We start from the raw sequence: 142,898 nt of genomic DNA, 5'->3' as shown, positions 1-142,898 counted from the left end.
AGAATCAGCATTGCTGACAGATGGCTACCCAACCTGTAGGAGTGGAGAAACCAACCCAGTTCACCAGATTAGAGTCCGTCGCTCATGTGGAGGAGTGGGGAATCAAATCCGTTTCTCCAGATTGGCATCCACCGCTCATGTGGAGGAGTGGTAAAACCAACCCAGTTAACCAGATTACAGTCCGCCACTCATGTGGAGGCGTGGAGAATCAAACCCGGTTCTCCAGATTAGAGGCCACTGCTCCAAACCACCGCTCTTAACCAATACACGACACCGGGTCTCCCAGCGCCAGAAGTGATGTCATTGTGCAGGGCTGTGGATTGCTCCCCCCTTCCACCAGCCTGCTTCTGTCCGTCGACCACTGAGTGTTGGTGGGCAGCTGTAGGAATCAGTGGACAATTGCCCGCCATCAGCGGGTAGGTGGAAACTCTAATGCCACCTGGTTGCCTGGGGGTCCGTCATCCTCCCTATCACCTCTTCCTTTTTTCCTCGCTAAGTGCTTCATCCATGCTCCCTATTTCTTTCCTTCCTTCTTCCCTTGCTTCCTTGCCCGCCTCTCTTTCCAAGCAGCAGCAGCTTCTCATTCCTCTCCTGAGGGTGGTTGCTTGTTTGCGGAAATGCTCTAAATGGTGTCTATCTCACGATGTAGTGTCATAATGCACCAGATTTTTCCCCCTGGTAAGTAGACATTTTGAGGATTTTTTTAAAAAAAAAACCTCACTTTTTTCATTCTCCAGTGTTTCTGCAATTCTGGGGTTTCCATCAGATGTGCAGAAAGTGTTTCTTTAAATGGCCTCATCTTGTAGATGTTTTGATCCGCATTCTAGCACCCAATTCAGAGTTCGATATAATGATGATGTTAATGTGGACTTTTTTCAGTTACGCAAGTGGCCTTTCTTATGCTGGCCCTTTGTTGAATTTGTCTCTTTGATGAGAAAGGGTTGCTAGTTCTGACTTAGACCTATTCCATGTTTGGAAGGGGGGACCACAGAGAAAGTCCCGTGAAAGTGCCCAGGGTTCCATTTTTCCTCTATTTGGATGCATGTGTGTGTGTGTTATGGCGACTCATGGTGACCCTATGAATCATTGTCCTCCAAAACATCCTATCCTTAACAACCTTGCTCAGGTCTTGCAAACCGAAGGCCGTGACTTCCTTTATAGAGTCAATCCATCTCTTGTTGGGTCTTCCTCTTTTCCTGCTGCCTTCAATGTTTCCTAGCAGGATTGTCTTTTCCAGTGACTCTTGTCTTCTCATAATGGGACCAAAATACGATAGCCTCAGTTTAGTCATTTTAACTTTTAGGATCAGTTCAGGCTTGATTTGAACTATAACCCATTGATTTGGGGAGGGTTTTTTTTGGGGGGGGGCAGTCCAGGGTATCCGTAACACTCTCCTCCAACACCACATTTCAGAGGAATCTACTTTCTTCCTATCAGCTTTCTACTTTGATACCATGTAAAATCACTCTGAACAAATCTCTCTATGTGCGTATTTGTGCATCCATGTAAAGGACAGGACTGAGAATTTCCTTCTTCTTAACAGGGTACTGTGGTCATCCCAGAGGTATCATCTGCCATGTGTGACCCTGAGCAGTGGGAGACCCCTTTTCAGTTCAACCCAAATCATTTCCTGGATAAAGATGGACATTTCTTTGCCAGAGAAGCCTACCTTCCATTTTCTGCAGGTAAATGAGCTCACTGGTGACAAGAAGCTTAGACTAGGATTCCAAAATGAGGCCCATAAATAATTTAGTACATTTTAAAATGTCCCATAAGAACATAAGAAAGGCCATGCTGGACCATGGTCCATCAAGTCATATGAACACATGAAGGTGCCTTATACTGAATCAGACCCTTGGTCCATCAAAGTCAGAAGTGTCTATTCAGACTGGCAGCAGCTCTCCAGGGTCTCAGATAGAGGTCTTTCACCTCACCTACTTGCCTAGTCCCTTTAACTGGAGATGCTGGGGATTGAACCTGGGAGCTTCTGCATGCCAAGCAGATGCTCTACCACTGAGCCACATTCCTTCCCCAGCAGTCTGTTCACACAGTGGCCAACCAGATGCTTTTAGGAAGTCTACAAACAAGACAACATTAGCAGCATTATCCTGCCTGTGTTCCACAGCACCTAATATAATAGGCATGCTCCTCTGGTCCTGGAGAGAATAGGCATGCATATCCATTTTGACTAGTAGCCATGGATAGCCCTCTCCTCCATGAACATGTCCACTCCCCTCTTAAAGCCTTCCAAGTTGGCAGCCATCACCACATCCTGGGGCAGGGAGCTCCACCATTTAACTATGCGTCGAGTGAAGAAATACTTCCTTTTATCCATTTTGAATCCTTCACCCTCCAGCTTCAGCAGATGACCCTGGGTTCCAGTTTTATGAGAGAGGGAGAAAAGCTTCTCCCTGTCCACGCTCTCCACACCACGCATAATTTATTGACCTCCAGCATGTCTCCCCTTAACTGCCTTCTTTCCAAGTTAAACAGCCCTAAGCGTTTCAACCGCTCCTCGTAGGGCATATCCCAGCAAGCTCCCCTGCCACCCCCAGAAGTGGTTCCCTAGTCTAGAATTGCCCCATCTCAAGCCCCCAGTGATGTAATTTGTAGTTATTATTGTTGTTGCTGCTGAACACATGAAGCTGCCTTATACTGAATCAGAACCCCTGGGTCCATCAAAGTCAGTATTGTCTACTCAGACTGGCAATGGATCTCCAGGGTCTCAAGCAGAGGTCTTTCACACCACCTACTCGCCTGGTCCCTTTAACAGGAGATGCCGGGGATTGAACCCGGGACCTTCTGCGTGCCAAGCAGATGCTTTACCACAGAGCCATGGTCTGTGGGAACCCTACCTCTCATCCCCTGCTGGTAGCCAGGTGGGATCTGGCCACCATATCATGACAAACCAATCAATATGAGTTTGTGGTGTACATAGAAACTGGGTCTCCTTAATATATTTTATTCTAAAAGACGGTCAGTAAATTAGCCAAAACCTCTTTAGATAGCTTCAGCTTGAAAATGCCTATGAAATGCCAGCCCCAGACGATGGTCATTCATCATGTCTTTTTCATTTGCACTCCACAAGGTGGCAGACAAGAGCTCCACACTACCCTTCCATCATAATGTGCTTCTCTCTGTCTTCCTGTGTAATATATATATGTTGATCCCGCTCATCCTCAAAGTAAATCGAGGTGGTACAGCTGATTCTTCCATCCCGGTTTTATCCTCACAACAGCCTTGCAAGGCTGGAAGGAAGTGACTGGCTCATGGTCGCCCGAGATGCTTTATTTATTTAGATATTTATCTCCTGCACTGTCTCAAAGGTGCCCAAGGAAGCCAATAGCACAAAATAATCCATAATAAGACAATCTGAAGTTTTAAAAAGATAACAAAAATAATTCCAAACATCAGCAATAAAACCTCAAGGTCAGCCTTTTGAAACAAGCAAAGAGGGACCTGGCAACCCAACCACCCACCTCACAAGGTATCTGTTGTGGGGAGAGGAAAGGAAAGTGATTGTAAGCCAGTTTGAGACTCCTTAAAGGTAGAGAAAATCAGGGTATAAAAACCAACTCTCCTTCTTCTTCACCTGGGTGTGCAAAACAGTTTTTGGACTGGCACCTGTAAACTAGCAATGTGGGTGTGAGGCAGGCAAGGGGGAAGGCATTCAGCTGGCCAGGTGCCACTACTGTGAAAGCCCTGACTCACCTGCCTCACTTCTAAGAATGAGATGAAGGGACCTTAACTGGTAAGGTAGACTGTCTGGTTCTTCAAGTACCTGGATCAGTCCCAGACCATTTAGGACCATAAAAATAGTTTCAGTTGTGCCTGATAGAAGAAGAAGAAGAAGAGTTGGTTTTTATTTGCCGACTTTCTCTACCACTTAAGGGAGAATCAAACCACCTTACAATCACCTTCCCTTCCCCTCCCCACAACAGACACCCTGTGAGGTAGGTGGGGCTGAGAGAGTGTGACTGGCCCAAGGTCACCCAGCTGGCTTCATGTGTAGGAGCGGGGAAACAAATCCAGTTCACCAGATTAGCCTCCGCCGTTCGTGTGGAGGAGTGGGGAATCAAACCCAGTTCTCCAGGTCAGAATCCACTACTCTAAACCACCGCTCTTAACCACTACACCACGCTGTAATGGTGTACATAAAATAAATGAAGATCTTTCAACACAGGAAGGGCAGGATCCTTGAACCTTACCCCCGACAGTAACTTAGCAGCCACATTTTAAACAAACTGAAGTTTCCAAACAGTCTTCAAAATCAGTCCTATGTAATGTGTATTGCAGTAATCTATACCTGGAGAGCCAGCGTGGTGTAGTGGTTAAGGGCAGTGGTTCTTATAGAGATGGATAAACACATTCCATTGTCATTAAACTCTTGACTCTCCCTAAGTCATAATTAATAATGTTTAAAAACCAGGATGTCAGACTGACCCTTTTTGGCAGGGCCTTAGTTCTGGGTACCCAAGGTTGGGTGAAAAGAAAATATATATGTCTATGTATAAATACTGAAAGTATAATTTATTGGAAGTTTCGGCCTATGGGGCCTTCATCAGTGGTTAATTAAAACCCTTGTTAAGCCTGTACACATTTACAAAAATACATTAATAAATACAAACAGTTCAAACCCAACCAGGCATGTGTATATGTTGTAAAATCAATTCCCAATTACTCAAACATCTGGTATAATAGGTTCTAGTTGTAATACTGGTTAGTATATATCTCTCATATACTATGTGTGCAGGTATCAACCTAGTAAAGGCCCCATAGGCCGAAACGTGTTTGGTATGTGGTTACAGTTATCAACCTCAGGAAATGCCACTGTGCTATTTTAATGCTTTTAAACAATTTTAACTTTTACATAGCGCTTCCAATAAATTATACTTTCGGTATTTATACATAGACTTATATATATTTTCTTTTCGCCCAACCTTGGGTACCCAGCTTCTGTTTTTAGGTTTGGTTTTATTCCCCTCCTTTTTTTCTTGCAGGGCTTTAGTTCTGGCCAGTACTGCCAAGTACATTTCCCAGAAATGTTTTCATAATTGTTCCAATAAGGATGTTCTTATAAGGATTGTTACAAACTAGAATATCTTTAAACCGTCATGGATACATTCATGTATACACAATTCACACAAAGCATTATGGGTTCAGACATAGATACTGGAGCATGGAGATAGATTAGACCTTAATATCAGACTTTCCCTTCAGACCCACACTTTCCTGTTGGGAATCTCTGCACCAGCAGCCTCCAAGCTCAAATCAAGTCCCCGCCCCTTTCAATGCTGCTTTGTAATTGGCTTACTTTGTAGAGCTTACTGTGAGATAAAAGTCCCCCCACAAAAAAACCCCAAAGGCAACATAAAAAAGCATTTTAAGAACAAAGAACAAAAAACAGAGCACTCTGAAAGGAGGGGGGAGATATCCAAGCCTCAGTTTTTAAAAGCCTTTCTTCTGCTCAGAAAGAGCTTCGAGGAAGCAGGAAGCATTTGAATCCCCGCTTCTTTACACCCTGCTTTGTAATTGTGATAGAAACCAAGCTTGCGTGTCCTGCGCTTTGCCTTATGCACGGGGATTTCACCTGGGCTGAGCTCAGGGGAGAGGGAAGAATCGGGTTAACAGAGGAACGGGAAGTCCCGGGACTTGTGAGGGCTGGCAGCGAGGTCATCTCTAATGGTGGGAAAACTCATGCATAACTCCAAGGAACAACCGAGACAGACGGGGGCGAATGTGAGTGAAAGTAATCCATGAGTAAATGACCCCGGTCTCCTTCTGACTTCTTGACTGCAGTCTCCCTTTTGGTTGATGATGGAGCCAAGGAACGGCAGTGTATTCTACAATGTCATTCTCGTGTACCATAACAACAAGTTTGAACAGTACTAACAAATGCTGTGCGTGCACAGAGGAGAGATTTAATGACTGCACCGTCCTAAAGTAGAAAGTATTTTTATGTTGAAGGTTGAGAATCAAACATTTTGGCTTGTAGCTAAGGAATTCATCAAAGAAAGGACTGTCCAGATCCTAACGTTTGGGTTTTTTCTCTCTCTTCCTACAGGACCTCGTGTGTGTTTGGGAGAGCGAATAGCAAGGACAGAGCTCTTCATTTTTTTCACCAACATTATGCGGTCTTTTAAAATCCAGCTGCCAGAGGGTGTGAAGCATGCCAACACAGATCCCATTTATGGGGGGCTGGTTTTGCTGCCCCGCCCATATAAGATTTGTGCTGTTCCTTACTAGCATAAGTTGCTTCCACTCCACCCTTTAGCTCAGCATTAATCTCCAAAAGATAGCGTGGTGGTTTTTTTAATGCTTTGGCAGGACACTGCTGTTAGGATGGTCTTTTGCGGGGAGGGGGAAGCATCCCAGAAATAACATTTATGAAGAAAAACAAGGCCTGGTCTACTTACAGGAAGTTCTGACCATAGAGTTCCTGGTGATTCCTAGAGTTATCCTTGCCACTTCTGGGTAGACCTAGGAATCCCCGCACCGTGACCATCTCTTGGAATCAGTTTTTTTCATTATCACAATAAAGGACTGTTCACAGGATGTCACTTGCCATCAAAAGGAATGTTATCCATGCCTTATTTCTCTTGCATTTAAGCCTTTTTCCTCCGTTTGGAAGTTGATTTGCATGAACATCATGCTATGTGCCCCAGATACGAAGGCAGCTGTCACTTTCTCCAGGGGAACTGATCTTGGTTGGCTGAAGATCAATTGTAATAGTGGGAGATCTCCAGGTGCCACCAGAAGATTGGCAACCCTCTTTACAGATGTCAGTCCTGAAGAATAATAACTGACAGGGTCATCACAGGTCGTTTATGCATGGGTTCTTTCACGTTTGCCCCTCGGTTGTTCCTTGGAGTTATGCATGGGTTTTCCCTCCATTAGAGATGACCTCGCTGCCAGCCCTCACAAATCCCGGACCTTCCCTTTCCTCTATTGACCCAATTCTTCCCTCTCCCCTGAGCTCAGCCCAGGAACTTCTTTTCAGGTTGCTCCATTTTTTGTTTTACGTTCTTAAAATGCTTTTTTATGCGCAATTGGGTTGAGGGGGGACTTTCTCCTCACTACAGCCAATTACGAAGCAGCATTTCAAGGGGCGAGGATTCAGATACTTCCTGATTTGAACTTGGAGAGAGCTGGTGCAAAGGAGGAGGAGGAGGAGGAGGAGAAGAAGAAGAAGAGTTGGTTTTTATATGCTGACTTCCTCTACCACTTAAGGGAGAATCAAACTGGCTTACAGTCACCTTCCCTTCCCCTCCCCACAACAGACAGCCTGTGAGGTAGGTGGGGCTGAGAAAGTTCTAAGAGAACTGTGACCAGCCCAAGGTTGCCCAGCTGGCTTCATGTGGAGGAGTGGGGAAACAAATCCAGTTCACCAGACTAGCATTTGCCGCCCAAGTGGAGGAGAGGGGGAATCAAACCCGGTTCTCCAGATCAGAGTCCACCGCTCCAAGACATCTGGAGAACAATGAATACAACGGCTAAGGAATATACTTTTTATTTAGCGAGACACGACTCACACTCCAGAATAGACATGATATGGGCTAGTAAATCTATTTTTACGCAACTACGTAAAATCCAAATTGTACCAAGAACTTTTTCTGATCATAATCCAGTTACATTTGAATGGAACAATAAACAAGCATTTAGATGGCGATTAAATGATAAACTTTTAAAGGATAACAAGATTCAAAAAGAACTACAGGACTTAATTAAAGATTTCTTTGAAATTAATCTTAATGGGGAAACTTCGCTGAATACAGTTTGGGATGCATTTGAAGCTGTTCTAAGAGGATTTATGATACAGAAACACACGGCCTGGAAGAAAACTCAACTACAATTTATTAATAATATACTTTGGGATTTACAAAATTTGGAGCAAAAACTGGTTATGGCCTTACATGAAGAAGAGAAAAATGACATACAAATGAAGATTTCTGTATCTAAACACCAACTACATTTGATAATAATGGAGGAAATGAACAAAAATTTAAAATCTGCTAAACAAAAATACTTTGAACATGCTAATAAACCTGGAAAAATTTTGGCGACCCAACTGAAAGACTCATTTCAAAAGAAGATTATAACAAAAATTCAATCCGCTAAAGGACCAGTTTATACAACTACGGATATACAAAAAGAATTTGTTTCATTCTATACCAAGTTATATCAGAAAGAAAATATCTCAAAAAAGAAAATAGACAAGTTTTTAAATTCAATACAGATGAATGTCCTTTCAAAGCCCCAACAAGAATGGATAGATGCACCAATTACAAAGGAAGAAATACAAGAAGCAATAATGAAACAAAAAACCGACAAGACACCAGGACCAGATGGAATTACTGCACTATTTTATAAAACATTTAGTGAACTTTTTTGTACTACTTTGTAATACAATTTTGGATAAGGGAGCATCCCCAGAGACTTGGTCACATGCATTTATATCGTTGATACCTAAGGAAGGAAGAGATCCCGAAAAAACTTCAAATTATAGACCTATCTCGCTGTTAAATGTGGATTATAAAATTTATGCTTCGGTCTTATCGAATAGGATAAAGCATTTTATTAAGGACCTTATACATGAAGACCAAGCAGGTTTTGTTCCAGGAAGGCAAATTAAAGATAATATAAGAGTTTTATTAGATTCATTGGAATATTATGACCAGAATATTCAACAAACGGCGGCCTTTGTATTTTTGGATGCAGAGAAAGCCTTTGATATGGTCTCCTGGGACTTTATGAAAAAGATATTGGAAAAATTAAATTTTGGAGACCGTTTCTTGAGAGGTATATCGGCCATATATACATCCCAACAGGCAAAAATTTTGGTGAATGAATCGATGTCTGACAACTGCGCAATCAAGAAAGGAACCAGACAAGGATGTCCTCTGTCTCCATTATTATTTTTGTTGGTGTTGGAATCATTATGCTGTAAGCTAAGGAGTATGGAAGACATTCGCGGATTAAAAATTAAAAAACATGAATTCAAACAGAGCATTCGCGGATGATCTTCTGTTAATCTTGGAGAATCCAACACAATCAATGAAGATATTGTTGGAAACTTTGGACGATTTTGGAAATGTATCGGGATTTAAAGTTAACCAAGAAAAAACAAAGACAATATTCAAGAATTTATCAGAAACAGAACAACAGGAATTTATATCATACACAGGTTGGGAGAAGGCTAATAAGATCAAATATTTGGGAATCTAGATTAGGGCTGTCAATTCGGTTCGGTTCGAACTGAAAATCAACCGAATTTCCCCTGATTCGGTGATTTTCTGTTCGGACAGATCCGAACTCAAAACTGGCGGGCAACCCGGGGGGCCGAATTCAGCGAGTTCAGGAGTTCGCGAATAAATCCGGCAAATTCGGCCCCCCCTTCAGGGGAGCCGGCTGAAGAGGCGCGGGCTGCCCTTTAAACTGACCTGCACCTCCCGGCCGGGAGGCGCAGATCATTTAAAGGACAGCCCGCGCCTCTCCAGGGGAGCCGGCTGAAAGGTGCGGGCTGCCCTTTAAACTGACCTGTGCCTCCTGGCCGGGAGGCACAGGTCAGTTTAAAGGACAGCCCACGCCTCTCCAGGGGAGCCGGCTGAAAGGTGCGGGCTGCCCTTTAAACTGACCTGCGCCTCCCGGCCGGGAGGCACAGGTCAGTTTAAAGGACAGCCCGCCCCCCTTCAGGGGAGCCGGCTGAAGAGGTGCGGGCTGCCCTTTAAACTGATCTGCGCCTCCCGGAGGCGCAGATCAGTTTAAAGGGCAGCCCGCGCCTCTCCAAGGGAGCCGGCTGAAAGGTGCGGGCTGCCCTTTAAACTGAGCTGTGCCTCCCGGCCGGGAGGCGCAGATCAGTTTAAAGGACAGCTCGCCCCCCTTCAGGGGAGCTGGCTGAAAGGTGCGGGCTGCCCTTAAAACTGACGCAGATCAGTTTAAAGGACAGCCCGCCCCCTTCAGGGGAGCCGGCTGAAAGGTGCGGGCTGCCCTTTAAACTGACCTGTGCCTCCCGGCCGGGAGGCACAGATCAGTTTAAAGGACAGCTCGCCCCCCTTCAGGGGAGCCGGCTGAAAGGTGCGGGCTGCCCTTTAAACTTACCTGCGCCTCCCGGCCGGGAGGCACAGATCAGTTTAAAGGACAACCCGCCCCCCTTCAGGGAGCCGGCTGAAGAGGCGCGGGCTGCCCTTTAAACTGATCTGCGCCTCCCAGCTGGGAGGCTCAGATCAGTTTAAAGGGCCCCCGCGCGCCTTCAGGGAATCCCTCTGAAGGTGCGCGGGGGCCGAATTTTCCCCCGAACTCTGGATCCCCCCGAATTACCGGGGATCCGAAGCGGGGGAGTTCGGACTTCGGCATGTACCGAACCCACAAGGGTCAAATTCGGCCGAATCCGAACTGTACCGAATTTTTTTTTGACAGCCCTAATTTGGATCTCTGCAAAGAATAAAGACTTGATAACCAATAACTATCTTAAACTATGGGACAAAATAAAAACTGATATGATCATTTGGTCAAATAAAAAATTGTTACTTTTGGGACGTATATCAACAGTCCAAATGAACATTTTACCAAGGATGCTTTTCTTATTCCAAAATTTGCCTATAATATCACATGTTAAATACTTTGATACCTGGAGGAAAGACGTATTAAATTTCATCTGGCAAGGGAAAAAACTGAGGATTGCTTATAAACATCTGGTGGACTCTAACGTTAGAGGAGGTTTAGCACTACCTAATTTTCAACTTTATGCTGAAGCGGCCGCTTTAGTATGGCTAAAGGACTGGATGAACTTATCCAATTTGCGTTTGTTAGATCTTGAAGGTTTTAACAATATAAGTGGATGGCATGGCTATTTATGGTATGGTAAAATTAAGATACAAGCATCATTTCGTAACCATATAATCAGGTCCTCCTTATTTCATATATGGATGAGATATAAACATATCCTTGAACCAGTAACACCGATGTGGATATCACCTCAAGAAATGTTGACATTACGCCCACTTAGATTGGACAAATTTATCACCTACCAAGAGTTAATTAACTGGGAAGGAAAGAAAAGCTCACTAAAAGACTTTCAGTTACTTAAAGACGATTTACAATGGCTTCAATATCATCAAATTAAATCAGTATTTACACAAGATATGAAGAATGGATTCTCTAAAGAAAAATCACCTTTTCACAGGATGCTATTAGATAATAATACTCAACTGATTTCTAAAATGTATAATCTTCTTTTAACAATTTATTGTGAGCAGGAAATAATCAAACCAACAATGATTAATTGGGCTCAAACTATGGGACATGATATTGCCCTAAACAAATGGGAAAGACTATGGGGGAAAGACCTGAAAGGAATAAATGCACAGTCAATTCGAGAAAATATCTATAAAATGATGTATAGATGGCATTTAACACCTAAGAAGATTGCAAAGATCTACAAAGTGACATCCCCTAAATGTTGGAAATGTAATAAAGAAGTTGGTTCTTTTTATCATATGTGGTGGACTTGTGACAAAGCTAAGGATTTTTGGGATATGATTTATAACGAATTAAGACTAATAGTACAAAAAAACATACCCAAAACACCAGAAATGATGCTATTAAGTATGATACCTGATGATTTGTTAAAACACAGGACTTTTTTGATTTACGCGACTACAGCTGCAAGACTGCTTTATGCAGCAAAATGGAAAGGGGCAGACACTCCTGGGAAAAAAGACTGGACTATGAAAATGTTTGAACTGGTGGAAATGGCAAAACTTACGGCTATTTTAAATCAAAAAGCAATGTTCAATTTATGGGGGAATGGGAGGCTTGGATGAAATATTGTGAATATGAACTAGGACTGGGGAAAATGGAAGAGTACCTTTTAATCTGATCTAGATGACATTGTTAACATAAAGAAACGTAATCAATTATATTGATAGTATAATGTGATTGAAACCTAATTGAGATAAGAATAATTAAGATCAGCACATATCACGATGGGATAGAATACTTTATTAAGAGGCGGATGGAGGTGATGGGGAAGTCAATAAATTTTCCTTTATTTTTTATTTTTATTTAGCACTTAAACAATTATAACAACATTACCTATGATTTAGTTTTTAATACTACGTATATTGTTGTTTGTTAACATGGAAAATTTATATTATGAAAACCAATAAAATTTTCAAAGAAAAAAAAAAAGAGTCCACCGCTCCAGACCACCGCTCTTAACCACTACACCACGCATTAGACTCCCAATGGGAAAGTGTGGGTCCAGCGAGCAATGAACCCGAAGTAAAACGCCCATGCATAACCTGTTTGAAAGGAAAGGAAGGCAATCCTGGCACAGTTACTGTGGGGAGCCAACAATACATTGGTTGAAGAGGGTACAGAAATGCCCAGGGTGGTAAGTTCGCCAATGGCCTTCTTTCTTTGCGGTTTAGCGAGGAGTAGCGCAGATGGTGTACCGATGGGGCCGAACTATAAAGCCCATCTCACGGTTCAGATTCATTTCTTGCACACCTTCGGGCGCCCGGAACGTAAATGCCTGAAAAAGGCTGCTGACGATGATGAACAACTCCACCCTCGCTAGCTGTTCCCCCATGCACACACGGTGCCCTGAAGCGAGGGGGAGGGAACGGAGGAAGAGAAGGATAGAAGGACAGTGGCATTTAAATCAGGCGCGCTTTGATCCAGCACAGGCCTTAGACTGGGGCAAGCAACCCCGGGCATGCCCCCTGAACTGGGGCATGCCAAACCATTTTACTGGGCATGGAGGGCACGTCCTCCCACCCAAGGGACTGTGGTGAGCCCCCCTTTTATTTTATTTTTAAGCAAGTGTTTACCTTCTAAACATTAAACACCATAAACATAAACACCATGCAACCATAAACACCATACAAGCACAATACAGGCGATTACACTTTGATCTTGATTTTACATAGCTCTCTTTAGGGTTGCTAACCTCCAGGTCATCACTGGAGATCTCCTGCTATTACAACTGATCTCTAGCCGATAGAGATCAGTTCACCTGGAGAAAATGGCCGCTTTGGTAATTGGACTCTATGGCGTTGAAGTCCCGCCCCTCCCCAAACCCCACCCTCTTCAAGCTCCACCCCAAAAACTTCCCACCGATTGTGAAGAGGGACCCGGCAACCCTATCTCTCTTACACAGTCTATCTTAATCTATTTTAATCTAACTGTTCTGCTCTTCAAGAAGCAAGGTGCATTAATGATTTGCCCTTTCTATTTCTACCATAGTTGTATATGTTGTTGTAAAAAATTATCAACTGCCTTCTTAAGACATTTAATCTTAATACCGTTTGTTAGGGTTGCCAACCTCCAGGTACTAGCTGGAGATCTTCTGCTAGTACAACTGATCTCCAGCCGATGGAGATCAGTTCCCCTGGAGAAAATGGCCGCTTTGTCAATTGGACTTTATGGCGTTGAAGCCCCTCCCCAAAACCCGCCCTCCTCATGCTTTGCCCCAAAATCCTCCCACCGGTGGCGAAGAGGGACCTGGCCACCTTACTGTTTGTACTATTTTCTCACGCTCTTCATAACTCATACGGCTTTAATTGTGTATGTTATTACGCAAAGAGGGACCTGGCAACGCTACTGGGGAGGCATGGCCTGGCCCGACCAAGTGACGTATATGTCATATCCGGCCCTCGTAGGGTTGCCAGGTCGCTACTTACCTTGGGCAGGAGCTTCTTATGGGCGGGGCTGGGTGGAGGGATTCCAGCACGCTCCCGATTCCACTTCCGGTTTCCTAACCCTGCTGCGTGCATGCTCTCTGGGGCGTGCGCACAGCAGGGCAAGTGGGTAAGGCGCCAGCCTCCCTTTCCACGCTGCAAGCCAGATCGGGACCAATCTGGCATGCAGTTTGGAACGGGAGGCTGGAGTGTTCCCGGGAGCATGCCGGGGGGAGGGGGGGTTGCTCCCCCTTTCTGCTTCCTCCATCTGACCATCAGCTGGTCAGCGGGCAGACCTGTTGATTGGCGGGCAAGTGCCCACCGCAACCAGGTAGTTGGCAACCCTAGGCCCTCATCACAAAGGAGTTCAACTCCCCGGTTCTAAAGAATTGTTATAAACGTTTAGAAAGAAGTTTATTATAGAAGTAAGGCCTTTACCTGCTGAAAAGGAAATAAAGGCTTCCCTGCAGGAAAAATTGCCGTCCTCATCCAGGAAGTGATTTGGGTTGAACTGATCAGGGGTCTCCCAGTACTCAGGGTCAAACATGGCAGTACGTAAATTTACTGAGACAATAGTGCCCTAGGAGAGGAAAAAAATGTGAATGCAAAAAAGTCTGACAGATAGTTCAGGGGTAGTATATAAAACAAACAGCACGATGGCAACAATAACTAATTGTATTATAAATCATACACTCCAAATACAGTAAGGTAGATATTATAGAAATAGAGTCACCTTAATTGAAGTCAGTTCATACATGAAGAACTTGAAAACCCAAAGTTCATGAGCTATGCTTTATACCACGCTAGGTGAAGCTGGGGCAGCAGAAACCTGCCGAATCCAAAGGTGGTAGATGCTGTTGTAAGCTTGCTCCTGACCCATGGGGTGACGTCACATCCTGATGTTTACGAGGCAGACTTTGTTTTATGGGGCGGTTTGCCAGTGCCTTCCCCAGTCGTCTTCCCTTTACCCCCAGCAAGCTGGGTCCTCATTTTACCGACCTCGGAAGGATGGAAGGCTGAGTCGACCTTGAGCCGGCTACCTGAAAACGACTTCCGTCGGGATCGAACTCAGGCCGTTTGCAGAGCTTGGACTGCAGTACTGCAGTTTACCACTCTGCGCCACGGGGCTCCTTAAAAGGCACAAACACCGTTACAAATATTACCAACACATAACAGTTGATGTTAGTGCATAAAATGACCAAAATCTGACCATACGTGTTTCAGCCTTTTTCGGCTCTCAGATGCATGGTGTGTGGGGGGGAAAGTGTAATGTTCTACTGCCTTATTGTATTAATATTCAATCACAATAAAACAGTTGGAAGCTGAAGAATCAAAGCAGGTTATTTTATTGGCCAATATAACAAAATGCTGGTGAAAATTGCCTAAAGCACAGAGCAATTTCCACCCACATCAAAGGATTGCAAGCATGGATATAGACTTTGATAATGGGTGGTTACAGAAACGTAATACACACGTAACACTGAACTGTTCAATAAACCTCTTGGACGTATAAGCAATTATTTGCATATCCAATAGAAAATGCTCTTCAAGGCGTTGCCTAATGGTTAATGAGGAGGCACAGCTTCACATTCCAAGATGACATGTCTTGTCTTAAATCAAAGCTCCAGGCTTAATTAAGCAACCTGCCTGTACCAAGAGGGAATGACCTCACCTAGTCAGCTGCCTGCAAACTGCTTGCTGGGTCACTCTGACCCAGGCTCCTCAGCAATGAATGTAGCTTGACCAAAGTACATGTTACCCATAATGCAAAGTGATTCTAGACTTGTACATAAGAATCTATATATGTGTGTGTGTGTTGTGCTATGTGAATATGCATATATGTGACAGCATATATGTTTTCTCTATAAACTAAGTTAATTAGGGCACTACAAAAGCAGGAGAAATGGCAGCTGTTGGAGGAAAAGGATGCACAAAACTCCCATGTGGATGTTCTGTCGCCAGCAGCAATGACAGCGAAAGAGAGAGTCCTGGCCTTGGTTGCTAAATGTTGCCCCAAGTAATTCTTGCTTAGCAGGCTGGCCAGTGGATGCTGAAATAGCAGATTATTTGAGAGCCAGCGTGGCATGGTGGTTAAGAGTGGCGGACTCTAATCTGGAGAACCGGGTTCGATTCCCCGCTCCTCCACAGGAGCGGCAGACTCTAATCTGGTAAAATGGGTTCGATTCCCCACTCCACGGGAGCGGCAGACCCGGTTCACCAGATTAGAGTCCGCCGCTCCTGTGGAGGAGTGGGGAATCGAACCCAGTGGGTTCGATTCCCCACTCCTCCACAGGAGCGGCGGACTCTAATCTGGGGAGCCGGGTTCGGCTCCCCACTCCTCCACATGGGCGGCGGACTCTAATCTGGTGAAACGGGTTTGATTCCCCACTCCTCCACATGAAGCCAGCTGGGTGACCTCAGGCCAGTCACAGTTCTCTTAAAGCTCTCTCAGCCTCACTTATTTCACAAGGTGTCCGTTGTGGGGAGAGGAAGGGAAGGAGAGTGTAAGCCGGTTTTATTCTCCTTTCAAAAATGTAGAGAAAACCAGCATATAAAAACCAACTCTTCTTCTTTAGGGTGTTTTACTCATTGTAGGTCTTTGTTATGTATTGTCATCTTGGAGGGGGGGGTTGTGTGTATAAACCAGCTAGATTCCTTTCAGGAAGCAACGCAAACTAGAAGGCTAGTTTAAATGAACTAAACTGAAGCTATTGTATCTTGGTCACGTCATGAGACGACAAGAGTCACTGGAAAAGACAGTCATGCTAGGAAAAGTGGAGGGCAGCAGGAAAAGAGGGAGACCCAACAAGAGATGGATTGACTCAATAAAGGAAGCCACAGCCTTCAATTTGCAGGATCTGAGCAAGGCTGTCAAAGATAGGACATTTTGGAGGACTTTCATTCATAGGGTCACCATGAGTCGGAAGAGACTTGACGGCACTTAACACACACACACAGTTTAAATGAATGAATAAATGACTTTGGCTCCAACTTCGAGCAAGTATGTACGTGTGCAGCAAAAACAACAACAGAATGAGGTACATTTGCTGAACCCACATCATCTGTGTGGTCGCCCCATAAATGTATGCATAAACTGCTGTCAAGTCGTAGCCAATTTAGAGCGACCCCTGATGGGGTTTTCAAGGCAACTTTCTCTACCACTTAAGGAAGAATCAAACCGGCTTACAATCACCTTCCCTTCTCTTGCCCACAACAGACTCCCTGCGAGGTAGGTGGGGCTGACAGAGAACTGGGACTAGCCCAAAGTCACCCAGCTGGCTTCATTTGTAGGAGCGGTGAAACCAACCCGGTTCACCAGATTAACATCTGCCGCTCGTGTGGAGGAGTGGGGGAATCAAACCCAGTTCTCCAGATCAGAGTCCACCGCTCCAAACCACTGCACTTAACCACGACATCACGCTGGCAAGTGATAAGGCAGAGGTAGTTTGCCATTGCCTTCTCCTGCGGAGTCTTCCTTGGTGGTCTCCCTTCCAAGAACTGACCCGGCTTAGCTTCCTCCAAAAAGGGACTTACCAGGGGCTTACCGACCCTGCCTAGTGACCCCAGCAAGGGGTTTTCAAGGCACATGAGAAGCAGAGGTGGTTTGCCATTGCCTTCCTTTGCAGAGTCTTTCGTGGAGGTCTCCTTTGAACACATGAACACATGAAGCTGCCTTACCAGACCCTTGGTCCATCGAAGTCAGCACTGTCTGCTCAGACCGGCAGCAGCTCTCCAGGGTCTCATGTAGAGGTCTTTCACATCACCTACTTGCCTGGTTCCTTTAACTGGCGATGCCGGGGATTGAACCTGGGACTTTCTGCATTTCAAGCAGATCCTCTACCACGGAGCCACGCTCCCCCCTTCCCAATTACTGACCCAGCTTAGCTTCTGAGATCTGACAAGATCTGGCTATACTATACCATTCCACATCCCCTTCCCATCAATAGATAAGAAACTAAAAATGAAAAGTGGTGTACCTTCTTGATAAGAAAGCCTTGCACAACCATGTCCTTCGTGCACTGTCGGAATGTGCTGCTAATGATGGAGCTAAAACGCAGGACCTCATGAATGACCGCGTTCGTGTAAGGCAGCTTCTTCCGGTCGTCATAGCAGATTACGTGGGAGGGTCCCAAAACATCATCCAACTCTTTCTGGATATTAGCTGAGCAGAAGGGTTGAGACACAGGTGACTTATGCATGGTCGCTTTAACCTCCTTTATTCCCTGTTTCAGCCAGGTTCAAATTTTTCAGTATGCACGATGGTCATTTGCACATGGTCTCTGTAGCCTGTTTCAGCCAGGATCAAAGTAACCCAGGTTGGGGGGGGGGAACTGTTTGCATTGGCTGGAACGATCAGGGACGAAACTGGGTGCTAATGGAGGCGTGAATACAGAAAAGCAGTCTCCCAGGTTCAAATCAAGTCCCACCCCTTTAAATGCTGCTCTGTAATTGGCTTACCGCACGAGATAAGATTTCCTTCCCCCCAAACCCAACTGCCGCATAAAAAAAGCATTTTAAGAACAAAAAAAGCCAATCTGAAAGGGGCGGGGGGAGAAATCTAAGCATCGTTTTTAAAAAGCCTTTCTTTTGCTCAGAAAGAGCTCCAAGGGAACAGGAAGCACTTGAATCCCTGCCTCTTTACACACTGCTTTGTGATTGGCTGTGAGAGAAGCCAATCTTCTGTGCTTCCCCTGATTGGCTATCTGCATGCTGCCTTGAAGAGGGGTTTGGAAAAAGGTGGGGCGAAGCTCAACCCGAGAAAGTTGTACGCTCGCTCAGTGATTCTGGAAGGAGCCAGGAGGAACGGTTTAATTCGGGCCAGAAGAGGAATGGGGAAAGCCAGGTTCATTTTGCAACTGGTCATAGGAGCAAAGAAGGAAATTTTTTTTTTTAATTGATTGGGGATAGTACCTGGGATTGTGATAGGGTTGCCAACTTCCAGGTACTAGCAGAAGAGCTCCTGCTATTACAACTGATCTCCACCCGATACAGATCAGTTCACCTGGAGAAAACTGCCGCTTTGGCCATTGGACTCTAGGGCATTGAAGTCCCTCCCTTCCCCAAACCCCGCCCCAAAAACATCCCGCCGGTGGCGAAGAAGGACCTGGCAACCCTAGATTGCGATCTGTACTTTATATATGTTATTTCTAATCTTCCTTTCTCCCTCGGACTCCAGGCAGATTACTCGGAGTGAGTCGATAACATCAACGGGATGGGACATTCAATAAACAACAAAATAGGATCTGGGTTGTGGAACCAACCAGAAGTCTAAAAAAAGAGAACGGAAGCAAACCGTTAAGTGTCAACAAAACACACTAAAGCAGGGGTTGCAAACATAAGGCCCAGGGGCCGGATCCAACCCCTTGAGAGCTCTAATCCAGCCCGGTCCAGGTTTGGGCTCCCAGCAGAGGCTGTCACCCACCCACCCCCAGCCCCAATCTGGGCTGGCGAGCCCGCTGCTGAGGCACCCACCCACACCCCCACTCTTGATCTGGTCTGGCGAGGCATGGCCCGGCCTGACCAAGTGACATTTATGTCCTATCCGTTCCTTGTAACAAATGAGTTCGACACCCTTGCATTAAAGGATGCAGTAGGATCCCAACTTACAACAACCTATACCCTGTAGTGTAGACCACAGTCCCTAATAATACGTCCAGTTCACATTGTGAATAATTTTGTACAGTGCTACTCTATCGCCTGCATGGAAAAGCCCTTTCATAGAAACAGAGCTGGAAGAAACCTCAAGGGTCATCTAGTCCAACCCCTGGCACAAAGCAGGAAATTCACACCAAGGCTAAAGTTGTGTCAGAGCCTGCCCTGGTCTGCTCTCGCTTCCCAGGGGATCCTGCACGTTTGTGATTTCGGTTAAGCCTAGCCCGGCACCTGGAGTATGTTGAGACTTCGGCCATGAGAATCCTTATCTCTGGGTTGTCGTGAGAATCCTTATCTCTTATCTCTGAGGTCTGATATCTCAGAAGTTGTGTCTTAAATCATGTACTGTTCACTGCAATGTATTCTCTGCTTTCCTACGCCTACTGAGCGGTCTACTCTAGCTTTCAGCCCATGCCTGCTGAGTCTTTCAATAAAGCATTTTACTTCAGACTACCTGTTTGAGTGAATTCATATGAGAGAGCTACAGGTGGAGACCTGAAGCTGACAAGTTGCCAGCTCCCTCTCCGCCACCGGCGGGGTTTTTTTGGGGGGCGGAACCTGAGGAGGGCAGGGATTGGGGAGGGGAGGGGCTTCAATGCCATAGAGTGCAATTGCCAAAGCAGCCATTTTCTCCAGGGGAACTGACCTCTATCGGCTGGAGATCAGTTGCAATAGCAGGAGATCTCCAGCTAGTACCTGGCAACTCTACCCCTGCAGTATGTCCCAACAGCAGATGCTGCCTAAATAGAGCTGCCAACCTTCAGGTATTTGGACCACAATTTAGGAAGTTAGTCAAATATATGCAGTCACTATGGCTTATAAAGTGAACAAAATATATAATAAAGACCAATAACATAAATTCCATGCAACAAGTGTATAATAATTTTTTAAGTATTTCACATAGTCCGATAAGTATCCTGTTTCAAAGTCTGTTTCTTCAGTTGGTGTATAATATTGTATAATATACACCAACTGAAGAAACAGACTTTGAAACAGGATACTTACCGGACTCCTGTCTTGGTTGTATATGGTCCATAAGCTGCAAAGAAAGTGTATAAATTGTATGGTTCATGTGAAGTAACAGAACTAAAAATTCTATGTGAAATACTTAAAAAAATTATTATACACTTGTTGCATGGAATTTATGTTATTGGTCTTTATTATATATTTTGTTCACTTTATAAGCCATAGTGACTGCATATATTTGACTAACCTCTAGATATTAGCTGGAGGAGATCTGCTATTACAACTGATCTCCAGCTGATAGAGATCAGTTCCCCTGGAGAAAATGGCCGCCTTGGCCATTGGACTCTATGGCATTGAAGTCCCTCTCCTCCTCAAACCCCACACTCCTCAGGCTCCGACCCAAAAACCTCCCATCAGTGGTGAAGAGGGACCTGGCAACCCTATGCCTAAAGCCTTTATGCCAACCAGACAAAAGTTCCCATGCCACTAACAGACCTGCCCTAAATGCATTTCTATTCTGACAAAGTCATCCTCTGCCAAGACTAGGGTTGCCAGCTCCAGACTGAGAAATACCTGGAGATTTTGGGGGTGGTGCCTGAGGAGGGTGGGGCTTGGGGTGGGGAGGGACTTCAATAGGGTTGCCAGGTCCCTCTTTGCCACCGGCGGGAGTCTGAGGAGGGTGGGGTTTGGGGAAAGGAGGGACTTCAATGCCATAGAGTCCAATTTCCAAAGCAGTTCTTTTCTCTAGGGGAACTGATCTCTATTGCCCGGAGATCAGTTGTAATAGCAGCAGATCTCCAGCCACCACCTGACAATTGGCAACCCTGACCAAGACCTCATCACATGAAGCTGCCTTATACTGAATCAGACTCTTGGTCCATCAAAATCAGTATTGACTACTCAGACGGGCAGCGGCTCTCCAGGGTCTCAGGCAGGGGTCTATCACATCACTTACTTGACTAGTCTTTTTAACTGGAGATGCCGGGGATTGAACCTGGGACCTTCTGCATGCAGATGCTCTACAAACTGAGCCGCGGCCCCTCCCCAGCAGGTTATTGTGTGTTCATCATGGACTACCATCAGTGGTGGCAGGAAGATTCACATTTGTAGACCGAGATGGTCTAATTTCAGTCACATCTTCCCTCTTCTCACCTTGGATATTCGGGTAAGCAGCCATATATAGCAATGTCCAGTACAAGGAAATCGCCGTGGTATCTACCCCTGACCCAATCAAGTCTGTTATACTTATAGTCAGGTTGCCTTCATTATATGTAGAGGTGGGATCATCTTTGCTCTGAGGAGGAAACAAATCTGCAATTACAACTATGCAACATTTCATAGAATCATAGAGTTGGAAGAAAATAAAACTGCTGATATCATACTGCCCTTGTACAAATCTATGGTGAGACCACACTTGGAATACTGTGTACAGTTCTGGTCACCACACCTAAAAAAGGATATTACAGAGCTTGAGAAGGTGCAGAAAAGAGCAACCAAAATGATTAAGGGACTAGAGCAACTGTCCTATGGGGAGCGGTTAAGACTCTTAGGGCTGTTTAGCTTGGAAAGAAGGCGGCTGAGGGGAGACATGATAGAGGTCTATAAAATTATGCATGGTTTGGAGAGAGTGGACAGGGAGAGGTTTTTTCTCCCTCTCCCATAATACTAGAACATAGGGTCATCTGCTAAAGCTGGAGGGCGAGAGATCAAAACAGATAAAAGGAAGTATTTTTTCACACAACGCATAGTTAAATTGTGGAACTCCCTGCCCCAGGATGTGGTGATGGCTGCCAGCATGGAGGGCTTTAAGAGGGGAGTGGACATATTCATGGAAGAGAGGGGTATTCATGGCTATTAGTTAAAATGGATACTAGTCAATTCAATTCAATTCAAAAACCTTTATTGGCATAACGGATACTAGTCATGCTGCATACCTATTCTCTTTAGTATCAGAGGAGCATGCCTATTATTTTGGGTGCGGTGGAACACGGGCAGGATGCTGCTGCACCTGTCTTGTTAGTGGCTTCCTAGAGGCACCTGGTTGGCCGCTGTGTGAACAGACTACTGGACTTGATGGGCCTTGGTCTGATCCAGCAGGGCCTTTCTTATGTTCTTATGAAGGGACCACCAGGGTCATCTACCAGTGGTCGGCAAACCGCGGCTCCCGAGCTGCATGCGGCTCTTTGGCCCCTTGAGTGCGGCTCTGCACACGCGGGGTGACGGGAGAGGTGGCGGCGGCTGTCGTCGCCTCCGCCGTGCGAATGAACTGAGCCACTCCTCCTGCCGGCGGCCCTTTCCCATCTCCGGGGCGGGGCGGGGGGCAGCCAAGGGAGGCGTGAAGCGGCCTGACAGGGGAGGGAAGACCCATCCTCCTTCCTTGGCGTGGTACTTCCCTTACAATTATATATATATATATATATATATATATATATATATATATATATATATATATACACACACACACACACACACACACACACACACACACACACACACACTGTCAGTTTGCATTAAACAGCTGTAACTGCATCTGTATCTTATGTTATATTATAATCATGATGTTAAAAATGTTCAGGTTTTTTTAGGTTTAGAAATGTGTTACTTAGAAGCTAGAATAGTTTTGTTAAGCTTTAAAGTGCCGCAGGATTCTCTGGCCTGGTTCTTCTCACAGACATGGTGAACCTGGGTCTGGCCTTCACCACTTTCATATTCAAAATGGAAGACCCCTTCCTAATTCATAAAGAGACAACAGCTAGAGAGAGCCAGTGTGGTGTAGCGATTAGAGGGTAGGGCTAGGATTTGGGCGACCCGGGTTCAAATCCCAGCTCTGCCATGGAATTTAAACTTTAAGTTTAAGAAATTTGGCTCTCAAAAGAAATCTCAATCGTTGTACTGTTGATATTTGGCTCTGTTGACTAATGAGTTTGCCGACCACTGATCTAGTCCAACCCTCTGCACAACACAGGAAATTCACACCTAACTCCCCCCCACCCACTCCCAGTGACACAGCCGAGTGATTTTGGAATCCTTCGTGGACTGCTTCCGGTTGTTCATCTGCTGGATATTAGTATTGTATTTTTGTTAGTAATTGGTTTCATTAGCATTCGTATTATTATATTCTTGACATCGGGCCACCGTGCTGTTCTTTGCTTGTTTTATTACCTATCACTCATCACAGGTCACTTTTGTTTTTTCATTAGTGACCACCTGGATGTTGGCAAACCCTAGGTGGAGCTGATCATGATTCTCAAGCTATTCCATTGTTGGGGCCCATGGTGGGGTGTTTCAAAAAACAGATAATATGATGAGCCATTAGACCAATGGTTTTACTGCAGTACCCATGTCTGCTCAAGGGTGCAGGAGTTTCCTGCTAATTTCCTGCTAATTTTTACCCAGTACCCATGTCTGCTCAAGGGTGCAGGAGTTTCCTGCTAATTTGTGTCTGTGTGTTCTGCCTTCAAGTTGCTTCTGACTTATGGCAACCCTGTGAATGAATGACCTCCCTAACTAAATATTGTCGAAGGCTTTCACGGTCAGAGTTCATCGGTTCTTGTAGGTTATCCGGGCTGTGTGGCCGTGGTCTTGGTATTTTCTTTCCTGACGTTTCGCCAGCAGCTTTTCTTCAGAGAAAATACCAAGACCACGGTCACACAGCCCGGATAACCTACAAGAACCGATGACCTCCCTAACGTCCAACCATTAAAGCCTTGGTAGGTGTTGCAAATTGAGGGCCGTGGCTTCCTTTTTAGAGTCAATCCATCTTCTGTTGGGTCTTCCTCTTTTCCTGCTGCCTTCAATTTTTCCTTGCAATGTTGTCTTTTCCAGTGACTCTTGTCTTCTCATAATGTGACCAAAGTATGATAGCCTCAGGTTAGTCATTTTAGCTTCTGGGGAGCTGATCTATAAGTTCATATAGAGCACTGGTTCCCAAAGTGGGCAGTACCACCCCCTGGGGAGGGCGGTGGGATTACCTAGGGGGCACTAAGAGGCAAGGGGGCAGCAGGGGGCACTAGAGGCGGGCCCCTTCAACTGTGTTGTTGGATAGGGTGGGGGTGCTAGGGTTGAGTTTGTGGAACCAAGGGGACGGTGGCCCAAAAAGTTTGGGAACCGCTGATATAGAGCCTCTACTTACCTTATCCATTTGATTCAGGTAGAAGTCTATGAAATCTTGTGGGTCATCTGAGCGCCCTTTTTTCTCATGGTTTCTAATCTCTTCCTTTGCAAATGCAATAGCAGCCTGAAAGGCATTGAAAAGTTTTCTCGGAGGTCCGATAATACGACTCATCCATTTCGGAGGGACGAAATAAAGCTGGCCGAGAAAAGAAGCCGGTTAAGGGAATGTTCGCCTTTATCCTTTAAAGGGCATCACGGAGAATGACTATCTGTTGCCCCAGAAGGTCAGACCAGAACCAATGGGTTGAAACTAAATCAAAAGAGTTTCCGTCTAGACATTAGGAAGAACTTTCTGACAGTTAGAGCGGTTCCTCAGTGGAACAGGCTTCCTCGGGAGGTGGTGAGCTCTCCTTCCCTGGAGGTTTCTAAGCAGAGGCTAGATGGCCATCTGTCAGCAATGCTGATTCTATGACCTTAGGCAGATAATGAGAGGGAGGGCATCTTGGGCATCTTCTGGGCGTGGAGTAGGGGTCACTGGGTGTGTGTGTGTGTGGGGAGGTAGTTGTGAATTTCCTGCATTGTGCAGGGGGTGGGACTAGATGACTCTGGTGGTCCCTTTCAACTCTATGATTCTATGATCCCCGACATTCCTGTATTTTAAGAAATGCTGATTTCCATTACTGCAATTTTTGATGAGTTGAATCTGGATTGCTGGACCCGACACCCTTTCGCCACAGTCATAGAATCATGGAATCATAGAGTCCATCTAGTCCAACCCTCTGCTCAGCCTACAGCATCCCTGACAAGTGCTTGTCCAGCCTCTGCTTAAAGACTGCCAACGAGGGGGAGCTCACCACCTCCCTAGGCAGCCCATTCCACTGTCAAACAACTCTTACTGTAAAACAATTCCCCCACCCCCTAATATCCAGCCGGTACCTCTCTGCCCGCAATTTATACCTATTATTGCGAGTCCTGTCCTCTGCTGCCAACAGAAACAGCTCCCCGCCCTCCCTGCCCTCCTCTAAGTGACAGACCTTCAAATGCTGAAAGAGAGCAATCCTGTCCCCCCTCAACTTCCTCTTCTCCAGACTGAAAAATCCCAGCTCCCTCAGTCACACGGTTGCTACAGGCAGCATTGCTTTTAAAGCCTGCAGTGGCCCGATTAAGTTCAGGATATAGAAGGATGAGAGGCACCAGTCATGCTGAGCTAAAAACAGCCCTGACGAGAAGCTACTTGTCTCATTTTGGCACTGTATGTGGGGTATTCAGCACAGCATGCGCAGGGCCAAAGTGATGCAAATAACTCCCCATGCTAGTTTGGCCCTAATTGTACATGTGCAAGTGATCATGTTCATCCCTGAAGGGGCGGGGGGAGATTGGAATATCAACAGAAGATTATCAGGAAATGTCTATTAAAAACTTACAAAGTGAAGGGGATGAGCGACGTATTGTATTATGTCATCCATGGAATGATATATCTCAGGTATCTTTTTATCTCCAAAGGAAAAGTTGTGTCCCAAAACCGCTTTGCAAATCACAGAGGAAACTGAATGCAAGAGGCATTCCCAAGGGTCCACTGGCCTACCTGAAAACACAGATATTAGCATCATAAGTTCAAAAAAACCTGATTTGAAGACTTAGGCCATTTATGCAGGGTCTATTCTGCTCCTTGCTCAATGCTGATTTTTTAAGCCTGACCTTTAAAATGACTATTCACGGTCCTGACGCAAGAGGAGAAAGTCAAACAAATTCCACCCCCCATACATGCACACTCGCCTGCTCCTTCGTTTGCATAGTCATTAGCAATAGCCGTTGGCATAGCTAAGCTGCGGCTGGGATTCTGCATGCTTCCTTCAGTGAATGCTTCGATGCGGGGTTGGAGCAAAAACAAAAAGTCGCGTTAAAGGGGCTCTTAAGAAATGCGAAGCAGGTATGCACCCTTTACAGTGACGTCTGGAATGACGGTTCAGCTTGAAGAATTTTTTTTAAAATATGTGGGCACTTCAGCCTAGACCCCGCTGCTAATTACCAAGCATAAACGGCCTTAGCAAAAGCTTTGCACAGCTTCTTAAAACTCCTCTACAGGTGGGGTTGCCAGGTCCCTCTTCCTCACCGTCAGGAGCTTTTGGAGGCAGGGCTGGGATGATACAAGCACAGCTGCGCTGGCATGATTATGTCACTTTCAGGTTTATTCCAGAAATGCCTCATCACACAGACAGCTCTAGTGCTCTCTATAGAAAACACAGAGTTGAGGGGCGGAGTGCAAGAGCGTCCCCATTGCAATGCAGTCCTTCCAAGGTAAACCCTAAAGTAATGTAATCACGCTGCTAGGGTTACCAGTAGGCTTAACAGGTCCCGTAGCTCCATCGGCTGGAGCTTTTCAGCAGCGTTGCTGCAGCGTGTGTTCCACGCGCGGGCGTGTCCTGCGCAACGCACCTATGTCACTTGCTAGAGCGCCGGGTCACTTCTGGGTAAACCGTGAAGTGACATAGGCACGTCACGTGGGTACACATGCACGCATTGCCCACCGGCCCTCAGCTGGTCAGCGGGCAGCCCGGTGGATTGGCAGGATTTTACCCGCCACCACCAGGCACTTGGTGACCCTAGTTACCAGGTCCCTCTTCGCCACTGGTGGGAGGTTTTGGGGGTGGAGCCTGAGGAGGGCGGGGTTTGGGGAGGGGAGGGACTTCAATGCCATAGAGTCTAATTGCCAAAGCAGCCATTTTCTCCAGGTGAACTGATCTCTATCAGCTGGAGATCAGTTATAATAGCAGGAGATCTGCGGCTATTATTTGGAGGTTATATATATCAAATCACACTTCTATACGTACGATCACATATATTAGATCAGAGACTCTAATCAGAGACTCTAATCAGAGACGATCTCATACTGACGCCATGTCTTATCACAAAGTTGTACACGGCTTACCTGACAATCATCAATCAACTGTTACACCTAATTGTGTGTTGAAACGCTGCTAGGGCAGTCAGGTTCATGGTAAGTGGGCGGTCAGAAGCGGCAATCTTCTCGCCGCGTAATCATAGGATCTGTCAGTTGTATCTCATTGAAATGTGGCTGTATCCTGCTAAGGCTTACAGGAAGCAGGACAAGTCAAAATCCAAATTTAATCCATAAGGTTCCACCGATTTGAACAAATGTATAAAAAAAATCTTGCTCTTTGAATTCCGAGGCTACCCTCGGAATGACATTCAAAGAGCGAGAACTAGAACTAGACAAATTGACAGGCAATCTACACTACATTACAAACCAAAAGGCAGTAATAAGACAATAATAATGTCTATAGAATACACACATTTATCGGGACATATACACAGAATAATAAGGCAACAATGGCACCTAGTGGCTCATTTACCAGGTGGCCACGAGCCTCCGATCATAGGATTATGCAGAACTCCTTCTCTGAGGAATTCATTAATTAGAGCAGACATCACTCCTCAACAGAATTCGAGAACAGAACCCCATCCTATAGGTCATTTTTTAAATGTAAAGGGTGAGCCGCCTGTCCTTATGCTTTACAAGTCAAAAGTTTCCAAAGACAAGATCCAGAGTTTAGATTTGATTTAAAATAATTTACTAATTGCAATTCCTCTATGGCTATTTATTGTGTGGTCTGCCCTTGTAGGAGCCCCGTGGCGCAGAGTGGTAAGCTGCAGTACTGCAGTCCAAGCTCTGCTCACGACCTGAGACCGATCCCGACAGAAGTCGGTTTCAGGTAGCTGGCTCAAGGTTGATTCCGCCTTCCATCCTTCCGAGGTCAGTCAAATGAGTACCCAGCTTGCTGGGGGTAAAGGGAAGATGACTGGGGAAGGCACTGGCAAACCACCCCGTAAACAAAATCTGCCTAGGAAACACCGGGATGTGACGTCACCCCATGGGGGATACAGCCACATTTCAATGAGATACACCTGGCAGATCCTATGACCTCCCATTTACGACAAACCTGTCTGCATTAGCAGCGTTTCAACACACAATTAGGTGTAACAGTTGATTGATGATTGTAAGGTAAGCCTTGTACAATTTTGGGATAAGACATGGCGTCAGTATTTGATGTTATAAGAGTCTCTGATCTAATATATGTGATCGTACGTAATTTAATTTTGTTTACATAGATGTCCTACAGTGCACACTGATGAAACCCTTGGAACCGAAACGGCAGAATACCTGGGAAGGCCATCTGTGCGTTTCTGTGTGCTCTTTTGCACTTTTGTGTGCTTCTTGCATATATTTTTTGCGTACAATAGACTGATCCATCCCAACTCCACGGAGCCACAGAACTCATGAAATTGACATGCTGTGTCTAAGAACATCTGAGTTTTCCAGCTAGCCGGGCCTATGGTTGAGGACAGCTGTGGTTGTACGCCTCTTGGCCTCCCCTTTGCTGGGTTTATGCCTCTGTTATGTTGTTGTGTCCAGCTGTTGCCCACCCATAGGATAAAGGGGATCCCCATCTCAGCGCCGTCTGTTAGACTAGGATTTTAACTATTGTTGTATTTTAATTATGTTTGATATTTATTAATATATGGCTATGTAATTTTGTGCTTGTTTACCTGCCCTGAGCCCCACCTTGGTCGGGAAAAGGCAGGTTGGAAATCAAACAAATGAATAAATAAGTTGCTGACTCCATCCCCTTCTATCAGGCCTCACAGCTCTGGTCCATTGCTCCGGTGGGCATTACTTTTCATCAACAGATAGGGCTGCCAAACTCCAGGTACAAGCTAGAGGTCTCCTGCTATTACAGCTGATCTCCAGCCAATAGAGATCAGTTCCCCTGGAGAAAATGGACGCTTTGGCAATTGGACTCTATGGCATTGAAGTCCTTCTTCACCCCAAACCCCACCCTCCTTAAGCCCAAAAATCTCCAGGTATTTCCCAACCCAGAACTGGGAACCCTACCAACAGATGATCTCCAATTTAAAGTTAATGCAAAATCATGGCACTGGATTCATACCATTAACAACCCTAACCCAAGATGGGAACTAGGGTTGCCAGGTCCCTCTTCGCCATCGGCGGGAGGTTTTTGGGGCGGAGCCTGAGGAGGGAGGGGTTTGGGGAGGGGAGGGATTTCAATGCCATAGAGTCCAACGGCCAAAGCAGCCATTTTCTCCAGGGGAACTAATCTCTATCGGCTGGAGATCAGTTGTAATAGCAGGAGATCTCCAGCGAGTACCTGGAGGTTGGCAACCCTATCCACATGAGCGGTGGAGGCTAATCTGGTGAACTAGATTTGTTTCTCTACTCCTACACATGAAGCCAGCTGGGTGACCTTGGCCAAGTTACAGCTCTGTTACAGCTCTCTCAGCCCCACCTACCTCCCAGGGTGTCTGTTGTGGGGAGGGGAAGGGAAGGTGATTGTAAGCCGGTTTGAGTCTCCTTTGTTGAGAAAGTTGGCATATAAAAACCAACTCTTCTTCTTCATATTAATTTTACACTCTCCAGTCAATACTATGTGTGTGTGTGTAAAGTGCCGTCAAGTCGCAGCCGACCTATGGTGAGCCCTTTTTGGGGTTTTCATGGCAAGAGACTAACAGAGGTGGTTTGCCAGTGCCTTCCTCTGCACAGCAACCCTGGTATTCCTTGGTGGTCTGCCATCCAAATACTAACCAGGGCTGACCCTGCTTAGCTTCTGAGGTCTGATGAGATCAGGCTAGCCTGGGCCATCCAGGTCAGGGCCCAGTCAATACTACTTGGTTATAAACATTCATGTCCTTATATTTCTTATTACCTACTCATATACCATATACAGCTATGAAAAGTTGAGGGCAGCAGGAAAAGAGGAAGACCCAACAAGAGATGGATCGACTCAATGAAGGAAGCCACAGCCCTCAGTTTGAAAGATCTGAGCAAGGCTGTCAAAGATAGCACATTTTGGAGGACTGATTCATAGGGTCGCCATGAGTCGGAAGCGACTTGAAGGCACTTAACGCACAACATACCATATATATGTTATATTAGAAGATCACCATTTTCCTGACCTTTCTGAAGGGCAAAGTACTCCACCAACTGAGAGGCCTGCTCTTGCACCCACAGCTCTGCCATCGACTTCCCCATGCCCAGTTTCCTCATGGTGGTTAACCCGAAACGTCTTTGCTGCTTCCACACATGACCGTTGGAAAATATAACGCCTGCAAATGGAACGGGATCGAACGGGAAGGGGACAAAGAAATATTAGATGGGGTTGGAGAAGATTAAGTGAAGAATGCAAACGAGGCGGGCGGCGGCAGATCTACCGTGAAACTCAGTGAAGCTTAAGTTTCAGGGCCCCTAATCCCGGAGGGGCCCTGAAGCAACTTTTTCTTTTCTTTTTTAGTGAGAGAATTTTTCAACCAAACCAATGGAGTTTTTTTTTTTAAGTGTCTGTTATTAAAATGAGGCTATTTTAGTGACAGAATCATAAGCCAGTGGGTTGAAGTACTTGATGCTGACCTTAGAATATGCTCTAATACCTGTTTCATATGGCCTCAAAATGTCCCTTTAAATTGGTCAAATTTCAAAATGTTCAAAAAAATTTTGTTAAGTGTTTCTTATTAAAATAAGGTTATTTTAGTGATAGAAACAAGCCAATGGGTTGAAGTACTTAATGGTGACCCTCCAGAGGAACTGGTTGGCCTTGCATGAGACAGGTTGCTGGACTAGCTGGACCCTCACTTGTCTGATCCAGCAGGACTGTTCTGATGTTCTTGTGAAGGCCTTGTCTTCCATGCCCTGTTTCTTGGCCCTCCAGATGAACTGGTTGGCCATTGTGTGAGACACGATGCTGGACTAGATGGACCCTCACTGGTCTGATCCTGCAGGGCTCTTTTTAAGTTCTTATGACCTCCCCACAAAAATTCCTTCTCGCTCCTGAAGCCACCAGTTAATCCTAAAATGTCAGTCTTAGGGAGGGAGGCAACATCGTCAGCAATACTCAAAGCTGCCGCCACCTCATTATTGGGCTAACTGCATTATCCTCCCAACAGCCACATTCCCTCGTGTGCCTTGTCTCTTGTTCGCTGCTCCCAGTTGGGGAGGGAAACACAGTTCCCCTTGCTAGCAAAATGACAACGCTAAACCATTCCTCCAGCCTGCACGAAGTGATCGGAAATATCCCAATTCAACCCGCCAATAGGGTTGCCAGCTCCGGGTTGGGAAATACCTGGAGATTTGGGGGGCAGAGCCTGAGGATGGTGGGGTTTGGGGAGGGGAGGGACTTCAATGCTACAGAGTCCAATTGCCAAAGCAGCAATGTTCTCCAGGTGAACTGATCTCTACCACTTAAGGAAGAATCAAACCAGCTTACAATCACCTTCCCTTCCCCTCTCCACAACAGACACCCTGTGAGGTAGGTGGGGCTGAGAGAGCTCTAAGAGAGCGGTGACTAGCCCAAGGTCACCCAGCTGGCTTCGTGAGTAGGAGTGGGGAAACCAACCCGGTTCACCAGATTAGTGTCCGCCGCTCATGTGGAGGAGTGGGGAATCAAACCCGGTTCTCCAGATTAGAGTCCACCGCTCCAGACCACTGCTCTTAACCACTACACCACGCTGGTTCTTCATTAAAGACTGCCTACTCCCATACAGACCACCAAGGAAGACTCAGCAGAGGAAGGCAATGGCCAACCACCTCTGCTTCTCACTTGCCTTGAAAGGCCCTTGGTGGAGCTGTCATAAGTCGGCTGTGACTTGACAGTACTTCACACATACAGTGAAACACACATACACACACACACACATTCCTCTACAGTCCCATGAATCTGCCTTACACTGAATCAGACCCTGGGTCCATCAAAGTCAGTACTGTCTACTCTGACCAGCAGCGGCTCTCCAGGGTCGCAGGCAGGGGTCTTTCCCATCACCTACCTGCCCAGTCCCTTTAACTGGAGATGCTGGGGATTGAACCTGGGACCTTCTGCACGCCAAGCAGATGCTCTACCAATGAGCCACAGCTCCTCCTACCCAAGTGCTATAGTCATCTTCTGAGGTCCTGCTTCTGGTGTCCCCGCCTTCTGAGATTAGGTGAGTGGCAACCCAAGAAAGGGCCTTCTTGGTCATGGGACCAAAACTGTGGAAATTCGTCCCCAGGGAGACTTGTCTGTCCCCTTCTATTGCTATCTTCCACCAGTGAGTGGAGACTTCTTTTGTTTTCTCTGGCTATCCCTCAGGGGTCCCTCCTTCCTGTCTAGTTTTTTGTTTGCCATTGGAATATATGTGTATTATAGCTTTGGTTTAAAAAAAAAACCATTAACAACGTGCTTTTATATTGTCTTAATGTTATTTAAAAAGACATTCAGGGATTTTAAGAGAGTGTTATGTACTTTTTAAATCTATGAGCCACCTCAGAGACCCCGGAGAAAGCGGAAAGGCAGGGCATAAAATCTGTCGATAAAGAAATGAAATGACCACTGTGGGGGGGGGCGGGGGAGAATCTCACAGCCATTGAAATCCACTGAGCAAGCGACTTCAGCTACCTTATTGTATCTTCTGCCACATCCACCCGCATTTGCAAGAAAGACAGCTTACCTCGGTTCTTAATAAGGTCTTCAAAAAGGGGTGTTATTGCCCTCTCCGATAATCCTTCACAAGTGATGAGTCCCTCTTTCACTGCCTGGAATCCATTCAGTACAATGATAGGCGTGTGGCCCGCCTGCATGGTGCTGATTTTTCCGTAGGTCTCTCCTAACTAGAGTTTGCAATAAAAAAACATATGCAACAACAACAACAACAACAAGAAGACAGGTAGCGCTTTTTGTGGTTTACTTTTGGCAAATGTTCCTTTTTGGAATAAGCAAAGTACGTAGATGGTCTTTATGAAGAATGCAAGAATCCAGGAAGTTGTTCTGGCTCAGGAGCCAGTTGATTGACAGCTAAGGAATTCTGGGAAATGGTAACATTCAGAACCCGAGGGTCATTTATGCAGGGGAAATTTGCGTTTGGTTTACTGCACAGTTTTCTGTTCCGAACTCTCAAACACTATATGCATGAGGGCTCCCCCCCCCAACAATTCCAGGAGTACTTTGTGATTACTTAGGCATCCCCAGTGAATCACCGGAGCTTCTGAGTCCCTCCCCCTGAAAACGCAGCCTTGTTGCACTTTACATGGAGGGTCTGGGTCAGCTCTCAAAGGGACTGCGTGTGCTTTTGCTGGGTATTCCTCCTCACCTTTCTTCAACAGCTCCCTGCGGGGAGCTGTTTTCCAACCTTTGCAGCCTCTCTTCGGTGTCCTACTGCACATTTCATGATGGTTTAACTCCCTCATTTGTGCTTTGCTTTGAGGGAAGGGGTTGGATGGGAGGGACAGGCATGTAGGAGGGAGAAGCCAAAATGGGCGTGGGGAGAGAAACCCGAAGTTAAAAGCTATGCATGGAAATGGGGCGAATTTGCATCGCTCTTGCCTCGGAGCAGTATTTAAATTCATCCCAAAACAGGATCCTAGAACTGCAGGGGAAGAATGAGGCCAGAGCGAAGTCATGTCTGAAGGATGGTAAAATCATGGATAATGCAAAGGGAGCCTCAAAGCAGTCCTGCAGGGACTGTGAACTAAATACCCCTGCATAAATGGCCGGGGGGGGGGGGAGAGGTCATTTATGCATGGTTAGTATGTACCTGGTTCGTCCCTCTCTTGTCTCACATTTTTATATCCTGAGATCAGAAAACCTTATGCACGGGTGTTCCTTGTTGTGAAGAAAGTCCTGGGAGTTTCAGGAGCAATGCATAACCACAAGCAGTTATCAGGAAGTGTCTGAGCCCCTGCCCCTTGAAAAGCTGCATTGTCATTGGCAGTAGTGCTTACTCTGACAAAAACATCCCCCCTCCCCTTCTCCCCCGTGGCCATTTCAAAACAAATTTCATAAAATGGAATACTGAATCGCATTCACAAAAGTAAAGGGGGGGGAGATTCTTGGTTGCACACACACAAAATTGCTGAAACTGACTAGAACAGACAGTATTTGGAGGGGTGGAAGTTCTCTGTTCATCCTGGAGTGTGCGTGTGTGTGAATTGCACAAAAGAAAAGGGGAGGGGGGATTCTCGGCTGCACACACACACTTTCTGAAACTCACTGAAAATGACACCTCCCTCTCCGGGCTCCTTCTGCGTTGTTGTTTTTTAAGGTTTTTTTTTATGCTCTGATGTAATATTGATATATCATCAAATCAGAATACTATTCAAAATCGCAGAGAGAACCAGGGGAGCCAAGGATCATGCACTTGCCCCCCCCCCCCCGGTGGGTAACTCATGGGTGAGAGATTCAGAACAGATAAAAGGAAGTATTTCTTCACACAATGCACCATTAAATGGTGGAACTCCCTGCCCCAGGATGGGGTGATGCCTGCCAACTTGGAAGGCTTTAAGAGGGGAGTGGACATGTTCATGGAGGAGAGGGCTATTCATGGTCACTAGTCCAAATGGATACTGGTCATGATGCATACCTATTCTCTCCAGAATCAGAGGACTTGATGGGCCTGGGTCTGATCTAGTATGGCCTTTCTTACATACTTAAGTTAATGCCTGTTCTCTCCAGAATCAGAGGAGCATGCCTATTTCCATCAAGTCACAGCTGACTTATGGTGACCCTGTAGGCTTTTCAAGGCAAGAGATGGACAGAGGTGGTTGGCCATTGCTTGCCTCTGCGAAGCAACCCTGGACTTCCTTGGTGGTCTCCCACCCAAGAACTAACCAGGGCCGACCCTGCTTGTAGGGTTGCCAGGTGGATGGTTTTGGTAGGCAATTGCCCAGCTCCTCTGGAGTGGCGGCTGCATGTGCAGGTGGCATGCGCACGCGATGATGTCACTTCCGGTTTTACTTCCAGAAGTGCCCCATTGGCATGGCCAATTTAACACTCAAGCCCCAAATCCCCTTGCATAAGGCAAAGTGAGGGACACACAAGCTTAGTTTTGCTGATAGCCAATTATAAAGCAGCATGTCAAGGGGCAGGGATTCAAATACTTCCTGCTTCCTCAGAATGCTTTCTGAGCAGAGTAAGGCTTTTTAAAACTGAAGCTTGGATTTTCCCCCCTCCTTCTTTTCAAATCGCTCCGTTTTTTGTTCTTTTGTTCTTAAAATGCTTTTTTATGCGGCAATTGGGTTTGAGGGGGGAGGGCACTTTTCTCTCACTACAGCCAATTACGAAGCAGCATTTCAAGGGGCGGGGATTCAAACACTTCCTGGTTTGAGCTTGGAGACTGCTGGTGCATAGACTCCCAACAGGAAAGTGTGGGTCCAGCGAGCAACGGACCTCGATTGGCCCCAAATCACCCAGTGATTTTCTTGACAACTAGGGGTGTAAACCTTGTCCCTCCGGGCCTTGTTAGACACTGTAACCACGACGCCACACTTGAGTCGCAATAATCTTGCTCCAATAATCTCTGCCAATGTCCACTGAAGTCAAGTTACAAACTGCAAACAGAACAAAACCACGCAATACATTCTTGGGTCAAACACATCTACAAACGACAGACCCGTTTCTCTTTCTCGGCTGGCCTTTCGTGTAATCACAATACGCACCTACGTACCTTGCATAAATACTCCTCCAAAGGCATGGGCAAATTCCACATGGATCCTATGAAGGGAAAGGCCATCGGCCCAGGCGGTAAGCTTCGCCTGTCCCTCTGAAACTTTAAAAACACGAGTATCCAGGCGGAAACCGCAAAAAGTATGAAGAGCTCGCTTATTCCTGCCATCTCCCTGTCTGTTATCTGTCTGCGTGGAGCAATCTGCCAGCTTGCGGAGTCAGGTCAGAGCCAAGGTGTCTTCGTCCACTCCTTACATACTCCCATCTCTTGAACGGGTGCCAGATGTCTTGCAGTTTGTTCATCCAATAATCCAAGGGTAACTGCTCATTAAATTGCACAGAGACTGACACTGAAGCAACTTCCACAGGTAGAAACGATGGGCTGCCTTCCAGCAGTTTATACGCCCGTCTAAATGCGAAATGGGACATGCGACTCTTCACAAAAACTGATGATTGAGAGCATGAGGCAATTGCAGAGGAGAGGCGGATGTCACAACAGCAAAGGATTAGAGGGGTGGGTGCAGACCGTTGTCACAGTAGAGCAACAGGGATAATCTGCCCTGGTCCTTCCTTTGGTGCCAGTTGTGAAACAGTGCCGTAGGCCTTACAACTTCCAGGCCAACTCTTGCCCCCGAGGAGAGGGCTGCCAACCTCCAGGTACTCAGCAACCAAAAGGGAATCACCTGTGGGCTCAAACAGCTGTGGGCTCAAAAAGGGACGTTTCTCCTTTAAGACTCGCTGTGCCTTGGCACAAGAATGCTACAAGCTTTTCCAATTGCTTTTTGCAACGTTTGTGTGAAAGACTGCGGCTGCGGAGGATTACAGTGACTCTGAATTTCATTGACTATTGTTTATGTGGTCACATGAATGTTCTGGCTGCTTGAAGGCTTATTTTGGCGTTCCTTTACTTTTTGGATCCGAAGGTTTATTGTTGATGCAATTCACATTTATGGTGTTCTTTGTTATGTGCGTTGTATATTAGAATAGTAAAGTTTTCATAGATATCATATTGTTTGAGCCTACAGCTGTTTCTCTTTTGGTTGCTTAGCATGCAGACAGCATAGTCTTTTGTTGTGTTCAGAACCACCAGGTACTAGCTGGAGATCTCCTGCTACTGCAGCTGACCTCCAGGCGACAGGGGTCAGTTCCCCTGGAGAAAATGGCCACGTTGGCCATTGGACTCTATGGCATTGAAGTCTCTCCGCTCCCCAAACCCTGCCCTCCTCAGGCTCCGCCCCCAAAATCACCATGCATTTCCCGACCCGGAGATGGCAACCCTACCCTAGGACTGTCAACTCTGGGTGGAGAAATTCCTGGTGATTTGGGGGATGAACTGTGGGGAGGGTGGGGTATTACACCATAAAGTCCACCCTTCAAAGCAGCCATTTTCTCCCCTGGAACTGATCTATATAGTGTAAGATTAGTTGTAAGTAGGGTTGCCAACGGCCAGGATTAGTTGTAAGTAGGGTTGCCTCGGAGCCACAGCCCCTCCCCTCCCCTAGGGTTGCCAGATCCAGGTTGGGAAATACCTGGAGATTTTGGGAGTGGGGCCTGAGGAAGGGAGGGTTTGGTGAAGGGAGGAACTTCAATGGAGTTCACCTTCCAAAGCCGCCATTTTCTCCCGGGGAACTGTTCTCTATCAGCTGGAGCTCAGTTGTAATAGCGGGATATCTTCAGCCACCACCTGGAGGTTAGTAAACCATGAAATAGCAGAAAATATGCAAAGTTTTATACTGCAATCTTTTTAGTTAGATATATGTTTCACAAATATTCGCATCATATTAAAGTTCGTATATGAATTTGTACAATCACAATATATCAATTGACAGCCACAAATTGTGCAAATATCTCGCTTTTTTAATTATTTATTTATTTTATAATAGGGGGGGTTCAAAAAGGGGAAAAAAGGGAAGGATAAACAGTTTGATATACAAAAAATATATAACAATTTCATTTAGCAAATATACTAAATCAATCAAGTACAATTTCACATTACCAGCTAGTGCAAATCAGATGTAGTATAATATATCTTTAAAAAAAAGTAATTATAAAAATATGGAAATCGTTCAAATTATCTAAGTGTTACACATTAAAAATATAACATATAAAAGCTCGGAATTTGCTTATCAATTAATTGAAACATATTAAATAAAGCATTGCCAGTTATTCATATTCGCTCTGGTCAATATACGACGTTCGTCTGATTAACTTGAGGTCATATAGGTATAAAATGATTCCCACTTTTCATCAAACTGTTCTGTAAGTTCGTTGGAGTTTGGATTTAGCAAAAAAGTCATTTTGGTCATACTGGCATAGTCCAACAGTTTTTCTTTCCAATCTTCTATTTCGGGTATTTGCATTTGCTTCCAGGTTCTTGCTAAAACCATTCTGGCTGCCGTAGTGGCATACTTAAAAACATCATGGAACTTCAGGGGCAAATTTGGTGGCACCATACTAAGCAAGTAGTATTTAGGGTCTAGTGTAATCTTCGTTTTTATTATTATTTGTAATTCTCGATGGATCTTTTTCCAGAACGTTTGTAATTTAGGACATGTCCACCAAACATGAAAATAGGAGCCGTCCGTGTCTTGACATTTCCAGCAAACCCCTTTGACTTGCGTCTTGGAGATGTGACGCAAGTCGCAAGTCAAAGCGAGATATTTGCACAATTTGTGACTGTCAATGGATATATTGTGATTGTACAAATTCATATATGAACTTTAATATGATGTGAATATTTGTGAAACATATATCTAACTAAAAAGATTGCAGTATAACACTTTGCATATTTCCTGCTATTTCATGGTTTACTAACTACTTATATAGCAGGCTAACTTTATATTTGTACCAACTTTATATTTGTACCAATCCTAGCCATTGGAGATTTGATTGAGCATGCCGATTTTTCAAAACGTTGCTTTGGCAGCAGCTGCCACTACCGCACAAGGATCCTCACCGTGTGACTGAAGGTAAGCTGCGGCAGCCGTCTTGTGGCCTCGCTCCGCCTCCTGCGGCAGCCATTTTGTGACTGCGCCCACCGGGCTGTGTCCGAATTCTACAGGGGCCCATGGGGTGAAAAGAGCTGGGCAGCCCTGCATAGGGCTCGGTCTCCAGGCCCCTGATCATTTTCATCGCCCTCCTCTGCACCCGCTCGATTCTGTCCCCATCCTTTTTGAAGTGAGGCCTCCAGAACTGCACCCCCCCCAAAACCGCATTAGTCTTTGTTGCCGCTGCATCACAATGACTGCTCATATTCAGCTTAAGGCCCACCCGTATCCCAAGACACACATATACATATATGTAAACAAAAGATGCACACACACGAATATACATTCATATGGGAAGAAAGCTGACAGGAAGACATTCATGTGAAATGTGGTGTTGGAGGAGAGTTTTACAGATACTGTGGACCGGCAAAAAGGCAAATTAGTGGGTTCCAGGTCAAACCAAGCCTGGACTTCCTGCCTCCCAGAAGCTTAAAAAAACTAAACTAAACTGGGGCTGTTGTACTTTGGTAACATTATGAGGACAATATTTGAACTAATGCGGGACCAGACTGCTTAGGGTTGCCAGGTCCCTCTTTGCCACCGACGGGAGGTTTTTGGGGTGGAGCCTGAGGAGAGCGGGGTTTGGGGAGGGGGGGTCTTCAATGCCATAGAGTCCAATGGCCAATAGCAGCCATTTTATCCAGGGGAACTGATCTCTATCGGCCGGAGATCAGTTGTAACAGTGGAAGAGCTATAGTGGCAACCCTAAGACTGCTTTGGCCAGGTCCCTCTTTGCGACTAGTGGGAGGTTTTTTGGGATCAGGTTTCAGATCAGGCTTCTTCCAAGGAAATTAATTAACATTCTAACTAATACAGTAATGAATCAGTGCCTTATCTTATATACTTAGCAACAAACTGTCTTATACTGATCTTCTATTCTATATCACCAATTTTCTGATTATTTCCATTTCAGATACCGAATTTTAGCATTGTAAGCTGGGACTTGACGGCCCTTTCTGCCACCACCTAAATGACAAAATTCACCCTTTTTATCCTGCCGATATGAACCCTTCTGAGAGGCAAGGTAGGGTTGAGATTCTGGGGATGGAGCCTGAGGAAGGTGGGGTTTGGTGAAGGGAGGGACCTCAGTGCCATAGAGTTCCCCTTCCAAAGTGGCCATTTTCTCCAGGAAGAAATTTCTGACGGTGAGGGCGGTTCGACGGTGGGATGCACTGCCTCGGAGGGTGGTGGAGTCCCCGTCTTGGGAGGTCTTTAAGCAGAGGCTGGATGGCCATCTGTCGGGAGTGCTTTCATTGTAGGCTCCTGCATGGCAGGGGGTTGGACTGGATGGCCCTTGTGGTCTCTTCCAACCTTGTGAACTTGGGAACTAATCTCTGTTGCCTGGAGATCAGTTGTAATAGCGGGAAATCTCCAGCCACCACCTGGAGGTTAAGCAAGACAAAAATGAAGGCACCTCCGTGCTTATACCAAATAGGTTTGGAAATTAGCACGGGAAAGTGGTACACAAATGCACATAAACAGGTTGCAAAAAACACATATGTAATGAAGATGGAAAGAACAAACTAGTGTACAACATGAAAGCTTAGCAACTAAGTGATTGGTTATATACAAATATACAGGTAAGCATGAAACAATCTATTGGTGTATAACTGGAGGCAAAAAAGTCCTCTTCTGAGTTTCAAAACTAATTCAGCAAGATATTCAATAGTAGATATAAATCCAAAAGCTGGGGGACGGCCGATTCACTTTCGTTTCTTCAGCCCCACATTGCATCATTCATTTTATAGTAAGTCAATTACATATATAAGTCCATTTCAATTCAACTTTCTGCAGCAGCACTGTCAACAGGTTCCCAATGGGATATTTTCTCCAGGTGAACTAGCAGATCTCAGTTGAAATAGCAGATCTCCAGCTAGTACCTGGAGGTTATGCAACACCGGTTAAGGAATTATTCAGTATGCAGCCACTTTTTATATTTGATGCATGTATATTTTTTGCATACATATTTTCTGCTTAAGAGGAAAAACCTTAATGTGTATAACCAAGGTACAAGGTAAACCACCATACATACATTCTTATAATATATGCCAAACAATATGATGAAAAGCTGTTATGCCAAATTACAGGATAATGTCAGCACATGGAAAAAATGCTCCAGTGATAGTTATATTCTTATAATTCCGTCTTGTTTAGTGGAACAACATCCCATAATTAATTCCAACATATTATAAGAAAGAACTTGTCAAAGTGCCCCAAATCATAAATACTCTAAGGCTGCATGGATCCTACACGCCACGAAGAAGATGCACTTGCTTCCGAGTCAGCTGGTTAGTCTCGTCCAATCAGACTACAGATCTTTGAAATCTTTGCTTTGCAGCTCCATATTTTCAAAATGAAAGAATTTTCTTACAATAATGGCTCGGGCAAATGCCCTGATGAAAATAACGATCTGGGCTCACGCCCCAATTGACAAGATTCCAGTTTTATCTTGTTACATAGGCTTCCTCAAAATGTATATTCCATATTATCTAAAATAATAACCATGTATAATGACATACTACCATATCAATTGTTAATACAAAATCATATACAAGTGCAATTATATTTTACACTCACCTGACTGCAGTCTTGCAGTTCCCGGAATGAAACTCTTAGGTCCATTAATTTACTAACTCAGAGTACCATACTATATAGGGGAGTATCAGGTGTTACCAATGCCTTTCTGCCTTAAAGAACACTATGAGTCATGGTGAGGATTCCCTAAAGACTTATATGTTTTTTACCTCCACTATTATGTGTAGCTAAACACATTATATGTGACTAAACAGAGGATCCTCAAAATCATGAAAACTATGGAAAGCAATTACTATATATAACTAGACAAATCTAAGGAGGAATTCAATCCATGTGGATGGATCGATCGGAATAAATGAATGAACCTAGCCTCCTGCTGGCATAACATTCTTTCTACATCAATATTATGTTCTTTACGAAATTGCCAAATTGCAAAAAAATTGCATATCAGTATCCCTATGGCCTGTAGTAAATGATTATTATCTAGATTATTATCCAAAATAATAATGTATAATGACTACCATATCAATTGTTAATACAAAATCATATACAAGTGCTAATATATCTTACACTCACCCGACCGCAATCTTTGGCAAACCTAGGTTGGCAAACCTATAAGTAATTTGTGCGGTAATGGCTTTAATCAAGTTTTATTGCTTGCTATTTATCATCAAGGTGCAAACGATTGGCCAGCATTTGCAATGGCTCTGGAAACTAGGGCTGTTGATTCGGTTTGTCCCAAACCGAAAAACAGCCGAATTTTCCCCGATTCGGCAGTTTTCAGTTCGGATGGAACTGAATTCAAAAAAAGGCGGGATAACGATGAGCCGAATTTGGGGCACGCCGAATAAATTCAGCAAATTCAGGGGATCAGAATCAGCAGCATAACCGTCAGTTAGTAAGCAGCATCCTCCCGCGGCCAATAATGGCCAAGCTGGGTCTTCTCCTGGCCAATCAGAGCAGGGATTCTCACTTTTGAAATTGCAAGGAGAAGTGTCTAAAAACTCCCGTCCCTCCCCTCCTGTCCCGACTGTATTCATTGCTGTCCAATTTGGTGGCAATGCTGCTGAGAGATCTGATTCCTGGGTCGAGCTGCTGGTGCTTACCGGAATAGGATTGGATTTACTTCTCCTCCGTGCTTCTGCTGGAAGACATCAACACAGTTTGATTTTGGGGGGGTTTCTCTATACCTTTTCTCCTGTGTGTGTGTGGGGGGGAAGCAGAGTCTGTGTGTGTGGGGGGGGAACAGTTTCTGTGGGGGGGAGCCAAAGGGGGCTTTTGCCCGTTCTGCCGAGGGGGGTGTGCCTGCTCGCCTCTGTGGGAGTGTGTGTTCTGCTTTTGAAGTTTTAAAGTTTAAAGTTGAATCTGTGCGGCGGCTAGCGAGTCTCTCTCCGCTCGGCACCCAGGCCGCACCTCCTCCTTGGTTTTTTTCCCATTTGAGGTTGAGCCAAGCCGTACTGGTTTGAGGGGGGGCTTCACCCATTCTGCAGAGGGTGTGGCCCGCTCGCCTCTGCGGGAATGTGTGCTGTGCTCTGCTTTTGTTTTTTGCCCCTAGCCTGGGGTTGAGTGTGACGGTGCGGCTTGCGTGAGTCTCTCCCCGGCACCGCTCGGCACCCGCGCCTCCTCCTCCTTAGTTTTTTCCCCGTTTGGAGCCGAGCCGTACTGGTTTGGGAGAGGGCTGTTTCACCCATTCTGCCGGGGTGTGTGTGCCTGCTCGCGTGTCTCTCTCCCTGGTTTGAGGGGGGAGCTTCAGTTGTGTGTCCTCAGGTTTTCCCTCATTCATAAGATCGATTAGGTCTATTTTGATGCTCGCTCAAAACTGGTTTTCAAATTGTGACTTAAAGAAGGCATTTGCCCGGTCCCGAGACTCCTGACTCCCGAGTCCGATGCAAAAGGGGAAATTCCACCCCCAGCTGTTCCTTATGCATAGCTAGTGTGCCTCTGTCCCTTTCCATGGTTTGCAAACTCCCAAGGTCGCATCACATGTTGCTTTGCATGGTTTTGCAAACTCCGAGTCCAAACGGTCCATTTATTTCTATTCATTTCAATGGGTGGGGGGACCCCTTCCGGGCCCCATAACTTGGGACCCCCTGTCCCAATCGTCACCAAACTTGGGGGTTCTTGCAAGAAGGGTCCCCTCAAGCTACGCTGAAAGTTTGGGGCCTCTACCTCCAAAAAAGCCCCCCCCCGGAGCCGCGGAAAGCCGCAAATGTGTTTGTAATGGCTTTATTGCAATGGGCAGATGGGGGGACCCCTTCCAGGCCACATATCTCGGGGGGGGGGGGGCTGACCCAATCTTCACAAAACTTGGGGTTCTTTCAAGAAGGGTCCCCTCAAGCTATGCTGAAAGTTTGGGACCTCTACCTCTAAACATGTCCCCCTGGAGCAGCAGAAAGGCGTGAATGTGTTTTTAATGGCTTTAAACGGCCAAATTTTCCCCTGAACTCCAAATCTTGCCCCGAATTGCACGGATCCAAATCAGGGGAGTTTGGACTTCAGCATTTTCCGAATCAAAATGAGCTGAATCCGAATTTTACCAAATTATTTTTCAACAGCCCTACTGGAAACTGCTGGTACTGTGATGAAGCTAGGGCCTCATAGGATTGGAAGGGGGCATAGAGGCCATCTAGTCCAACCCCCTGATCAATGCAGGATCAGCCTGGAGCATCCCTGACAAGTGCTTGTCCAGCCGCTGCTTAAAGACCATCGGTGAGGGGGAGCTCACCCCTCTCTAGGTAGCTGATTCCACTGTCCAACAACTCTCAATGTAAAAAGATTTTCCCTAATATCCAGCAGGTATCCTTTCTGCCCTCAATTTAAACCCATTATTGCGAGTCCTCTCCTCTGCTGCCAACAGGAAAAGCTCCCTGTCCTCCTCTAAGTGATAGCCCTTCAAATACTGAAAGAGAGCAATCATGTCCCCCCCAACCTCCTCTTCTCCAGACTAAACATTCCCAACTCCCTCAGCCTCCGGGATTAGGGCCCCTGAAGCATAAGCTTCATTCATTTCATAGTAGATCCGCCACTGTCCTATGGTACTGGGATCTTGGAACAAAATGGTGGAGAGTGGGGCTGAGACACATGACTCTCGGCTCACACAGGTCGCTAATATGGGTCAGGCAAGTCAGGCAGAGTGGCCTGGTGCAATGTTTTCCCAATCAATCTTGCTATCAGTCTTGAACTTTTAATGTTTCATGGAGCAACAACAAAAAGTCAGCTTATGAAACACCTGTGCGTTGCATGTAAGAAATCAGGGAAGTTGCCAAAGTGAAAGGTTGAATGGATTCCTGACTTGTCTTGCTGACCAACTTCGTTTTCCAGAAAGGGGAGAGGGAAAACAAGGGGATCTGCTATCTTGGACTTGATTCTCACCAACAGGGAAGAACTGGTTGATGAGGTGAAAGTAAGGTTGCCAGCTGCAGGTTGGGTAGGGTTGCCAACCTCCAGGTAGTAGCTGGAGATCTCCTGCTATTACAACTGATCTCCAACTGATAGATTGGTTCACCTGGAGAAAATGGCCGCTTTGGCAATTGGACTCTATGGCATTGAAGTCCCTCCCCTCCCCAAACTCCGCCCACCTCAGGCTCTGCCCCAAAAACCTCCCACCGGTGGCGAAGAGGGACCTGGCAACCCTGAGGTTGGGAAACCTCAGATTTTTGGGGCAGAGCCTGACAAGGGCAAGATTTGGGGAGGGACTTCAATGCCATAGAGTCCAATGGCCAAAGCAGCCATTTTTCTCCAGGGGAACTGATCTCTATCGGCTGGAGATCAGTTGGAATAGAGAAGATCTCCAGCTACTACCTGGAGGTTGGCAACCCTAGGTGAAAGTACTAGGCACCCTGGGTAGGCATGACCATGTAATTTTGGGATTTACAGTCTTGGGGAAGGGAAAAGTTGTACGTAGTTAGACATATAGGTTGGGCTTCAGGAAAGCAAATTTTAACAAACTTAAAGTCATGCTGGGTAGAATCCCATGGTCAGAAATGCTTGAGGAGAAGGGAGCTCAAGAGGGGTGGGAGTTCCCTAAAAGCGAAATATTGAAGCCATAATCACAAATGATTATTGTGATTTGGCAATTGGACTCTATGGCATTGAAGTCCCTCCCCTCCCCAAACCCCACCCTCCTCTGGCTCCGCCTCAAAAATCTCCAGGTATTTCCCAACCTGGAGCTGGCAACCCTCCAGACGATGCCTATGAGAAGGAAAAATGGGAGGAGCCTAAAGAAGCCAAGTGGCTCCATAAGCAGCTTTCTAAAGATATGAGAAATAAAAAAAGGTCTTATTTAGGAAGTGGAAGGTGGGCCTTATTACCAAGGATGAATATAAACAAATATCCAGTGCTTGTAGGGAGAGTGTTAGGAAAGCTAAAGCTCAGTATGAACGTAGGCTAGCGAGAGATGCTAAACGCAACAAAAAAGGGTTCTTTTGCTATGTTCAGAGTAAGAAAAAGAACAAGGACATGGTAGACCCATTGTAAGGACGGGAAAGTGAAATTGTAACAGGAGATGAAGAGAGGGCAGAATTCCTCAATTCCTACTTTTCCTCAGTCTTCTCTCGCGAGGGAAACCGTGCTCAACATGGCATAAACAGAACACATGATGAGGGAAGGGAGTTGCAGCCTAGAATCGGCACATGGGTAGTACATAAACACCTAGTTTCTTTAAATGAAATGAAGTCCTCGGGGCCAGATGAATTGCATCCAAGGGTACTAAAAGAACTTGCAGAGTTCTTTTCTGAGCCTCTGTCCATTATTTTCTTAGAGAACGGGTGAGGTGCCAGAAGACTGGATGCGGGCAAATGTTGTCCCCATCTTCAAGAAAGGGAAAAAGGAGGACCCGGGTAACTACCGACCCATCAGCTTGACTTCTATATCTGGAAAGGTTTTTGAACAAATCATCAAACAGTCAGTCCTTGAGTATTTAGAAAGGATGGCTGTGATTACTAAGAGCCAGCACAGGTTTCTCAAGAACAAGTCATGTCAGACTAATCTAATCTCTTTTTTTGAGAACGTTACTACCTTGCTGGATCAGGGAAATGCTGTGGACATAGTTTTTTTTTTTAATTTTTTATTATTTTTCAAACTAGTTCACATTCTATTGTATCATTCCATTCACAAAGTGTATAAACATTTTCTATCTTATCGCTAAACAAATATATATAGTTGACTTCCCCTCACCCCTCCTCTGTCCATTTGATATCCTTATTTCTCTCTTTGTATTTAATGTCTAATTCATTGTAACAAACCACTTTTAACATTTTCTTAAAATCTAATCTTTAACTTTGGTATCTTAATTGCTTCAAAAAGTTTGAATTAGATCAAAACATATCCCTTAATGTTTCCTAAATTAAATTCATTTACACAGTATGTTTTCCATGCCTCCCATTCTCCCACAAATTCAGTGTTTTCTTTTTGATTTATTAATGCAGTAAGTTTTGCCATTTCAGCCAGTTCCATCATTTTATCTATCCAAGCGGTCTTATCTGGTATTTCAGATGTTTTCCATTTCATTGCATAGACCAATCTTGCAGCAATACTGGCATGTATCAAAAATGATCTCTGAGTCACTACAGAGTCTGGTATTATACTTAACAACATCATTTCCGGTGTTTAAGGGATATTATGTTGTACTATCAACCTTAGCTCATTGTAAATCATATCCCAGAAATTTTTTGCCTTTTCACAAAGCCACCAAACATGGTGAAAAGATCCAACTTCTTCTTGACATTTCCAACATTTTGGTGACATTGCTCCGTACATTTTGGCTAGTTTCTTTGGTGTCAAATACCATCTATAGATTATTTTATAAATGTTCTCTCAATGATTGTGAAAGTATGTATTTCATATCTTTTGATCAAAGTCTTTCCCATTTATTCAAGGAAATATCATGACCCAATGTCTGTGCCCAGGTTATCATCGTTGGTTTAATTTGATCTTGCTCCGTATGTAGTAACAATAACATCTTATACATTTTTGAAATTAAGTGTTCATTATTTTCCAATAACATTTGTTGAAAAGTTGATTTATCTTTAGAAAGCCAGTCTTCATGTCTTGTAAATATACTGATTGTATCTGATGATATTGGAACCAAGTCATGTATTCCTTCAATTCTTCATATTCCTTTAGGACACATTTATTATCTTCCCATACCAAGAGGTCTTGAAAGGTGACAAATTGAGATGGTCTCAATGTTAACATCTCTTGAGCAGAGATCCGTAGAGGTGTTCTAGGTTCTAAAAGATGTTTGTATTTTAACCAAATTTTTATTAGTGAAGATTTCACAATATGATGTTGAAAAGCCTTGTGATTTTTAAGTTTATCATACCATAAATAACCATGCCACCCATAGCTGTTATCAAAACCTTCCAAGTCCAACAACCGGATATTCTTTAGTTGTATGCAGTCTTTTAGCCATACTAAAGCTGATGCTTCCGCATATATTCTAAAGTTTGGAAGAGCAAGACCTCCTCTTTCTTTAGCATCAACCAAGTATTTATAGGCAATTCTAGGTGGAGTGGATACAGTTTATCTTGATTTCATTAAGGCTTTTGATGAGGTTCCCCGTGTTCAGTGCTGGATTTATGTATAAGCTAAACAAGCTATAGCTTAGGGCCCCACTCTCTGGCCCCCCCCCCCAAAAAAAATTTAAAGGAAAAAATACTGGATGTACATTTCCAAAATATAAGATAAAAAAACAAATACAATAAAACCTACATACAGCAACAGTATTTTGTTATGTGCAAATGGCTTTCGATACCTATTAGGTCCATAAATTACCATATAGCATACCAACCCCGGGGAGATTCCAGCCAGGTATTCAAGCGGGTAGACTTGGGCTTTGTACCCAGGCCCGAACCCGAGTCAGCTCCACTGGGCGTCTTCCCAGTCGACTTCCCTTCCGAAGGGGCCAGGTCGGGCTGCTTGGGTACGGCGCTGTCCTTCTTGTCGTTGTCATCCCCGTTGCCTGCCATAGCTGTCCAAGAACGGTACAGGAGCAGGATAACGAGGCAGAGGACTTGCAACTTAATGTGAGGGTTCCCAACCTCCCTGTGCAAACTCCATAAAATCACTTGCTCAGACGGTCATGCAGAAACAAGGAACTTTATTGGAAGCTTCAGGTTAGTATAGGCCTTACACTGGTAAAGTTGCAAGTGCTCACAATTTCACAAAGATAGAATTATAACCCCTACAGGGAAGCAGATGTCAAATGTATGTTATGGGAATCTACGAGATAATAGTGCATGGTACAGGAACATCAAAGACCTCAGGAAGCTCGTTATTGCTATCTGCCTACCAAGGCCATAGCTGGTGGGAGGGAGTCGGAGAGAGCAAGGGAGGTGGACGTGGGAAGAGACATTCCACTCTGGGGCCTGCTAGATGCAGCGCCTGAACCAAGGAAAGGCAAAAGGCCTGGACTGCTTTTACGAGTCCGGGGGGGGGGGGGGGAACACACAAGGCAAAGGCGTACAGACCCTCACAGCCTAATATACAGATCATAATAAAAATAATAGCCCATACCAGTTCACTACCAGCCCATACCAGCCACTAGACAGGTAGAAGAACCCTGTGGGTCTGCTGGTCACTACATGGTAAGCCTTGATGCATTCTTAATGTAATATTTCTGTTATTTTTATTATTATGGGCATGCAGCATGCACGTCACTTTTGGGTTTACCCGGAAGCGACGCAGACGCTCTGGCAACCTCGGCTAAAACTCTAAACCATAGAGTTTCGGCCAAGATCCCTAGAGCGTCCGCGTCGCTTCCAGGTAAACTCGGAAGTGAGGTAGGGGCATCATGCGGGGGGGGGGTGCGCATGCTGCGACGACAGGCGTACACGCATCGCACACCTCGGCCGTGGCCCCGCAAAGCTCCCGCCGGTGGAGCTACGGGGGCTGGCAAGCCTAAGTCCCTCCCCTCCACAAACCCCACCCTTTTCAGGCTCCCCCCCCAAAATCTCCCGCTGGTGGTGAAGAGGGACCTGGCAACCCTATTGATGGGGTGGAAAGTCCGCATAAAAGTGTTTTCAATACATAAATATAGGCGGTGCTCCTTAGCAGATCCGCAACCTTGTAAGCCTACTCAGCACAGTGGATTGAGAAGGGCATGATTCTGTTTACGACTTGAGTTTCAGGCGGCAATGCTACGCTTACTTCCTTGAGTGTGGGTGTTTGTAAAGTGCCAACAAGTCACAGCCAGCTTATGCTGATCACATAGGGTTTCCAAGACCAGATATGATTTGGCTTCTGTGTGCCAAACCTTGACTTCCCACCCAAGAACTAAGCAGGGCTGATCCTGCTTTGCCTCTGAGATCAGATTAAGATTAAATGCTCCTCGCATTGGCTCATCTTACTATTTCAGAATACCACCACCACGTGGTTCGCCCGACTATACCTATTTGTTGACAATTCCTTGTCTCTCTAGAGCAGTGGTTCCCAAACCTTTCGGGCCATCCCCCACCCCTTGGTTCCACCAACTCAACCCCAGCACCCCCTACCCTATCCAACAACACAGCTGAAGGGGCTCACCTTTAACACCCCCTGCTGCCCCCTTGCCTCTTAGTGCCCCCTAGGTAATCCTACGGTACTGCCCACATTGGAAACCGCTGCTCTAGAGCCTTCTTTCCTGCTAGTTTAAACGCTAACCCTTCCAAGATTATGCAAGTTGGGTTGCCAGGTCCCTCTTCACCACCAGCGGGAGGTTTTTGGGGCAGAGCCTGAGGAGGGAGGAGTTTGGGACTTCGATGCCATAGAGTCCAATTGCCAAAGCAGCCATTCGCTCCAGGTGAATTGACCTCTGCCGGCTGGAGATCAGTTGTAATTGCAGGAGAGCTCCAGCTAGTATTTGGAAATTGGCAACCCTATATGCAGGGCAGAATTTTGAATTTACCATACTCAGAAAAGACTTCTCTGTGCTCTTCTTGCTCCTTCGACTCATTAGCACATGTGCTTTTGGAGTGTCATTTCTATGAGGATCTTAGATCACAATACATTTCTCCTCCTTCAATACATAAATCCAATGCCTCTGTGTCTGATATGCCTTTTTTATTGATAGGGTTCCCAAGGCTACATTGGCAGTGGCAAAATTTATTTCAGTCCTTACATCCCCCAAACATTAGACTTAAAACTATGATCAATGGATCATAGAATCATAGAGTTGGAGGGGACCACCAGGGTCCTCTACTCTAACCCCCTGCACAATGCAGGAAATTTACAACTACCTCCCCCCCCACACCCCCAGTGACCCCTACTCCATGCCCAGATGGCGGCCAAGATGTCCTCCCTCTCATCGTCTGCCTAAAGTCAGAGAATCAGCATTGCTGACTGATGGCCATCTAGCCTCTGCTTCAAAACCTCCAGGAAAGGAGAGCCCACCTCCTCCCGAGGAAGCCCGTTCCACCGAGGAACTACTCTAACTGTCAGAAAGTTCTTCCTAATGTCTAGACGGAAACTCTTTTGATTTGATTTCAGCCCTTTGGTTCTGGTCCGTCCTTCTGGGGGAACAGAAAACATCTCGGCACCATCAAGGGGCTTCTAAGGGATAAAGGAAAGGAAATCTGAGGAGATCACGCTGGCCTGGGAAAATCCAGGTGAGGGCTTCTGGAGGGCAGGGCCTCGGGCCGTGGTGGCGAACCTACGGCACGCGTGCCAGATTGGGCACTCAGAGCCCTCTCTGTGGGCATGTGCGCCATCGCCCCAGCACAGAGTTCGCCTGAGTTTGTTACGAGAAAGTCAGAGGGACGCGGGGCCGGGCTGCTCCCCTCACCCTCTCCACGCACGCCAGAGGGCATTTCTCACATCACCCGCCCCTCTGCCCAGCAGCCCAACGGGAGCGCTTCCTCCCTCAATTAACATTGGTAAAAAATGCAATTGCTTCCCCCATCCGCCGGACCACTTGTTGTCACAGTAACAAATGGTCCTGCCCCAGGGAACCCCAGGTGATCTGCTCTGTAAGCATTTGTCACCTTGGCGTTTTCTGTTGCAAGCCGGTTGTTTGCTTTGCTTTTGAGGACGTCTCCCAAAACTAATTTTTATATGATCTTAAAGGTAAACCACAGAATTGCTTCTCCAATCCTATTGGAAAAGAAGTGCATGCGGAATTTCACATCGCTGTGAGTGTCCATGAAATACAGCATGATGCAGCCATCCAACTAGGATACTGCTGGCTTAATAAAAAAATAAATGCAATCTTGCATAGTATTACTATTATTGACAGTATTTATATTTCACTTTTCTAACTGCTCCCTGTCCCTAAGGGGCTCACAATGTAAAAAGAAGCAAAAGAACACCAGCAGACAGCCATTAGAAAAGACACTGCTGGGTGCGGAGGACCAGTTGCTCTCCCTCTGCTCAATAAAAGAGGAACACTCACTTATCCAGCATGTAATTAACCTGTGGAATTCCTTGCTGCAGGATGTGGTGATGGCATCTAGCCTAGATGCCTTTAAGAGGGGAATGGACTAATTTCTGGAGGAAAAGCCCATCACGGGTTACTAGCCCTGATGGGTATGTGCTACCTCCTCATTATAGATGTGGGCCACTGTGAGATACAGGAGCTGTACTAGATTGTTCAAAAGCACGCCAAATGCAAACTTTTACCTTTCCATAAAAAGTTGTTTGTATCATTGAAAGCTCTGTTATTGTGTTTTTCTTTTAAGACAAAAGATGTTAATGTATGAGTTGTTTTTTCTAAACTAAAACCTCAGTATTCAGGTTAAATTGCCGTGTTGGCAGTTGGCGATAAATAAGTGGGTTTTGGGTTGCAGTTTGGGCACTCGGTCTCTAAAAAGTTCACCTAGGGTTTCCAGGTCCCTCTTCGCCACCGGCAGGAGGTTTTGGGGGCAGAGCCTGAGGAGGGCGGGGTTTGGGGGTGGACTTCAATGCCATAGAGTCCAATTGCCCAAGCAGCCATTTTCTCCAGGTGAACTGATCTCTATCGGCTGGAGATCATTTGTAATAGCAGGAGATCTCCAGCTGGTACCTGGAGGCTAAGGGAACAAACAGCACCACAGCTCAGTTCATAAGAAACTATTGTGTAATAATCATAACATAAAAAACTCAAAGCAAACACTCAAATATGGAGACAGTTCGGAACCCAAAGTATAAAGAACAGGGGTGTGTCCACAGGTGAGTTCCAATTAGAAACACAGTAGGTGAGAAGACCAGCTGTCTCACTGTCGGGTATCCTCCCGAGATTCCAAAGAAAATTAACGCAGGTTACTTCACCGTATTCCAAATAACGAAAAATTATGAATGTTGTTTCCAAAGTATGTCCACAATAAATGTTCAAATTGAAACGATCTTTCCGGATAGTAGAATCGTTTCGCAGTCAATCGCTTCTTCAGTCAAGGTCTTTGTGTTTTTCCGGGTACAGCGTCCTCTGCAATGAATAATATAACCCCACAAATTCTAATAATACAGAAATTCCATAATTGTACAAATGTATACAATTGAACCTATATATATATATATATCTATATGCGTATGTATCTCTTACCCAGAGGTGACCAGCGACCCATAGGGCTTCTTATTATCTCTGATAGCTGGTATCGTCACACTTGGACCCTCATTATAACTGAAATAGTCTGCCTGCACAGCTGAAACGGATTATAGCCTTAAAGGAAGCTTGTCAAATCAAACTCACTGTTGAGTCCTAAAGGTGCTAAAGATTTAAATAAATGGATGTATCTCATCTCCTGTTGGTGTAAAATCTTCATGATATCTTGGTGTTGATATGGGCGAGGTCTATATTGCCATAGGGCAAAAAACAGAATATCATTTTCAGAGTGGCCCTGTTGGATGTAATGCTCAGTGAGCGGAGCCTCCAGAGTTTTTGAACAGATCCTTGTTCTATGCTCACTGATACGTATTTTTAATTGTCGGGAGGTGGAGCCTATGTAAATTTTTAAACAGGGACATAAGACCGCGTATATAACATTTTTAGAAAGACAATTAGTAAATTGCTGTAAAGAATATTTAAAATTAAAACTGGAGGAACTGACCTCCTTTAAATGCTTACAGTTGCACTGTGAACAGCACACATGAAGAAATAATTGATAAGAAGGTGCATGATGCTATGTCCCAATCTGGGAGGTGAAAGCAGCATATGAAAGGCAGGTTGGGACAGGGGCGATGGTAGACATGTGGGTTGTGTGGGAAGAAATAAAGCCATCAAAACTCCTTGATTGTGTCAGTCAAAGTAATTTGGAAATGGATTGCAAAGACACAAAGGGAGGCAGTGAATAGGGATGGCCAGCTCCCTCTTTGCCACCAGTGGGAGGTTTTCGGGGAGGAGCCTGAGGAGGGCAGGGTTTGGGGAGGGGAGGGACTTCAATGCCATAGAGTCCAATGGCCCAAGCAACCATTTTCTCCAGGAGAACTGATCTCTGTCGCCTGGAGATCAGTTGTATTAGTGGGAGATCTCCAGCCACCACCTTAGGGTTGCCAGCTCCAGTTACTGCTCCAAAGTGGCCATTTTCTCCAGGGGAACTGATCTCTATTGGCTGGAGATCAGCTGTAATAGCAGGAGATCGCCAGTTAGTACCTGGAGGTTGGCAACCCTAGCAGTGAACCGGGACTGGCCCAAGGTCACCCTGCAGGCTGCATGTGGAGGAACGGGGAATCAAACCCAGTTCTCCAGATTAGAGTCTGCCGCTCTTACCACTACACCACACTGTTTGTCTGTGTGTGTGTGTGTGTGTGTGTATGTGTGTATGTATATATGTATGTATATGTATGTATATGTATACACACACACACACACACACACACACACACATATATATATATATATATATATATATATATATATATACACACACACACACACACACACACACACATACATACACAGCCTTCTTCTTCATACAAAGCTCATATCCCTTTCTAACCTTCTGAGTACATGATTACTATTTGCTCCGACACATTATTTTATATACTGTTGAGAATCACAAGCTCAGTCCATATGGTGGTTTTCCAGCTATATTGGATTAGTAAACAGAAATGGGGGGATCCCATCTATATGGAACATGAGCCCTGATCAGGTATTTAGTTAGAAAATGTAAGTTCATCCTTTTCTTTAATGCTACATGTCAGGATAGACTGCAATATCTACTCCATCAATTTTTCGGTTTGGGGTTAATTCTAAAGGTTCCCAGGATTTTATTTCTCATGAGCATATTATTAACCCAGACTAGAAAATCTCTCAGAGTTTTTCTCTCAGTGGCTATTTCACTATTTACTGTAAACAGTGTATCTGATCTTATAACCTCTGTACATTCTGACCTTAAAAGGTAAACGAAAAGGTAGGTTGTTCATGCATGGGTACTTTCACTCGCATTTGCCCTGGTCTGTCTTGGTTGTTCCTTGGAGTTATAGATGAGTTTTCCCTCCATTAGAGATGACCTCGCTGCCAGACCTCACACATCCTGGACCTTCCTGTGCCTCTGTTAACCCGATTCTTCCTTCTCCCCTGAGCTCAGCCCAGGGGAAATCCCCATGCATAAGGCAAAGTGCGGGACACACAAGCTTGCTTTCTGTCACAGCCAATTACAAAGCAGGGTGTAAAGAGGCAGGGATTCAAATGCTTCCTGCTTCCTTGGAGTTTTTCGGAGCAGAAGAAAGGCTTTTTAAAAACGAGGCTTGGATATCTCTCCCTCCCCCTTTCAGATTGCTCTGTTTTTTGTTTTGTTCTTAAAATACTTTTTAATGCTGCCATTGGGTTTCGGGGGGGGAAGGGCTTTTTTCTCACAGTAAGCACTACAAAGTAAGCCAATTACAAAGCAGCATTTAAAGGAGCGGGGGCTTGATTTGAGCTTGGAGACTGCTGGGACATCGATTTCCAACAGGAAAGTGTGGGTCCAGCGAGCGACGAACCTCAGGTAAAACTCCCATGCATAAATGGCCATAGTCCCCTTGTGCAAGCACCGGGTCATTGTTTTATTGTTTTAATCAGAATGAATTATTGTTATGCCTGTGGACTGATTTTAAATGCTGTTACCCGCCCTGAGCCTGGCTTTGACTGGGGAGGGCAGGATATAAATTTAATAAATAATAAATAAATAATGGGGTGACGTCACATCACGACATTTACTAGGCAGACTATGTTTACGGGGTGGTTTGCCATTGCCTTCCCCCCTTCATCTACACTTTACAATACTTTACCCCCAGCAAACTGGGTACTCATTTTACCAACCTCAGAAGGATAGAAGGCTGAGTCAACCTTGAGCCAACTACCTGAAACTGACTTCCGTCACAATCGAACTCAGATCATGAGCAGAGCTTGGACTGCAGTACTGCAACTTACCCTAAACAACCTCAAACAGTTCCTCCAGAAAGACTTTTAAATCAGCCCCTTCTAATTTTTCTTAAGGCCTCTTATATGTAAATTGTTTCCTTTGGTGATTATCAATGTCCTCCATGTTATCTAAAAGTTCTCTAATCTCACTTTCTTGATCTCCAAAATCTTCTTCCAGAGCAATAAAGGCTTCCTCTCATCTATCAGTTTCACCATTTAACTCTGGACTGTACTCAAACTTCAGATGATAGATACAAAGAAACACCTCTATACCAAATGTACACAGCACAAAATTAGTATATGTCACCACACTGTTACATCAGATATTTAAATAACAACATAAACCTTATAATTCATGACCTCATGGTCCAAAATGAAATTACCATCAATCATAAACCTAAATATAGAATACTACGAACAAATTCCAAAAATGTTCTTGGCAAAAAGTTTATAAATTGAGCTGGCTGTAAACAAAATAATAGCAGGTTTTACACACGCTCCATTTTACGACCACCTACACATTTTCTGCTGCACTTGTTAGATGTTATTTTCGAAAAGCATTTCTTTACAATTTTTTTTTTTTTACAAATTAAGGGGATAGCAATGGGTTCCTGTTGCGCTCCTTCTATTGCCAATATTTTTATAATTTCATTTGAGAAGAGGTTTATCATAGATGACAATTCATTTTCTGCCCATATCATAGGATATAAACGTTTCATTGATTATTTATTTTTTTGTTTTAAATCATGAGTCCATTTTTGAATCGTTTATTCAGTGGCTTAATAGACAGATCCCTTCAATTAGATTTACGGGGACAGTTAGTAATAGGGAAATCAATTTTTTTTAATGTAAGCGTGTATAAACGTGGTAATGGTGGTCTAGCTGTTCGGCCATATAAGAAAGCCATGCCGAAGAATTCCATGTTACATTATAACTCATTCCACCCACAGCATATGAGGTCAAACCTGCCTTATGGTCAATTTCTACAGCTAAAGCATAATTCAGGGAAACTGTCTGACTTTAAGTCAGCTGCAGGAGAACTTACCTCTGCTCTTCGAGAGCGGGGATATCGATCAGCCACAACGCATGTATAAGTAGAGAGGAAACAAATATTTACACACACCACCAGACCTCAACAAATTAATATAGTCACATCATGCTTCACACATACAGCAGGTGATTAAAAAACACTGGCTTATGTTGTTAGGCATTCCTGGATGCCAGATACCACCCACTATTGGATTCCACAGGACTGCATCATTAAGGGATTCTCTAGTGAAAACTGATCTTACATCAAAGGAGACTACATTATTACCGGCAGGCCACTATAAATGTAATGGATGTTCAGTATGTTCTTTTGCTTTGCAAGTTAAGGACATTCAATGGACTGTGAGTTTAGATTTTGGTTGAGATTTTTTACCAACTGCAATACCAAATGGGCAGTATATGCATTCTCTGTGCATACCATTAAATGTATATTGGCGCTACCCTGAGATCAGTGAAAATGCAAATTATTGAGCATCGCTCCTGGATTACATCTAGAAATAAAGAAGCCCCACTAGTTGAACACTACATGTGGCATAACATACAGGCCAGGAGGTTAAGTTTTTTGTTTTGTGGCATCTAGTTAGCAGACCTTTTCATCAAGTGGAAATAGAACAGATACTTCATCAGAAAGAGGCTTTTTTAAATTTCCCTTTTAAATACGGTCAGCCCTGCTGGTCTCAATGCTGAAATTGATTATTTGTGTTTTCTGTGAGAGGAATTATAGGATAGTCAGGATCCATAGGTAAGTCATATCAGGATTAAGGAGGTACATAATTACTGGCACACACCTGTAAATAATAGAAAAAGCGGAGAATCGCAATTGAAGGTGAATTCTGAGCCCAGTACATGTTGCCTCCAGGATCCCTGGCCAATCTGGCCTGGAGGAAAATTCCTTCCTGACCCCAAAGTGGCAATCGGCATTCCCCTGGGCATGTCAAAAAGGGCCACGAGAGCTGAGCTCTGACTTGTGACTTGTGACTCATCCCTGCCCCCCCCCTTCACGGTCTGCCTAAGTTCACAGAATCACCTGTTTTCCAAGAACTCAAAAATAATGGACAGAGGCTCTGACATGTTTCAATAATTTCTGCAAGTCTTCTAATGTTAAGGTTGCCAACCTCCAGGTACTAGCTGGAGATCTCCTGCTATTACAACTCATCTCCCAGCTGATAGAGATCAGTTCACCTGGAGAAAATGGCCGCTTTGGCAATTGGACTCTATGGCATTGAAGTCCCTCCCCTCCCCAAACCCCGCCCTCCTCAGGCTCCAGCCTAAAAACCTCCCGCCGATGGCGAAGAGGGACCTGGCAACCCTATGGCAGATTCCCCTTTCTTTTCCTTATATCTGATGTTCATTCCTTTATCTAAAAAACCTCTAATATCGCTGTTCGCTGATCAGTTATCTCCCAAACCATGTTTAACAATCCTAAAAAGTTAATAACTACCTAAAGACATGTTATCACTCAACAAGTCACCGCATATCTGCTAGCTGCACCAAGAATATGTGAACAGGTATTTCCCAACACGGAGCAGGCCACCCCATTCTCCAGATCTCCTGGTTCGAGTCACGGCTCCTGCCAGCTGCCCCTTCGGTTTTCTCCCATGTCTCTTGCATAATGCTCTCTAGCCAGTTCCTAAACTATATGTTATCTTTTAATCTCTTTCATTCTCTCATTTAGTCCTCCACCCTGTGTTGTTCAAAGGCACGCATATGCCTCTCTTTCATGGATTAGCTGGAGGCCATTTTCTCCAGGGGAACTGATTTCTGTTGCCTAGAGATCGATAGTAATAGCAGGAGATCTCCAGCCATCACCTGGAGATTGGAAACCCTACTGGAGTGGGACATCTTAATTATTAAAGACTATGGACTGCTTGACTGGGATTTGCCAAAGCAGATCTTCGATTTGCCGTTGTATTTTATTTTATTTTAACTTGCTAAGTGTTTTGTTGCCAGCTGCCTCTTAAATTGCCTTTTTCTTGCATCTATCCACTTTTAGATAATACAATTTATAAAGTAATCAGCCTGAGCCAGGGAACTAGTGGGAGGGTTGAGGGCAAAAACACAGTGAGGGGCATTACCGGTGTGAAGATGTCACTCCTGGAAGAGACTCGACAGGTATGATGGGTAGCTCTAGCAGTGGCGTAGCGTGGGGGGTGCAGGGGGGGCCGGCCGCACCGGGCGCAACATCTGGGGGGGCGCACTCGCAGCTCTCTGCCCCTGCCTGGCTCACTCACTCACTCTCTCTCACTGCAGTGAAGACGTCTTCCAACCATTCATAAGCCGCGGTATCCAAAAAACCCTTTCAAAGCGGTGTTTTTTGTATAACATTTTCAAACTCTCAGCAGGCCTCCAGGGGGCGGGAAAGCCGCGGCCCCGCTCCCCAACTCACGGCAGGGCCGCCTCAGGCATTAATCTCCCTCCCCCTCGCCGCTGAGGCAGGGCCGCACGGCGGAGCCCACAGCGTCGGCCTCACCCGGCCCAGCCCACCTTGGGGGTGGGACTCAGCAGCTCCTCCCTGCCGGGCCAGCGGAAGGGGGGGGGGAGTTTCAGAGGAGGCTGGAGGGCGGCGGCCGTCTTGTTTGTGGCGAGCAGAGGCGGCGGGGAAGGAGGGGTGGGGGGCGAAGGCGAGACAAAGCTGAAGGGCGCGGGGCGGCGCTGGGCCCTGAGAGAGGCGCCGGTCCCGCGAGGGCCGTCCCACCGGCCCGGGAGCGCCGCCTGCAACAGGTTCCTGGGCACGCGAGGCCGCCGCACTCCTCCAGGCCTCGGCCGTTGGTCTCCGCCTCGGTCCCGGGTGGTGGGAGCCGGCGCCACCCGCCTCAATGCGGTTCGGGGCGAAGATGATGCCGGTAAGTGGCCTCTGGGTTGCCATAAGTCGGCTGCGACTTGACGGCACTTTACACACACACACACACATTGTTAGAGAAACCACTTGTGGATTAGAATTTGATGCTTAGTGAGAATTGCCTCCTGGACTTTTCTTTTTCAAACTCATCTTCCACTTATTACTAATTGGTGAATTTGAATTGTATACAGTTAATTTAGTTTTGCAGCATGGGCCAATTTACTATACATCTTTGCCTCCTGTGGCCAGGATGTGCACAGAGGTGTATAGCAAGCATCATATCAGTAAACAGTAAATATATGTTTTGGGCATATGAAAATGAATGGGGGGGGGGGTACATGAAGTCCCAAAAGGAAGCCAGTGGCTGCTTTCCACCTAAACAACACAGGAGGAGTATGGCCCAAAGACAAGCAGGCATAAGGTTTGTATTGCATCTTCCAAACACCTCTTAAACACAAATTATTAAGTACAGAGGTATTTGCAAGTCCCACAGCTGCTTGGTATACCGAAGGCCCCAGGTTCAGTCATTTTACTTTAATTACATCAGCACAAACAATACATGTGCTTAGGGGGTAAGGGTTTCTTTAACTAATCTAGTGGAAGAGACTCGAGTGCTAAAATCCACGGGTTAGGGGGCGCAAATTACTTGCCTTGCCCCGGGTGCTGACAACCCACGCTACGCCACTGAGCTCTAGGAATCACCAGAATCTCTATGGTAAAAACCACCACATTTCCAGTGATTCCAAGAGCTTCCGAGTTTTCCCAGGAAGTGACATTGTCATGCCAGCAACACTGCCTTAAAATATATATATATATATTCCCACCGCCACTTGGTGTGGCAGCAGGCAACAGGACCTAGGGGTGGGCAGGCTAGAAAAAGAAGAAGAAAAAGAGTTGGTTTTTATATGCTGACTTTCTCTACCACTTAACAAAGAACCAAAGTTGCTTACAATCACCTTCCCTTCCCCTCCCCACAACAGACACCCTGTGAGGTAGGTGGGGCAGAGAGAGTGTGACTAGCCCAAGGTCATCCAGCTGGCTTCATGTGCAGGAGCGGGGAAACCAATCCAGTTCACCAGATTAGCTGCCGCTCAGGTGGAGAAGTGGAGAATCAAACAAGGTTCTCCAGATCAGAGTCCACCGCTCTTAACCACTACATCACGCTGGCCAGGTCCCTCTTCGCCACTGGCAGGAGGTTTTGGGGTGGAGCCTGAGGAGGGCGGGTTTGGGGAGGGAGGGTCTTCAATGACATAGAGTCCAATTGCCAAAGCGGCCATTTTCTCCCGAGGAACTGATCTCTATCAGCTGGAAAACAGTTGTAGTAGCAGGAGATCTCCAGCCACCACCTGGAGGTTGGCAACCTTAGGGCAGCCCTAACAATTAAACTCATTTAGCGCAGTGGCTTCTTTCCTTCCATTTGAAAGCACAGCACCGATCAGCAAATTGGGTATACAAAGATCCAAGATCCCAAAAAGCTCAGCTGTGTGAAAGATTTCCTGGGGAACACTACATTGGGAACACTACATTGGGACAACCTGTGAGGTAGGTGGGACTAAGAGAGTGTGACTAGTCCAAGGTCACCCAGCTGGCTTCGTGTGGAGGAGTGGGGAAACCAACCCGGATCCCCAGATTAGCATCTGCCACTCATGTAGAGGAGTGGGGAATCAAACCCAGTTTTCAAGATCGGAAACCACCGCTCCAAACCACCATTCTTAACCACTACACCACTCTGGCTCTCCTATGGGACTGAAATTTTGTTCCCATCGTGAAATAGGTGTATTTCAAACAAAATATACAGAAGTAGGCTCGAGACGGCTTTTTTTTTTTTTTTTTTTTGGTAACCAGGATTTGCCGTTAAGCATTTAACTTTATTGATGAGAGAAAAGTTCTTCTGGGGAACACAGTGTGACATGTTCTAAAGTAAATTTGTTAGTTACATTGATTTCGGTGGGAATATCCTGCAGTAACCTCTGCCCAGAATTGCTCTGTAAACCTGGTAGCATGCCAGTACGTTTTTTTTTTAAATTCAGGATGCTTATATACTGCTTTCCACCTGCATGAGTTCTCAATATAGCTAACAAATCTACTCCAAAACAAATAAATTGAAATATGCAGTAAAACCAAGACGTCGTAAAACTACCATAAAACCGTCAAATCGATCCATAAACAACGTGAGCCGGTCATAAAATACCGCGTGCTTTCCAGTTTAATTCATCTAGTTCATAGTTTTCTTAAGGTGATGAATCTTTGTCATCTTACCTCATGGAGGAAGAATTCCACCATCTGTGCACATGTGGGTCCCCAACATAAGAACGTAAGAAAGGCCATCCTGGATCAGATCCAGGTCCATCAAGTCCAGCAGTCTGTTCACACAGCGGCCAACCAGGTGCCTCTAGGAAGCCCCCAAACAAGACAGCTGCAGCAGCATCTATCCTGCCTGTGTTCCACAGCACCTAATATAATGGGCATGATCCTCTGATACTGGAGAGAATAGGTATGCATCATGACCAGTATCCATTTTGACTAGTAGTCATGGATAGCCCTCTCCTCCATGAACATGTCCACTCCCCTCTTAAAGCCTTCCAAGTCAGCAGCCTTCACCACATCCTGGGGCAGGGAGTTCCACCATTTAACTATGTGTTGTGTAAAGAAATACTTCCTTTTATCAGTTTTGAATCTCTCACCCTCCAGCTTCAGCAGATGACCCCGTGTTCTGGTATTATGAGAGAGGGAGAAAAGCGTCTCCCTATCCACTCTCTCCATGTCTCCCCTTAACTGCCTTCTTTCCAAGCTAAACAGCCCGAAGCGTTTTAACCACTCCTCATAGGGCAGTTGCTCTAGGCCCCTGATCATTTTGGTTGCTCTTTTCTGCACCTTCTCAAGCTCTGCAATATCCTTTTTTAGGTGTGGTGACCAGAACTGTACACAGTATTCCAAGTGTGGCCTCCCCAAAGATTTGTACACGGTTACTGTGTAGCTTCAACTCACAGAAATTTACATGGGCGCTATGATGCCTGCCAACACCTTTCCTGGTTCCCCCAATGTTTGTTTGTTTTTTCAGACAGTGAGCAAGGACAGGTGGGGCTTTTGCCCGGCAATAGTCATAGGGAATACGATGGCATGAAGTAACTTGATCTTGGTTGCCAGCAGTGACACATCCTTACACTTGAGAATCTTTTCTAGCTCCTTCGTGACTGCCCTTCCCAGTCTCAATCTCCTTCTGATTTCTTGGCGAACCTTCGAATCAATGCCTTCCAAAACATCCTATCCTTAACAGCCTTGCTCAGGTCTTGCAACCTGAGGGCCCTGGCTTCCTTTACAGAGCCAATCCATCTCTTGTTGGGTCTTCCTCTTTTCCTGCTGCCTTCAGCTTTTCCGAGCATTATTGTCTTTTCCAGTGACTCTTGTCTTCTCATAATGTGACCAAAGTACGACAGCCTCAGTTTAGTCATTTTAGCTTCTAGGGTCAGTTCAGGCTTGATTTGATCTATAACCCACTGAGTGGGTTTTTTGGGGAGCCCACGGTATCCGTAACACTCTCCTCCAACCCCACATTTCAAAGGAATCTACTTTCTTCCTATCAGCTTTCTTCATTGTCCAGCTTTCACACCCATACAGAGTAATAGGGAATACGATGGCATGAATTAACTTCATCTTGGTGGCCAGTGACACATCCTGACACTTGATAATTTTTTCTAGCTCCTTCATGGCTGCCCTTCCCAGTCTCAACCTCCTTCTGCCCACTTCCCCATGTGGTGAGAAATTCAGCACTACCAATGGTTGGTTTCCTTCAGATGAAAAAGCCCCGGAGAAAGGTTGCTAACCATTAGTTGCCTTCAATCCTAGAAGAAAGGAGGCACACAAATTCCCCCCCCCCAAATAATCTATAAATGTCAGCTTCATAATAGGTGCTCTGTTTACAAAGTTGAGCATAGAAGGAGGGGATGAGCGACCCTGAAAGGTGGCAGATCTGACACCCCACATTAGATCCTAGGGATGCCAGCCTCCAGGTGGGACCTGGGGATCCCCAGAATTACAGCTCGTCTCCAAACTACACAGATCAGTTCCCCTGGAGAAATTGGATGCTCTGGAGGGTGGACTCCACGGGATTTCACCCTACTGAGATCCCTGTCCTCCACAGGCTCCATCCCCAAACCTCCAGGAGTTTCTCAACCTGGATCTGGCAGCCCTACCCACCATCCCGCACTGGTGGCTGGGGGGGGGGGCTGGTAACTAGGGTTGCCAACCTCCAGGTACTAGCTGGAGATCTCCTGCTATTACAACTGATCTCCAGGTGACAGGAAACAGTTCTCCTGGAGAAAATGGTGGCTTTGGCCATTGGGCTCTATGGCATTGAAGGGCCTCCCCTCCACAAACCCCGCCCTCCTTAGGCTCCACCCCCAAAATCACCAGGTATTTCCCAACTGAGGAAGGAGGGGTTTGGGGGGGGGGGAGAGAATTCAGTGCCACAGAGTCCAATTGCCGAAGAGGCCATTTTCTCCAGGTGAACTTATTACTATCGGCTGGAGATCAGTTGCAATAGCAGGAGATCTCCAGCTAGTACCTGGAGGTTGGCAACCCTATCTGGAGATCAGCTGGCATTCTAGGAGCCCTCTAGGACCCCACCGGGAGGTTGGCAACCCTACATGCCCTCATGACAAGCTGAATTTGCAAACGTTCCCTTCTCCACTCCACCCACCTCCCAGGGTGTCTGCTGTGGGGAGGAAAAGGGAAGGTGATTGTAACCCATTTTGAGTCTCCCTTAAGTGGTAGAGAAAGTCGGCATATAAAAGCCAACTCTTCTTTTTCTACTACTACTACTAAAGGCAGAGGTGGCCCGCTGTCTGTTTTGCCACTGGCAACCCTATTCTGAGCTGCTGCCTTCACCCAAGGCAGGAAGCATTTCCGAGTACAATTTGCTGCATGTTACCTAAAAAAGGGACAGGGAATTCTGTTGGCAATCGAGTTGTGTCCCTGCCAGTCATGAACAAACAAAGGTTTGTTTTGATGTCCACAGGTAGCCTCCGAAAGGTTGACAACCTTCTAGTCCCCTCCACCCCAGTGACCTTTCTCCTGGCTTGGTTTTTCTTTTTTATTGCAGAGGATTCTTGTCCTTTACTGCTGCAAAGTATGTGGATAAGAACATAAGAAAAGCCCTGCTGGATCAGACCCAGGCCCATCAAGTCCAGCAGTCTGTTCACACGGTGGCCAACCTGGTGCCTCTAGGAAGCCCACAAACAAGACGACTGAAGCAGCACCATCCTGCCCGTGCTCCACAGCACCTAATATCATAGGCATGCTCCTCTGATCCTGGAGAGAATAGGTCTGCATCATGACCAGTATCCACTAGTAGCCATGGATAGCCCTCTCCTCCATGAACAGGTTTACTCCCCTCTTAAAGCCTTCCAAGTTGGCAGCCATCACCACATCCTGGGGCAGGGAGTTCCACAATCGTTTTGATGAAGCTTTTATGGTATGTCCCCCCCCCCATTGTTCTCGCTTGTAGGGTTGCCGACCTGCAGGTACTAGCTGGAGATCTCCTGCTATTACAACTGATCTCCAGCCGATAGAGACCAGTTCCCCTGGAGAAAACGGCCGCTTTGGCCATTGGACTCTATGGCCTTGAAGTCCCTTCCCTCTCCAAACCCTGCCCTCCACAGACTGCACCCCAAAAACCGCTTGCCATAGCAAAGAGGGGCCTGGCAACCCTAGTATTGGCTCCTGCCTGTTTTCACTGATTCAAATGCTATTGAAACAGCAGGATATAAAAGTCAAGGGCATCTGGGCACAAAATGTTCTGTCTGTTTAATGGAGGCTTCATGGGCTGTTATTTACCAAATGATATTACTTTCCTTCATGCCAAGGAAAGCTTCAGCTGGCCACTTCCACCTATTAAGCCAGTACACCTCACCGGTCAGGCAGCAAGCCGCAACTGGAGTCTTGTGTGCAGTTCTGGAGGCCTCACTCACTTCTAAAAGGATGTGGACTGAATGGAGCCGGGTGCAGAGGAGAGCGACGAGGATGATCAGGGGCCTGGAGACCAAGCCCTACGAGGAAAGGCTGAGGGACTTGGGAATGTTCAGTCTGGAGAAGAGGAGGTTGAGGGGGGACATGTTCGCTCTCTTTAAATATGTGAAGGGCTGTCAGAGGAGAACAGGGATAAAAGGAAGTATTTCTTCACACAGCACATGGTTAAATTGTGGAACTCCCTGCCCCAGGATGTGCTGACGGCTGCCGACTTGGAAGGCTTTAAGAGGGGAGTGGACATGTTCATGGAGGAAGGGCTATCCATGGCTACTGGTAAAAATGGATACTAGTCATGATGCATGGCTATTCTCTCCAGGACCAGAGGAGCATGTCTATTATATTAGGTGCTGTGAAACACGGACAGGATGGTGCTGCCGCAGTCGTCTTGCTTGTGGGCTTCCTAGAGGCACCTGGTTGGCCACTGTGTGAACAGACTGCTGGACTTGATGGACCTAGGGTTGATCCAGCATGGCTTTTCTTATGTTCTTATGTTCCTGTTGTCAGCAGAGGATAGGACTTGCAATAATGGGTTTAAATTATGGGCGGAACTTGTACCAGCTAGATATTAGGAAAAACGTTTTTTACAGTAAGAGTAGTTCAGCAGTGGAATGTGCTGTCTAGGGAGGTGGTGAGCCCCCGCCCCCAGCAGTCTACAAGCAGAGGTTGGATGAACACTGTTCAAGGATGCTCTAGACTAATCCTTCATTGAGCAGGGGGTCGGACTAGATAACCTGGATGGCCCCTTCCAACGCTATGATTCTATAGCCTTTTATGCATGGGTTGTTTCTGTTGCATTCAATCCCCCCACCCGACTTCTTTGGGGCTTCATCTTCAATTTGCATGTTTAGTCGACCTTCAGAAGTGACTTTGCTCTCCCCCCCTCCCCGCATTTTCCCGGCATTTTCAGGATGCTGTTTTATCGGAAGGTTGATACCTGCGTCGAGACTAGATCAATTGCTACTCCAGTGCATAGTTTTAGCTTCGGGTTGGTCTACCCCACAACCTCATTCTTGCTTCTCCCCGCTCCAGTCATCCTCTCCTCCCTCCCACCCATCCTTCCCTCATCCAACCCCTCCCCTGGAAGCCATTTGCAAGTGCACTAGCAAGAGAGGCTGCTTATTTGGTCATTTTCACAATGAGTGGTCAGTCTCATTCCGATGGAACAGAGCCAGGCTAATTTGCCACCCTCTCTTTATACGTGTCCTTCTCGGCTTTGGCTGTAAAATGGCTACCTGATTCGGCTCAAATGAAAGAATCCCGTTGCGGGGTTGGTGATGTTTTTCAAATAAAAATAAAAATACACTACAGACAATTATAAGGCAGCGTTTCTGGGGGGGGGAGGCACATGTGCGCCGACATAAGTGTTTATTTCGGTAGCCATCTCACGATTTAACACTAGTGCGCATGCGTGAACCAAAACAATCAAAAGAAGGGGGTGGCAAACCGCGTAACAAAGATGGCATCGGTGACCACTCTCCTGCTGATTCAGAAGCTCTGCATTATTGCTGGGGAAGCATAATCGATAGAACAACAAGCCTCAACCAGAGAAGTAGAGGGATTTGTCCAGGTTGATGTACATGCATCCGGAAACATTGCTAATTCTGTACCAGATTGTGTGAACAACTGTCCATGTGGCAAGACCCATGATTTGGGTTAAGAGTTTACATCAAGCCGCACAAATTATTAGATAAAAATACCTCATAAGGTGCATTTCAGGTTGTGTTTTAATTAGCTTCTGTATTTAGAAGAGAAGGAGGAGGAGGAGGAGGGTTTTTATATGCCATCTTACTCTACTGCTTAAGGAACAATCAAACCAGCTTACAGTCGCCTTCCCTTCCCCTCCCCACAACAGACACCCTGTGAGGTAGGGGGGGCTGAGAGAGCTTTAAGAAAACTGTGACTAGCCCAAGGACACCCAGCTGGCTTCATGTGTAGGAGTGGGGAACCAACTTGGTTCACCAGATTAGCCTCCGTCGCTCATTTATGACCACTGAGGAAGGCTTATTCAGGCCAAAACACGTATGGCCCAGTATTGGTCATTTATACTGAATGTATATCAACTGTGTATAAGAATTTTGTAACAGATAATTTTATATGCAGCCTGGAATACAGGCCCTGTGTTTTTTTAACAATTTTACAGTGTACACTTTGTAATCAACATAATTATTTTGTTATAGTTTATTGTTTCTAGCTCAGCCTTTGAAGCTCCAGATGCATAATTGATCACAAGGTACTCCTGGAATTTCTTCGGGGCAAAAAGCCCCCTTGCATAGTGTTTTGAGAATTCAGCTGCAAATACTGTGCCATTAGAGAGCAGCAGATCCAGCTGAAACAGACCGTTAAGCCTCTGTTAAAAGGTTAGGGCTCTTTTTCTCCAGGTGGCTGTAGTGCTGCCCTAGGAATTTCTCACCATTTGGAGAAGTGGGGAGCTTATACTGACATCAAGGTCAGTATTGTCTAGTCAGACTGGCAGCGGCTCTCCAAGGGTCCCAGGCGGAGGTCTTTCACATTACCTGCTGTCTGGTCCTTTTTAACTGGACATGCCGGGGATTGAACCTGGAACCTTCTGAACGCCAAGCAGAGGTTCTTCCACTGAGCCACAGGCTAACACAGCTACACCTCTGGAATTATTGTCTGAGGAAGGTTGTCAGCTGCCAAGAACCAAAGGGTCTGTGGCTCAGTGGTAGAGCCTCTGCTTGGCATGCAGAAGGTCCCAGGTTCAATCCCCGGCATCTCCAGTTAAAGGGACTGGGCAGGTAGGTGATGTGAAAGACCTCTGCCTGAGACCCTGGAGAGCCATGGAGAGGGGCTGTGGCTCAGTGGTAGAGCCTCTGCTTGGCATGCAGAAGGTCCCAGGTTCAATCCCCAGCATCTCCAGTTAAAGGAAGCAGGCAGGTAGGTGATGTGAAAGACCTCTGCCTGAGTCCCTGGAGAGCCGCTGCTGTTCTGAGTAGGCAATACTGACTTTGATGGACCAAAGGTCTGATTCAGTATGAGGCAGCTTTATGTGTTCATGTGACTCCAACTGTACCTTTATCAGCTCCGTGAGAGGCAGGAACTCTGAAGTGGAGCTTTCCATGGCAAGGAAATAAATGTTATTGGGATCACCTGCTAAGGCCTTTATGCCAAACAGCAGTTAAAGGCATGAGACAAAAGTAAGAAAAAAAAAAGAAAACAAAACTGGCATTCGTAGGTCAGCAAATATTTGAATTGCCGATATAAGGGCAGCAGGAGAGAGTACTTAACTGCGGCCTTTCAGCAAATTACCCTAGAAGCAGCAGCAAAGCAGCTACCGAAGCAGAGATCTGCGGAGTCTGTGGAAGGAAGATGTTCCCTCTGTTTCCAGTCCTCCTGGGTCTCCTCGCTGTTTACTTGGCCTGGAATTTCCTGAAGGTCCAAATGGCCAGAAGCAAACTCCCCGCGGGGCCGCCACCCCTACCTCTCATAGGCAACCTGGGGCTGCTTCGCTTTAAAATCCACCATGAAACTTTGCTAAAGGTACAGTGGCTTGCGAGTCCATGGCTGTCTCTGGGAGCAGAGGCGCGGGGGGGTCTGCGTGGAGGAGACCCTATTGATACCCAGTTTGGGGATGAGGGGAGATTCTGCAACCCTAATTATTCTTCCTGGGGACGGAGTGAGGTTAAGGGGAGACATGATAGAGGTCTATAAAATTACGCATGGTATGGAGAGAGTGGGCAGGGAGAAGCTTTCCTTCTTCTCTCAGAATACCAGGACACAGAGTCATCTGCTGAAGCTGGGGGTGGGAGATTCAAAACAGATAAAAAGGAAGTATTCCTTCACACAATGCATAGTGAAACTGTGGAACTCCCTGCCCCAGGATGTGGTGATGGCTGCCAACTTGGAAGGCTTTAAGAGGGGAGTGGGCATGTTCATGGAGGAGAGGGGTATCCAGGGCTACTAGTAAAAATGGATAGTAGTCATGATGCATACCTATTCTCTCCAGGATCAGAGGAGCAGGCCTATTATATTGGGTGCTGTGGAGCACAGGCAGGATGGTGCTGCTGCAGCTGGCTTGTTTGTGAGTTTCCTAGAGGCACCTGGATGGCCACTGTGTGAACAGACTGCTGGACCCGATGGACCTTGGTCTGATCCAGCAGGGCCTTTCTTACTTTCTTATGAGTGCTGTGGCCGGGCTATGTCTGGATGCACCCAATGAGAGAGTTCATGCCAACAGGGAGATCCCATTTGGGGATGGATCCTGGGGAGGACAAGGACCTCTGTGGGACACAATGCCACAGAGCCCGCCCTCCAAAGCAGCCATTTTCTCCAGGGGGACTGATGTCTGTAGTCTGGAGATGAGCTGTAATTCCAGGGGATCCCCAGGTCCCACCTGGAGGCTGGCATCCCTATGCCAACTGTATAAATGCCCTTCAATTGTATTGATCATATAATTAAACATTGCTTCTTTTTTTAAAAAAAGAAGCAATGTATAACTTGTTGAAACAGTTTCAGTATTTAATTTGTTGAAACAGAGTTTCAGTATCTGACCAAACCCACCTTGACCTACAAGATGTGTGTATCTTAGGGCTGCCAACCCCCAGGTGGTGGATGGAGATCTCCTGCTATTACAGCTGATCTCCAGCCAATAGTGATCATTTCCCCTGGAGAAAATGACCACATTGGCAATTAGACTCTATGGCATTGAAGTCCCTCCCCTCCTCAAACCCCGCCCTCTTCAGGCTCCACCCCAAAAACCTCCCACCAGTGGGCAAAGAGAAACTTGGTAATGCTAGTGTATCTGGACTTCGGCTGTTTCGTTTTCTTTTTTCCCCTTTCATTCTTTTTTTATGTTACTTGGCAGTCCCAGATGGCTCCTTTGTTGCTGGGTAACCCTCTCCTAATATACCACTTCCATGACTTACAATATCTCTCCAAAGTTCCAGTTGGCTCATTCATGCAAGGAGAAGGCCAAAGTTTGGGACTTACTGCTGGATTGCACTTGGATAATTTCAGGCTCTGGACTACGGGGTCTCGGGGAATTCCCCTTTCTAGATGGTATCATATCCTGTAAATGTATAACTGCCTCCTGCTTCCACTACAACCCCAACTAAGCTGGGGCCCTGTACTTTTGTCCCTGAGAGTTATTGTAGTTGCGGTGTTGGTCTAGGATTTGGGTTCAAAACCCCACTCTTCCATGGAAGCTTACTGAGTGACTTTGGACTACTCACTGACCCAACCCTTCCTGCCCTCCCTCTCATGAACTGCCTAAGTTCCCAGAATCAGCATTGCTGACAGATGGCCATCAAGCCTCTGCTTAAAACCCTCCAGGGAAGGAGAGCCCACCACCTCCCGAGGAAGCCTGTTCCACTGAGGAACCGCTCTGACTGTCAGGAAGTCCTTCCTTCCTAACCTTTAGCCAAAAACTCTTGTGATTTACCGTATTTTTCCGTGTATAAGATGCCCCCATGTATAAGACGACCCCTATTTTTTTAACCCAAAATTAAGGTTAAAAAAATAGGGGTCGTCTTATACATGGGGCCCCGTCTGTGAGAAGAACCCCAGGTGCTTGCAAGCGGCGAAAGAGGCCTGTCGCCCTGGCCAGCCGGCGTCTGGTGTTCAAACCGGTTTCCACCCGCCCTGCCCATCAGCTGATTGGATTAGTTTGAGAACTTGTCTCTGTATGAACACATGAACTCATGAAGCTGCCTTATACTGAATCCATGAAAGTCAGTATTGTCTTGTCGAAGGCTTTCACGGTCAGAGTTCATTGGTTCTTGTAGGTTATCCGGGCTGTGTAACCGTGGTCTTGGAATTTTCTTTCCAAGACCACGGTTACACAGCCCGGATAACCTACAAGAACCAATCAGTATTGTCTATTCAGACTGGCAGCAGCTCTCCAGGGTCTCAGGCAGAGGAGGAGAAGGAGAAGGAGAGTTGGTTTTTATATGCAGACTTTCTCTACCACTAAAGGGAGAATCAACCCGGCTTACAATCACCTTCCCCTTCCCACAACAGACACCCTGTGAGGCAGGTGGGGCTGAGAGAGCTCTAAGAGAACTGTGACTAGCCAGATGGCTTCATGAGTAGGAATGAAGAAACCAATCCAGTTCACCAGATTAGCCTCGGCCACTCATGTGCAGGAGTGGGGAATCAAACCCAGTTCTCCAGATCAGACTCCACCGCTCCAAACCACCGCTCTTTACCACTACACCACTCTGGCTCTTTCACATCACCTACTTGCCTAGTCCCTTTCACTGGAGTTGCCAGGGATTGAACCTGGGACCTTCTGCATGCCAAGCAGAGGCTCTACCACTGAGCCACGCCCCCTCCCCCTCCTCTGTACAGGAGTTTGTCACAAATCTACCATCTCCATGGCATTGCTGTGTGGGCTAAATTCCCAAGTCGAGGAGCCCGCTCTGGGAGTCCCTAGCATTTCTGGTTTGGACAGCCTCCCTCAGATCTACTGAAACCATGAGACAGAGCTGAGCATCATCCATGTATTTGTGGCAACTCAGCCCAAAGGTCCAAATGACCTCTCCCAGCGGTTTTGCATAGATGTTGAAAAACATGGGGGACAGGACAGAACCTTGTGGGATCGAATAAACCAGAGGCCGAGGGGCAAAGCAGCCGTCTACCAGCACCACACTCTGAAAACAACCTTCGAAACTACAACAGAACACTGCCTCCCAGTCCCAAACCCGGAAGGCCGTCCAGAAGGATACCACCATCGATGGTATCAAAAGCTGCCATGAGGTCCAGGAGAGTTCCTTGGCCAACCTGGTGGATGACTTGTCCATCTCATAGGACAAGTCATCCACCCGGTTGGCCAAGGCGAAATAAAGTCCTTGTCCAGGGGGATTCACAGGGTCACACTCCCCTGTCCATCTCCCCAGGCAGGTCATCCATCAGGTTGGCCTAGGGAAAATAAACTCTACTTGAAAAACACAAAAGAAAACAAAATCAACATGTATGTTTTGAAACCAAAAACAATCTCTGTAATTGCCAAATTATTTTAAAACACCCTGGGCTAGGACTTCCGGGTCGGAGAGAAATGGCGGCGGAACGCGCGAGAATCGCGCTCTGGTGAAGGGCTGGGGGGGTAAAAGGACCATTCTCCCCCCCCCCCCCCGCTAAGCAGCACCCCTCGGTGAAAGAGGGGGTGTGGAGAAGGCGTAGGCAAGCGTACCGTCCTAGAAGCGATCCCTACTGAGAAATCGGCGGGGATTGCTCAGACGTGCTGCAGCTGAGAAGGGGACGCCATTATTTCCCTTGTCGGCAGACGGGACGAGCCACAGAGATTCTCCGATCTTAATGCGACTGCAAGTATTTTCATTCTTATTTACATGATAATTCACAACTGAAGTGTCTAGCAGGATTTGTTTGGAATTAAACTTTCTATATCATCTGCTATAACTCCAGTAACGGGACTTGAGTTGAACTTGGCTTTTTGCCAGCTCGATTGCGCAGTTTAAATTTCAGCTGTGCCAACTACAGAAACTTAACAGAACAGTGTGGGGGAAAACGTTTGGAAAGAGATGAAGGTCTAATACATGCATCAATCCAGAAACTAACTGTTCTCTAAGGTCTGGACATTATACTAAATTGGAGATTCCATTTACTGTTGAAAAGGCACTATGTTGATTTACTAGGTGTTTAGAGCCCATCATCCCCCCCTTTCTTTTTGGATTACAAGTATAACAGCTCAGGACTAATGGGAGATAAAAAAGAAAAGCATCCCAAAGAACTTTTGAAACAACAGCAACAGCAGCAGGCTTCACATCAAACAAAGAGAGCATTTGTCTCCAATATAAACTTGATGTCAACAGTTTCATCTCCCCCAACGGCAGCCTCTGGTTTGGCTAAGATGGCACCTAAACCAAAACTACCTGAAGATACTCTCAACTCACTCCATGAGATGATGACTAAGTCATTACAAGAAAGTGCTGCCATAAAAGAAGGAGTTAATCAAAATACAGTTGCTATTTCTGCTTTAAAGGACTCAATTACCTCTTTAACCCTAAGACAAAGTGGAAACTAAATTGCAGAAATGTGTTCAAAATAGCAAGGAAGTTAAGAAGAAGGTGGATACTCTGGAACTTTCAGTGGAATCTATTCAAGAGAGAGAAGAAAAAAGAGAGGACCACGTTGCTATGTTAGAACTTAAAGTTAAAGAAAATTTTATTCGTATAAGGGGGCTTAAAGAGTCATCTGAAGTAGCGGATTTAAAAGGCTTTTTAAAAGTACATTTGGCAGAATTTCTCCAAGAAGATCAAGATGTCATTGAGGGTATGATTGTGACAGCTTACAGAGTCAACTCAGCTTATGCTAGAAACAATAAGGTTCCAAGAGACTGTCTGATCCAGCTTTTCTCCAGAAGCCATCGGGATCTTATTTTGAACCAACATTATAAAAGCTCATTCACAATAGACGGTGTTTCTTTGAGAATTATGAAGGAGATTCCTACAAGACTACTTAGAAAAAGAAAAGATTTTGCGGAGATTGTGGAAAGGCTGAAGCTCAGTGGTATTCAACACAGATGGGAGTACCCTCAAGGCATCTCTTTTTTTCAAAGCAAGAAGATACAAGATCACAGACACCCTTAAGGCTGAACAATTCTTGAGAAGATATGATAAAGACCTTCCAAAATCTTCAAAGCAGCCTGTTCCAAGGGACATACCAGAAGAGGCCAAATCTGAACAAGTATCTGGAGGTGTCCTCCCAGCAGACACACCAGAAGAGGAGTCTCCCTCAGAAGAGAATGATGGCTGCGCTGTATTTTACAGGGATTGATGATGGGGGTGGGGGGGGGTGGGGGGTTTGAATAAATATTAAAATATGGGGGAAATAAGGATGGGAAGAATTGTAAACTGACATGTTATAAGTATTGTCATGGAACATTAATGGTTTGAACTCTCCCAACAAGAGGAGAAAGGTATTTTATCATTTACAAAAATCTAAGGCTAATATTTTTTGTTTACAGGAAACACATATTTTACCTAAGGATGTAATACGTTTGGAGAATCTGAAATTAGGGAAACTATTCACATCCTGTAATGAAAAAAAAAGTCAATGGAGTAACTATGTATGTTCCTTTGATATTGGAACCAAAGTTAATTTACAAGGACATAGAAGGTAGACTCCTGTTAATAGAAATTACAAGTGGGTATCAGAAAATATTATTGGTTGGTATTTATGCTCCTAATATGAAACAATTTTTTTTAATGATTTAGCTTTAATATTGGCTGAGTATGGTACTGAGAAAATGATTTGGATGGAGGATTTTAATGGGGTATTAGAACCAAGATTGGATAGATCTTTAAAGAAAAAGAAAGTGAAATGTGAGGGTAGGTTGCCTGGTATTTTTACTAATATGACAAATCAATGGGAAATGTTTGATATTTGAAGACTTATTAATGGAGGCAAGAAGGAATATACATATTTTTCACACAGACATCTTACTCACTCAAGAATAGATATGATATGGCTTTCTAAAACTTTAATGAATATTTCAGATAGCCTGGAGATGTCACCTAGGCCTAGGGTATTATCGGATCATAATGCCATTATGATAAAAATTAAGATAGGTGATAAGAAACATAGACCATGGTCATAAATGATTATTTGTTAAAAAATAAAACGATTGTAGAAAAATTAAAAATAGATATTCAAAATTATTTCATTGAAAATGTCGATAAGGGGGTTATAGACACGATGGTATGGGATGCCGGTAAAGCAGCAATTAGAAGATTTTTGATTCAACAAAATACGAGGTGGAGAAAATTAAGTTAGAAGAAACACAAATAAAAAAGGCTCAAGATAAATTATTTAACAAGGAAAGGTTAACAACTTGAAAAGGTTACAGCAATAATATGAGCTATTAATAACAACGGAAATAGAAAATAAAATTATGTTTAATAGGCAAAGATTTTTTAAACATGCTAATAAACCTGGTAAGTTTTTAAAGTTTGGAAGAAGGAAATTTTGAACTTTTTATGGGGAAAAGAAAGACATAGGATAGCATATCACAATTTAATTGAATTAAAAGAAACTGGAGGCTTGGGTCTTCCAGATTTAAGAATGTATTATGAAGCAGCTTGTTTTGGTTGGTTAAGGAATTGTATATTATTAGAGAAGCCCAGATTGCTTGAAATGGAAGGATTTAATATAAGATTCGGCTGGCATGCATATTTATGGTATGATAAAGATAAAGTAAACAGAGATTTTAATTCTCATGCCACAGCTGCTGGCGAAACGTCAGGAAAGAAAATACCAAGACCACGGTCACACAGCCTGGATAACCTACAAGAACCATTGTTAGGAATAGTTTGTTACAGATTTGGAAAAGGTATAAAAGATGTTGGGAAATTAAAACACCAGGGTGGATTAATCCTATAGAAGCATTTATGAAAAGGGGAATTCAGCTTAATTTGGATATAGGTAATTATAGGGATATTATCAAGGATAGTGGTGACATTTGGATTCTTAGAACAAGAGAAGAATTTAAGATTGGAGATTGGTTTATGTATTATAAATTACAGGATATATTTAATAAAGATAAATTAATAGGGTTTAATAGAAATAAATCTAAATTGGAATTAATATTAAATGTGGGAAATAAAGGTCAGATAGCAAGAATGTATAAATTTATAATTGAAACAAATTTAGAGCAAGAGAGGATTAAACCAGTCATGATAAAATGGATGAGAGATTTGGGGCATTATATTAATCTTGAGGTCTGGGAGAGATTATGGAAAACAGAATTTAAATTTACAATCACTAATGAAATAAAAGAGAATTTATATAAGATGTTTTATAGATGGTATATTACACCAGTGATGGTTGGTAAATTTAAAGCAGGAAATACTGATTTATGTTGGAAATGCGGAATGGAAAAAGGAACTTTTATGCATGCATGGTGGGTTTGTAAAAAAAATTAAAAAGTTTTGGAGAAAGGTAGTAAGGGAGACTAACAATTTGATTAACATTAAAATAAAAATGGATCCAGCTTTTTGTTTATTAGGAATCCCTAAAGATAATATGAACCGGAATGATAGAGTCATATGTCAATATAGTTTTGCAGCGGCAAGGATTATTATTGCAAAATCCTGGAAGCTAGTAAACAGACCTCTAATTAAGGACTGGAGAGAAAAATTATGGCTATATATGTGGATGGCTAAATTAACAGATTCCCTTCATGGGAAGGATGTGGAAGAATTTAAAATGATGTGGTCAAAAGCCTTCGCATATTGGGACAAGCTGGCAAAAATGAATTTTATTAATATAGTGAAAGAGTTGTAGATTCAGTTTTTGGTAGTCTAGATTATTGTTAAAATATTGTATTAATAAACTGCTTAGACACCTCTCTGGAAGTTCAATACGGTGGAAGGAGGGATTAAGGGTACACTGGTGGAGGGTGGTGCGAATGAAAAGGGTAGAATAAGTATAATAAGAATGTAAAGAATGTATTTTGGTTTTTAAAAAAAATACATATATGTCATTCTTATTATGTAGTTTTCGATATTGTTATACTGTTTTTTTTCCTTTTTTTGGTTTGTATTTTTTATGTTGGAAAATATAATAAAAATTTTAATAATAATAAAAAAACACCCTGGGCTCGAGGCCCCCGCCCCAGCCATCAGAGAAAGTTTGGTGACCTCTAGGGCATCTAAAAACCTACAATCTGTGCCAGCACTTAAGTAATTCAGTTGAGCTGCAGAGAGGAGGTGTGACTCAGTGGCAGAGAGCATCTGTTTTGCAAGCACAACTTTCCCGGTTCAGTCCCTAGCATGTCCGGTTTAAAAATAAATCAGATGATGTGAAAGACCTCTGCCTCAGACCCTGGAGACCGGCTGCCAAGCCTAGTAGACACTACTGACCTGGATAGACCAAAGGTTTGTTTTGACCTAAGGCAATCCACGTGACTTTTTTTTTTTTTGTATGATATCTGAACTTTCCTAGTCAATTCAAATTGTATTTTGCAAACATTATTCTGAAATAGTCAATGTGTTTATTTAGACTACTCCTATGCCACTTCTTCAGCGTCCCGCTTGAGGTGCCTTACAATTAAAACCCACGATATTAAAACACAAGCCGTTAGAGATAAGCAGCATAAAACCAGAACCAACAGGTTGAAATTAAATCAAAAGAGTTTCGGGCTAAACATCAGGAAGAACTTCCTGACGGTTAGAGCGGTTCCTCAGCAGAACAGGCTTCCTCGGGAGGTGGTGGGCTCTCCTTCCCTGGAGGTTTTTAAGCAGAGGCTAGATGGCCATCTGTCAGCAAGGCTGATTCTGTGAACTTAGGCAAATCGTGAGAGGGAGGGCAGGAAGGGTTGCGTCAGTGTTTGGCTCTCGTGGTCCTTTCTTGCATGCCCAGGGTAATGCCGATTGCCACTTTGTGGTCAGGAAGTAATTTTTCCTTCAGGCCAGATTGGTCAGAGATCCTGGAGGTTTTTTTTTTTTTTTTTTTTTTGGTATGTGTTTGGGCATGGAGTAGGGGGGGTCACTGGGTGTGTGTGGGGGAGGTAGTTGTGAATTTCCTGCATTGTGCAGGGGGTTGGACTAGATGACCCTGGTGGTCCCTTCCAACTCTATGATTCTGTTCTATGATTCTATTATTCTATTCTATAAAAACAATCCATAAAACAGAATCAGACCATGAGAAAGTTACCCATCTTGAAGAAGCTGGGTATGTTTAGCCTGAAGTGGAGAAGACTGAGAGGGGATATGATAACCATCTTCAAGTAATTGAAGGGCTGTCATATGGAGGAGGGTGCCGAGTTGTTTTCTGTTGCCCCAGAAGGTCGGGCCAGAACCAACAGGTTGAAATTAAATCAAAAGAGTTTCCCTCTAGACATCGGGAACAATTTTCTAACAGCTAGAGTGGTTCCTCAGTGGAACAGGCTTCCTCGGGAGGTGGTGAGCTCTCCTTCCCTGGAGGTTTTGAAGCAGAGGCTAGATGGCCATCTGTCAGCAATGCTGGTTGTATGACGTTAGGCAGATCATGAGAGGGAGGGCACCTTGGCCATCTTCTGGGCACGGAGTAGGGTCACTGGGTGTGTGTGGGGGGTAGTTGTGAAATTCCTGCATTGTGCAGGGGGTTGGACTAGATGACCCTGGTGGTCCCTTCCAAATCTATGATTCTATGAAATAGCTGATAAGATAAATCCCTAATTAAAAGCCTGGGGGAATAGATGTTTTAGCCTGGCGCCTAAAAGATTATAAAGTAGGTGCCAGGTGAACCTCAAGAGGAAGGGGCATTCCAACAGCAAGGGAGCCACCACTGAAAATGCCCTGTCTCTAGTTGACACCCGCTTAACCCCTGAAGGCAGGGGCACAAAGACCAGAGCTTGAGAGGTAGATCTTAGCTGTTGGACTGGATATGGGAAGAGACGGTCCTTCAAGCTCCCTGGCCCCAAGCCATTTAGGACCTTAAAGGTAAGAACCAACATTTTAAACTACCTTAAAGGTAAGAACCAATTTTTTGAATTGAGCCTGGGAAAAGATGGGTAACCAGCGTATGTCTTTCACTGCAACAATGGTATTTTTGTTACTGGCATCCAGCAAGGGGGGATGAACCTTTTCCCCTTTTAAAAGAGTCAACATCATGAAACCATAAAACCATCCCGGCACTGGCTTAAGTGAGGTGTTAACTCTCTTGGCTTGTGTTGGAGGAAGTTCAACGAACTCTAGGGCACCTCAGAAACCGGATCAACATTTATGTGTGGGCTGGAGTAAAAAATGTGCTGTCTCTCCTTGGGTAAACACCTGGTCAAATCATTCCCTAGAAAAAAGGTTATTCTCTGTGTGTGTTAAGTGCCATCAAGTCGCTTCCGACTCATGGCGACCCTGTGAATCAACAGCCTTGCTCAGGTCTTGCAAATTGAAGGCTGTGGCTTCCTTTATTGAGTCCATCCATCTCTTGTTGGGTCTTCCTCTTTTCCTGCTGCCCTCAACTTTTCCTAGCATGACTGTCTTTTCCAGTGACTCTTGTCTTCTCATAATGTGACAGCCTCAGTTTAGTCATTTTAGCTTCAAGGGTCAGTTCAGGCTTGATTTGCTCTAGAACCCACTGATTGGTATTTTGGGTGGTCTGCGATATCCGTCACACTCTCCTCCAACACCACATTTCAAAGGAATCTACTTTCTTCCTATCAGCTTTCTGATAGGAACTCTAGGGCAAGGTTTGGGATGGGGAGGGACTTCAATGCCATAGAGTCCAATGGCCAAAGTGGCCGTTTTCTCCAGGGAAACTGATTTCTATCAGCTGGAGATCAGTTGTAAGAGCAGGAGGTCTCCAGCCACTACCTGGAGATTCTGGAGAAATAGTAACACCTATGCTGATGATAGCAAATCTGGTAACAATAGCAGCACGAGGGCTCACAATATATATTTACTTCAGATAGTTTACTACAAAACAAACAGGATACACCAAATACATCCAGTATCTTCAATACAATAAAGGTAAGGAACAGCCAAATAAATAACTAACAAATAAATAACTATTTGTCTGTTCCTTACCTTTATTGTATTGAAGATACTGGATGTATTTGGTGTATCCTGTTTGTTTTGTAGGATACAGTCCTTTAGTTATTTATTTGTCTGTTCCTTACCTTTATTGTATTGAAGATACTGGATGTATTTGGTGTATCCTGTTTGTTTTGTAGGATACACTCCTTTAGTTATTTATTTGTCTGTTCCTTACCTTTATTGTATTGAAGATACTGGATGTATTTGGTGTATCCTGTTTGTTTTGTAGGATACAGTCCTTTAGTTATTTATTTGTCTGTTCTTTACCTTTATTGTATTGAAGATACTGGATGTATTTGGTGTATCCTGTTTGTTTTGTAGGATACACTCCTTTAGTTATTTATTTGTTCCTTACCTTTATTGTATTGAAGATACTGGATGTATTTGGTGTATCCTGTTTGTTTTGCAGTAAACTATCTGAAGTAAATATATATTGTGAGCCCTCGGGCTGCTATTGTTACCAGACTACCTGGAGATTGGCAACCCTAGTTGGATACCAGTGACAAAGAGGAAGAAAATCAGCCCTCTTTTTTTGATATAGGCACCAATGTTAGGTGTATATTTGCACCATAAAATCACCCCGTGTCATCATCTTCAAACCATAAAACCCACAATTGGCAAGTGGTAAAAAAAAAAAAAAACACTCTCCATTTGTTTTCTCCTCCTTCCAGCTGAAAGGAGTTCGATGACCTCAGGAAGATTTTATTTAACAGAACAAACAGATCCATCCCAACAGTTAGGTAATCCACTGCAGCATTTGGTAAAAATGCGTTATCTCGGCTACTGAATTCCAGCTTCCTTCCCACACGTCCACCCGCTTTGTTCAGATTACTGACTCGGGAAGACCTTCACAAGTGAGATAGGAGGACCAAATGTAAAAGAAGAAAGGGTTCTCGTGTGAGAAGCTCACCAAGGTCTTCGGTAGGTGACTTCCACATCACCTACTGCCTGTTAGGCTAGGAGAGTGTGACTGGCCCGAGGTCACCCACTGAGCTTCCATGGAATGAGTGGGGATTCGAACTCGGGTCTCCCAGGTCATTTATGCATGGTACTTACACTCACCCCCAGTCTGTCTCAGTTGTTCCTTGGAGTTATGCATGAGTTTTCCCTCCATTAGAGATGACCTCGCTGCCAGCCCTTACAAATCCCGGGACTTCCTGTTCCTCTGTTAACCCGATTCTTCCCTCTCCCCTGAGCTCAGCCCGGGTGAAACCCCTGTGCATAGGGCAAAGCGCGGGACACACAAGCTTGCTTTCTCTCACAGCCAATTACAAGGCAGCATGTAAATAGGCGGGGATTCAAATGCTTCCTGCTTCCTTAGAGCTCTTTCTGAGCAGAAGAATGACTTTTTAAAACCAAGGCTTGAATTTCTCCCCGTCCCTTTCAGATTGCTCCTTTTTTTGTTCTTTGTTCTTAAAATGCTTCTTTATGCAGCAATTGGGTTTGGGGGGGGGATTTTCTCTCACGGTAAGCTCTACAAAGTAAGCCAGTTACAACACAGTATTTAAAGGGGTGGGGACTTGGTTTGAGCTTGAAGACTGCTGGTACACAGATTCCCAACAGGAAAGTGTGGGTCCAGCGAGCAACGAAAACTCCCATGCAGAAACCGACCCGTGATACTAGCCCAGCACTCTTACTAGGGTTGCCAGGTCCCTGTTTGCCATTGGTGGGATATTTTGGGGGCAGAGCCTGAGGAGAGCAGAGTTTGGGGAGGGGAGGGACTTCAATGCCATAGAGTTCAATGGCCAAAGAGGCCATTTTCTCCAGGTGAACTGATCTCTATCTGCTGGAGATCAGTTGTAATAGCAGGAGATCTCCAGCTAGTACCTGGAGGTTGGCAACCCTAACTCTTACCCACCACACCACATTGGTGACTGCCGTTCTGGAAGATAGTTTCAGAGGGTGGTCGTGTTGGGCTGCAGGAGGACAGCGAGATTCGAGCACCTTAGCGGTCAACAAGATTTTCGGAGCTTTCAAGAGTCAGAGAATCTGAGGAAGGGAGCTTTGACTGTCAAAAGCTTATACCACAAAAACTTTGTTGGCCTCTAAGGTGCTACTGGACTCAAATCCGGCTGCCATTCTGGAAGGTCTCTTTCTCTTCTTCTGTTCTAATTTCCAACCTGTGGAAAAAATAATGTTTAATGCAGAGGTGGGGAACTTCAGGCCCGCGGGCCGTTTACGGCCCCCGAGGCCATTTTCGGTGGCCCTCAGGAGCTCCAGGGCCCTGCCACAGAAACACAGCGCAGCACGGCGTGCAGGAACGCTGCGGCCCCTTTAAACCCCCGCTCGCCGACTGTCAGCTGTTAATCGGCGAGAGGAGGGGGGAGGGAGAAAGACGCTTCCCCCAAGCCGGGAAGGCGAAGCGCTCCTGCACGCCGCGGCACAAGAGTTTAAACCTCTCTCGCCGCAGAGGGAGGGGGGAAGAAGAGGAAAAAGCCAGCCGCTCCTGACGGCGGAGCATGCACGTGGGAGCCGATCAGGTGGAGGACTTTTGTGGAGGGGGGGAGGGGAAAGGCTGAAGCCTGGCCGCATGGAGCCGGCTGTGTGTGTGTGTGTGTGTGTGTGTGTGTGTGTGTGTGTGTGTGTGTGTGTAAAGGCTTTTCTCTCTTCCTGTTTCTGTCACTCTCTCTCCTATTCTTTCTTTCCTCTTTTTCTGTCTCTTTCTTTCTCCCCCATTCTCTTTCTCTATTTTTCTTTTTTTCTCTCCTTCCCTTTTCTTTCTTTCTTTCTTTCTTTCTTTCTTTCTTTCTTTCTTTCTTTCTTTCTTTCTTTCTTTCTTTCTTTCTTTCTTTGTTTCTCTTTCTTTCTTTCTTTCTTTCTTTCTTCCTTTCTTTCTTTCTTTCTTACTTTTTCTTTCCTTCCTTCTTTCTTTCCTTCTTTCCCTGCTTCCTTCCTTCCTTCTTCCTGTCCTTCCTCCCTTCCTTCCTTCTTTCTTTCCTTCCTTCTTTTCTTCCTTCTTTCCTTCCTTCCTTTCTTCTTTCTTTCCTTCTTTCCTTGCTTCTTTCCTTCCTTCCTTCTTTCTTTCCTTGCTTCCTTGCTTCCTTCCTTCCTTCTTTCTTCCCTTCCTTCCTTCGTTCCTTCCTTCCTTCTCTTCCTTCCTTCTTTTTTTCCTTCCCTACAGATCGACCGCAGGCTGCAAGCTGTGCCCCCCTGGCACCTCAGTTGCCTGGGCCCACCACTGGCTGCCCTCCCACCTGGGAGGAGGGGGAAGACCTGGGGGAGCAGAGGCACCCTCCAAGCCTTCTCTGCATAGCCTCCCCTAGGGTTGCCAACCTCCAGGTGGTGGAGAAAGAAAGGCTCAGTGCTGTATGGATAATGGAAGGAATCCAGACAGCACCCACACGATATATCAAAGTACTAATTTATAGAAAGTGAAAGTAGGTAGGTGAGTGTCTATTCCTGAATATCCTGTATAGCAGGTAAGTCAGTCTTAATAATCAAATATAGACTTCTCTATGTTTATAAACTGCTGGAAGGCGATGTCCCAGGCGAGAGCCACGGAGAGAAGATGTCAGGACGTGTTGTCTAGATCCAAATCACGTTTCGCTCATGGCTTCATCAGCTATATGTATCAATAAAGTGCAAGGAAAAAACACAGTCTCAAATAGGACCAGAAGAACTTCATGTAGGTCTCAAAGTGGACACTCACCTACCTGATTTTCAGGACATTTATATATTGAATTTGTTCTTCTGCTGGAGTGTTATTTATATATTTATATGTGTGTCTTATTGTTATCTTATTGTACATATTGTTCACTTTTGCACCTATTTTCACTTTCTATAAATTAGTACTTTGATATATCGTGTGGGTGCTGTCTGGATTCCTTCCAACCTCCAGGTGGTGGCTGGAGATCTCCTGCTATTACAACGGATCTCCAGCCAACAGAGATGAGTTCCCCCGGAGAAAATGGCCACTTTGGCTATTGGGCTCTATGGCTATGCAGTCTTCCTCCCCAAACCCCGCCCTCCTCAGGCTCCACCCCAAACCCTCCCGCCCGTGGTGAAGAGGACCTGGCAACCTTAGCTTCTCCCCCCACACACACCAGGAGATCTACGCACGGTATGGCCACCGAACAATGTTATAAATATGCAAATAGCGCTTGGCAGAAACAAGGTTCCCCACCCCTGCTTTAAAGGAATACATTATGTAAAACCAAATGTACTTGGGTTTTCAGTTTCCCATATATTACCAACCAGTAGGCAACACTGCCACCTGCTGGTGAAGGTTCACTGATGCCAGAGAAAAACTACTATCTATTGGTACCCAACCATATAGGTATATATAGGTGTGGTAAACCTGATAAGGTAGACTTCTCTAATCTACTGCATTAGATAAGAGAGTCAGTGGGGGATAATGCCATGGAGTTGACCCTCAAATAAGCCATTTTCTCCATCGTCTAGCAATCAGTTGTAATTCCAGGAGATCTCCAGCCACCACCTGGATGTTGGCGGAACGACCAGAATCCTTTACTTCTAGCTCCTTCTCTTCTCATCCGGTCTCTTCTTTAGGGTGTGTGCGTGTTCTTGCTTTCCAGATGACGTCAACATACGGAAACGTCTACACTCTCTGGCTGGGACACACCCCTGTAGTTGTGGTGAACGGATACCAAGATGTGAAGGAAGTTCTGATCACTCGTTCGGAGGATTTTGCAGAACGGCCCATCCCCAATTTCCTCCAAGACCTAATCCAAGACGCGCAAGGTACGTGCCTCAGCGCTGACACGCAATCCATTTTTAAAAAAATAAATGAACATGATGGTGCTGTGGTGGCGTTAAACACATGAACGCATTAAGCTGCCTTATACTGAATCAGACCCTGGGTCCATCCAAGTCAGTATTGTCTACTCATACTGGCAGTGGCTCTCCAGGGTCTCAGGCAGAGGCCTTTCCCATCACCTATTTGCCTAGTCCCTTTAACTGGAGATGCCGGGGATTGATCCTGGGACCTTCTGCATGCCAAACAGATGCTCTACAAACTGAGCCACAGCCTCTGTACTAGCTACAGAAGGTAATCAAGGCGGTAATAGTAAAGGTAAAGGTCCCCTGTGCAAGCACCAAGTCATTCCTGACCCATGGGGTGACTTCACCTCCCAACGTTTAATAGGCAGACTTTGTTTACGGGGTGGTTTGCCGGTGCCTTCCCCAGTCATCTTCCCTTTACCCCCTGCAAGCTGGGTACTCATTTTACCAACCTTGGAAGGATGGAAGGCGGAGTCAACCTTGAAACCGGCTACCTGAAACCAACTTCCGTCGGGATCAAGCTCAGGTCGTGAGCAGAGCTTGCTGCAGAACTGCAGCTTACCACTCTGCACCACGGGTAGGCAGTAGCTGTTCAAATTGGACTGGAATCAGGCGAAGTGTATGGACTCCACTTCCATCATATGGGTTTGTGGACAGAATTCCTGTGGATCATGAATGGATTTTGATGGGTTCTGATAGGTAGGTACATTGGTAGGTAGGTAGGTCTAGAAGGACTGCCAACCTTTAGGGTGGGGCCTGAAGATTTCCCAGAATTACAACTGATCTCCAGATGACGGAGCTCAGTTCCCCTGGAGAAAATGGCTGCTTTGGAGGGTGGCAGGGCAATGGTTAGCTACTATTGCTCCGTATGCATCAATTTAGCATAGTTTTATTATGTATATCTATTATCAATCTATCAATTTTTTAACCTAGCATTTTCCTTTTGTTATGTATTTGCGGTATTGTTGACATGTTTGTAATGTGTGTGTGTGTGTGTGTGTGTGCTAAGTGCCATCAAGTCACTTCCGACTCCTGGCGACCCTATGAATCAATGTCCTCCAAAATGTCCTATCTTTAACAGCCTTGCTCAGGTCTTGCAGATTGAGGGCTGTGGCTTCCTTTCCTCTGTTCTTCCCCAGTAGCTGATTGAGTGCGGTCTGACCGGGGGAAGGGGGTCCCATCTTCCAGCACTATATCTTTTTTCCATTTTGAATTGTCTCATCATAGGGTTTTCAATGTAAAGGTTGGTTAGAAGTGGTTTGCCAGGGCCTTCTTCTGCGCAGTGCTAACCAGGGTTAGTTGTAGTGGCACTGCCGTTGTCTACAAAAGATCCTCCACCAATGTCACCTTCCACTACTGCTGCTGCCCAGTAGCTAGCCTTCAGGGATTCCTCTGCCCCCATCACCATTGGAACTGCCCGTTCTCTTCTGCTGATGTGGCCATTGATCCCTGAAGGGGGTGGATGCATCTTCGTCAGGTGTCTCAGCTGTGACCATTCCACTTGAGTGACTCTGCTAGGAGTTTAGTCTCTTGACAGAGTCTAGACCCCTGCTTCACAGGGGCTGTGGCTCAGTGGTAGAGCATCTGTTTAGCATGCAGAAGGTCCCAGGTTCAATCCTTGGTATCTCCAGTTAAAGGGACCAGGCAGGTAGGTGATGTGAAAGACCTCTGCCTGAGACCCTGGAGAGCCACTGCCGGTCTGAGTAGACAGTACTGACCTAGGATGGACCAAGGGCCTGATTCAGTAGAAGGTAGCTTCATGTGTATTTAGAAAGGGGGCGTGGCTCAGTGGGAAAGCATCTGCTTGACGTGCAGAAGGTCTCAGGTTCAATCCCCGGCATTTCCAGTTAAAGGGACTAGGCAAAAGTGGTATATCACCCTCAATATGATCTCTCATATGCAACAAGTGAATAAGAAAGAGGGGGCATGTTGGAAATGTCAAGAAACAGATGGTTCTTTCTTTCATGTATGGTGAATGTGCCCAAAACTACAAACTTATTGGAAAAAGATCCGTGGTGCGATACAGGCAATGCTCAATTTAAAACTCAGCCTGGATCCAAAACTTTTTTTTATTGAGCATAGTACCATCAGATTTACCAGCAAAATATAAAGACTTGCTTAAATATGCCACAGCGGCAGTGAGAGTAGTTCTTGCAAGGAGATGGAAACAAATGGCTTTACCAGAAGTAGATGAATGGGGAAAAAAGATGTTGGAATATGCAAATATGGCTAAGATGACTTACTTGATTAATTTAGACGATACGCAAAATGTCGAGCAATTTAATGAGAAATGGTTACCATGGTATATGTATATGTCTTCAAATATTTAATTCTAGCTTAATCTCTCTCCTTTTTATGTGAGTAAAAGTTCTCTTTATGTATAAATATATTCGGTTTACCTTAACGATGATTACCTTTAAAGAAATTGACCACGGTTTATCTTTAATACTATCTTATTTTCTACTGTCTTTTTCTCTCATGTTAGTGGCTGTCTAATATGTTCACAATATGTTCAAAAATATAACCGATTACTTTTTTATCGAGCAAAAATAGAATAGAAATCAATATTCTGAATCAGTTGCAGCAAGTATAATATGTTCAAAAATATATCCGATTACTTTTTTATCGAGCAAAAATAGAATAGAAATCAATATTCTGAATCAGTTGTAGCAAGTATAATCTCTGTATTACGTGTGTATATTATTGATTGAGACAATATTGTTTATTGCAAATGGATGCAAATCCCCCCCCTTTCCTTTCTTTCCCTTATGTATTCCTTAAAACACAATAAAAACTTTTTTTTTAAAGGGATTAGGCAAGTAGGTGATGGGAAAGACCTCAGCCTGAGACCCCGGAGAGCTGCTGTGGGTCTGAGTAGACAGTACTGACTTTTGATGGACCAAGGGTCTGATTCAGTATAAGGCAGCTTCATGTGTTCATGTGACACACACAAACCCCCTCACCACGTTAAGGTGCGCATCCAAAAGGGGGTGTTTGCAATGGCCTAAGGCTACATTCAAACAAAACCATTCATACTGTAAGTTTGACTTTGGCGCGAGTGGAAAGTTTCAGCTGGACAGCTACGCTCGAGAAACCTGTTAGATGCACATGAAAAAAAACACCTCCTTTCTTGCCTGAGTGTGTGAACTATCCCGCGTGAATAGCCTGTTTGCAAACTGTGACCCCGTAGTCTCTTTGGGACGCCAGGTATTCTTTTCTCCAACGGCCACCCCTGGAAGCAGCAGAGGCGGTTCAGCCTCATGACTCTGCGGAACCTGGGCCTGGGGAAGACGATCCTGGAGGACAGCATCCGGCAAGAGGCCAGCGTCCTGATTGAAGCCTTTGCCCGGGAGAACGGTACGAACCCCCCTGGCGCCTTTCCAGGGACAGGCAATGGGAGCGCAAATTGCAGAAGGCCTTCTGTAACATGGGGTGCAGGGCAGAATGTAGAGCCTACTCTTGCCGGGTCTCCTGCTGTGGAAGGAGTCTCCTGCTGGCAAGCCCCTGTCGTGGGACCTAGCTGTCCATAGCTAGGGCTGCCAACCTGCTATTACAACTGATCTCCAGCTGATAGAGATCAGTTCCCCTTGAGAAAATGCCCACTTTGGCAATTGGACTCTATGGCACTGAAGTCCCTTCCCATCCCAAAACCCCGCCCTTTTCAAGTTCCGTCCCAAAAATCTCCCATGAGTGGCGAAGAGAGACCTGGCAACCCTAGTGGGGCCTGGTGATCTCCCAGAATTACAAGTGATCTCCAGACCACAGAGATCAGTTAACCTGGAGAGATAGGGTTGCCAGGTCCCTCTTCACCATTGGCAGGAGATTTTGGGGGCGGAGCCTGAGGAGGGCAGGGTTTGGGGAGGGACTTTGATACCATACAGTCCAATTGCCCAAGCAGCCATTTTCTCCAGGGGAACTGATCTCTGTCGCCTGGAGATCGGTTGTAATAGCAGGAGATGTCCGGCTGATACCCGGAGGTTGGCACCCCTATGGAGAAAATGGCTGCTTTAGAGGGTCAACTTCATGGCATTATTACCCACTGAGGTCTCTTCCCTCTCCAAACCCCACCCTCCCCAGGCTCCACCCCCCAATTTCCCCAACCCAGAACTGGCAACCTTATTTCAATAGCCCCCAAGGTCACTTGGATTCCCCTCTTGCCAGAGCTGCCAAGAGCTTGCAGAATGCAGCAGGCACTCGGTTCTCCACATGGGAGCACTGGCCCTTTAAGAAACACCTGACTGTGCGACTACACAGTGTGGTGTAGTGGTTAAGAGCGGTGGTTTGGAGCGGTGGACTCTGATCTGGAGAACTGGGTTTGATTCCCCACTCCTCCACATGAGCGGTGGAGGCTAATCTGGTGAACTGGGTTGGTTTCCCCTTTCCTACACATGAAGTCAGCCAGGTGACCTTGGGCTAGTCACAGCTCTTTTAGAGCTCTCTCAGCCCCACCTACCTCACAGGGTGTCTGTTGTGGGGAGGGGAAGAGAAGGTGATTGTAAGTTGGATTGATTCTTCCTTAAGTGGTGGAGAAAGTCGGCATATAAATACCAACTCGTCTTCTTCTTCTACACCAGCCTTGCTGGTGGTGGCTCCATTCTGCAGGGTCAGATTCGGCACAAACTGGACCCTCCCCTGCCAAGACAGGACTCTGTGGGTCTTCATGGTCTTCCCAGCCCTGCGCTCCTTCCCTATGGGCATTCTGAGGGACTGGATCTGGGACCTCCTGTATGCAAAGCCTTCACCACCCTCCGCCTTTTTTTCAATTTTCAGGAAAGCCGATCGATCCCTCCAATCTCCTCCTCGCCGCTATTAACAACGTGATTGCCAGCATGCTTTTCGGGCACTCCTTTACTTCCGAGGAGGACACCTTCCGGCACTTGATCGACGGCTCGAAGGCCATGGATGAATTCAACGGGAAGGCATGGGCGAGAGTGAGTATTGTCGGCATGAAGTCATGGCTCCCCTCCCCCACGCCTTTTCTTCTGCAGTTTGGAGGAGGGGGTGGGTGGAAGTACTTTGGTGCAAATCTTCTTTGATATTGCTTAAGGTGCCAAACGACTACTGCGGAAAGTTAAAAGAGAAAGTGCCAAAGCAGGACTACAGCTGAACATCAAGAAGGAAAAAGTAATGGCTACAGGAGAATGACTGAACTTTAAGGTGGACAATGAGGAAATTGAAATAGTTGAAGTCTTTCTGTTCCTTGGCTCCATCATCAACCAAAAGAGAGACTGCAGCCAAGAAATCAGAAGGAAGTTGAGACTGGGAAGGGCAGCCATGAAAGAGCTAGAAAAGATTATCAAGTGTCAGGATATGTCACTGGCCACCAAGATCAAGTTAATTCATGCCATTGTATTCCCTATTGCTATGTATGGGTGTGAAAGCTGGACAATGAAGAAAGCTGATAGGAAGAAAGTAGATTCCTTTGAAATGTGGTGTTGGAGGAGAGTGTTACGGATACCGTGGACCACCACAAAACCAAATCATTGGGTTATAGATCAGATCAAGCCTGAACTGACCCTAGAAGCTAAAATGACTAAACTGAGGCTGTCGTACTTTGGTCACATTATGAGAAGACAAGAGTCACTGGAAAAGACAATCATGCTAGGAACAGTTGAAGGCAACAGGAAAAGAGGAAGACCCAACAAGAGATGGATTGATTCTATAAAGGAAGCCACAGCCCTCAATTTGCAAGACCTTAGCAAGGCTGTTCAGGATAGGACATTTTGGAGAACATTGATTTATAGGGTCACCACGAGTCGGAAGTGACTTGACAGCATTTAACACTCACACACACACACACACACACACACACACACACACAAGGTGCCAATACAATGTGGGGTTGTCAACTCCATGTTGGGAAATTCCTGGAGATTTGGGGGTGGATCCTGGAGCGGGTGGGGCTTGGGGAGGTCAGGGACCGCAGTGGGATACAAAGTCAAAGTCAAAAAACCTTTAATGGCATAAAAAGAGCATAGAAAGAGCATGTTAAAATAGTACAGTACTTCTCAAGTTCAATATAATACAATAGTAGAGTTCCACTATAGGCACCAAAGAACACAAGCAATTGGCACAGCTATTACGTGTCAGTGTTAAAAACAGTAGCTGAAATTTTTGCCAAATATTCGGCAACGGCTTCTGTAGAGTTGGGGGACTTATCCGCTAGTAATAGTTGGGTAGTCCTATTTGCTGGGCCAGGGAGATTCATAATGATTGGATCTATGAAACGATTTCTTAAAACTGGAGAAAAAAGGGCAAATCAGTAAGATGTGAGTTATGGAATCGGGTTCGAGGTGGCAAAATTTACATAATCTGTCTCTAAATGGGATATTGTGGAATCTCCCAGAGAGAACTGCTGAGGGAAAGATGTTAAATCTGGCGAGCATAAAAACCTACCGATGAAGGGGATTAGTGAGGTTTTGTATGTAGGGGGCACCTCCGGGCATATAAGTCGTCAGTCCATGGAAACGGGGAACATGTCATAGTGGGGCCTGCATTCATGATCTGTTTTTCAATGTCCCTAATTCTTTGCCGGATGGTGAAGAAAATTTGAGACTCACCACAATTATTTACTCTTGCCCTTTTTGACTACCACAATTATTTAGTGAGTCTAAATTAATTCCTAAGGAATTAATTTTTTGCCGAATGAATTGGTACCATGAGGAGACGTAGGAATCCCTTAGCTTGTCATGCAGTAATGTGGAAAGATCAAAACAGAAGTGAAAACAGAGCCACAGCTTGACAGTGGCGGTCCAGGCTCTTGTAGACAGAAGGTGGATCCCAAGCTCTTTGCAAAGAGTGTAGAGATTAATCATGTTGGGCAACCCCAATGTTCGTTGTAGGAAAGAAGCCAAACTACGGTCGACATCCAAGGTAAGAGCCTGGATCCAAACGGGGATACCGTATAGTAATTGATTAGAAACTTTCGATGAGTAGATCTGAATAGCTGCAGGGATAAACTGATATCCTTCTTGGTAGTGGAATCGTGTCACCGCTTGGGATTGGCTTCTTGCTGCAATAACAGCTGCTTTCCGGTGGTGCGACCAATTGAGATTGTGGTGAAAAAGAAGGCCCAAGTATCTAAAGGACTTAACTTGTTTGACTGGATTGCCATCAATTTTCCATGTTTGGCTCTTCCAGGTTTTATCATATCAAAATATCATAATCTTAGATTTCTCAGAGTTAATGATTAAGTCATTCTGTGAGCAAAAGAGGGAAAAGGCAGATAAAAGCCGTTGAAGGCCAATTCTAGTTATGGACAGGAGAACAGCACCGTCTGCGTATAGCAGGAGGGGGACTGGTGAGGAATTCATCCTGGGTGCAAGATTTTCAGATGTGGATAAATGGGATGGTAAATCCGACAAGAACAGATTAAATAAGGCCGGACCAAATAAGCAGCCCTGCTTCACTCCTTTAGAGATGGGGAATTTCTTGGACAATTGGCCGCTTTTATCCAGCCTAACTTGGCAAGTGTTCCCCGAGTGGAGTTTCCGTAACAAGAATAGTAAGCATTGGTCCATCCCTAGTCTAGCAAGTTTATCCCATAGAAGGCTTCTGTTAATAAAGTCAAAGGCCCCACAGAGATCAATGAAAGCTGAGTAGAGTTTGCCCTTCAGATGAGTGGAGTACTTTTCCGCCAGGAAGGAAAGTACAATGGCATGGTCCATGGAAGAGTGGCCGTGACAGAACCCAACTTGTGCTTTGCCTGGTAGATTATTTTCATGCATCCACTCATTTAGGCATCTTAGCAGTGGGATACAATGCCATAGAGTCCACCTTCCAAAGTGGCTATTTCCCCGAGGGGACTGAAAGTTTCCTCCTTTTGTATGACAAAGGGAGCTTTGACTCTTGAAAGCTTACACCCTAGAAATCTTGTTGGTCTCTAAGGTGCTCCTGGACTCGAATCTTGCTCTTTTACTACAGACCAACACAGCAACCCACCTTCCTGGAAATAATGGCCACTTCAGAGGGTAGGCTCTGTGGCATCACGTCCCTGCTGAGTTCCCACCCCAGATTCCACCCTCCCCCATGCTCCACCCCCAAATCTTTAAGAATTTCCATATCCCAGTTGGTTGATAAGGGGCGATATCACCCCGTTGTTGAAGAAAGCTGGACACTGTGTGTCTCTGCAAATCTGGAGGGCCCCTTGCTCAGTGGTAGATAGGGTTGCCAACCTCCAGGGACTGGAGAAGAAAAAGGCACCTCTATACTAATACCAAATAGGTTAGGAAAACAGTACAGGGGCAACAGTCATATACAAAAAGGTGCGATTTATATAAGCTACTGAAGTGAAAACATGTACAATATTGTACTCAACAAGGTAACCACACAACAAACTAACAATCAATATGTACAATATATACAGCAAGGAACCACAATATTTTTCCAAGAGTCTCAACAGAGTAACAGTAGCAATCCAGTTTCTGTGTACAAAATTTCATAAGAAGCCACAATCTTCCATAGGAGTTTCTGTGTACAAAGGTTCCTTGCTGTATATATTGTACATATTGATTGTTAGTTTGTTGTGTGGTTACCTTGTTGAGTACAATATTGTACATGTTTTCACTTCAGCAGCTTATATAAATCGCACCTTTTTGTACATGACTGTTGCCCCTGCACTGTTTTCCTAACCTCCAGGGACTAGCTGGAGATCTCCTGCTCTTACAACTGACCTCCAGCCGATAGAGGTCAGTTTCCCTGGAGAAAATGGCCGCTTTGGGAATTGGACTCTATGGCATTGAAGTCCCTCCCCAAACCCCGCCCTCCTCAGGCTCCACCCCCAAAAATCTCCCGCCGGTGGCGAAGAGGGACCTGGCAGCCCTAGTTCCATTCCATTCCATGCAAATAAGCGGAAGGTTTTGTGACGCATCACCGCTTTAAATAGTCAGCCCTATGCCTGGGCTTTATAGGAGGCTTCCGAACCAAAGAAAGTGATAAAGCTCAAGGTGAGTTTGAATTCCAAGGGAAGGTAGGAGAAAAGAGTAATCTCCTCCTCCTCTTTCTCTCTCTCTTTTGATAACTCAGAGCTGGCAACCCTATTTGGTTCTACTTAATCCTTTTGCCTGGTATTCATGCTCGTGGCTTGCAAAAGGCAGGGGTAGATTGGCCAATAAGGCCACGGGGAAAAGTCCTGGTGAGTTGATGGCCTAGTTCGGCCACCCACCACAGTGGAGCCATCCTGACCCCAAGCGACTGACCCCATATGGTGGGCAGGCGAACGGTTGCTGAGGTTAGGGTTGCCAGCCTCCAGGTGCTAGCTGGAGATCTCCCGTTATTACAACTGATCTCCAGCCGATAGAAATCGGTTCACCTGGAGAAAAATGGCTGCCTTGGCAATTGGACTCTGTGGCATTGATGTCCCTCCCCTCCCCAAACCATGCCCTCCTCAGGCTCCACCCCAAAAGCCTCCCGCCGGTGGCGAAGAGGGGCCTGGCAACCCTAGTGGTAGAGTATATGATTTGTGGGCGGAAGGTTCCAGGTTCAGTTCCCGATATCTTCCGTTAAAAATGGAAAGACTTTGGAGAGCGACTGACAAAAGTCAAGCCAACGTGGTGTAGTGATAAATGTCGGAGCAGGATCTGCCATGGAAGCTTGCTGGGTAACCCTTAGGGCTACAAGCAGCCCTCGTTGCCTGCCGCCACTCAGAGAGGCAGTGGGAGATAAAAACATTGATGTCACCTGTGCCACCACATTACTTCCAGGGAAAATCTGGAAGTGTAGCTCTAGGAATCGCCAGAAACTCTATGGTAAGCCCATAGAGTGTCTGGCGATTCCTAGACTACCCTTTGTCACTTCCTGGTTTCCCTGGAAGTGATGTAAGAGTACACAGGACATCGCCCCCTCAAAATAGTCTTCACCCCTGAGCTTCCTGCCGGTCGCCAAGAATGGCCTGGCAGTCCTAGTGACCTCCGGGCAGCCACGCTTCCTTAGCCTAAACTACCTCGCAGTGTTGCTGTGAGGATAAAATGGAGGAAGGGAGAGTGATGTTACAAGCCATTTTGGGTTTCCACTGGGAAGAAAATTAGGGTGTAGATTGTCAGAAACCTGCCTTGGGTCTACTCGTGTTTACATGCATGTAAGCATATTTGTGTGCACGTAAACGTATTGTCTTCTTCGGTGTCACTACCCCAATCTCAATCCAGCCTCCATGTTACCAGTGCTTGGGGGACCCTAGTAAAGGCTGCCTCTGAGCATGTGCAAAGGGCAGAATTTCCCAGTTACTTCAGCCATTCCCCCTGTGAGTGTGTGTTAGAGTAAACAAGGGGCCGGACATGCCCACTCCACGCAAGTCCACCAGCATTGAGTCCAATGTAGACCTCAAGATGTTTGGGCTCAGCTAAGATCATTTCAAGCTTTGGAATATATCAGAGGGAAGGGTCATGGTTCCGCTGTAGAACGTATGCTTTGCACACAAAGGTCCCTTGTTCAATCCCTGAAGGATCATTTAAGAAAGGTCATGCTGGATCAGACCAAGGTCCATCAAGTCCAGCAGTCTGTTCACACAGTGGCCAACCAGGTGCCTCTAGGAAGCCCACAAACAAGACGGCTGCAGCAGCATTGTCCTACCCGTGCTCCAAAGCACCTCATAGAATAGGCATGCTCCTCTGATCCTGGAGAGAATAGGCATGCATCGTGACTAGTATCCATTTTTTTCTAGTAGCCATGAATACCCCTCTCCTCCATGAACACATCCACTCCCTCTTAAAGCCTTCCAAGTTGGCAGCCACCACCACCTCCTGGGGCAGGGAGTTCCACAATTTAACTCTGCGTTGTGTGAAGAAATACTTCCTTTTATCTGTTTGGAATCTCTCGCCCTCCAGCTTCATCAGATGACCCCGCGTTCTGGTATTATGAGAGAGGGAGATACACCCTCGACCTGAGACCCTGCAGAGCAGCTGCCAGTCTGAGTTGACAACACAGACCTTGACAGACCAGTGGCCCGACTCACTGTAGGGCAGCTTTGTGTGTTTAAACTTGGCTTAAAAATATATCTTTTAAGAATCCATAACATCCCTGGGGGGGTTGTCTCTCTTCCTTGCAGCTCTATGATGCCTTTCCAATGGTGATGAAGCCCCTGCAACCTATCCTGCAGCGAACCATATTAGCGCTGAGTCACTGGAAACTACTGCAGAGACTCATCGAGAACGAAATCCGAGAACATCAGAAGAACGGGGTGCCTGAAGAGCCGCGAGACTTCATTGACTCATACCTTGCTCAAGTGGAAAAAGTAAGCATGCAAAAAAGAAGCAGAAGCAGAAGAAGCAGAAGTGGTTTTGCTCACCAACAAACAGATCACAGTTACTTTGGACCCACGACCTGGGACCGGTACTATTTAATATTTTTATAAATGACTTGGATGATGGAATAGAGGACATGATAATCAAATTTGCAGATGACACCAAATTGGGAGAGGTAGTTAATACCCTGGAGGGTAGGGTCAGGGTCCAGAATGACCTCGATAGACTGGAGAGCTGGGCCATAAGCAAAAAAATGGATTTCAATAGGGAGAAGTGTAAGGTACTTGACCTAGGCAGAAACAACATAAGGCACAGGTACAGAATGGGAGATAGTTGGCTTGAAAACAGTACATGTGAAAGAGATCTGGGAGTCTAAGTGGACCACAAACTGAATATGAGTCAACAGTGTGATATGGCGGCTAATAAGGCCAATGCAATTCTGGGCTGCATCAATAGGAGTATTGTGTCTAGATCAAGGGAAGTAATACTATCACTGTATTCTGCATTGGTCAGACCTCACTTGGAATACTGTGTCCAGTTTTGGGCTCCACAATTCAAGAAGGATGTTGACAAGTTGGAGCGTGTCCAGAGGAGAGCGACCAGAATGGTCAAAGGTCTGGAATCCATGCCCTGTGAGGAGAGACTTAGGAGCTGGGTTTGTTTAGTCTAGAGAAGAGAAGGTTAAGGGGTGACATGATAGCCATGTTTAAATATTTGAAGGGATGCCATGTTAATGAGGGAACTAGCTTGTTCTCTGTTACTTCAGAGACTAGGACACGGAGTAATTGATTTAAACTAAGAGAAAAGCGATTCCACCTAAACATTAGGAAGAACTTTCTGACAGTGAGGGGGTTCAACATTTGAATGCGCTGCCTCGAGGGATGGGGGTGGGGGGTGGAGTCCCTGTCTTTGGAGGTCTTTAAGCAGAGGTTGGATGGCCATCAGTAAGGAGTGCTTTGATTGTGGGATCCTGCACGGCAGGGGGTTGGACTGGATTGCCCTTGTGGTCTCTTCCAACCTTGTGTGATTTTGTGAAATCAACTGATGTATATTACTTGCACGGAAGTGGAGTGACTGTTTAAGTTGGTGGCACATCAAGAAAGCTTTCTGTAGCACTGTAGCCTTTGATGCATGGCTGTTTCACTTGCCGTAACCCCCCTTCAACCTCGGGTCTTTGTGTTGATTATGCATCCCGTTTCCAACCATGAGAGATTTCCTCACTCTTCCCCTGCATTGCCCTGTGTTTTGCCCGGGTTTTCAAATTCAAGAGAAAACAGGTCTCTGAAAACAGGCAAAATACGGGGAAACTCAGAGAGAGAGAAAGGCAACCTCTGACGGTCAGAAATGACACACATAACCCAAACAAAGACCCAAAGTCGTTGAAGGGGTAACGGCAAGTGAAACAGCCATGCATAAAATATGTGTGTCTTAAAAACAACAAAATGGGGCAAGAAGGCCCTTGAGAGAGGTCTTGGTGTCCACGCCTGCAGATCTAGTTATCACCAAAAAGTTCAGACCAGGGTTTAGATGTCCTGACCTGGCCCAGGATAGCTCAAGCTCATCAGACCTCAGAAACTAAGTGGGGTCAGCCCTGGTTAGTCCTTGGATGGAAGACCACCAAGGAAGTCCAGGGTTGCTTCGCAGAGGCAGGCAATGGCAAATCACTTCTGAACATTTCTTGCCTTGAAAACTAGGGTTGTGCAAACTGAAAATAAACCTGAAATTAGCCTTTTAGGTAAATTTTGGGATTCAGGTTTGTGTGTGTAAAGTGACTTCAATTCGCAGCCGACTTATGGCGACCCCTTTTTGGGGTTTTCATGGCAAGAGACTAACAGAGGTGGTTTGCCAGTGCCTTCCTCTGCACAGCAACCCTGGTATTCCTTGGTGGTCTCCCATCCAAATACTAACCAGGGCTGACCCTGCTTAGCTTCCGAGATCTGACAAGATCAGGCTAGCCTGGGCCATCCAGGTCAGGGCGATTCAGGTTTACCGAACGCAAAAACCTAGAGATAAAACCGAAGCCAAATAGGCAATTCCCAAAAAAGCCGAATAGATATTCGGCTTTTCAGGTTCGGAGGCACGGCTCTGGCTTTCTCCCCTTTTCTTCTCCCCTTTTTCTTTCTTTCTTTTTTTTTGGGGGGGACGACTGGTTTTGTTAGGGGCCCATAGTTGGGGGCCCTTTTGAGGTAGGGATTGTGTCATCAGAGCCAACTTAGTCTGACCAACTGACAACTAGCTGATCTGCATTTTAAAGACGGAGCTAGGGCTGTTGAAAAAAAATTCAGTAAAATTCAAATTCGGCAAAATTCAGCCTGTTTTGATTCAGGAAATGCCGAAGTCTGAACTCCCCTGATTTGGATCTGTGGAATTCGGCACAAGTTTCAGAGTTCGGGGAAAAATTCGGCCGAATAAAGCCATTTAAAGCACCTTTGCGCCTTTCCGCGGCTCCAGGGGGAGCATGTTTGGAGGTAGAGGTCCCAAACTTTCAGTGTAGCTTGAGGGGACCCTTCTTGCAAGAACAGCCAGATTTTGTGAAGATTGGGTCAGGGGGCCCCAAGTTATGGGGGCTGGAAGGGGGTCCCCCATCTGCCCATTGGAATGAAGCCATTAAAAACACATTTGTGGCTTTCCACGGCTCTGGGGGGGCATTTTTGGAGGTAGAGGTCCCAAACTTTCAGTGTAGCTTGAGGGGACCCTTCTTGCAAGAACCCCCAATTTTTGTGAAGATTGGGTCAGGGGCCCTCGAGATATGTCAATCTGCCCATTGCAATAAAGCCATTACAAACACATTCGCCAACTTCGGCTCCTCATTTTCCCGCCTTTTTTTAAATTCAGCTCTATCTGAACTGGAAACCGCTGGATCGGGGGAAATTCGGCTGTTTTTTGGTTCGGGATGAACCGAATCGACAGCCCTAGACAGAGCTCACCTAGTCCAGAGAACTTTAGTTTCTGTCAGCTACTCATGGCCCTTCTGAAGAAGGGGTTTAGGGGTTCTATCACAGCTACCCCAAAGTATGGGGAAGGGGGAAGCACAGAAAATAGAATCATAGAATCAGAGCTGGAAGGGACCACCAGGGTCATCTAGTCCAACCCCCTGCACAATGCAGGAAATTCACAACTACCTCCCCCCCACACACCCCAGTGACCTCTACTCCATGCCCAGAAGATGGCCAAGATGCCCTCCCTCTCATGAACTGCCTAAGTTCATAGAATCAGCATTGCTGACAGATGGCCATTTAGCCTCTGCTTAAAAACCTCCAGGGAAGGAGCACTTACCACCTCCTGAGGAAGCCTGTTCCACTGAAGAACCGCTCTGTTAGAAAATTCTTCCTAATGTCTAGACAGAAACTCTTTTGATTTAATTTCAACCTGTTGGTTCTGGTCCGACCTTCTGGGGCAACAGAAAACAACTCAGCACCATCCTCTAGATGACAGCCCTTCAAGTATTTGAAGATAGTTAGAACATGTACATTTCTCCAATGACACTTTGCATATGCTCCCTCAGCCAGGTGAGCACCTGATGTGTGGCACCTGATGTGTGGGTGGTGGAAAGTGCCGTCAACTCACAGCCAATTTCGGGCAACCCTGGAAGGTTTTTAAGGCAAGAGATGAACAGAGGTGGTGTGCCATTGCCCGTCTCTGTGTAGCAACCATGGAATTCCTTGGTGGTCTCCCATCCAAGTATTAACCAGGGCCAAGACCCTGCTTAGTTTATAAGATAAGATGAGATCTAGCCTGGGCCATCCAGATCAGGGCCTCTGATATGTACCTGGGGTAACAAAGGTAAACAAATTACCTGTGGTAATTAAATCACTATACACCTTAGTCTTGTTAAAATGGCAAATTGTCTCTAGTCTTTGATTTCATCCAATTAGTCTCTTTGCAATGCCAGAAAAAATAAATAAAGGTCATACACAGTCAAAGCATCGTCCAGTGTTATTCAAAGTTATAAGCTAAAGTAGCCAAGAATTTGGTAGCAAAAATAGTTCTGTTAAGATCTAAATATCTAAGCCAGCAGATTTAAACAGACTTCTTTTTCAGACTGTAAATCACTCTCTGGCAGTCAGAACATATCTCACTATTATTCAAAGTTATTAATTGTCTCAAAGTTTCTCAAAGTACGTTCCCATAAATGTTAGAATTAAAAGGGACAGGCAGACTTGAAAACAGCCGTAGTTCTTACTATAAATACAGCCTTTGCCCTCTCCCACTTCAGTTAAGATATTATCAGCGTTTTGGAGTCAGAAGTTGAAGAAAAACCCCTGTTCCTCGTTTAGGGTTGCCAGTCTCCAGGTACTAGCTAGAGATCTCCTGCTATTACAACTGATCTCCAGCCAATCACCTGGAGAAAATGACCACTTTGGTCATTGGACTCTATGGCATTGAAGCCCCTCCCCAAACCCCATCCTCCTCTGGCTCCGCCCCAAAAACCTCCAGTGGTGAAGAGGGACCTGACAACCCTATCCTCGTCCACACCTGTCATTGGAACCCTCTTAATGATTTAGGAAGGGGCTAGAGTGATTTTCGACCCATCCTGGTCGTTCAGACCCTTGAAATAGGTGATGAATGAGAGCACGTAATCACATGTACTTTCCGTCAGTCACCATCTTGCCCCGCCTTCCTGTCTCTTTCTTTCTCGTCTCCAGTGTAAAGATGACCCCAGCTCGACATTTACAGAAACAAACATGGTGCAAGTGATCATGGAACTCTTCATCGCTGGCTCAGACACGTCTGCTATCGCCTTACGCTGGGCCTTTCTCTACATGCTGGAATACCCAGAGATACAAGGTTTGAAAGGATGCTTCTCCCCCCCCCTTTTTTAATATTGTAAGATTGCCGCTGGCTTAGGGTTGCCAGTTCTGGGTTGGGAAATACCTGGAGATTTCGGAGGTGGGCCCTGAGGAAGGTTTGGAGCCGGGACTTCGAGAGGGGAGGGACTTCAATGTAGGGTTGCCAGGTCCCCCCTCTCCTCTGGTGGGAGGTTTTTAGGGCGGAGGTAAGGAAAGATGGTGTGGGCGCACGGCCACGCCGATGCAATCGCATCACTTCTGGTTTACAACTCAACTCAACTGGGAGTATGAATGGCAAAAGGCCCCTTGCAATGCGGCACTTCCAGAAGTGGGAGTGACATCCCGCCATGGGTAGGCGAGTGCACGTTTCGATCGCCAACCCTCAGCTGTTTGGTGGGCAGCCAGGTGGATTGGTGGGTGTTTGCCTGCCACCACCTGGCACTTGGCAACCCTACTTCAATGCCATCTCTCTCCATTGGCAGAACAAGTCCAACAGGAGCTGGACACCGTCCTGGGGCCATCCCACGTTATCTGCTACGAGGACCAGAAAATCCTGCCCTTGACCAATGCTGTGCTCCATGAAACTCAGAGATTCAGCAGCTTGTCCGCGGTGGGGGTCATGCACAAGAGTTCCAAGAACACCAGTGTCAAAGGAATGTCTCTGAGCAAGGTGAGAGGGCTTGTAGCCTTCATTTGTAGTCCTGGAAACCAGGAATCTGAATCCGATGAGTGATAAAAGGCCCCTTGCAATGCGGCGCTTCTGGGCGTAAACTGGAAGTGATGTGGTATGGCGAGCAGGTGCGCGTGCACGCATTGCCCGCTGACCCTCAGCTGGTCAGTGGGCAGCCAAGTGGATTGGCGGGGGGGTTGCTCACCACCACCTGGCACTTGGAAACCCTGTTCACGTGATATCATTTCTCTGCAGGGCATCATGATTCTCCCAAACATCTACTCGGTCCATTATGACCCCAAGCAGTGGGAGACGCCGTACAAATTCAACCCAGGTCACTTCTTGGATAAGGATGGGAATTTCGTAAAGAAAGACGCTTTCTTACTCTTCTCAGGAGGTAATACAATGCTTAATATTTCACCAGTATTTGGGGTGCGTGTACACCTCAAATGCTGCAGAGTTCTAGAAAAGCATAAAATGTGAGACAGTTCCTGAGGATATTGCTTCCGAAAAGGAAGCCTCTAGTCCTTACGGCTGCGCAGATTGGAAGGAAACCCCCTTCTCCTCTGGATGGATACAAAGGGGCTCACTGCTTGCCCTGACTTCTCGCTGTACATGGGCAGTGCTAGCTGGAAATACCTGGAGGTTTTGGGGGCAGAGCCTGGCGAGGGTGGGGTTTGGGGAGGGGAGGGACTTCAGTGCCATAGAGTCCAATTGCCAAAAACGGCCATTTTTCTCCAGGCAAACTGATCTCTATTGGCTGGACATCAGTTGTAACAGCAGGAAATCGCCAGCTAGTACCTGGAGATTGGCAACACTAAATACGAATTCTCGTGATCTTGGTCCACTCATAATCTTTCAAGGTGGCACAAGATTCCTTTTTTTTTTCTTTTGGTTTTGCAGGAACCCACTGTATCTTTTAGATCAATTTAAGCCTCTGGTGTGTGATTCTTCCCCACAACAAGAGTTTGCATGTGTTCTACCCCTTCCAACCTGGCTTTGCTCACTTGCTGTTGCATTACACACATCTTCCTCTTTCAGGAATCCGAGTGTGTTTGGGAGAGAAGATGGCGAGAACAACGCTCTTCATCCTCTTCGCCAGCCTGCTGAGAGCATTCCGGTTCCAGCTGCCAGAAGGGGTGAAGGAAATTAACAGAGAGGCCATCCTGGGGCTTGCGTTAACCCCACACCCATACAAGCTATGCGCCATTCCTCGCTAGACTGCATGACATCCATCCTTAAAGAGAAACTTTTTATTCTGCAAATCTCCATGTAGTTTTTACCACTACATGAATTTTAATCTGGGAGCACAGATATACTACAAACTTATATCCATTTTACGGCATCGTGATTGTCATGGATTTTTCCCAAAGATTCATGGGAACTGTAGTTGTTTGGTGGTGTTGGGAATTCTCATTTGGAGATCCTTAACTTCATTTAGAGAGTTACATTACCCACAATTATCTGGAGAGAGAGAATTACTATTAAAGCAGTTTGGACCTATTGCGTAGACCGGGGGGGGGGGGTCCCCCAACCATTTGGAGCCTGTACACGGGATGGTTGTGCCAATCACAAAATAACTGCCGCAGGAGATGAAGCCGACCGCAAAATGTCAGGAAGCAAGGTTCTAGATAACTCTTTGGCTCAGTGGTAGAGCATCTGCTTGGCATGCAGAGGGTCCCAGGTTCAATCCCTGGCATCTCTAGTTAAAGGGATGAGGGAAGTAGGAGACCCAGGAGACCCAGGAATGCCATTACCAGTCTGAGTAGACAATACTGACTTTGATAGACCCAGGGTCTGATTCAGTATAAGGCCGGTTCACAAGTTCAACAGCACCTCTTCAACATTTCAGACAGAAGCTTTGTTAAAAAGGATGCCTTTTTAAAACTTATTTTTATTATTATTTAATAATAGAAACAGAGCAGAAATAGTGAAGATTCAGAATAGAAAATAAAATACAAACAAAAAGATACAGAATAATAACATACAAATACCAAACAAAAATACCCCAACTGAATTTGCTGAAATGTATACTTTTAACCTGAAATATTATAGCTCCTTTCATACATTCATTTGCTCTAATCTACCTTTGCATAACTTAACATTGCTCCCTATACTTTTTTTAGGTACCGGTAGTTTTATATTTCTAAATAACAAACAAAAAAACCCTTATATCTTATCTTCCTATATTTAATTCTAATGCTATATATTCATAAATTCAAAATAATTTAACTTTCACTAATTTATGGGATCTTATTCAGAATATTCTAAACATTACATAAAACATATAGGTTTAATTAGTAACGTAATTATAACTGATTCAATCAATTTGATTATCTTTTAGTTATGCTGGTTAACATTTACATAGACCATAACATTACTCTTGATTAATCCACCGACAGCGAAAGTTTAATCTTACTAAGACCCACCAAAATATTACAGAACAGGGAGTTCTTAGATTAGGCGGGAGAACACCCGGGAGAGCCCTGACCTGGATGACCCAGGCTAGCCTGATCTCATCAGATATCAGAAGCTAAACATGGGCTGTTACCACACTAGGTATTCCCAGCGATGTATCAAGAGTTTGGAAATGTTATAAAAAACATCGCTTTAAAAGGGTTTTTGGATGACATGGTTAAAAAATGGTTGGAAGACGTCTTCACAGCTAAAGGGGCCAAACAAAGTGCGAACAGTATTTTTTATAACATTTTCAAACTCTGAATACATCAGTGGGAATACATAGAAAGTGCGAACAGTATTTTTTATAACATTTTCAAACTCTTAATACATCGCTGGTAATGCAAGTCCGGTAACCCCCAATGTTTTAATCTGCTGTTTTCATGCTTTGTATGTATTTTAACTCTGTTTTTTAACTGTTCTAATGATGTGTGTTGGGGGCAGGGGCTGTTGAATCAAATGGTTTTAAAATGTGGTTTTATCATGTATGTTTTAAATTGTAAGGGCAGAAAGGTAGGATACAAATTTTGTAAATAATAATAATAATAATTAATAAATAATCTTTTGAGTTGCATCAACCTCTTCCTCTGGCTGGATGTTGAATCTTTTATTGTTTCTGAGCACAAAGACCCTGAAGTTTGCAGTTTGGGGGCAGGGTTTGGAGAGGGGAGGGACTTCAATGCCATAGAGTCCAATTGCCAAAGCAGCAATTTTTTCCAGGTGAACTGATCTCTATCGACTGGAGATCAGTTGTAATAGCAGATCTCCAGCCATCACCTGGAGGTTGGCAATCCTATCCAAAAGGGAAGATGGTCTAAGCAGTGCTCAATGAGGAGCATGTGCCGCCGTTGCTGGAATTTCCAAGCAAGCCAGAACCAGACCAGAACCAATGGATTGAAATTATATCAAAAGAGTTTTGGGCTAAGCATTAGGAAGAACTTTCTGACAGAGGAACAGGTTTCCTCAGGAGACGGTGGGCTCTACTTCCCTGGAGGTTTTTAAGCAGAGGCTAGATGGCCATCTGTCAGCAATGCTGATTCTGTGATCTTAGGCAAATCATGAGAGGGAGGGCAGAAAGGGTTGTGTCAGTGTTTGGCTCTCATGGCCCTTTTTTGCATGCCCAGGATAATGCCACTTTGGGGTCAGGAAGCAATTTTCTTCCAGACCAGATTGGCCAGGGATCCTAGAGGTGTTTTTGCCATCTTCTGGGCATGTAGTGGGGCTCACTAGGGTGTGTGTGTGGGGGAGTAGTTGCGAATTTCCTGCATTGCGCAGGGGGTTGGACTAGATGACCCTGGAGGTGCCTTCCAACTCTATGGCCATTTGTGCATGGGAGGTTTTGCCTTGGGTTTGCCGCTCTCTAGATGCACATTTTCCCCATCTAAATTCTCAGAACTCAACAATGGGCGAAAACACATGGTCGCTTTAGCCTCCTTTATTCTGTTTCAGTCAGGATCGAACGCATGTTCACGCGTTCGATCCTGGCTGAATCCTGGCTGAAACAGGGAATGTGTGTGTGTTAAGTGCCGTCAGGTCACTTCCGACTCACGGCGACCCTATGAATGAAAGTCCTCCAAAATGTCCTATCTTTGACAGCCTTGCTCAGATCTTGCAAATTGAAGGCTGTGGCTTCCTTTATTGAGTCCATCCATCTCTTGTTGGGTCTTCCTCTTTTCCTGCTGCCCTCAACTTTTCCTAGCATGACTGTCTTTTCCAGTGACTCTTGTCGTCTCATGAAGTGATCAAAATACAACAGCCTCAGTTTAGTCATTTTAGCTTCTAGGGTCAGTTCAGGCTATAACCCACTGGTTGTTTTTTGTGTGTGTGTGTGTGGGCTGTCCACGGAATCCATAACAGGGAATAAAGGAGGCTAAAGCAACTGTGCGTTTTCGCCCAATGAGTCGCCATGCAGTTTTGAGAATTCGGATGGGGAAATTGAGCATCTGTGTGCGTGTAAAGCGCCGTCAAGTCGCAGCCGACTTATGGCGACCCCTTTTTGGGGTTTTCATGGCAAGAGATTAACAGAGGTGGTTTGCCAGGGCCTTCCTCTGCACAGCAAACCAGGTATTCCTTGGTGGCCTCCCATCCAAGTACTAAACAGGGCTGAAATTGTGCATCTAGAGCAGTGGTTCCCAACATGGGACACACGCCCCACAGGGGGGCAATTTGATTTTTATGGGGGGCAATTTGAGAATGAGTTATTTACAATGAATTTTTTTGACATACTGAAGCAGTATACCTGTAAGAGTTAAAAATTAAGAAATATTATTAAAACTCCAAACTCAGAGGGCCTCTGGAGAAATACATTTAGAAGTTAAAGACAGACAAAAGAGAATTCAAGAAGAGATAACTATACAATACTACTTGTTCTTCCAAGGTTGACAAACAGAGTAAAGCAGACAAGATGTCTGGGAACTATTAGGGAGGAAAAGATTAATTGTTACCAGATAAAGTAACAGGTGCATTAACAATGGACTCTTTGCACAAGTTTATTTGACCAATCAGGTAATTTCTGTCTTATAATTCACCAATAAGATGTCTGTATAATTAAAACCAATGAAAGTTATTCTAATTTGTATGGATCATCCCCAAGACCTCTGAGCCCAATGAAAAGCTATAATGTAACATGTGTAGTTAAAATATTGTAATGAGCTAATTAAGAGGTTATATAAGCCTGAACACAGTTGTATCTAGAGCTCCATCTCCATCTTGAAAAGCCTCTGAAGGGCAGAGTCTGGGGACTCAAACAGCCATTTGAAATAATAAATCTGATTTCTCCAAAGTTGGTTTTGAGTCTTTGTGTTTGAAAATCTAACTCCTAAAGTCTGCTACAACAACACACATTTTTAGCAATTCGAGGAGAAGTGGGCGTCTTTCTACACTTACATGAAATGCAGCTAACCTAAACGAAGTATGTTTAAACATTATAATAAACTCTGTATTATATTTCCTTATCTCAATTAACTGCCAAGTAGAATATGAATTTTTAAAATATTAGAAATCAGCCTGATGCAAGTACAACAAACTAAAGATATTCTGTAATTATGTTCTATTCAGAAATCATTTTACAATACTGTATTGTTTTTATAATGATAACGTTTACCCCTTCCCCTTTTTCTCTTCCTGTACCCTCCAATTATATAAATAAAATAATATTAAAAAAAATTTTTTTTTAAATTAAAATCAGAATGTACATGGCGGGAAGAATTATATGTCACGGGGGTGGGGGCATCAGGACTTTAGAGATGCTTAGGTGGAGCATGGCCAAAAAAAGGTTGGGAACCACTGGAGATGCAAATCCCAGGCAAAACCTCCCAGGCACAAACGGCCTAGGAGTCTATAAAGCCGCCCAATCAGAACCACCCAATCCGAAACCGGAAGCCGGGCACGGCGATGGCCTCCTGCCCTTCCTCACACACACAAAAACCCCGCTCAAGCCTAGAGCGGCCTCCCCCGACCAACCCCAGTGGGCTTCCCGCCTCTTCCTAGCGGAAGTGGAGACTCCCCCCCCTTCGCTCTTCATTGCCCAACGGCGAGTGCGCGCCGCCTCAGGCTTCCGTCCGGAAACCGCCGCCGGGGAGGGAGGTTCCGCAGGACCGGAAGTGGAGGGCGGGGAGGCCGGGCCCCGAGCGGAAGGAGCCCGGGCCGAGGGGGGGAGGGGAGGGAAGGCGGCCGACAACGAGCGACTGAGGAGGATGAACAACAAGTTCGACGCGTGAGTGGCGGCGGCGTCGCCTCCCTCGGGTCCGGGACAGCCCCTCTCGGCGGGTCGCCGGCGGGGAAGGGGGTCGGGGCGGCTTCGGCTGCCAACGGCCGGGAGGGGAGGAGGAGGAGGAGCGGCGCCTCTTGGGCCTCTCGGGGTCACGTGATGGGGGGGGGCCTCTGCTTCTCTCCCCCCCTGTGGGAACCTGGCCCCTCCCCCCTGCCTTCTCCCCTGGCAGACGCTTCTCTCTCAAAGGCGGCTCTTTTATTTGCACCAGGAAGGAGCGGGGATGCTTCCCTGAGGGGCCTGTGGCTCAGGGGTAGAGCCTCTGCTCGGCATGCAGAAGGGCCCAGGTTCAAATCCCAGGTTCAATCCCCAGCATCTCCAGTTAAAGGGACTAGGCAGATAGGCGATGTGAAAGACCCTTCTTTACCTGAGAGCCATGGAGAGGGGCTGTGGCTCAGTGGTAGAGCCTCTGCTGGGCATGCAGGAGGTCCCAGGTTCAAGCCCCATTATCTCCAGTTGAAGGGACTAGGCAAGTAGGTGATATGAAAGACCTTTGCCTGAGACCTTGGAGAGGGGAGAGGCTGTGGCTCAGGGGTAGAGCCTCTGCTTGGCATGCAGAAGGTCCCAGATTCAGTCCCCAGCATCTCCAGTTAAAGGGACTAGGCAGATAGGCGATGTGAAAGACCCTTCTCTGCCTGAGAGCTATGGAGAGGGGCCGTGGCTCAGTGGTAGAGCCTCTGCTGGGCATGCAGGAGGTCCCAGGTTCAATCCCCATTATCTCCAGTTGAAGGGACTAGGCAAGTAAGTGATATGAAAGACCTTTGCCTGAGACCTTGGAGAGGGGAGAGGCTGTGGCTCAGGGGTAGAGCCTCTGCTTGGCATGCAGAAGGTCCCAGATTCAGTCCCCAGCATCTCCAGTTAAAGGGACTAGGCAGATAGGCGATGTGAAAGACCTTTCTCTGCCTGAGAGCCATGGAGAGGGGCCGTGGCTCAGTGGTAGAGCCTCTGCTGGGCATGCAGGAGGTCCCAGGTTCAATCCCCATTATCTCCAGTTGAAGGGACTAGGCAAGTAAGTGATATGAAAGACCTTTGCCTGAGACCTTGGAGAGGGGAGAGGCTGTGGCTCAGGGGTAGAGCCTCTGCTTGGCATGCAGAAGATCCCAGGTTCAAATCCCAGGTTCAATCCCCAGCATCTCCAGTTAAAGGGACTAGGCAGATAGGCGATGTGAAAGACCCTTCTCTACCTGAGAGCCATGGAGAGGGGCTGTGGCTCAGTGGTAGAGCCTCTGCTGGGCATGCAGGAGGTCCCAGGTTCAATCCCCATTATCTCCAGTTGAAGGGACTAGGCAAGTAAGTGATATGAAAGACCTTTGCCTGAGACCTTGGAGAGGGGAGAGGCTGTGGCTCAGGGGTAGAGCCTCTGCTTGGCATGCAGAAGATCCCAGGTTCAAATCCCAGGTTCAATCCCCAGCATCTCCAGTTAAAGGGACTAGGCAGATAGGCGATGTGAAAGACCCTTCTCTACCTGAGAGCCATGGAGAGGGGCTGTGGCTCAGTGGTAGAGCCTCTGCTGGGCATGCAGGAGGTCCCAGGTTCAAGCCCCATTATCTCCAGTTGAAGGGACTAGGCAAGTAGGTGATATGAAAGACCTTTGCCTGAGACCTTGGAGAGGGTAGAGGCTGTGGCTCAGGGGTAGAGCCTCTGCTTGGCATGCAGAAGGTCCCAGGTTCAGTCCCCAGCATCTCCAGTTAAAGGGACTAGGCAGATAGGCGATGTGAAAGACCCTTCTCTACCTGAGAGCCATGGAGAGGGGCCGTGGCTCAGGGGTAGAGCCTCTGCTTGGCATGCAGAAGGTCCCAGGTTCAGTCCCCAGCATCTCCAGTTAAAGGGACTAGGCAGATAGGCGATGTGAAAGACCCTTCTCTGCCTGAGAGCTATGGAGAGGGGCCGTGGCTCAGTGGTAGAGCCTCTGCTGGGCATGCAGGAGGTCCCAGGTTCAATCCCCAGCATCTCCAGTTAAAGGGACTAGGCAGATAGGCGATGTGAAAGACCTTTCTCTGCCTGAGAGCCATGGAGAGGGGCCGTGGCTCAGTGGTAGAGCCTCTGCTGGGCATGCAGGAGGTCCCAGGTTCAATCCCCATTATCTCCAGTTGAAGGGACTAGGCAAGTAAGTGATATGAAAGACCTTTGCCTGAGACCTTGGAGAGGGGAGAGGCTGTGGCTCAGGGGTAGAGCCTCTGCTTGGCATGCAGAAGATCCCAGGTTCAAATCCCAGGTTCAATCCCCAGCATCTCCAGTTAAAGGGACTAGGCAGATAGGCGATGTGAAAGACCCTTCTCTACCTGAGAGCCATGGAGAGGGGCTGTGGCTCAGTGGTAGAGCCTCTGCTGGGCATGCAGGAGGTCCCAGGTTCAAGCCCCATTATCTCCAGTTGAAGGGACTAGGCAAGTAGGTGATATGAAAGACCTTTGCCTGAGACCTTGGAGAGGGTAGAGGCTGTGGCTCAGGGGTAGAGCCTCTGCTTGGCATGCAGAAGGTCCCAGGTTCAGTCCCCAGCATCTCCAGTTAAAGGGACTAGGCAGATAGGCGATGTGAAAGACCCTTCTCTACCTGAGAGCCATGGAGAGGGGCCGTGGCTCAGGGGTAGAGCCTCTGCTTGGCATGCAGAAGGTCCCAGGTTCAGTCCCCAGCATCTCCAGTTAAAGGGACTAGGCAGATAGGCGATGTGAAAGACCCTTCTCTACCTGAGAGCCATGGAGAGGGGCCGTGGCTCAGGGGTAGAGCCTGTACTTGGCATGCAGAAGATCCCAGGTTCAAATCCCAGGTTCAATCCCCAGCATCTCCAGTTAAAGGGACTAGGCAGATAGGCGATGTGAAAGACCCTTCTCTACCTGAGAGCCATGGAGAGGGGCTCAGTGGTAGAGCCTCTGCTCGGCATGCAGAAGATCCCAGGTTCAATCCCCATTATCTCCAGTTGAAGGGACTAGGCAAGTAGGTGATATGAAAGACCTTTGCCTGAGACCTTGGAGAGGGGAAGGGCCGTGGCTCAGTGGTAGAGCCTCTGCGGGGCATGCAGAAGGTCCCAGGTTCAATCCCCAGCATCTCCAGTTAAAGGGACTAGGCAGATAGGCGATGTGAAAGACCCTTCTCTATCTGAGAGCCATGGAGAGGGGCCGTGGCTCAGGGGTAGAGCCTCTACTTGGCATGCAGAAGATCCCAGGTTCAAATCCCAGGTTCAATCCCCAGCATCTCCAGTTAAAGGGACTAGGCAGATAGGCGATGTGAAAGACCCTTCTCTGCCTGAGAGCCATGGAGAGGGGCCGTGGCTCAGTGGTAGAGCCTCTGCTCGGCATGCAGAAGATCCCAGGTTCAATCCCCATTATCTCCAGTTGAAGGGACTAGGCAAGTAGGTGATATGAAAGACCTTTGCTTGAGACCTTGGAGAGGGGAGAGGCTGTGGCTCAGGGGTAGAGCCTCTGCTGGGCATGCAGAAGGTCCCAGGTTCAACCCCCGGCATCTCCAGTGAAAGGGACCAGGCAAGTAGGTGATGGGAAAGACCCCTGCCTGAGACCCTGGAGAGCCGCTGCCGGTCTGAGTAGGGAATACTGACGATGGACCGATGCTCTGATGCACTATAAGGCAGCTTCATGTGTATTTGGAGAGGGGCTGTGGCTCAGTGGTAGAGCATCTGCTTGGCTTGCAGAATGTCCCAGGTTGGCATCTCCAGTTAAAGGGACCAGGCAAGTAGGTGATGGGAAAGACCTAAGACTTTGGAGAGGGGAAGGGCCGTGGCTCAGTGGAAGAGCCTCTGCTTCGCATGCAGAAGGTCCCAGGTTCAATTCCCGGCATCTCCAGTTAAAGGGACTAGGCAAATGTAGGTGATGTGAAAAACCCCGCCCTGAGACCCTGGAGAGCTGCTGCCAGTCAGAGTAGACAATACTGACTTTGATGGACCAAGGGGGTCTGATTCAGTATAAGGCAGCTTCATGTGTTCACGTATTCTTAACCTTTCAGGAGAGGGGCTGTGGCTCAGTGGTAGAGCCTCTGCTGGGCATGCAGAAGGTCCCAGGTTCAACCCCCAGCATCTCCAGTTAAAAGGGACTAGGTAGGTAGGTGACGGGAACGACCCTCGGCCTGAGACCCTGGAGAGCCGCTGCCGGTCTGAATAGACAACGCTGGCTTTGATGGACCGAGGGTCTGATTCAGTCTGATTTATTTTTTTGCACTTCACCATCTTGGATCTGAGTTGACTCCTCTTTCTCCCCTCCCCAGTCACCCATTCACCTGCCCCAGTTGGAGATGGAGGGAGTCAATTGGGTTGCCAATTGAGAACTGGCTGGCTTTACCTCAGTGGCTCTCTCTGCTTAGCCCACCTCACAGGCTTGTTGTGAGGCTAAGGGGGGTGTTTAGACCACCCCTTGTTCCTTGTAGGAAGGGTAGGATAGCATTGTCGTGGAGGTGCTGATGGCTTAAGGAAAGTGAATGCAGAGGAGAACATGATGATTTTGGACCTCGAATATAAAAAGAGGGGAGGGAAGCTGCATCTGACAAAGTTTCTCCTACATCACTGGTAGAGATGCTCCCCCCACATTTTATCCTCACAATAACCCTGTGAGTTAGGCTAAGCAGAGCGCCAAGGCTGCCCAGTTTACTTCATGATGAATAAAAGAACAAGAAGAAGAAGAGTTGGTTTTTATATGCTGACTTTACCACTTAAGGGAGACTCAAACTGGCTTACAATCCCCTTTCCTTCCCCACAATAGACACCCTGGGAGGTAGGTGGGGCTGAGAGAGTTCAGAGAGAGCTGCAACTAGCCCAAGGTCACCCAGCTGGCTTCATGTGGAGGAGTGGGGAAACCAACCTGGTTCACCAGATTAGAGTCTGCTACTCTTAACCACTATACCACGCTGGCTCTGGAGGCTGAGGGCATCTTAAGAGCAGCAGAATTTTGTTCCAAGTTAAGCTTTGGTGGTTCAGTGCCCGCTTCTTCAGATGCAATGAATGAATCCTCACGAGAGATTGCAGCACTGGGAACAAGATGAGAAATTAGGGGGCGGGGCATGTGTCTTTTCCCCCAACAGATAAACCAGAAATTATGGAGAAATATGAAATATTTTCTCTTTTATGATAAGCTGCACTGTTACTCAAAATGTTTAGCATGAAATTTTTTTGGAATTACCTTGCCTTGCGAGGTAATTTCAAGCCGCTCTTAGAAAGGTGGAACAAAGACAATTTACAAAAAATATAATAATCCTGTTTTTACTGTAGATGCAACATACTTTCAAAGATATGTTTGTTACTTAAACAGGACTAATTTTGTCTATGTATATGATAATACATTATTGAAGAGATTGGTGCTTGTTATGTTATAAAATTAAACTCAATATCTGCCTTTGCCAATAATTGTAATGGTTTGAGATTGTCAGTCCAACTAATATGCGTTGTCTACTGTAAAGGTTGCTGTTTCCTTTCAATTTTTACTCGTTCCTACCTCTCAGATTGCAAACCCAAGATACCCATGCAGAGGTAGTGTAAAGTATAATACTGATAATTTTGCTTGCAATAAAGAAAGGAATTTGTGCTTCTAAATTCTAGACATGTACCAGATAGTGCAATTTTATATGCTGGCTATGTTATACATTTAGGCTATTGAAGCAGTGAAATAATTTATATGCTGGCTATATTTCAAATTATTGAAGCTGTGAGATAGTTCTGTGATAAAAAAATTCTTGACCCCCTCCAAAGCAAAAAACAGTCCCCCAGGGCTTCACAATTTGTGGAAATCTTACATTTCTAATCCTGCCTATGCTATCAATTTAGGTAGGCAGTAAGACTCTATGTATTTACATTCTAAAGAAGTGAACTCTAGAGAGCCAACATGGTGTAGTGGTTAAGAGCGGTGGTTTGGAGCAGCGGATACTAATCTGCAGAACCGGCTTTGATTCCCCACTCCTCCACATGAGCGGCAGACTCTAATCTGGTAAACTGGATTTGTTTCCCCACTCCTCCACATGAAGCCAGCTGCCTGGAAGTCACCTATTGTTAAATGACTCTGCTCTTTTTCCTCTCACTTCTCTGGGATACCTGGAATTCCCTCCCAGAAGGCCTACACAATCCACCTTTTCTACTCATATGCGGTTAAGGGGACACATGATAGAGGTCTATAATATTATGCTTGATAATGGAGAGAGTGGACAGGGAGAAGTGTTTCTCCCTCATAATTCTAGGACACAGGGTCATCTGCTGAAAGGTGAGAGATTCAAAACAGATAAAAGGAAGTATTTCTTCACACAACACATAGTTTAATTGTGGAACTCCCTGCCCCGGGAGTGCAAATGTCTTGTGCTTCTCCCACAGGGCCATTGCATCCAAAGCCTCTCTCAGGGTGGGCTCCTTTGGAAGCGCCCTTTTGTGGGGGGGCTGTTAACAGGCAGGAGCACGGCACCATTAGCCCAACTAATTCCAAACTGACGCTTTTCTCCTCCTTTTGCTAGTCTGAAGGACGATGACAGTGGAGACCATGACCAGAACGAAGAGAACGGCACACAGAAAGATGGTGAGAAGGAAAAAGATGATAGAGACAAATCCCAGAGCAGCAGCAAGAGGAAGGTACGTTCTTGCCTCCACCATACACCAGAGCAGGGTGTCAGGGTCAATAGCCTGGAGCTTGGTCAAAAGGACATTTGCAGATCATTTGAAGATCTCTCGTACTTGAGGGAGGAAAAAAGTAGGGATGATAAGTCAAATAATAACAGCCTTTCTGCTGGCATAAGAGAAAAGGGGAGGGATCAGTCCTGGTCACTGAAGAAGAAGAGTTGGTTTTTATACACCAACTTTCGCTTACTGCTTAAGGAAGAATCAAACCAGCTTACAATCACCTTCCCCTCCCCACAACAGACACCCTGTGAAGTAGGTGGGGCTGAGAGAGCTCTAAGAGAGCTGTGACTAGCCCAAGCTCACCAAGCTGGCTTCATGTGGAGGAGTGGGGAATCAAACCTGGTTCACCAAATTAGCCTCTGCTGCTCATATGGAGGAGCGGGGAATCCAATCTGGTTCTCCAGATAAGAGTCCACTGCTCCAGACCACTGCTCTTAACCACTATACCATGCTGGCCTCATCCTATGTGGCTTTTGGTCCACATGGGTCCCAAGATCCTATGCTACCCAGAAAGCAGCTCTGAGAGAAATAAAAAACTGCAAACGATTGAACACTAAAACCAGCGAGCTGAGTCTTGCAAGCAGGTTGCTTTAATCTGATGAGTCAGATCTTGCAAAGCCATCTGAATCCAGACTGGTTATTTGTTTTAATATCAGCGCCAAAAGTGTGCACGTTTTTAAAAGTCTGCATTTTGAAAGCAGGACAATTCCTGCAGTGTCCCAGTGTTTCACCAACAGGCCGACGGGGCTGGGACTTCTCTGGCATTGAGCCGGCATGGCTTTGGCTCCTGTCAGTCTAAAAAAAAAGCCGGTTTCTGGCATCCAGCAACACCTAAGCGTGCCCCAAAGAACCGAACTCGGGAAAGGACTTTACTATGGGCCAGCGAAGAAGGGCATCCTGGGAAGCAGGGACGTCTCGTTCGTGGAAGGGTTTTTGCTCCTATTCAGGAAAGTGGCTGTCTTCATTCCTACAGGGAGAGCAAAGGGGTAAGCCAGATGCTGCTGCAAACTTGCCGTCCATCCCGTTGGGAGTTCCCTGCTGTAACCAGCAGACATGCCGTGTCCCTCCCTTCAGTTGAATTTTGCAGTATGCAGGCTCCTCCGCCCCCTGCAAGCACAGGACACCTGCCATAACAGCAAGCTTGGAGTTAGCATTGACAAGGGGCCGTGGCTCAGTGCTTAGCATGCAGAAGGTCCCAGGTTCAATCCCCAGCATCTCCAGTTAAAGAGACCAGGCATGTAGGTGATGTGAAAGACCTCTATCTGAGACCCTGGAGAGTCGTTGCTGGTCTGAGTAGACAATACTGACTTTGATGGACCAAGGGTCTGACTCAGCATAAGGCAGCTTCATGTGTTCATATTGGGAAGGGGCCGTGGCTCAGTGATAGAGCATCTGCTTAGCATGCCGAAGGTCCCAGGTTCAATTCCCAGCATCTCCAGTTAAAGAGACCAGGCACGTAGGTGATATGAAAGACTTCTATTTGAGACCCAGGAGAGCCGCTGCCGGTCTAAGTAGGCAGTACTGACTTTGATGTACCAAGGGTCTGATTCAGTAGAAGGCAGCTTCACGTGTTCATGTGACAGGTATCCAAGTGGCCCGATGCTTTGCAGTAGACTCCACCCAGCTCAGAGATTCATAACCCTCTGACAGGATTGATCTCCTTTCCCCTTGAACTGTGGCCACACCCTTCCTTCTGTGCCCCCACCCAAAAGCTGGGTGGTGGCCTGACACCCCCCCCCCACAGGCAGTGATCACATCTGGGAAGGGTACAACAAAGCGTGGAGAGAGACCCCCTGCGCTCCTTCAGGGGGCCTTATAGCATGCAAGCCCCCCCAACCCGCACATGCATTCCCTGCCCCTCTAAAAGACCGGCATTTGCTAGTGTTAGTGAACTGCTTCAGACTCTGGAGCAGTGTTTCCCAAACTTTTCGGGCCACCGTCCCCTCGGTTCCACAAACTCAACCACAGCGCCCCCTACCCTATCCAACAACACAGTTGAAGGGGCCCACCTCTAGTGCTCCCCTGCTACCCCCTTCCCTCTTAGTGCCCCCCTAGGTAATCCCACCAGCCCCCAGGGGGTGGTACTGCCCACTTTGGGAACCACTGCTCTAGAGCTCGCCTGCAGGAATAGGTGGGAGAAAGTATTTCCTGGCTGGGGTGCTTCATTCCTGGTGAGTTTTTCTTGTGACTGTATCTGAGGAAGGCAAAGTTTTAAAAAAACCAGCCCAGATTCTCCTGAAGTTGTTCTTTTTTTAAGCTGGGAAGTTGATTTTACTGCCGGGGATCTGTCAGGGCTTAAAAAAATGAACACAGCTGTTGAAATGTTGCGCACGTTGCTGACGTTTGGGTTTTTCAGATTCACTAGCAGACCTCGCAGACGAAGGCTCAGTTCTCTGTAATCTCGCAGTGTTTTCAGGTCTGTTTTCTTAGCAGTGGGAAGGATATAAAGACATGGCAGCAGAGTTCACGAACTGGCCTTATCTTGTGAATCGCTTCCGAGAGAGACACTAAACGATCCTCCTGAGACTCTGCTGCTGCCAGCTTGGAAAAACTCAGGCGAAGCCGAGGATTGCTAATCTCTCGTTTGAAATATAGTCAGTTCCTGCCAGGCTAATGGTGTGTTTCGGGCTATTAACAGAGATGGGATTTCTCTGAGAAAATGAGCCTAAACTGTTCCTTCACGCTCCGCGATGGCAGGAACAGGGCAAGCTTTTAATGTCGCGAACCTCTCTTTCAGCACTCTCTGTCTAAAAATGCATGAGGATAAATGAGTGTTTCAATTCCGCACACAGGCTGTGGTTCCAGGGCCAGCTGAGCACCCTCTGCAGTATAATTACACCTTCTGGTACTCCAGACGGACGCCCGGGAGGCCCACCAGCTCGCAAAGTTACGAACAGAACATCAAGCAAATCGGCACCTTTGCCTCCGTGAGTGCAATGTGGCTCTTTCGCTCATTTAATGGGATCCAGTCACTCATCGGGCGAGGCAAGAACTCAGCGGTGTTATCCTCGCTTTGCCAGCAGCAGGTCCCAGATTCAGTTCCTATCGTCTTGGTCGAACGTCTCTCGGGTAACCCAGCCAAGTTACGAATGATGTAGAGGGAGTGAAGGAAGGTGTTTCCACCCCACCCCCCTCCCTGTTCCTCTCACAGTGGTATTCAGGTTCCCCCAGCGAAAAGGCTTGGCAGTATATTATGTTGTTGTTTTGGGTTTTTTTGTACGCTGGCTTTCTTTACCACTTAAGGAAGAATCAAACCGGCTTACAATCGTCTTCCCTTCCCCTCCCCACAACAGACACCCTGTGAGGTAGATGGGGCTGAGAGAGCTGTGACTAGCCCAAGGTCACCCACCTGGCTTCATGTGGAGGAGTGGGGAAACAAATCCAGTTCACCAGATTAGCCTCCGCTGCTCATGTGGAGGAGCAGAGGAATCAAACCTGGTTCCCCAGATCAGAGTCCATCGCTCTAAACCACCTCTCTGAATCACTACACCATGCTGTATTGTGGACAGATCAAAGACACCTAATTAATTTATGGAATTTGCTGCCTTGGAGTGGGGGGATGGCCACCAGTTTAGATGTTTATTTTTACAATGGACGAGATGAGTGAATGGGGAATTGGCCATTTAACGACACTTAGCCGTGACGGCCAAATGAAGCCTCCATATACAGAGGCACTATATCTCTGAACACCTGATGCTGGCGACATATGTTTGGGGAGGACTGTTGCCTTCCTTCCGTGCTGGGGGCTTCCTAGTCCCATCCGGATGGCTCCTGCTTGAAATGGAACATTGGCCCAGGTGACTCTTTTGTCTCATCTGCCAGAGCTGGTCTTGCCTTTCGTGCCGTCTTCTCCACCATCCTCGTCTCACGCCAATCAATGCCCAACATGAAGTGCGTCTTGCTCTCTGGCACTCCAGTGCAAATACTCCTTACGTCCCCCTGACCTCCTTGGGAGCAGCGCTGTCCAAAAGCCCCCCTTCTCCTCTGAAGCAATCTGGAATCAGTTGGACACGGCCCGACTCTAAGAGGCCCATCGTTTGGGCCAAGTCTGTCATTTGTTGCATGTTTGTTTTTGTTGCTTTAAAACTTGCCCCAAGGTGGCAAGCTTGGCACTCGTATGATCCGGGAGAAAAACCTGCTCAACGGGTTCGCTTTGCAGAAACCCATGGGCGCCAGCATTGGATCGTATCGCGGCCAGCTGAGGTGTGGTAGGGAGAGAATTCAGCCATTTAGCTGAGCAAAAGGGGACGTTTCTTCCCTTCCCCAGCAGCCTTGCCAAAGCCCAAAATAAAATAATAATCAGCGAGACATGAAGCTGCTGTATACTGAATCAGACTACTGGTGTACTCAGCACTGTGTACTCAGACGTGTATCAGAATGCCCAGTCAAAGTGTTTCACATCACCTGCTACCTTGATCCCATTTTTAACTGGAGATGCTGGGTCTTGAACCTGTGACCTTCTGCAGGCAAAACAGGTGCTCTGCCATTTAACAGGGTAACTGTTGCATACTGTTGCATACAAGGGAGTCTAAAGTGGGTACTGGAAGCATTTGTACCTCTTTTGCCTGGAATTTCCTGCCATAATACCTTCGTTGAATCTCCATCTTCCTCCTACAAGTCCCTCTTCTAAATTTACCTTTTGCACAAATCTGTAGGCTTAATGTTGAATCTTCATTTTCTATGGGGGATACACTTCTGGGCAGCAGTGTGTGTGAACAGGGTCTTGGGGTACAGGTGGACCATAAGTTAAATATGAGCAGCCAGTGTGATGCAGCGACAAAAAAAGCTAATGCGATCTTGGGGTGCATATACAGAGGCATAACATCCAAATCACAAAATATCGTCATTCCGCTGTTCACTGCATTGGTCAGGCTGTGCCTGGAGGATTGTGTGCAGTTCTGGAGGCCTCACTTCAAAAAGGATGTGGACAGAATCGAGCGGGTGCAGAGGAGAGCGACGAGGATGATCAGGGGCCTGGAGACCAAGCCCTGTGAGGAAAGGTGGAGGGAGTTGGGAATGTTCAGTCTGGAGAAGAGGAGGTTGAGGGGGGACATGAATGCTCTCTTTCAGTATTTGAAGGGCTGTCACTTAGAGAAGGGCAGGGAGCTGCTCCTTTTGACAGCAGAGGAGAGGACTCGCAATAATGGGTTTAAATTGAGTGCGGAAAGGTACCGGCTGGATATTGGGAAATTTTTTTATAGTAAGAGTTGTTTGACAGTGGAATCGGCTACCTAGGGAGGTGGTGAGCTCCACCTCAGTGGCAGTCTTTAAGCAGAGGCTGGACAAGCACTTGTCAGGGATGCTCTAGGCTGAGCAGGGGGTTGGACTAGATGGCCTCAGTGGCCCCTTCCAACTCTATGATTCTATGATTTTATTACTTATTTACTTCATTTGTACCCCACCTTTCTCCCCAAAGTGGCTTGCATCATTCTCCGTTCCCCATTTCCCCTCACAACAACCCTGTGAGGTGGGTGAGGCTGAGGGTGTGTGGCTGGTCCAAGCTCACACAGCCAATGTCCATGGTACAGTTGAGATTTGAACCCAGGTCTCCCAGATCCTAATCTGACACTTTAACTGTTACAACATGCCAGCTCTCCTAAAATGCCTTGAGAATTCTTGATTGTTGGGATAGAAGCGGACTTTGTCCACAAGATGGAAAGAAATTGCCTGTGCTGTTTGGTTGACAATCATAAATATTTGTTAATTAGCTGCAATAATAAGTTGAGCCCTTAACCTATTTGTATCATGTTTCCAACACTTGACTTCAGTTGCCAAATAATGTTCCCTGCGTTGTATTCATTGATGAAGAAAAACAAGGTAGTGTTGGATGAGGGGAGGGGCCGTGGCTCAGTGGTAGAGCATCTGCTTGGCATGCAGAAGGTCCCAGATTCAATCCCCGGCATCTCCAGTTAAAGGGACCAGGCAGTAGGTGATGGGAAAGACCTCTGCCTGAGACCCTGGAGAGCCACTGCCAGTCTTAGCAGACAAGACTGACTTTGATAGACCATGGGGTCTGATTCAGTATAAGGCAGCTTCATGTGTGTTCATGTGTTCAACTTAGTCGTAAGAGAGAAGTGTAGAATTTAAAATATTTGTATTAGATTCAGATTTTGTTTTAAATAAGGCTTTTTAAATGCTTAATTTTTTTTATTGTTTAAACTATTTTTTAAAAAATCTGGTTTAAATAAAACATGGATTTTTATCCACCGTGATGCGTTGCAGGTCACCCAGCTGGCTTCATGTGGAGGAGCGGGGAATCAAACCCGGTTCTCCAGATCAGAGTCCACCGCTCCAAACCACCACTCTTAACCTCTACACCACACTGGCTGTAGAGTATAGGACCTAGAAAGGGAACAGGGCAGGGGAAGGGGAATCTAGACTCAAACAGAGGCTTATCTTGTGAGGTAATATTGAAAATGGGGAGTGAGAACCATGCGTGTGTGTGTTTGTTAAGTGCCACGAAGTCTAGAGAACGATGTACACGAATTCCTTGGAGGAAGGATGGGATAAAAGAAATGCCATAATAAATAACGCCTGATTTAAAGAGCCAAGAAGGCATGCAGGCAAGGGGGGCTGAACATTTCCCAGGCCATTTCCCTCCCCACAGCTCCCCCCCGCCCCCGTTGAGAGCCAGCATGGTGTAGTGGTTAAGTGCGGTGGTTTTGGAGCTGTGGTCTTAACCACTACACCACGCTGGCTCTCAACGGGGGCGGTGGGGAGGAGCTGTGGGGAGGGGTTTATTACGCCATTTAAGAGCGGAGGTTTGCTGGTCAATGACTGTAATAAATTGAAATTGACAAATTGGTTTGGAGCGGTGAACTCTGATCTGGAGAACCGGGTTCGATTCCCCACTCCTCCACATGAGCGACGGAGGCCAATCTGGTGAACTGGGTTTGTTTCCCCGCTCCTAAACATGAAGCCAGCTGGGTGACCTTGGGGCTAGTCACACTCTCTCAGCCCCACCTACCTCACAGGGTGTCTGTTGTGGGGTGGGGAAGGGAAGGCGATTGTAAGCTAGTTTGATTCTTCCTTAAGTGGTAAAGCCGCCATATAAAAACCAACTACTCCTCCTCCTCCCAGGCAAGCATTCTTGCTGAGCTGAGGACCAAAACACCCCAGGAAGACTGCAAGGAATGAAGCCAGAAGTGGGGGGGGGGAGGTTTAGCATCCTCTGTCCCACCCCTATCAATGCATCCCTTTTATCATCCCTTTTAACAGTAAAAAAATCTGTGTCTCCTTTCCCACCTTTTGCATCTGATTAGAATAGGCCAATGTTTAAACAGGGACTTTTGTCATTTAAGCCCAAATTCGATCAATTATAGAACAGGGTTTAGGGGAGTTTACTGAAAATCCACAGTTGGTTTTGGCCACTGGAGGGCGGCAGCAGCCTCCCAAAATGTCTGGTCTCCTCTTTAAGTTGCTTGTTGATTTCCGGGGGGTGGGGGTGGGGAGAGAGACAGTTTGGGTAACTATATCAGCTATCCAGCTCCCAGAGCCTACACCCCCTCTTTTTTGTTTTGCAAGTGCTTGGACATTTGGTATATAGCATCGCTGAAAGGCTCCCAAATTGGATTTTAAGGGAGACAAAACTAGCTGAGTGGAGTTACGGTGGCTCAGTGGCAGAGCCTCTGCTTGGCATGTAGAAGCTCCCAGGTTCAATCCCAGGCATTTCCAGTTAAAGGGACCAGGCAAGTAGGTGATGTGAATAGACCTCTTCCTGAAACCCTGGAAAGCCGCTGCCAGTCTGAGCAGACAATACTGATTTTGATGGACCGAGGGTCTGATTAAGGCAGCTTCATGTGTAGGCACTGCAACTCTGAGATACAGACCAGAGCGGCGGGGATTTCTCTCTTTTCTTTAGTCCCTTGGCTAGCATTCAAGGCCGGCAAGAGGTCAGTGGCATCCAAAAAAGTGGGGACCCCCAAGCTAACCCTCACGTTGCCTCAGACAGCTCCAGTGTCGGCTGGTCACGTTGTTTCCAGATCCATACGTGCTTTGTTTTATTTTATTTTTATCCCCTCCCCCTCCGATGAGCCCCGTGGTGCAGAGTGGTAAGCTGCAGTACTGCAGTCCAAGCTCCGCTCACGACCTGAGTTCTATCCCAATGGAAGTCAGTTTCAGGTAGCCGGCTCAAGGTAGACTCAGCCTTCCATCCTTTCGAGGTCGGTAAAATGATCACCCAGCTTGCTGGGGGTAAAGGGAAGATGACTGGGGAAGGCACTGGCACACCACCCCATAAACAAAAGTCTGCCTAGTAAACGTCGAGATGTGACATCACCCCATGGGTCAGTAATGGGTCAGGGGACCTTTACCTTTTACCTTCCCCTCCGCAGCGGGGCTCGGGGTGGCTAGCAGCATATAACATCAAATCAAATCTTTATTTTGATACAAGATCACCTCTGAATAAAAATTAGAATTGAAAGTTGAAATAATAAAATATGTTGATGATTCTGGGAACGATGGTTTGTAGAGGCAGCGGAAAAATCATCTAAGGGATGAGATCTTTAGTCAGCCGTTTATGAATCCCACAAGCCCGAAGACAGAATTTGGCTACTTGGGTGGTTATCTCCCGAGAGGAGTCTGCTAAGAGAAGGGAAACTTTAGATTCTTCAGATCTCCCAGGAAAAGTTGATGAAATGGGGAGAATATACTGCAATCTTATATTGTTGTAGAAAGGGCATTGCAACAGGATATGTTCTATAGTTTCCACTTTCTGTGTTTTGCATAGACATAATCGTTGGTAAAAAGGAATATGGGGATACCTGCCTTCCAGGAGGGCTGAAGGTAGGACAGTGAACATAAAACATAGAATCATAGAGTTGGAAGGGGCCATCCAGGTCATCGAGTCCAACCCCCTGCTCGATGCAGGATCAGCCTAGAGCATCCCTGACAAGTGCTTGTCCAGCTTCTGCTTAAAGACTGCCAGTAAGGGGGAGCGCTCCACCTCCCTAGGTAGCCGATTCCACTGTCGAACAACCCTTACTGTAAAAAAATTTTTTCCCTAATATCCAGTCGGTACTTTTCTGCCCGCAATTTAAACCCATTATTGCGAGTTCTGTCCCTGCATAGACTGAAGCAGAGAACCTTTGCTTCAGTCTACACAAGTTTTATGTGCTCTGAAGGAAATAGGAAGGAACGATCAGGTTCTGAATCTTTGAGAAAGTGGTCCTGATTAGAGAGAGAAGGATGAGACTGCAGCATTTTGAAAGATATACGATTTATCCCTCACATGACGAGTGGGTAATTTTATCCGCAGTTAATATGGCACTTACTGTCTTGCGGTGATGGTGATGTAACGTTTTGGTGGTAATCCTTCGTTATGTGATTTGTTGGGCTGAAGGCGAAAAATTAATTTCTGTCACAGCTAGGAGCAGTTTGAGAGAGGGATTGTACTTCTGGTGTGCGCACTAATCCTACTGCCACCAAAGGTAAACGGGTTGGATTTTTTGTGTGTGTTGTTTCCGTGTCCTGCTGGCTGTAGTGAAAGGGAGGCTGGTTTTAAAACCAGATTATTTTTTTATTGTTAAATCTTTGCTTAATACAGTATTCGGGGGGGGGGTATTTTTTTGTGCTTTGCTCTTTTTGCCAAATGGGCCAACACCAAGATCCGCTTATGTACCTTTGGATGTGGCAGCTGCCTCTGAAAACCAGAGCATATTTGTAATTATTGCTTGAGTCAAACCGAAGCACTTACGGTCTTGCGTTTCATGGATATCCTGGGCTGTACAATTTTATGTGCTAACTCAGCTACGCATAGCGGATTCTGTCATCTCAAAATATCAGAGTAAATTTACATCTGTTAAGAAAATAAGTACTGCATACACTCCCCCACTTCATTCCATTTTTTCCCCAAGCAAATGGGGGGGAAATATCCGTGATTTCACAGTTTTTGGGGAAGTTTACATTTCTCTCTTCCCCTAGTGCCTGAATGATACTAGCCCTGTTCTCATGTTACAGAGAATGCGCAGACATCCTGCCTGTACATGCATACCTCTTTTTGTAAGAAAGAGAAGAAGGGTTTTTTATATGCCAACTTTCTCTACCACTTAAGGAAGACTCAAACCGGCTTACAATCACCTTCCCCCCCCACAACAGACACCCTGTGAGCTAGGTGGGACTGAGAGAGCAGTGACTAGCCCAAGGTCACCCAGCTGGCTTCATGTGTAGGAGTGGGGAAACAAATCCAGTTCACCAGATTAGTGTCCGTTGCTCATGTGGAGGAGTGGGGAATCAAACCCGGTTCTCCAGATCAGAGTCCACCGCTCCAAACCACCGCTCTTAACCACTACACCACGCTGGCCAGTCGGTGTTCACTTTATGAATGAAACCAGGTACCAGAACCTGGTTAAGTGTGGGGTTTGTGCCACATGTTCAGCTGTGCTTTGGAATACAGGCAGGATGGTGCTGCTGCAGCCGTCTTTTTTGTGGCCTTAGAGCAGTGGTTCTCAACCTGGGGGTCGGGACCCCCAAGGGGGTCGTGAAGTGTTTTCTGGGGGGTCGCCGCCACTGTCCTGGGACAGCCCCCATCCCGGGCTGTCCAGGACTAACCCAGACGCCCTGTAACCCTGATCCGTCCACGAGGGCAGGGAAGACCCCCAAGCAGAGAGGTGAGGAACTGGCCGACCGACAGCCAGAAGGAGCAGGGCTGCAGAGACGCGGCGGCATGCCGCCGCACACCAGCTGTAGCCCCGCTGCCCAGCTGAGAGGCGGGCGGGCCAGCCCTGGGCGCGGTCGCACCTGCGCCGGGCGGATGATGCGGCAGGATGTGTTGGAGGCCGAGGAAGCTCCCCTGGCTCGGCCAGTTCAGGTCTCGGAGGAGAAGAGGGCGGTCCCCCTTGAGGCCGCTACAGCCACGTTGTTTTTACTTTTAGCCGCGCTCGGGTGGGGCGGGAGCTTCAGCCTGGAATCCAAGTGCGCATGTCTGTAGTGTGGCTTCGCTTTTCTGCCCTGAGTCATCAGTTCCGCTCTGGCAAGGCCAAGGGGGAGAGAGTCGAGGTGCATGCACAGTTCAGGATTTCTCCCTCGAGCGCGCAGGTTCGGTGAGCAAAGAAGAAGCGGTGACTGGCGGAGGGGAGAAAAAGGCACGAAAAGTCCGAGTGGGATAAGCGGCCCTCGGCTCTTTCCTGGCCCTTCGCTCTCGTGAGGTGATTAAACGGAGCTCCGCTTTGTGGGATAACTGCAGTTCTGTGCACAAGCAGTGTCCCAGTCACAAGAGAGGGGGTTTCCTCGCAAGAGCCCCGGCCTGCTTGGAAGAGTTTTTGGGGAGAGAGGGGAGGACAAGGAACGCAGTGCATGCTCAGAGGCACTCTTTCCTCCATGCCAGGAAAGGTTGCCGCGCCACACAGTCACAGCCGCTGCGCAACAGGTGGTAGTACCGTTTGCTTGTTTGTTTTAAACTTTAACATTTAAAGTAATTATATAAATGGATACCCAGGACTGCCAAAAAAACAAATGTGTTTTCTTTATCCTATTGAAAATGTCATTTATGCAAATGTGACGAGGGTCGCAGGTTACTTGGCGATTGTAAAAGGGGGTCGCGACTCGAAAAAGGTTGAGAACCACTGCCTTAGAGGCACCTGGTTGGCCACTGTGTGAACAGACTGCTGGATTTGACGGACCTTGGTCTGATCCAGCATGGCCTTTCTTATGTTCTTATGTTCCAGGTGGAGCAGTTCTGGAGGTTTTACAGTCACATGGTCCGCCCTGGGGACCTGACAGGGCACAGCGACTTCCATCTTTTCAAAGAAGGAATCAAACCCATGTGGGAGGTGAGTTGGCGGATCACTAAAAAAGTTGAAATTTGGACCTTTTTTGCAAGGGACATCAAGTTTCTCTTCTGTAGGACCGGAAAGTACAACCTTTCCATTTTCTTCCTTCCCCCTCTCTGCAGGATGACGCCAACAAGAATGGCGGCAAGTGGATTATCCGCCTCCGGAAGGGCTTAGCCTCTCGCTGCTGGGAGAACCTCATTTTGGCCATGCTGGGAGAACAATTCATGGTGGGGGAAGAAATCTGTGGGGCGGTCGTCTCTGTTCGTTTCCAGGTAAGCTTTCCCAGGAGCCACAGGGAAGGCATGGCGGGGCTTGGGTGCGGCAGCCTCCCGTTTACTGATCGCTCAACTGTGCCCTACAGGAGGATATCATCTCCATATGGAACAAGACGGCCAGCGACCAAGCGACCACCGCCCGGATACGGGACACGTTGCGGCGCGTGCTCAACCTGCCCCCCAACACCATCATGGAATACAAAACGCACACGGACAGCATCAAGTACGTGCAATGGTTGGTGCGGGGGTGGGCAGGGGAGGTCGTGGCTGTGATGCGCTTGCCTTCTCTGTCAGCGTAGGGCGTGGCTCAGAATAGAAGCAGGGCTCGCCCCCTGCGTGTTTGTGTGCGTGTGTACTGATGCTTTAGAGCTCACGGCCGAACGAGACCTCGTCGGGACCTCTTGGGACAGCTTTGCCACGGCTCCTGTTGTTTGGAGTGCGATAACCCCCTTCTTGCCTGCTGTTAGCGGCTTGTCCCTCCCTTGAGGGAGGTACTTTTCCTGCATCTACAGAGGAACTGCTGCTCACAGGGGCCTTGCATATTGCAGAAGATTCTGGGAGGTAATTGAGGGTGCACAGCCTTTCTCGCCAAGACTCAAGGCAGATTGCTTAGTGTAGGTCAAGTACAGTCAACAGGATGGGACATCCAGTTAACAGCACAATAGGGTTTGGACTGCAGAAATCTGAAAACAAAATAGAAATCTCAAACAGAGCTGCAATAAAGCCTGAGCTTTTTAAATGGGATATGTTAAGCGGGTATAGAAACTACCTAGTCTGGAGCACACTAATGGTGTGACGGATAAGGGGTTAATCTGCAGCAAGAGCTGACAGACCAAGAGTGGGAGGAAGCCAGACTGTACTCTGAACCTGAGGGGTTCTGTTAAAGCCAAAGCTGTTGAAACATAAACCTGTGGTAGTGACAGGAGTGAGAATTGGCTTAGAGAGGGCCCATTCTCAGGTCACAAGGGGAATTAGTCTCGGAGGTAGAGCTATTCCGGTAGCAGGGAGGTGTGGCGGATTACAGCCACTGGTGTGGGGTAACCAGAGAACTGGAAGAGGGATTTGGGATATTTCCCCAAACGTCTGTGAGTTCTCTGAGGAGGGAAAGGAACTCAGACTTCCTTCGCTCCTGTGAGCTAGGCTGGGGACAGAGTCTGAGAGTCTGAATCTGAGTAACAGTTCTGAGGGACAGGACTAAGCTTGAAACTAAGAACTGAAGTAACTTGAGTGAAGAAAACATCTAAGCTATTTCTCTGAAGCAATCTTGCATATCTAAATCTGACTCTGAGTTTTCCCTCCAAATTCTGCCTTTTCCTTAAAAACCAATCTCTGTGAGTTCTGTTCAATAAACTTCCCTGATTTGTCTGTTTAAGTTAAAAAGCCACATGTGTCATATTTCTCTCTGAGGTAAATGCTGGTGTGGGACTGGAGGAGGAGGACAATAATCTCCTCACAAATATACTCAGGCCAACGTTTTTCCCTCAGCATATACGGACGGGCTGAGAGAGTGGGATATTGAAGTGGTTGAGACTTCCTGCCCTCCTCATCAGGGAGGCCGTTCAATAAGGTGGGGGCTACAACAGAGAACGCACGAGTACGGGTGGTTATTGAGTGTGCCCACATACAGGATTTTATTTATTTTCAGATTTGTAGCCCTCCCTCCCCAGCAAGCCGGCTCAGGGCGGGTAACATCATTTAAAACCCCAACTGTTACAAATAATAACAATAAAACCAACAATAAAAATGTTTAAAATATTGTCGAAGGCTTTCACGGTCAGAGTTCATTGGTTCTTGTAGGTTATCCGGGCTGTGTGACCGTGGCCTTGGTATTTTCTTTCCTGACTTTTCGCCAGCAGCTGTGGCAGGCATCTTCAGAGGAGTAACACTGAAGGACAGTGTCTCTTAGAGAGACTCTCTCTGAGAGACGCTGTCCTTCAGTGTTACTCCTCTGAAGATGCCTGCCACAGCTGCTGGCGAAAAGTCAGGAAAGAAAATACCAAGGCCACGGTCACACAGCCCGGATAACCTACAAGAACCAAAAATGTTTAAGTTTGAAACCATTAACCAAAGATGGCACACAAATCCCGTTTGCTGTAAGAGCCTTACAAGTGGCTGCCCTTCAAACCATATCATTCCATACCTAGGTAGGAGGGGAGGGGAGGGGAGGCCAGTAGAGATGGTACTCGCAGCTGCCCTCAGTCGTAGGCCTGGTGGAAAAGCTCTGTCTTGCAGGCAGTGGAATTCCCTTAGGTCCTGCAGGGCCCTGATGTTTCTCAGCAGAGCATTCCACCAGGCCGGAGCCAGGGCCGAGAAAGCCCCGGCTCTCGTTGAGGACAGCTGCACATTCTTAGGGCCGGGGACCACCAGCAGATTCTCATCAGATGATCTCAGTGTCCTTCGGAGGGTATACCAGGAGAGGATGGTTCCTGCAGAAGGCCCTGCTGGAATGAACAAAGTTGTTGTGGCAGAGCATAGGGGCAGAGGTGGCCTTGCAGGTACGAGGGACCAAGATACACCCTGCCCTCCCCTGCAATTGCATGTTACAGCAGGGAGAACGGTCCGGGCCGGGAAAATAAAGTTGTCTCCCGCTATAGATCTTCTCCTCTAGGTTCCCGTGGTGCCCTGGTAAGCGTTGAAATTTCCCCAGCCCTCACACCATACCCCAGCTGGTCTTCAAAGGGGTGCTTAGAAATCCAGAAATAGGTTGTCTTTTTTTTTTTTATCTTTCCAGCACCAGGGTGCCAGGAGGGGGCCTTTGAGAGGACTGCAATTCCTGGGGAAATAAAATACAGAAGCTAACAGGGATTTATGGACCCATTAGATTTATAAATGTTCTCAGGAAGGCGCTATGTAAATTTACAGCGCTGTACAAATGATTTCTAATCATAATAAATGCCGTGTATTAAATCCTCCCAGTCCCCCTGGTGACAGAGGCTCTTTAACTAGAACAGAGGATTATAGTACACGGCGCGGACAGCTGTATTTTAAATAAGGCCGTTATAGTTTACCATGCCAAGCCATTTGAGATGACTTTTATTTTCTCGCAAAGTGATGAAGGATCGCCGCGTGTTGAGGGAGCTTTCAGGACAGGGTTGAAGGATGTGCAAAAAAAAAAAACCCTTTTCACTTAAGTGCACTCTAAGCAAAGATGCAGGTTGGGTCACATGAGACACCACTAAAAGATGAACGTCAGCCCCAGAAGAGGGAGGAAAGATGAGTGATGTGGGGAGGGGAGAACTTCTGCAGGGGAGGATTGTCCCGTTCGGTTGCCGAGCCCGGCTGGTTTCTCCCCACAATCCCCACTGGTGCCTTGCTGTATATCTCAATGAGAAAATCGAAGCCTCCCTAAAAAGGCAGCAGCAGGACATAAGAAACGACCTCCAAAGGTCCCTTTCGCTCCACATCCCGACAGTGGGCAGTTAGATGCCTTTGGGAGGGAGGCTGTGTTGGAGGATAGCTGTCGCCCTGCCTTTTGACATGGAGGTCTGTCCTTCAGAAAGTTGGGGGGGGGATTTCTAAATTGTCGTAGCCAGTAGCAAGCAGGATTGGGGAGGCAGCTGTACGTTGAGCTCTGGACCAGATGCTCTATATCTGCATTGGTGGCGGGGCCACGAGACAGAGTTCTGACTTGTCCTGGCAAAACGTGATAATCTGCATCGGTGGCAGGGCCACCGTCCTGGCCGAATGAGATTAAGAGAGATTGCAGAGGGTTGTTTTTTCCAAGAAGCAGAAAGTGGTGGATTGCAGTCAGTCAGACTTGCTAGGGGCCATGGAGTCTCAAAAACTAAAATGCAATAACTGTGCACAGATAACCCAGATAAACAAAGATGCAGTAAAGTAACCTAATACAATAAAATTCACCGGATGCTTAGGTCTAAAAATAATTTGGCTCTGAGTCTTCTCGCAGCCAGGAGAGATGAGACACCACATCTGGTGTTCCTCAGGAACTTGTCGTTTAAAAAATAAATCTCGTAATTTTGTACAGGGATAGACACGAAGCCAATTTGGTCCAAGCTTGGAGACAGCCAAGCAAAGAGAGCGCTAGAACAGGTTAGGTAAATCTTCATTATCCTTTGAAGTGCAGATGCGCAAACAGGACTCGAGTTTCCTGCAATGCCAGCATAAGACACTAGACATCTGATTCACTGAAGACTCCGGGGAAGAGAAATCTTCTACATTTCATTATCAGGTGACCTAAGGACGAGTTCATAAATAAGGTCCTAGGGAACAGCAAGGCAGCGAACTTCAGGGTCTTGTCTGTTTTAATACAAACCGCACACCCCTTTGCCGTTCCCTTGCCCAGTTTGGGGGTTTGCCGGATTTGGTCCCGTAGACCCATTCCACCAACAGAGGTGCTTTTCCTCCTTCCACTAGCAGGACGGATCCACCCTTGGAGTTTCCAACATGTGTTAACTTATTCCTGAAGTACACAACGTACCCCATCTTCCCTAGGCAGCAAAACTGCTCTGTGGGACTTTTGTTTTCAGCCCCGTGCTGTGTAGAGAACTCAGTAGAAACAAACCGCTGGAAGTTTGCACATGTGCACATTACACATACATTTAGTGATATAGGAGCCATCTCTCCAGGATCAGAGGAGCACGCCTTTTATATTAGGTGCTGTGGAACACAGGAAAGATGGTGCTGCTGCAGTCGTCTTGCTTGTGGGCTTCCTAGAGGGCCCTGGTTGGCCCCTGTGTGAACAGGCTGCTGGACTTCATGGGCTTTGGTCTGACCCAGCATGGCTTTTCTTATGTTCTTATGTGTTGTATTTCTTCCATGTGAAGAAATTCGGTATGCATAAGCACTGCAGGGCCAGGGGGATGACTTTTTCCTTGGCGAAATTTCGCACTGCTGCGGTATGCATTAGAACAGCGGGGCCAGTTGCGTGGGTCTTCCCAACTGAATTATCACACAGCTTCTGTGGCTTATGTTCACACACACACACACACACACACACACGTGCACAGAGAGGATGACCACTTCAGAAATGTTTTCCAGCTGCAACTCAATTGCCCTCCCAAGTGCTCAATAGACTGAGTCCAAGAACCTAAAGTGGGGCACTCCCTTATTTTTCCTTTCCTTACCTGGCAAGGTATTTTTAGTGTTGCTGTATGTTGTTGAAGATGTTGACACGCTGAGTCCCATATTCTGAAAGTACAAACCATTGAGAGCCAGTGTGGTGTAGTGGTTAAGAGTGTAGTTTGGAACAGTGGACTCTGTTCCCCCCTCCTCCACATGAGCAGCGGAGGCTAATCTGGGAACCAGGTTGGTTTCCCCATTCCTACACCTGAAGCCAACTGGGTGACCTTGGGCTAGTCACAGCTCTCTCAGCCCCACCTACCTCACAGGGTGTCTGTTGTGGGGAGGGGAAAGTGATTGTAAGCCGGTTTGATTCTTCCTTAAGTGGTAGAGAAAGTCGGCACAGAAAATCCAACTCTTCTTCTACTTCATGTGGGGGAGTGGGGAATCAAACCCAGTTCTCCAGGGCAGTCCACCTGCCCTGCGCCATTGCCTCCATAGATCACCCTTTGTCCGCGGGAGTTCAGACAGAAGGGTTCGTTCCAGTCACTCTTGTTTTGTTGTGTGCCGTTGTTGTTTTTGTGTGGGTGTGCATGTCGCAAGGAAACAGGAGGTTTTTTGCTTCTTCGCTGAAGCGGTCCCCTGGGGCGGCGGGATTGATCTCTTGCCCATTCGCACCAAAAGGGAGCCTGGGAGACGGTGGCCGAGGGACAGGGATCACAATTTCCCGGGACAGGGGCAAAGCCAATCGACTGAAGGCGTGCCAGCTCGTGTCAACACGCTCCTTAATTAAGCCCCATCACAGCAGGCATTAATTGCCCCCCTTGGCAATCTCCCGCAGAACGGCCAGTATCCGAACAGACACAGAGAGCAGATGGCCTTCTTTGTTTTCCCCATCCTTAGAAACGTCCTCCCAGGGTCATCCCCAAAGCTGGTGCAGCATCCGGTTTGTCCGTTCGTTGGGAGTGCACTTAACCCCCTCCCCGCACCTCACATGGAAGAGGTTCGATCTTCAGAGAAAGGGCCGGTAATCTCTCCCCGCTCCAAACCTGGTGTGGCAGGCCCCCAATAAGACATTGAGCACTCACTGACGGTTTTCTCTTAGCCAGAGAAATAATCATTCAACAGTGAAAGCTTTCATCAAAAGAAGCAGATTTTGTGGCTCAGCTGAAGAAGAAGAAGGGGGGGTTTGGTTTTTTATATGCCGACTTTATCTACCATTTAAGGGAGACTCAGACCAGCTTATAATCACCTTCCTTCCCATCCCCTCTCCACAACAGACACCCTGTGAGGCAGGTGGGGCTGAGAGAGCTCTAAGGGAACTGTGACTAGTCCAAGGTCACCCAGCTGGCTTCATGTGGAGGAGTGGAGAAACCAACCTGGTTCTCCAGATCAGAGACCACCGCTCTTAACCACTACACCACGCTGGCTGAGTTAGATCGTTTGGGCTGAAATACACCTGAGCGATTGGGTCTGGTAGCAACATTTGGCATTTAAAAAATAATTTAAAATTAACTTGGGTTTTGTTGCAAGTGAGTTTTGAGCCAAGACATTAACGGAGCAGCAAGCATTGAGAGGTCTGGCAATACAGAGAAGAAGAGATCTGTTTCTGTCGTCTTTTACTTTTGCTTCTCGTCTATCTTTGGCCATTTTAAGAGTTTCCTCAGTCATCCATCAAGATTTTTAATTTATTTTGGCTACAGGAATAGTCTTTGCACATTCTTTTTTGATAATATCTCTAGTTTCTACCCATAGTTCTTCTGGTTTATATTCACTTGAACTTAGTAATGCAAATCTGTTCTTTACATGGTCTTTAAACTCTTCAGGAATATTGCTTAGATTGTATTTTGGTGCTATGAATGTTCTGGTGTTTTTCTTCAGCTTTATCTGTAGTAGTAGCCATGAATATTCCTCTCCTCCATGAACATATCCACTCCCCTCTTAAAGTCTTCCAAGTTGGCAGCCATCACCACAACCTTAGGCAGGGGGTTCCACAATTGAACTCTGCGTTGTGTGAAGAAATACTTCCTTTTATCTGTTTTGAATCTTTCACCCTCCAGCTTCAGCAGATGACCCTGCGTTCTGGTATTATGAGAGAGGGAGAAAAGCTTTTCCCTGTCCACTCTCTCCATACCATGCATAATTTTATAGACCTCTAACGTGTCTCCCCTTAACCACCATCTTTCCAAGCTCAACTGCCTTAATCATTGCAGACCATTGCTGTTCATCCACAGCTGCCCTCCTTCAACTGCAACATAAGAACATAAGAAAAGCCATGCTGGATCAGACCCAGGCCCATCAAGTCCAGCAGTCTGTTCACACCATGGCCAACCAGGTGCCTCTAGGAAGCCCACAAGCAAGATGACTGCAGCAGCATTATCCTGGGGGTTGATCCTAAGCCCTTCATCCTGCTATTCAGTTGATCTGCTTCTGCGTCCTGGCCTCTCCCTCCCTCCCTCCCTCCCTCCCTCCCACAGCATCAGTGGGTGAGACAGTGAAGGTTTGCCTCACCATAGGGTAGTTTGATCTTTGGCGATGTACTGCATTCTCAAAATTAGCACTATAGTGGAAGCCAGCAACCTGAAGCAGAGATTGAGAAGGCCAAATCTTGCCCACTGTGTCGTCTAGGAAGACTTTAGAGCAGCTTCTTTGCATCCTTGGGCCATGTAGAATCAGGGTTGGAAGGGACCACCAGGGTCATCTATTCCAACCCCCTGCACAATGAAGGAAGTTCACAACTACCTCCCCCCCACCCCCAGTGACCCTCACTCCATGCCCAAAAGATGGCCAAGATGCCCTCCCTCTCATGATCTGCCTAAGGTTAGAGAATCAGCATTGCTGACAGATGGCCATCTAGCCTCTGCTTAAAAACCTCCAGGGAAGGAGAGCTTACCACCTCCCGAGGAAGCCTGTTCCACTGAGAACCGCTCTGACTGTCAGAAAGTTCTTCCTAATGTCTAGACAGAAGCCCTTTTGATTTAATTTCAACCCATTGGTTCTGGTCCGACCTTCTGGGGCAACAGAAAACAACTCGGCAGCATCCTCTCTATGACAAGGTGTTTTGCAACCTGCCTTGCGAGATTGCCTTGCCAGATAATTGCCATGTCCCTGCAAACTTTTAGCATCTTCCCTCTCCATAATCTTCATTTGTCTGAGTCTGCAAAGGAGGCTGCGTCCCCCCCCCCCCACTTCCCGACCAGGTTGCCCATCAGCGAGAAAAATAGCGCCGGCGTAGGTGACATTAGGCCCATTCCCCGGGATTTATCTGAAAGCACTTTTGCCGCAGATAGTGATAGCGTTTTTATGTTTATTGAGGGTGTCATTAGCAAAGCAGATTTAAGGCGGGATGTGACTGCTAACAATCGGCTCTCCCTTTTCCAATCGAAAAATGGCTCTATTAACAAACTCGTGCGCAGCCTGCCAAGTGACGCATTGCTGTCAGCCGGAGGGAAGCAGGCGCGTTTGCAGCTTGCGAGCTCTCGGGAAAACCACAGCGAAAGGTGTACAAAAACCCTGGGATCTCCATCTCCGTTTAAAGGGCCTCACGGCGAGCAGCCCTCTGTGCCCGAGATTGCAGATCGCAACATTTGATCTCCTGCTGCCAGTGGGGATTGGCAGTTCTGAGCTAAATGTTTCACGTATGTCCATCATTGAAGCCTAGGAATGTTGGTGTAAGCAGGGAGGGGAGGGTGCGCCCCCCAGGGAAGGACCCTGCCTCGGTGGTAGAAGTTCTACTGATTCTGTGAACCTAGGCAGATCATTAAAGGGAGGGCAGGAAGGGTGGTGTCAGAGTTTGCCTCTCGTGGCCCTTTCCGTGCTGATTCTGGGAACTTAAACAGATCATGAGAGGGAGGGCAGGAAGGGTCGCGTCAGTGTTTGGCTCTCGTGGCCCTTCCTGACATGCCCAGGGTAATGCCGATCGCCACTTTGGGATCAGGAAGCAATTTTCCTCCAGGTCAGATTGGCCAGGGATCCGGGAGGGTTTTTGTTGCCATCTTCTGGTCTCTTGGGGTGGGGGGAAGGTGGTTGCTAATTTCCTGCATTGTGCAGGGGGTTGGACTAGATGACCCTGATGGTCCCTTCCAACTCTATGATTCTGCACCGTCCATGGAGATTGTGCCAGGTTCAGTCTCCAGGGATGAGGAACTTGGGCTTAAGAGCAGGAAGATAGCGTCAGGTGGATAGCCATGTTGGCCTACAGTGGAACAGCTAGAGTCGAGTCCTGTAGCACTTTATAGCCCAAAAAGATTTTGAGGGTACAGGCTTTCAAGAGTCAAAGTTCACTTGATCAGGTTGTATCTGATGCAGGGAGCTTTGACTCTCAAAATCTGATACCCCCAAAATCTTGTTGGTTTCCGAGATGCTGCTGGACTTGAATCTAGCTGCTCTGAGATCAGGAAAGGTTTGTGCCTGGAGAGCCCCTTTCCGGACAGTGTCAGCAAGACTGCAGACTGCCTCGGTTCAAGGCAGCTTTGTAGCTGTGTGTGGCTCAGAGGTAGAACATCTGCTTGGCATGCAGGAGGTCCCAGGTTCAATCCCCGGCATCTCCAGTTAAAGGGACTATGCAGGTAGGTGAAGTGAAAGACCCCTGCCTGAGACCATGGAGAGCCGTTGCCAGTCTGAGTAGACAATACTAACCTTGATGGAGCAAGGATCTGATTTGGTATAAGGCTGTTTCATGTGTGTCTGGAGAGGGGCCGTGGCTCAGTGGTGGAGTATCTGCTCAGCATGCAGAAGGTTCAATCTCTGGCATTTCCTGTTAAAGGAACTAGGCAGGTAGGTGATGTGAAAGACCTCTGCTTGTGACCCTGGAGAGCCACTGCTGGTCTGTGTAAACAATACTGACTTGGATGGACCGAGATTCTGATTGAGTATAAGGTGGCTTCATGTGTCTTTCTTGCCCTTTCTCCAAGGAACTTGGAGAAGTGCACCTGATTCTCTCCTCCTCCATTCTGTCTTTAGAACAATTTTATGAGATGGCAGCAGAGAAGGAAAGGCAGCTGGTTAACAGAAGGTCATCCATTGAGATTGACACAAGAATGGGGATTTGAAGCCAGATCTCTCCTATCCTAGTCTGATACACCAACTACCTTCCCCTCCTGCTCTGTAATAAGATGCATTAGTGAATCCTCTGGGGAGGATTCCTTGGGCTCTGGGAAAGAGCCTCTGCTTGGCATGCAGAAGGTACCAGGTTCAATCCCCAGCCACTCCAGTGAAAAGGACCAGGCAGTAGTTGATGCAAATAATAGACCCATAAGGAAAAGAGGAAGACCCAATATGAAATGGATTGACTCTATAAAGGAAGCCACAGCCCTCAATTTTACAAGACCTGAGCAAGGCTGTTAAATGCAGATGTTTTGGAGGACATTAATTCATAGGGTCGCCATGAGTAAAAAATGACTTGATGGCTTAACACACACACACCTGGTGGAGCATCTGCTTGGCATGCACAAGGTCCCAGGTTCAGTCCCCAGCATCTCCAGTGAAAAGGGCCAGGAAGTAGGGGATGCGAGGAATAGATCTGTACCTGAAACCCTAGAGAATGTCTGTCCATCTGAGCAGACAATACTGACCTTGGTGGACCAAGGGTCTGAACACACACACATGAAGCTGCCTTAGTTCATCAAAGTCAATATTGTCTTCTCAGACAGGCAGTGAATCTCCAGGGTCTCAAGCAGGGGTCTTTCACATCACCTACTTGCCTAGTCCCTTTAACTGGAGATGCTGGGGATTGAAGCTGGGACCTTCTGCATGCCAAGCACATGCTCTACCACTGAGCCACAGCCCCTCCCCTGATTCAGCATAAGGCAACTTCGCATATGCACATGTATTTCTATCTGTGATGACTCTGGCAGCTGGCATTTCTCTGTGGCTCTGAATCTTTTTTTTAAATATCGTGACATCAATGTTTATGAAACTTCTTTGGAAGCAAGAGATCCCTGGCCAGGGAGCTTGACTTTTGTTTCTACCGGGGAGATGAGAGAGGTAAATAAAAGAGAGGCTGGGGGCAACAAAGGGCGGATGAGGGGGGGATGCCGTTGCACCTCTGGAAGCTTTGTTTTGGGTGGGGACAAAGAGCTTCAGAGCTGCCTTTGGCAGCCCGGAGCCTTTTTGAGGCGGGAGCCCTCCTTCTTGCTTTGCCCCCTCCAAAACGTGCGCCTGAAAATACCGCACGCAATTGTCTTTTGCTCTTGTTCAGAGTTAAGCCTTTGGTCTGAAGTGCTCGTGTGTTTTTTTTCTTTTTGTTTTCCTCCCATCCTGTTCCCCACCCCCCACCCCCACCCCCTCTGGCTTGCCAGGGCCTGGGAGGAGTTTCACGGCCTGGTGAACAGCAGCGGTCGCTGAACGGGGCGCGCTCCCTCCCTCTCTCACACACCCAGGGTAGGGCCTCATCTTTCTTCTTACTCGATCCCGCGACACACCTCTCAGCCAGAGCCTCCCCACCTGGGGTCATGCAGCGCCAGGGCCCCACTGCCCGAGAAAGCTGCTTGCCCACCCCCATGGTCTCTGCAGATTTTGGCTTGATCTAAAGGTGATGCTAAGGAGGAAAAAGCACTTTCCTGTGGGGCTTTGCACTCCAGTAGCCCCTTGTAAATACTGGGCTGCTACCCGCGCAAAGCCGCGGCATGTCTTGTGTAGCTGCCATGCACAGCCGGTACATACACAAGTGCTGTCAAGTCACAACCGACTTGCGGCGACCCCAGCAAGGGGCTTTCAAGGCAAGTGAGGAGCAGAAGGGGGTTGCCATTGCCTTCCTCTGCAGAAAAGAGCAAGAGTCCAGTAGCACCTTAACAACATTTCTTGCAGGGTATGAGCTTTCGAAAGCTACAGCTCCCTTCTTCAGATACCTTCAGGCTCACGAAAGCTCATACCCTGCCAGTAATTTTGTTAGTCTTTAAGGTGCTACTGAACTCTTGTGCTTTTCTACTGTTAGTGACAGACTAATACGGCTACCCTTCGTGATCTGCTTCCTCTGCAGAGCCTTCCTTGGCAGTCTCCCTTCCAAGTACCGACCCTGCTCAGCTTCCGAGATCTGACCAGGTCGGGCTATACCATGCCGCCTTTGCTCCAAGTTGCACAGCTGGTAGCCTGGTTTGAACAAGATGCTGTGTGAGTGCCGAGACACCCCCCCCCCCAGGCGAATGATTTTTGCCTCGGCTAGAGTCACATTTAAATCTAGCCTTATTTTTCCAGACTTTTCAGTAATCCTCAATGTTGCAAGTAAAACCCATAGACCGCATGCCCACACTTACCTGTGTTAGCCATTGGTAGCCTCAGTTGGAGGGTGTGTGTGTGGAAAACTAGAAACGTTCCTGGCTGGTCACCTGTACGGGATTTGCCACTCGCCACAGGCGACCAGGCGAGAGGCTCTTTTTGTGTGCCTGCACCAAATTCAACTCTTTGGCGATGTGGGATCTGTCCCCTTTTTGTGGCAACGCATTGCCTGTTTGCAAGGCACCCGTGTGACAAGAAGAGAGGCCTCGTGAGGCTGAGAGGTTTGTCTTGGGCTTGCCTGTGTCGTGGGAATGTCGGGCGCCGGGGGGGCGGCGGCGCAAAGCCCCCCCAGTCCTGCAAACACTATCAGCTTGCCTGAGCCAGCACAGCTTGCAACCCGCCCAGCCAACCCCACACTGCAGCCACATCTAGTAGCCCAAGCCTCATCAGTTGTGGTCTGTCTGGGACTACCCGCGTGGTGTAGTGGTTAGTGGAGGCTAATCTGGAGAACCGGATTGGTTTCCCCACCCCTCCACATGAAGCCAGCTGGGTGACCTTGGGCTAGTCACTCTCTCAGCCCCATCTACCTCACAGGGTGTTAGTTGTGGGGAAGGGAAGGTGATTGTAAGCCGATTTGATTCTTCCTTAAGTGGTAGAGAAAGTCAGCATATAAAAACCAATTCTTCTTCTACCAAAGCGGAGGAGAGGAAGGCCACCAAGCACCTGGTGGTTGCGAGCGATCGTCCTTCCGGCATGCTGCTTTAGCAGGCCCAGGGTTGCTGACCTTTGTTTGCAGGACTGGGGCTTAAGCGGATGGACATGAAAGCCGAGGGACAGACAGATGGGGTTGGGACCTCCCGACCTGGACCCTGAAGGGAGGGCCCCCTATTCCCTCCACACACACACACACACACACACACTCACTCACTGTGAGCATCATCTGAAGCACTGACTCCTGTGTCGGGGGGGCACCTGCGGGAGAGACCGGGGTGGCATTGTTGCGAGTCCTGTGTTGTTACCGCTTGAAGAAGAGAACGGGGTCACTCGTGCGCAGAGCATGTTTTCTAACAAAATGGAGGGAAGGGTCCCTTCCGTGGCTGCAGCAGAGTCCTCCCTACTCCTTTTTTCATCAGGTGTTTGGATCATGGGGGGGAGCTTTGTGTGGCCAAGAGCTGGCCCACAGTGGGCACACTGCGGGGTCCTGAGCCCTCTTACCTGCCCAGTAATCCTCCTCGGCCTTGTTTGCTGGAATCGCTTCCCCTCCTAGGATGGGAACAGGGCCCCGCAAATGGTCCTGCTTCCCCGGGCCTGGCGTTAACTTTTTGTTTGCTGCGGCTGCTGCTTCTTAACGCAGGGCCCCCTTCTAACAGGCAAGTGACTGTGAAGCACCAACCCGTTGGCGGTCTTTATTATTAGATCATTTCAGAGGGTAGAGGAAGGCAATGGCAAACCCACCTCCATTAGCCTCTTGCCTTGAAAACCCTACGGGGTTCACCGTAAATGGGATGTGACTTGACGGCACTTGACACGCACACAGTTGCAGACGGGAGCCGTGTCAGTCTGCAGCAGAACAGCTAGATTCGAGTCCAGCAACGCCTTAGAGAGCAACAAGATTTTCGGGGGATACGAGCTTTCGAGAGTCAAACGAAGAGTCTGACAACTCTTCGTTTGACTCTCGAAAGCTCGTACCCTCGAAAATCTGACGACTCTTATACCCTGAAAATCTTGCTGGTCTCCCAGGGCCTGCTGAACTCGAATCTAACTGTTTATTAGACTTTCTGGTGGTTTTCCCCAAGTACCAAGCCGGCCTGAGATCACTGACCTTTGTTTGCAGGACTGGGACATAAGCGGATGGATATCGCTCAAGGATGGATCACTCAAGTACGAGCCCCATAGCGCAGAGTGGTAAGCTGCAGTACTGCAGTCAAAAGCTCTGCTCACAATGTGAGTTCGATCCCGACGGAAGTCGGTTTCAGGTAGCCGGCTCAAGGTTGATTCAGCCTTCCATCCTTCTGAGGTCGGTAAAATGAGTACCCCGCTTGCTGGGGGTAAAGCGCAGACGACTGGGGAAGGCAATGGCAAACCACCCCGTAAAAACAGAGTCTGCCTAGTAAACGTCGGGATGTGACGTCACCTCATGGGTCAGTCATGACCGGGTGCTTGCACAGGGGACTACCTTTACCAAGCCGGTAGTGCCATTTGCCTAATTCCAGCTGGAGAAGATGGGCAAAGAGCCAAGTCCCTTTGCAATGTGGCTGGGGGCGGGGGGAGGCTTGTTCAACAGAGCCAACGACTGGCCCAGGCCAAAATGGGGGAGGGAACTTCTGTCCCTTAGCAGCTCCGGGTCTTCTGTTTTTCTAAACTAGCACAGAAGAAGAAGAAGAGTTGGGTTTTATGTGCCGACTTTCTCTACCACTTAAGGAAGAATCAATCCGGCTTACAATCGCCTTCCCTTCCTCACCCCACAACAGACACCCTGTGAGGTAGGTGGGGCTGAGAGAGCTCGAAGAGAGCTGTAACTGGCCCAAGGTCACCCAGCTGGCTTCGTGTGTAGGAGTGGGGAAACAAATCCAGTTCACCAGATTAGCATCCTCCACTCATGTAGTGGAGCGGGGAATCAAACCCGGTTCTCCAGATCAGACTCCACCGCTCCAAATCACCGCTCTTAACCACTACTCCACGCTTGCTCCTTGGCATGTCAGAGTTTAAGTTTGCCCATCTCGTACACCTCACTGTTCAGGGGACTGCCATCATAGGCTGGTTTGAAAAGGGAAATGCCTGGGCATGGCCACTAACCAGAAAAGATTTAAGAGGATGGATGTAAAGGTAAAGGTGCAAGCACCGGGTCATTCCTGACCTATGGGGTGACGTCACATGCCGACGTTTCCAAGGCAGACTTTGTTGACGGGGTGTATTGCCAGTGCCTTCCCCAGTCATCTACACTTTACCCCCAGCAAGCTGGGTCCTCATTTCACCGACCTCCAAAGGATGGAAGGCTGAGTCAACCTTGACCCGGCTTCCTGAAACCGACTTCCGTCGGGATCAAACTCAGGTCGTGAGCAGAGCTTGGATTGCAGTACTGCAGCTTACCACTCTGCACCAGGGGGATGGATATACCCAGGAAAAAATGATTTACATTTCCCTAGGGGACTGAATCTTGTCAGATGTGTTGCTGGCCAAGGGAACCATGCATTAGATTAACAAGGAGAAGACTGAACAGAATCCTATTTTTCTCCCCATTCTACAGTGGAGATTATTAAAGGGTGGCAGACAAGCATAGATACACCCCCCCCCCCATCGTTCCAGTGGTGTTATGAATCACTAATGACACAGTTCACCTTTTGGTCAGACTTTTGCATACCCGGGAATCACTCCTCCGTCGGCACCCATGGAGAAATCGTGGTAGAGAAAGAGCTCTTGGCTAGAGAGAGTTCCCAGGTCTCAGAAAGCGGTTGTTGCGATTCCAGATTCCACACAACCGACTGTGGGCAGCTCCCTGCCGCATGACATCTTTTCTGTGCCTGGAGATTCAGGCATTATCAGTTTCATCTGGGAAAGAAAGAAACCGTGAACAAATCACATGTGCGAATGGTCCCCGTGCATTGTGACCTAAACGCAGTCGTCCTGGATGATGGGTTTCTCTAACCTCCTTTCTCCCTTTATCTTTCAGGGATAACTCAAGCTTCCGAAATACCAAGATCACTTTGTGAGGAGGGGAAGGGCGGCGCTCAGCTCTTCCTCCTCCATTTGGCCCAGGAAAAAAGGGGGGAGGGGGTATCTCCACTCAGGCCCCGCAGTCTCTGTTCGCTGAGGAGGTTTGCACTTGTCCCCGGGTCCTCCACCCGTCCCGATGATGGCTTTTTCACCTGCATCAAAGACTGACCTCCCAGCACCCAGACGTCCTGGCTGGCTGAGCAGGCGGCCCGCCCCTGGCTTCCTCGGGGGCCTCCTGCCTCCTCGCTTGTGTCAGCTGCAGAGGGCCCGCTTACCAAGGGCCTTTTTACTGCCCAGGGATTTTCAGTATTACGAGCGTCTCTGCATCCTGCCGCAGAGGCAGCCTGGTGATTGGCAAATTGCCCCCCTCCCTGTTCACCTCTGCCAATAAATAATTAGGCCTCTGTTCCTGCTTTGTCGTTTTTGTTTGTGTGCGCGTGTTTGTGAAATGC

General features: G+C 46.7%; 4 protein-coding genes and 1 non-coding gene across 6 annotated transcripts in view; 4 read left to right on the top strand and 1 right to left on the bottom strand.

Moving 5' to 3' along the window:
• Positions 1–6,246, top strand: part of LOC130477396 (cytochrome P450 2C29-like) — a 21,131-nt gene extending 14,885 nt beyond the window's left edge. The window contains exons 8-9 of the mRNA XM_056849333.1: positions 1,544–1,685; positions 6,065–6,246. Of these exons, the coding sequence (XP_056705311.1) occupies positions 1,544–1,685; positions 6,065–6,246 (324 nt within the window). The remainder of the gene's footprint in view (positions 1–1,543; positions 1,686–6,064) is intronic.
• A 6,181-nt stretch (positions 6,247–12,427) lies between these two features.
• LOC130477878 (cytochrome P450 2J5-like) lies at positions 12,428–33,057 on the bottom strand. The gene is made up of 8 exons (XM_056849961.1): positions 32,928–33,057; positions 30,408–30,557; positions 25,838–25,998; positions 24,433–24,609; positions 21,453–21,594; positions 17,660–17,844; positions 14,121–14,262; positions 12,428–12,606 (listed from the first exon to the last, which is right to left on the bottom strand). Exons 1-8 carry the CDS (start codon positions 33,055–33,057, stop codon positions 12,428–12,430), a joined length of 1,266 nt encoding a protein of 421 aa, XP_056705939.1.
• Positions 33,058–69,170: 36,113 nt separating this feature from the next.
• On the top strand, positions 69,171–102,848 carry LOC130477877 (cytochrome P450 2J5-like). The gene is made up of 9 exons (XM_056849960.1): positions 69,171–69,200; positions 84,727–84,892; positions 88,139–88,288; positions 89,702–89,862; positions 95,973–96,158; positions 100,815–100,956; positions 101,441–101,628; positions 101,884–102,025; positions 102,670–102,848. Exons 2-9 carry the CDS (start codon positions 84,727–84,729, stop codon positions 102,846–102,848), a joined length of 1,314 nt encoding a protein of 437 aa, XP_056705938.1. The 5' UTR covers positions 69,171–69,200.
• Positions 102,849–107,714: 4,866 nt separating this feature from the next.
• On the top strand, positions 107,715–142,564 carry EIF4E2 (eukaryotic translation initiation factor 4E family member 2). 2 transcript variants are annotated; one of them, XM_056849654.1, is made up of 8 exons: positions 107,715–107,800; positions 114,290–114,404; positions 117,245–117,379; positions 126,116–126,220; positions 126,343–126,495; positions 126,585–126,721; positions 137,817–137,898; positions 142,403–142,508. In XM_056849654.1, exons 1-7 carry the CDS (start codon positions 107,781–107,783, stop codon positions 137,860–137,862), a joined length of 711 nt encoding a protein of 236 aa, XP_056705632.1. In that variant the 5' UTR covers positions 107,715–107,780; the 3' UTR covers positions 137,863–137,898; positions 142,403–142,508. The 2 variants fall into 2 exon arrangements, with proteins under 2 accessions (XP_056705632.1, XP_056705633.1); XM_056849655.1 differs by lacking the exon at positions 137,817–137,898 and having other exon boundaries at positions 107,749–107,800; positions 142,403–142,564.
• On the top strand, positions 111,580–111,648 carry TRNAA-CGC (transfer RNA alanine (anticodon CGC)). Its single transcript has one exon. It is a non-coding gene; the product is annotated as a tRNA-Ala (tRNA).
• Positions 142,565–142,898: the final 334 nt, after the last annotated feature.

This window comes from Euleptes europaea, chromosome 5 (assembly GCF_029931775.1).
Source record: "Euleptes europaea isolate rEulEur1 chromosome 5, rEulEur1.hap1, whole genome shotgun sequence".
Lineage (NCBI taxonomy): Eukaryota > Metazoa > Chordata > Lepidosauria > Squamata > Sphaerodactylidae > Euleptes > Euleptes europaea.
The sequence above is the reverse complement of the archived record's forward strand: the minus strand, read 5'-3'. Positions and strand labels throughout refer to the sequence as shown.

What these genes read in the sequence shown, in the direction of transcription:
- LOC130477878 (XM_056849961.1), bottom strand. Translation starts at nt 33,057, where the DNA reads ATGCAGGCGGGCCACACGCCTATCATTGTACTGAATGGATTCCAGGCA. An exon ending in AGACCTTATTAAGAACCGAG is followed by an intron (nt 30,558 to 32,927) that starts GTAAGCTGTCTT and finishes TTCCATTTGCAG; the next exon opens with GCGTTATATTTTCCAACGGT. An exon ending in ACCTGAATCAAATGGATAAG is followed by an intron (nt 21,595 to 24,432) that starts GTAAGTAGAGGC and finishes TTTCCTCCTCAG; the next exon opens with AGCAAAGATGATCCCACCTC.
- LOC130477877 (XM_056849960.1), top strand. Translation starts at nt 84,727, where the DNA reads ATGACGTCAACATACGGAAACGTCTACACTCTCTGGCTGGGACACACC. An exon ending in ACGGGAAGGCATGGGCGAGA is followed by an intron (nt 89,863 to 95,972) that starts GTGAGTATTGTC and finishes TCTTCCTTGCAG; the next exon opens with CTCTATGATGCCTTTCCAAT. An exon ending in TTTCTTACTCTTCTCAGGAG is followed by an intron (nt 102,026 to 102,669) that starts GTAATACAATGC and finishes TTCCTCTTTCAG; the next exon opens with GAATCCGAGTGTGTTTGGGA.
- EIF4E2 (XM_056849654.1), top strand. Translation starts at nt 107,781, where the DNA reads ATGAACAACAAGTTCGACGC. An exon ending in AAATCGGCACCTTTGCCTCC is followed by an intron (nt 117,380 to 126,115) that starts GTGAGTGCAATG and finishes CTTATGTTCCAG; the next exon opens with GTGGAGCAGTTCTGGAGGTT. An exon ending in TCGTCTCTGTTCGTTTCCAG is followed by an intron (nt 126,496 to 126,584) that starts GTAAGCTTTCCC and finishes TGTGCCCTACAG; the next exon opens with GAGGATATCATCTCCATATG.